This window comes from Martes martes, assembly GCF_963455335.1.
Source record: "Martes martes genome assembly, chromosome: 11".
Lineage (NCBI taxonomy): Eukaryota > Metazoa > Chordata > Mammalia > Carnivora > Mustelidae > Martes > Martes martes.
The window spans coordinates 82,191,205-82,335,383 of NC_137899.1; the positions used below are offsets into that span (position 1 = coordinate 82,191,205).

A 144,179-nucleotide genomic window follows, 5' to 3' on the forward strand; every position below is an offset into this window, starting at 1 on the left:
TCCTTTGCTGTGTAAAAGTTTTGATATATTTTTTAAAGATTTTATTTATTTATTTGACAGAGAGAGAGAGAGAGACATCACAAGTAAGCAGGGAGGCAGGCAGAGAGAGAGGGAGAAGCAGGCTCCCTGTTGAGCAGAAAGCCCGATGTGGGGCTCGATCCCAGGACCCTGAGATCATGACCCGAGCGGAAGGCAGAGGCTTAACCCACTGAGGCACCCGGGCGCCCCAAAGCTTTTGATCTTGATGAAGTCCTGATAGTTCATTTTTGCCCTTGCTTCCCTTGCCTTTGATGATGTTTCTAGGAAGAAGTTGCTGTGGCTGAGGTTGAAGAGGTTGCTGCCTGTGTTCTCCTCAAGGATTTTGATGGATTCCTTTCTCACATTGAGGTCCTTCATCCATTTTGAGTCTATTTTCATGTGTAGTGTAAGGAAATGGTCCAGTTTCATTCTTCTGCATGTGGCTGTCCAATTTTCCCAACACCATTTGTTGAAGAGACTGTCTTTTTTCCATTGGATATTCTTTCCTGCTTTGTCGAAGATTAGTTGACCATAGAGTTGAGGGTCTATGTCTGGGCTCTCTATTCTGTTCCATTGATCTATGTGTCTGTTTTTCTGCCAGTACCATACTGTTTTGATGATGACAGCTTTGTAATAGAGCTTGAAGTCTGGAATTGTGATGCCACCAACTTTGGCTTTCTTTTTCAACATTCCTCTGACTATTCAAGGTCTTTTCTCTTCCATATAAATTTTAGGATTATTTGTTCCATTTCTTTGAAAAAAAATTGATGGGGTTTTGATAGGGATTGCATTAAACGTGTAGATTGCTTTAGGTAGCATAGATATTTTCAAAATATTTGTTCTTCCAATCCACGAACATGGAACATTTTTCCATTTCTTTGTGTCTTCCTCAATTTCTTTCATGAGTACTTTATAGTTTTCTGACTACAATTCTTTGCCTCTTTGGTTAGGTTTATTCCTAGGTATATTATGGTTTTGGGTGCAATTGTAAATGGGACTGACTCCTTAATTTCTCTTCCTTCTGTCTTGTTGTTGGTGTATAGAAATGCAACTGATGTCTGTGCATTGATTTTATATCCTGACACTTTACTGAATTCCTGTACAAGTTCTAGAAGATTTGGAGTGGAGTCTTTTGGGTTTTCCACATAAAATATCATATCATCTACAAAGAATGATAGTTTGACTTCTTCTTTGCCAATTTGGACGCCTTTAATTTCTTTTCGTTGTCTGATTGCTGAGGCTAAGACTTCTAGTACTATGTTGAATAGCAGTGGTGATAATAGACATCCCTGCTGTGTTCCTGACCTTAGTGGAAAAGCTCTCGGTTTTTGTCCATTGAGAATGATATTCTCTGTGGGTTTTTCATAGATGGCTTCAATGATATTGAGGTATGTACCCTCTATCCCTACACTTTGCAGAGTTTTGATCAAGAAAGGCTGCTGTACTTTGTCAAATGCTTTCAGCATCTTTTGAGAGTATCTTATGGTTCTTGTTCTTTCTTTTGTTAATGTATTGTATCACATTGATTGATTTGCAGATGTTGAACCAACCTTGCAGCCCTAGAATAAATCCCACTTGGTCGTGGTGAATAACCCTTTTAATGTACTGTTGGATCCTATTGGCTAGTATTTTGGTGAGAATTTCCACATCTGTGTTCATCAAAGATATTGATCTGTAGTTCTCTTTTTTGATGGGATCCTTGTCTGGTTTTGGGATCAAGGTAATGCTGGCCTCATAAGATGAGTTTGGAAGTTTCCCTTCCATTTCTATATTTTGGAACAGTTTCAGGAGAATAAGAATTAATTCTTCTTTAAATGCTTGGTAGAATTCCCCTAGAAAGCCATCTGGCCCTGGACTCTTGCTTTTGGGGAGATTTTTGATGACTGCTTCAATATCCTTACTGGTTATGGGTCTATTCAGGTTTTCTATTTCTTCCTGGTTCAGTTTTGATAGTTTATGTTTCTCTAGGAATGCATCCATTTCTTCCAGATTGTCAAATTTGCTGGCGTATAGTTGCTCATAATATGTTCTTATAATTGTTTGTATTTCTTTGGTGTTGGTCATGATTTCTCCTCCTTTATTCATGATTTTATTTATTTGGGTCCTTTCTCTTTTCTTTTTGATAAGTCTGGCCAGGGGTTTATCAATCTTATTAATTCTTTCAAAGAACCAGCTCCTAGTTTCATTGACTTGTTCTGCTTTTTTGGTTTCTATTTCATTGATTTCTGCTCTGATCTTTATTATTTCCCTTCTCCTGCTGGGTTTAGGCTTTCTTTGCTGTTCTTTCTCCAGCTCCTTTAGGTGTAGGGTTAGGGTGTATATTTGAGACCTTTCTTGTTTCTTGAGAAAGGCTTGTATCACTATATATTTTCCTCTCAGGACTGCCTTTGCTGTGTCCCACAGATTTTGAACAGTTGTGCTTTCATTATCATTTGTTTCCATGATTTTTAAAAAATTCTTCTTTAATTTCCTGGTTGACTCATTCATTCTTTAGTAGGATGCTCTTTAGCCTCCATGTGTTTGGATTCTTTCCAAATTTCCTCTTATGATTGAGTTCTAGCTTCAGAGCCTTATGGTCTAAAAATATGCAGGGAATGATCCCAATCTATTGATACTGGTTGAGACCTGATTAATGACCCAGGACGTCACCTATTCTGGAGAATGTTCCATGTGCACTAGAGAAGAATGTGTATTCTGTTGCCTTGGGGTGGAATGTTATGAATATATCTGTGATGTCCATCTGGTCCAGAGTGTCATTTAAGGCCTTTATTTCCTTGTTGATCTTTTGCCTGGATGATCTGTCCATTTCAGTGAGGGTGGTGTTAAAGTCCCGTACTATTATTGTATTATTGTCAATGTGTTTCTTTGATTTTGTTATTAGTTGGTTTATATAGTTGGCTGTTCCCATGTAGGGGCATAAAATTGTTAGATCTTCTTGTTGGACAGACCCTTTGAGTATGATATAGTATCCTTCCTCATCTCTTATTATAGTCTTTGGCTTAAAATCTAATTGATCTGATATAAGGATTGACACCCCAGCTTTCTTTTGATGTCCATTAGTATGGTAAATTGTTTTCCACCCCCTTACTTTAAATCTGGAGGTGTCTTTGGGTCTAAAATGAGTTTCTTGTAGACAGCATATTGATGGGTTTTGGGTTTTTTTTTGTCCATTCTGATACCCTGTGTCTTTTGATTGGGGCATTTAGCCCATTTACATTCACGGTAACTATTGAGAGATATGAATTTAGGGCCATTATACTGCCTGTAAGGTGACTGTTACTGTGTATGGTCTCTGTTCCTTTCTGGCCTACTACTTTTAGGCTCTCTCTTTGCTTAGAGGACCCCTCTCAATATTTCCTGTAGAGCTGGTTTGGTGTTTACAAATTCTTTTAGTTTTTGTTTGTCCTGGAAGCTTTTTATCTCTCCTTCTATTTTCAATGATAGCCTAGCTGGATATAGTATTCTTGGCTGCATGTTTTTCTCATTTAGTGCTCTGAGTATATCATGCCAGTTCTTTCTGGCCAGCCAGGTCTCTGTGGATAAGTCCTCTGCCAGTCTAATATTTTTACCATTGTATGTTACAGACTTTTTGTCCTGGGCTGCTTTCAGGATTTTCTCTTTGTCACTCTGACTTTTAAGTTTTACTATTAGACGATGGGGTGTGGACCTATTTTTATTGATTTTGAGGGGGTTTATTTGCACCTCCTGGATTTTGATTGTTGTTCCCTTTGCCATATTAGGGAAATTCTCTCCAATAATTCTCTCCAATATACCTTCTGCCCCCTCTCTCTTTCTTCTTCTTCTGGAATCCCAATTATTCTAATATTGTTTTGTCTTATGGTATCACTTATCTCTTGAATTCTCCCCTCGTGGTCCAGTAGTTGTTTGTCTCTCTTTTGCTCAGCTTCTTTATTCTTTGTCATTTGGTCCTCTATATCACTAATTCTCTCTTCTGCCTCATTTATCCTAGCAGTAAGAGCCTCCATTTTTTATTGCACCTCATTAATAGTTTTTTTAATTTCAGCTTGGTTAGATTTTAGTTCCTTTATTTCCCCAGAAAGGGATTTTATTTCTCCAGACAGGGTTTCTCTAATATCTTCCATGCCTTCTTTGAGGCAGCTAGCACCTTGAGAATTGTCATTTTGAACTCTGGATCTGACATGCTACCAATGTCCGTATTGATTAGGTCCCTAGCCTTTGGTACTGCCTCTTGTTCTTTTTGTTGTTGTTGTTGTGAGTTTTTCTGCCTTGTCATTTTATCCAGATAAGAATATATGAATGAGGGGTTCCTGGGTGGCTCAGTGGGTTAAGCTTCTGCCTTTGGCTCAGATCATGGTCTCAGGGTCCTGGGATCAAGCCCTGCATCAGGCTCTCTGCTCAGCAGGGAGCCTGCTTCCCTCCCTCTCTCTGCCTGCCTCTCTGCCTACTTGTGATCTCTCTCTGTGTCAATTAAATAAATAAATAATCTTTTAAAAAGAAGAATATATGAATGAGAGAATAAAATACTAAAAAGGTGGCAAAGACCCCAGGAAAATGTACATAACCAAATCAGAAGAGACCCCAAACTGGGGGGAGAAAAAAGGGGGTAAAAAGAATATATATATATATATATATATATATATATATATATAAAATACTGGTGAATAGAACAGAGACACCCACTTGATCACTTGATTTTGGGCATATTTTGGTCTCTTATAAGAATCTACCTCCCAAAATTTTAAAGAAAGAAAAACTTAGGGGTGCCAGGGTGGCTCAGTGGGTTAAGCCTCTGCCTTCGGCTCAGGTCATGATCTCAGGGTCCTGGGATCAAGCCCTGCATTGGGCTCTCTGCTCAGCAGGGAGCCTGCTTCCCCCCTCTCTGTCTGCCTCTCTGCCTACTTGTGATCTCTGTCTGTCAAATAAATAAAATCTTTAAAAAAAAAAAAGAAAAACTTATATATATGGAAAATGTAGGAAAAAATATATATAACATATATTATATATATTTTTATGCATTTATATATAAATATATTAAAAACTTTCATATTATTTATTATTATATATATATATATACACAAAAACATGTATATACAAAATAAAGGTAAACATGATGCAGGGATCGAATATGACTGTAAAGATGAAAATTAAAAAAATTCTAAAAAAGGAATTGATAAGTTGATTGGAGAACGAAAGAAGAAAAAAGGGTGGGGGGAAGAGAATGTGCTCAGGCTGGAGACTAGAAGAAAGCCCTGTGCTAGATTTCGGGTATATTTTGATCTATAAGAAGAAATTGTATACAAAATTTTTTAGGAAAAAACACTATATGTACATGAAAAATAGGTTAAATATAATGAAGGATAAAATATGACTATAATAATGAAGGTTTAAAAAGATTTTTTTTAAGAAAGGTATTGTTAAGATAAACTTGTTAAAAAGCATTAAAAAAGGAAAGAGGAAAAGTTAAAATAATTAGAATAAGAATAGAATAGAATAAGAAAAATTAGAATAAGAATAGAATAGAAAAATTAGAATAAGAATAGAATAGAATAAGAAAAAATAAAATTAAAAAATTTTAATTAACTTTGGAAGACTAAAGGATCATGGGGGGAAAGCCATGAATTCCATGCATTGTTTTCTCCTAGCTCAGGAGGTCTGCTGTTCACTCTCCTTGATTGGTGAGCTTGGTCTTGGCTGGATGTTCTTGCTGATCTTCTGGGGGAGGGGACTGTTGTAGTGATTCTCAAATGTCTTTGCCTGAGGTGGAATTGCACCGCCCTTGCCAGAGGCCAGGCTAAGTAATCTGCTCGAGGTCGCTCTTGGGAGTTTTTGTTCCTTGAATGTTTTCCGTAGAGCTCTGGAGGACAGGAATGAAAATGGCGGCCTCCCCATCTCCAGCCCAGAGGAGTTGAGAGCTCAAGGCCCCACTCCTCAGTGCGCCCTCACAGTAAAGGCATCAATCATTACTGTTTGCCTGGTCTCTGGCTGTGCTGTGGGCTCACCTGACCTGTGACCGAGCATTTATGTCTCTGGTGCACAGCCCCGTTTGGAGTCTCCAAACCCAGCAGATTCCTGCCTCCAGAAGAGGAAGGTGAGTGTCCTTCGATTTGCCACTTGTGGGGTCCCTGCTCAAAGAGCAGTAGACTGATTGTGCCGCAGAACATGGTTTAAGGTAATCCCAAGCTGAGAGCTCACTCTTCAGCTCTGTTTATATAGCCAGCTTTCCCACTCTGATACCTGGGGGCTCTTCCACACTCAGACCCCCCTGCTCTTTCAGTGACCCCGCAGGTCCTAAGACCACACTGTCCCTGCGAGGGCTGCACCCCTGCTTAGCCTCTGGAGCAATGTCCCTCAGTGGAGCACACTTCTAAAAGTTCTGATTTTGTGCTCCATGGCTCTACTGCTGCCAGGAGCCGGCCCCTTCCCCCTGTGGCCTATCTTCTCATTGCTTCAATTCACTTCTCCACATGTCCTACCTTTCAGAAAGCGGTCAATTTTCTGTTCCTAGAATTGCTGCTCTTCTTCTCTTCGATCTCCTGTTGAGTTTGGAGGTGTTCAGAATGGTTTGATACCTATCTAGCTGAACTCCTGGGATCTGATGTCATTTCAGTCTGCTACTCCTCTGCCACCTTGCCTCTCCTCATAAGGCTCCATTATTAACATCCCCTTCCAGAATAGTGCATTGTTGCAACTGATGGACCTACACATCATCACCCAAAGTCCATAATTTATTTACATTATGGTTCATTCTTGGTGGTGTACATTCTGTAGTTATGGGTGAATGTATAATGACATATATCTACTATAATAGCATCTTATTACATATTTTAAATATACAAAACACATAATTTATTCCCAAGTATGCATGAGCCAGCTCTATCAATTCTACCATTCCTCTATTTTTGACTTAAAGTTTAGAAAATGAAAAAATATATACTACTGAAACCTCCTACAGACCATTTGTCAATCACATTTTCCTTCCTCTTCTGCTCCCAGAAATAGTAACTCACTTGAATTTGTTGTTTATCAATCCTATGCATAATTCATACCATTACTTTACATGTACTTATTCACAATGAATATATTATGTTGTGTGTTTCCACAGTTTTTATGTGACGTCATACGATATGTGACATCTGTAACCTCTGTGTCATTTCTGCTTGTTTTCATTTCAAAAGGTGTATCTGCATTTAAGGGGTAATATGTTTTCATTTATGTCTGTGAATAGCTAAACATTGTTGTTTTTAAAGTTATTATCTGATCTTTCTAATAACTTTTATAATAAATTCATGATCTGATTTTTATTTTTATGGCTGGCTTTCCTCATGAGCATTCTGTTTTGTCTGCTGACTTATTTCATTGCATTTTTATACCTTTTCTGTCTTCCCCTCCCATCCCTTATCTGACAGCCCATCCCTTTTCCTCTCCTTTTATCTCTCTCTTCTCTTTGGAGGATTCAGAAAATTGCCATTGCTTTTACTGGAATCTTTGCTTCAGACCAGATCCTACCGTGCCTCCTAACGTTTCAACCCACCCACGACCCCACAATGACGTATCATTTATTATTGCTTTGGACTTTTGTAACAGAATCCCTGGAGCAAAGGCCAATGGAGCATGTCAACTACAATGTTTTCATCAAAAAGAGATTAATTTTTCTCTCATAAGAGAAATTCTGGACATAGGCTATCTACGAAATCATAGATGTCCAAGCTTTTTCCAACCTTCTGCTTCCCCATTGTTATAATGTGATTTTCATCCTTAAAGACTCCAGAGAGCTCTTTTACTTCCACACCTCCTCAGGGAGAAAGGGGAGTGAAAAGAGCGAAGGTCAATAGAGCATAGCAGCTGTACTTACACTTGTCCAAAAACTGCTGGAAATTCCGCTAAGTGTTTTCCATTTATCTTCGTGGTGCCATTATGTGTGTGTGTGACAAATTCATCTCCACAGAATTCTGAGGAGACAAGTATTTTTAATTGGTTGTATTTTTCATCTGAGAAAAATCAGGAACCGTAAGGAAGAAGGGGAGAGGGAACATCGGGTGGGAAACTAGCACTGATTTGACAGAGATGTTGAGGTTACTATGGATTTAACCTCCAAGCAGGGAGCCCAATGCAGGCTTGATCCCAGAACCCTGGGATCATGGCCTGAGCCGAAGGCAGACACTTAATGACTGAGCCCCCTGGATTCCCCTTTTCTTTGATTTTCTGTTTTGGTGGGAAGTTCACAGCTCTTCCACTTCGCCTTTCTTACGATAAACATTTCGGGTCAGCCAGCTAGGACAGAGAATGTCCCTATTCTCTCATCTCTTCCTGGCCTACAGCTTCCTCTTTTCTTCTTTTCTTTTTCTTTATTTTTAAGATTTTATTTATTTATTTAGGGGGGAGAGTGAGCAAGAGTGAGTGAGCACCAGCTGGGGAAGGGGCAGAGGGAGAGGGACAAGCAGACTCCCTGCTGATCTGGGAGACTGATTTGGGGATGGACATGGTGCTGGACACAGGGCTTGATTCCAGGACCCTGAGATCATGACCGGAGCTGAAGACAGATGCTTAACCGACTGAGCCACCCAGGTGCCCCTTGGGCCATAGCTTTGCATAAAGGAGGATTGGTAACTCCTGCTGGAAGGATTTTTACATTTTTTTTAAAGGATGTTCAGAAATAACAGAAGAATATGTGTAGAGACCCTCAAAGCCTAAGATATTCACTATTTGGTTCTTTGTGAGAAAATTTCATGTCCCTATTTTAAAGCTCCTGGCTCAAGCTCCAGCAGGCTTTCCCCTCATCTTCCTTTTTAGTTAACTCTAGCTACTAGATATTGTGGAACATTTTTATTTTCCCATTACTCTATAGGAATTATGTTCCCTACTCTCACTTTCTGCTTTAGCTTGGAAGTCCAACATCCCTGCAACTTCATCCTACTTGTTATATTATACACACACACACACATCTACACATACATGTGTTTATGACTATATATGTATATATATTGTAATGAGAGTGAATGACTCATGTATCCCAGTTTGGAGTCAACCAACAGATGGCATTTTGCTGGCTGCAGAAACTGCTTCAGTAGGTCCAGGGAACATGAACTCAAGGCTTTGGTTAATTAGGGTGGGAAGTGTTCTCTCCAGCTAGACAGAAAAGAGGAAACATAAAGCTCCAATGCTTCTTGCAGACCTCTCACGATCAAGGTGAAATCAGTCCTAGAGCAAAACTGACACTATGAGGGGCAGAGGAGGCAGCAGAGAAAACAGAGTAAACCAATCACAAATTCTTTCCTGACTCTGGATTTCCAGTTATGTCCTTACTGTTTTAAGTTTTGCCACTCAGAGTGGTCCATGGACCAGCAGCACTACTATTGTCTGAGAATTGTTAGAGGTCAAGACTCTGCGACCCCATCCTAGACCAACAAAATCACATTCTATATTTAATTGGAAACTCTGAGTGATTAGCAGACATCAACATTTCAGAAGTATTTCTATAGCCCTCACTCTCTAGATGTGGTTTGTGGGTCCCTGAGGATTTCCAAAGCTTTTCTGTAGGGTCTGAGAAGTCAAACCTGATTTCATAATTATAAGAAGACATGATTTTCCCTCTTTGCTATACCCACTACTAGAGTCTTCATATTCTTAGTGAGAAATAATACAGAAGGGAGTTTTTCTCCCTTTTCACTTTATAGTGGATTTACGCAGTTCCTGGTTTTTTGGCTTATTTGTCTCTTCTTATGCCAGTGATGTGATTATACTTGGAAGAGACCACTCCTAGTCCATGCAGTTTAGGTGTGGATAACCATCTGCCCCTACTGCTCTCTCTCTAGGTAATATAAGGAGAGACAATCTAAATTTGGCCAACTAACTCATTTAATTCTCTTGGTCAGTGATTGATTCAGAAATTGGCATATGATTCATGTTGGTACACTCAGAAGAAATTCCAACACCCCCCCCCTTTTTTTCTGATAATATTGGGAACAAGAAGCTCTCTTTACCTTACCTTCTTTTTAAAAAGATAGTATAGGCTAGCACAGCCAGGAGTTTCCTTTGGAGATGGCTTCTCTAAAATAACTTTGCTTAGAATATTGAAGCATATGTTATGTTACCAAAGGCCAAGTCTATTTTGTGAAACCATGGCAAGGTAGAACATTAAGTAAAGACTTGGACATTTACCAGTTCACATTCATTTCCTTCCAGATACTGGTATTGATTTTTACATGTCTTTGTAATTGATGATATTGAAATCATTATTTCCTCCTCTGTTCCCATGAGTTTTTGAGTGAAATTTGGGTAGGCTTCATGAATACCAAATCCAGATGCATTTTGAATTGAAGCTTCTGGCAAACTTTTTTTTTTTCCTCTCTCTCTTTCAATTCTCAGTACCTAGCATACTGCCTGCTTCATAGTTATTGCTGAAATGAAGAAGGAGTTTTGAATACAGGTACTGTAACTTCAAATCCCTCTTTGGCTACAATGAACTCTTATGTTAATTTTGTAAGGAGTCAAAGACATTTTTTCAAGTTTGACATCTTATTATCCTACAAGGATCTTCAATTATATTTTGACTTCTAAAGCTTCGAAGAATATTATGAAAAATCTTATAGAAAAATGTTCCTTTAATTTAATATTTATTATGCACCTAATATAGGCTGGGCCCTACCTTGGTTTGAATAAGATACAACACACAATCTCCATACTCAAACAGGTCCTATTTAGTGAATAAATGGACATAAGCGTACTTTTTAACTTGTTGTAAGAGCAGCAGATGCAAAGCAGGAAGTGAGAAACTATCTGTGAAGATCAGAGACTTGTCACTGAAGTGAAAGAGGGATAGTAGGAGATGATATTAAAGAGAAAGCCTGAATCCAGATCAAGAAACACCGTGTTTGCCACATCAAGGAACTTCCACATTATTCAGCTGACCACTGCTACTTACTTTGAAAGAAAATCCGCTTGAAAAACAAACAAATCCCTCCTAAATAATTTGAGATTATAGTATCTTCTATCTCCCTCCTTCTGTGGGAATTATTTATATAGACAAAGGGGATCCTTTAAAACGTCTTGTGGAAGTCAGAGAGACATTCGAGAAACAATGGAAGGTGGATCAGATGATAGACTTGAAAGGTAGACTTCAGGCAGTGGCTCTGTGAATGGGGAAGTAGAGCGATCCGGAGATTGAGGGGGCGTAGGATCAAAGGAATTCTATAGTTCAGGGCTTTCACTAACTTAGTGATATTTTACTAAGAAGAAGGAAGCTTTAAAAATAATTATCCCTGAGGGTTTCATGGATATAACCAGTGGACTTTAGATCTGATAATATATGTGATTTAATTTTACAAAATGGAGGCTATTTGTAGCCCCTTTAGAGAATGATATTTATAAATGTATTACATAAAGGGGCAGGGGTTCCTGCCTCATCAACTGAAATGATGAATTTATAGTTTCTTTGAGACTTTTGATGATGCCCAGGTACTCCTTCACTTTAGATGTAATGTCCTATTCATGTATAGATTTTATGCTTTTTAAAAAGATTTTATTTGTTTGTTTGTTTATAGCAGGAAAGAGAGGGGCAGAGAGAGAGAGGGAGAGAGAATCTCAAGCAGACTCCCCACTGAATGTGGAGCCCTCACGACCCTGAGACCATGACCTGAGCCAAAATCAAGAGCCAGGTGCTTAACCAACTGAGCCACGCAGGTGCCCTGATGTATAGTTTTATACCCTCTGAAATAGTCTAATATCTGCTGATTCCAATTTTACACAGATAATATTAAATTAGTTTTGGTGACCCTGACTGTGGCCCTTTCCTAAATTTCTTCTGCTCTTTATTTCTTTACCTTCATTGTAATTTGCATTTTTTGATTTTATAACTTGGTTGGTTAGAGTAATACTTCTCAATTTCTTTTACATCATGACATACTGAAAAGTGATACCTGTATATAGTACATGAAAGGCAGCAAATAAGGCTGCTTGCTTTAGACCACAAGCCAGATGCTCTAGCCTACCATACCTTAGATCAACTGATGCTGAAGGGAATTGCTTTCTGCTCACAACCACAAAGCTCATCCACACTGGTTGGAATGCTCTGGGTTGTGGAATGGAATTTAAAGAGCTCATGACTCTGGGATGCACACCTGCAATGTTTAGCAAGTATTGTGGTAGCATTTGACATATCATATAGTACAAATGCCACCTGGTTCAAGGAACAATTGCTAGCAGTCACATAGGGATCTTGCAACACGGGGTGCATAACTCAGAACAACTTACAATCATTACAGAGAACATGATTGAAAGCAAGTATTTTACTGATGAAGGCTCAGGAGCATTTGATAGGATTTTGTAAATATCCAATTCTTTTATTTCATAGATGAGAACACTTGAGACTAAAGAAATTATGTGTCTTGACTAGAGGTTAAATGACTGGACTGTAAGCTCTATGAAGTCAGGGACAGTTTGTTAACTGCTATATCCCATTGCATAGTAGAGTTCATCACAGATGGCAAAAGTTTCCTGAAATGTTGCTGAGTGAATGAATGAGTGAATTGGTCAGGGCCACATGGGTAATGACAGCCAAAATGAGAATTACAGCCTTCACCTCCCAGTTCAGTGATCTGATCCAGTGTGTCTAAGACTGTATGTCACATTCTTATCAATGCTCTATAAATAATTCATTACGTGGCGCAAAGCACAAAAGGTCATGAACACATTCTAGAATTGAATATATTAAGGATTTACCTTCTGTTTTGTAACAGTTCCTATCCATCATATTCATAAATCAAACATGAAATATTTGGGTTGCCATAAAGCTTATATTTATCTTAATATATTTCTGTAAATAGAGTTAAAAACAACAAAGTTGGTTTTAGATGAGCTTTTGTAAAATTTTTTCTTTTTTGGTAGTTATTATATTTTGCCATTTTCTTCAGTAATAAAACACATTTAGGTTTGTCTTTATTTCCTACTAATTAAATAATGAAAGGCAAAACTTTAAATGAGTAATTACTGATGTATCTTATATGCATTGAAATCAGAGTGAGCACTGTCACTGAAAGGTTATGTTACTCACAAATTCATTAAACATTCATTAACCTCACCTCAGGTATAGGTGTCCTTGTTTACACATTTCAGATTTGCATACACATGCCCTGAACAAGATTTCAAAAATGTTTATAACCCTATGACCACCATAATTATGAATACCCAGGTAGATATTTGTGAAATCCTTACCCAGTGTGACTTTTCCCCCTCTACCAGGTTTTTATGCAGCTCAGTATACAAGGTCACACTAAGATAAGACAAGTAAGGTTTCAGCGTGGGTGCCTCCATCTTCCTCCTACGTTTCCTGATCTCGTGGCTGCCAAACCCAGAAGGGACCTGGGATAGAATGCTTGGTCATGGGGAAAGCTGCTCTGGTTGGCCTGGTAGTTGGGGAAAGAAGAAGGCTTCCATTTTTCACAATGAATGACATTCTCATTCTCTAATGTATGGTCTTAACCCACTTAATGAGAATCGTGTTTCACAGAGAGACACCCCCCACCCACCGAGTGAAAGACGTTTAATTCTTTAATAAGATTCTTGTGAATATTCGTGTGGAAATCCTCCATGTGATCCTGGGATAAGGTGGCACTATTGGAGGTGTGTAATCTGGCAACTGCCCTTTGGGCTTGGTGAAATCCTCACTAGTTTTTGTTAGTAACAGACATTTTCCAACAGGTCACCAAAATTCCAGCAGTGATGGGCAGAGATAAATGCATAGTGAGGCACTTTATAGATGATATCCAATTCTTCAATGGAGATCTGATCAATCTTATTTAACACATAGATACAAAGGATATAGACTCTATTTCCTTCCACCATGTCAATGAGGTCATCTGTGGCATCACTGTGCAGAGCCACATCGGCATTACTAATTTTACATTCAGCCAGAATGTTCCTCACAATTTCAGCATCCAGCTCACTTTGAGGGCAAGTGACAGTGAGATCGATGGTTTCCTCACCTCCTTCTTAAAGCCAATGTTAAGGGATTTGCTGTTCAAGTGAATACTAAAGCCTCCCAGCTTGTATTCAGTGATCTTCTCATGTCCCAGTGGTTTCAGGACATCCAGAACAATCAGGATCAAGTCACACACCCAGGCCACTACAATGACTTCCTTTACTTTTTTCCATCCTTGGCACCCTCATTGATAACTGGGAGATCCAGAAGCTGGGTCTTGGCACCGTTGTATGTGATGACACCAGGAGCTGTAGCAAGAGTGGTGAACTCAGGCTTCATGCTGAAATATACCGCGGCCAGTTACTGAGCAGTGTTGACTTCTCCACAGATGGAAAATCCACAAACCCAGTATTTGTGCATAACCGGTCTTGGCCACATCCAAATCTTCTCCTAGCCCACTACCACCACCTTCGGGAGTAATGAGTTCTCTGCAAAGCTTAGAAAGGCAAGCCTTAATCAGGTTTAGGTAGTGTGCGATGTTGTTGTTGTTGTTGTTGTTGTTGTTGAGTCTGAGCCATCTCAGCTTCGATCTCTGGGATCTTGGTTAAAGTGCGGCTCCTGGTGGCGAATCCCAGGGGATGCAGTGGTCCCTACACCATCTCCCGTCCCACACCTGGTGCAGATCAGCCAGTTCCATCAGGTGCTAATGCAACGCACCGAGGAGAGGAGGTACTTTCTACTTCTAGTGAGAGTTCCACCCGGGAGGCTCACGGAGACGCAGTGTGGAGCATTCTCCTCCTCCTTCCTCCGGCCAGCTTCCCATTTTTTAAAGTTGTTTTTTGGGTTCTTTTTTCTTGGTCATTTCTTCATTGGGGAAGGGGATGCATCATTCACTGTGGAGCTTGGTCCTGGCCCCCATGCGCACACAGGTTTGTGTTGCTGAACTCTGCACACTGAATAAAACAAAGCAGAAAGACAAGCTTATAGCAAGGGTTTTGACCTGCAAACTGGGAAACTCAAGGCTGTGGGAACTGTGAGTTCCAAGTTGCTCACAGACTAAAGGGCTTTTTTTTTTTTTTTTTTAATGTATTTATTTATTTGAGAGAGAGAGCGAGAGAGCCCGTGAGTGGGGGGAGGGGTAGAGAAACAGAGAGAAACTCTCAAGCAGACTCCCGGAGGAGCAGGGAGGCAGCGCTGGCTCTATCTCAGGACCCTGAGATCACGACCTGAAGCAAAATCAAGAACTGGTTGCTTAACTGACTGAGCCACCCAGGCTCCCCCAGACTAAAGGATTTAATAAGGCAAATGCAGAATGTTGCCTAGTGGTCTTTTTCCTTATTTGGATCAGGGTAGCCCAGTCAGTGGAACAAGAAGTCCCAAGATGACATAACAGACTTGGTGTTTGGGGATTGGCTGTCATCCTTTGCTGATTTTCGAGAAGAGCTGTACATTTCTGTAACGTAGGTAAGTTTGTTTTGTTTTTCTTTAATGTGACTGTACTGGCCAACTTCATTTTGTCCTTAACATATGTGACTCCATTTTTGTTCCAGTTCTACAATATGCACATGTGTATATACACACCACAGGAGGTCAGAGATCTGATGGGTTGAGGAACTCTAGCTCTTTTGTAAATGAGCGTATTAGAATGAGGCTGATTCTAACAGATGGGTGGCTGTACCCCTACCCTGGTGGGAAGCCAGCTCTGTCTGCATGTCTGGTATAGCTAAAGCACTGGGGGTTGGTTGGGGGTAACTAGATGTTGAGAGGAGCTTGGGTGGACGTAGTAGCTCCATCTCTCCCTCTCTGTTGTGGATTGGTGGCCAGGTCTAGCCCTGCCCCGGAGGCAGGTCACTGGGCTCTGTGGGCACAGGGCCTGAAGACGCCGAGGGCTCCACTGGACCACTCCTTGGGCCCTTCTCATGCCATGCTTGTCAGAGTCCATGACTCTTCATCTTTCATAATTTATATTAATCAAATGTTTGGGGGGGCGAATGAGAAATTGAATCATTTATTACAATAATTAATAGCAACTTGGCTATTGATGTGAATTATACTGCTGTCCCTTTCACTCTTTCTCCTATAGGAGACACTAAAGTGTATAGAAAGCAGACACTAAAGTGGTGATTTAACAATTGCCACATTATCTGTGATTTTTGAGGAAAAAGGAAAGGTCACAAAATTTAGAGTAGGGAAATACTAACAATTTGTTTTTTTAATATAGGGTTTTATTCTGAATATTTTGGGGATTTAGATTTGCAGTTAATATGAGAGAAGAGTTTGAATTTTGTTATGAAAGGGACAGTTTATTCACATAGAGAAAGGGTATATTGATTAGTAGGAATTACTATATGGTGATTTAGAATAAATTTTGCCAAAAAAAACCCAACCCTTAATTTCAAGATTTGGAAGGGTTTGGCTGGTATACCAGAAACAATATAACAAGTTTTTACCTAATCACTTAATAGATTTTTAAGATGTGCTTGAAGGCGACATAGAGACCTGCAGACAAGATGATTCTAACGATGAGCAAATTTGGGGTGCCTGGGTGGCTCAGTGGGTTAAGCCTCTGCCTTCTGCTCAGGTCATGGTCCCAGGGTCCTGGGGTCGAGCCCCGCATCGGGCTTTCTACTCAGCAGGGAGCCTGCTTCCCCACCTCTCTCTGCCTGCCTCTCTGCCTACTTGTGATCTCTCTGTGTCAAGTAAATAAATAAAATCTTAAAAAAAAAAAAAAAAGATGAGCAAACTTTTAGCTCCTTATAACAATGTAATAGAAGATTCCTACATATCAGTTGCACAAGTAATTGGCACAGTTCTGTTTGAAATTTAGTAATGGCTTAGAACACAGAGGCATACTTATAAAACTAATCAACATTCATCTAGCAGTGTAAAATTAATAGTTAATGTAATCTGGAGTAGAATCAGAATTTAGAAATCTCTCGAAGAGTTGGAAATAATGGGCTCAATTTGATAAGAAAGTATTTATATGAAATGTCTAGGATAGACAAATTCATAGAGACAGAAAGTAGATATGGTTACTAGGGCCTGGAGGAAGTGGGGAATGAGGGGTTATTACTAATGAATGGTTTCTGTTTGGAGTGATGACATGTTTTGGAATTAGTTAAGGGTAATGGTTGCATAATTTTGTGAATATACTAAAACCTAAATGTACACTTTAAAAGGACGAATTTTATGGTTAGTGAATTATATCTCAATAAAAAGTTTAAAAAGATATTTATGGCTAATAAACTGGGAATAGAACAAAAACTTATGAAAAACAGAAGAAACTGAGCACAGTAAAGAGTTTTTTAAATCTTGCACAGGTAGCCAGGCAAGACTAGTTGCATTTAAAGTAACTTATGCATTAAAAAATGAATAAAATAAAAGTATATTATCTCCATTATTGTTTAGATATTCTAACCATGACATGTGCTTTAAATATTCTAACATGATATATATCATATTTAAATACTGGAAAAGAGAAGGCAATGCTATATTCAGTGCAGATAATTTGGTTGTCTGCAGAGAACACAGCAAGGATTTAAAATGAAAACATTTATTTTTTTTTATTTAAACACAGTTGACACACAATGTTACATTAGTTTCAGGTGTACAAAATAGTGATCTGACAAGTCTATACATTATGCTTTGCTCACCACAAGTGTAGCTACCATTTGTCACTGTGCAACACTATTACAATACTGCTGAATATATCCCTTATGTTGCAGTTTCCATCCCCATGACTTATTCATTCAAAATGAAAACATTTAAATTTGAAATTGAAAGAATTCAAAAAGGTGGACGGATTAAAGAAAAGAATTGTTTTAAAAAAATCAACAGCTTTCCTATATGTTATAAACAAAACAATATAACAGAATATTAAATGGAAAAGAGAACTCGTTCGCAATAACAGTCTAAATAATAAAATACTCAGGAGTTAAATTCATAATCTCTGTGCAAGGATGAAACCCTCATATGGGTCTCAGAAATGGATAATTGTAGAAAAACTGATTGAAACAATTTTTTTGTTTTATTTTTATTTTATTTTATTTATTTATTTATTTATTTTTTGATTGAAACAATTTTTTGGTACAGAATTTTTCTAGGTAGAGAAACTAGTTTTTAGGTAGAGAATCCAAAACTTCTATCAGATTTACAAAGTGCTTTAAGAAACAAGAAAGTTTACATATCACTGTCCATTAAGCAGCAGTGTCTATAATAGTGTAATAAGAATACACTGAGAAAGTAGAAGAGTAGGTTGGTAGACAAACAAGTTGCAATAGACAGAGAAATGGAGGCAAATAGAAAATCAAAATGTCAGGAACTAGTATATTTAAGTATTTGGTTTGAGATAAAGGTGACATCTCAAATAATAGAAAAAATGAATTATTAATCAAATGATTTCCAAGAAAATTATCTAGAAAAAAATAAAGGTTTTTTTTTTAAATTTCTTTCCATACACCAAACTTCAGCTTTATTTAAGAGTCTCTATAAAAATTAAATCTTAAAAAAAGTACTGGAAGAAAATACAGGTTAATTTTTATGTAATGTATGTCTTGAAGAAGGCCTCCAACCGTTATTAAGAAATGAATGTTCTTTTGAATACAGGAAAATACAGGAAACTTACATAGGGTATAAAAGGCAAATAACAAATTGGAAAAGCACTGCAATATATATGACAAGTTTTAATGTCCTCAATACAGAAAACACTCTGAAACACTTCAAAGGGAGAGATCAAAAGAAAAGTGATCGAAGGCCAAGAAAAAGCAATTTCTAAGAATACAAATAAGCCGTAGACATATAAAATGTTCAAAAGTACTCATAACTGAAGAAACTCAAACTTTAATAACAATAATATAGTACTGGCTAATATTAAGAAGTCTGATAATACCCAGTCTTTAAGCTGGAGTTAGAAACAGACTTTTCCATTCATAAACCGGTGATCAGGGTCTAAATTGCCATCATGTTTCCGAATGACAATTTGCCAGTATCTATCAAAAGCCTTAGAAATGTGGGTAAACTTTGACCCAGTAATCACTGTTCTCAGAATATATCCTAGGGAAATCATAATGTAAATGCCCACAAATGAATATTTGAGAAATATTTCTGCAACATTTTTTATAATGGTGGAAATTTTAAACAGTGTCAAGTAGGTTAAATGAATTACGACTGTGGCCATAGTAATTTCCCAAAATTGTCACAAAAATATTTCCAGTCCCACATGCTCTTCCTTAACCTTGTCCCTCCCCCGTTTGCAGTTGGAGTCTGTTTTGCCTCCTCCTGAATCTGAGTAGGACTTTCTGGCTCTCTCGTTGAATAGAATATGCTGAAAGAGATGTTTAAAAGCAATATGACTTTCCATCTGGTTCTGCCTCTTTTGGAATTTTTCTTCCCTCCAAACCCTGTTTGTTGTGTTTCCACATTATGAGGAAGCCCAGACTGCGTGGCAAGGTGACCTGTAGGTGTTGGAGTAGAAAGCTGGCATCTAGTGTTCATGTAAATGAATGAGAGTTCAGATAAAATCAGCCTCCAGGCTTTGAGCCACTACAGCTGATTCTAAGCAGAGCAGAACTCTACTTTTGAGTTGTCTGTTGAGCTATTCCAAACCGGAGATTTGAGAGCAAAAGAAAGACTGTTGTTTTGAGTTACTACATTTTGAAGTGGTTTTTTTACATGGCCATAGTACCTTGAACAGTGTTGTTATATCTAAAACTGGAATATTGTGAAGCCATTTCACACAAAAATATATATGAATAAATATGTATCTTAAAAATTTAAAGATGTTTACAAAGTTACAGCTTGGAAATAGTTCATAAGATCATAGAATATATATAATTACGTGTTGTATGTGTGCACAAAAAATGCACATAAATATCCAACGGCCAGCGTATGTATGCATAGAAAAAGAGGTTGATAAAATATTTACCAAAATGGAAATGCTGGTTGTCTTCAAATGTTTGGAATAAAAGGGATGATTTATACTTAATTTTTGTTCTTGTTCATCTTGCTGGCTTGTTATATTTTCTAATTTTTCTTAAAGTGGACGTTGATCATTTGTTCAATAAAGATGAAACAAATTTGGACTTAAATTAATCACTGATGAAGTACAAAATATTGATGAACCTGGCTCAGTGCTGTTCATAAGAAAAAGACAGGAGCTTTAGTTGATTACAAGTTCAAAATCAACCAACAGTGCACTGTAACTGCCCAAGTGTTAATGCAAAATTAGGTGGCAGTTACAAAATTTGAGACTCCAAAGCACTGAAGGCAATAGTCCTATCATATGACACACTGAACAGATAAGACTTTGAGGTATCACTGTTTAAGAACGGCAACTGCGTTTCTTCCAGAAGGGACTGACCCTAATGGCGGTAAGGTCTGACAGGAGGTTATGAGGCACAGTAGAAGCATTAGGGAATCCTGCTGTGTTAGAAAAGAAAAAAGAAAAAAAGACATAATAGATACAGGTACAGCGAAATAGGGTTAGACTTCATCTGGATAATTTTAGAGAGAAAGATTTAAACAATAAGTAAAAACCTCAAAGAGATAGAGTCAGCTCAATTGAAGACAATACTTCCTGTTAAATTGAGATATTCAAAAATTGACCAAAGAATTCAGTGAACCATTGTCTCTGACATTGAGGTTCTTGGATGTCAGGATGTTTAGATGAGAATTCTGTATTTCATGAGGGGGTCTTCTGGGGGTATCATTTAAAGTCCTGTTCCTGCCCCAAATCTTCAAGAGTCTCAGTCATAAGATCAGAGCCCCAACAATATACTCTCTGGGAAGGATTCTGTAAAGTCGCTCCTTAGCATACCTTTTTCTAGCAGGATAGCTTTCTGAATTCCCAATCTCTTTAATTAGTACAGCTGAGCTAAGTTTGGCAGTGATTTTTCTCAGAATTAAGGACTCCTATGTCTGAAGATGATGTATGTTTTAATTAAGTCTCCTCATTAAAACTTTCTAGCTTTGATTGTCAGTGTCTGTCTCCATGCAGCGCTTAATAGGTATTTGGCCATTTCTTCTTCAATCTGATTAATGTAGACAGCTCATCTTAGTCATTCAGCCCCACAAAATGAATTTTAAGGCTTTTTCCCCCCAGATAGGCTGAGTGTAGATCTGTTTTTTATGTACTTCTTTTAAGTGGGGTTCTTGACACACCTTAAAATTCTGGCTAGCTACAGATAGAAGATTTTATCAAGTTGTTTGAAGAAAAAAATATATATTTTCCTTCTTTATCAGCAATTATGAGAAAACAACTTAAACGGAACATTTGAAAGAAAAAATTTTTTTATTAAGAAAGGAAGATGAAAATAAACTCTAAGAGTTATGTTAAGACCCATGCAATTTTCCTATCATGAGAATCCTTACGCCTGACCTTGCTCTCTCACTCATGTTTAGCTAGCACTGATGGATTTCAGGAGGTATGTATTTATAATAAAATATCACTCTACCTTACTTTATTAGAGCATATGCACAGGTCTCTAAACACTTGATATTTGGGCCAAATGGTCTACCTCCATACGTCCTTCCATAGCTCTCCTTTGGTCTTGAAAATAGGAGGTGACGAGTGGGTTATGAAATAAGAGCAAAGTCCCAGAAAATACATGGTCCCCTTCTCTTGGCATTCATCTAGATACATTCAAATAACTGAACCCAGCATGTGGCACTGAAAGGGAGATTTTATGGTACTTAAACAAAATAATAAAGTTTGATTTGTTGACTGTACTTAAAATGAAGGTAGGCAGTTCCTAATAATTCAAACAAAATCTTACATCATAATAATTTCTCTGCTATTCTCTGTGTATGAAATTCAGAAGAAGATAAAGATCCATTATAGATATTTAAATTTTTCATTTACTAGAAATGATGTCTCTTTGGAATATATCTAATAAAACAACTTAAAGCATTTTCTATGGAAATTTAAAAAAGACAAATCCCCATTTAAAATATAAGTAATAAGCAAAAAGAAGAGATATATAAATTTATGATATATCTGTCTTTACTAATCATTTGGAAAGCCTTTTCAGCAAAAGTCCCAGTGTAGATTATATGTAGATGATCTGTACTGTTTACTATCAGTCAAGATACAGATCACTTTCAAGTAAAATTATCCCTAGCAATAATCCATATTTGGCTAACTTTTCTTTACTAGTTGTAAAAATTCCTAAACTACTTGCCAAATGGGTGAAAGGTCCTTTTCCTTATGGGGAGATCTACATAACGGTATGTGGAAGAGGAGGAGTTATGCCCTTTGGAAAAAGACCCACTCAGTTGGGCTTATCACTCAATTCCCACCAGTGAACTCTGTCCATTTGGTGGGTGGTCCTTGAATACTATGACATTTCATTGATAAAGCACCAGAGAAATTTTATCTCATTGACAGATATGATTATATAGAAACAAAAGAAAACAATCCTCCCTCTAAATAAAGGAAAAAACACCTACATTTTAGCTTAATAATATTCTCTAAATGTAAAGGATTAGAAGATGAAGAGTGTAAGAGAACATGAGGTTCTTTATTTCCCTCTGAGAGTAGTTGCATAATTACCTGAATTGTGCATTGATTGCCGGGTATGGGAGCATCTCAAGTTTGTAAGTCAAATTTGTAGTCATTACTAAGCATATGTTGAGAAATCATGACCATGTTTTCAGATCTTGTCACCTTCTCTGCCTTCGTTCTGCCCCCATTCTTCTCCTTCTGGCTCAGCTCGTAGGAGTGGTTGACTAGATGGGTTTTGGGGTTATGAAGACCTGGTCCCATCCCAGCTCTATCACTCACCAGCATGTAAGTTGGACAAGTTGCTTAACATTCTTATGTTCTGGATTCTTTATCTTTAAAATAGAGATAGTACTCCTGCCTCGTGATTTTGGTGCAGATTAATAGACTAATGCTAGTAACAAGCTTAGTGAAAAGCCTTGTGGAGGCCATGCTATAAGACTCAATGATTATTGACATTACAGACATTATATAGACATTATTGCTATTATCTTAACAGTGTTTGGTATACACAAAGGAAAGAAATAGCAAACCTTGCATGGCTTCTGCTTTCCACTAGTTTATGTGTTACTGAGCAGAAATTTTCTTTTCTGTGTGCTCTGTTGTTGCTACTTTTCATTTTTATACATTTTAGCTTTCTTTTCAGGAGAATAATGTACCCATCTTGAAGATTTAATACACAGAAGTGGCATCTGCCAGCCATATCCCAAAGAAACTAAATCTAATTTACAGGATCCCAGTGTCAGAAATCTGAAAAGTATACCCCTACTATAGGAATTTCTTTACAGGCATACCTCAGAGATATTGTGAGTATGGTTCCAGACCACCACAATAAAGTGAGTGTTGCAATAAAGTGAGTTAAATGAATTTTTTGGCTTCCCAGTGCATATAAAAGTTACATTTACACTATACTGTAGTCTGTTAAATATGCAATAGCACTGTGTTTAAAAAACAATGTATACGTCTTAATTAAAAACTACTTTATTGCTGAAAATTGTTAACTATCATCTGAGCTTTCAGCAAGTCATAATCCACTGATCATAGATCATCATAAAAATATAGTAATCATGAAAGGATTTGAAATGTTGTGAGAATTATCAAAATGTATTACAGACACATGAACCGAGCAAACTCTTGGAAAAATGGTTCTGGTAGTCTTGCTCGACATAGGGTTGTCACAAACCTTCCATTTGTGAAAAACGGAATATCTGCCAAACACAGTAAAGACAAGCACAAGAAAATAATATATCCTTGTATTCAGTGACACAAAATTCTCTTTGTCTAGTAAAAGTATTTCAAAGAAAACAAAATAATTTGTTTTTTCTTAGGAAATAATTTATACATTATGATTTCTTTAGGTTTCAAGAAAATAGCAAGCCATTTGCAGCAAAGTTAAGTGAAGAATCTAGGTTCGTGTATGAACTTGATAATATCAGTGATTCCTAAACCTGGTAGTTTGTCAAGACACTCTGGGAAGGTTGTTTGTTTGTTTGTTTAAAGATTTTATTTATTTATTTGACAGACCGAGATCACAAGTAGGCAGAGAGAAACGGGGAAGCAGGCTCCCTGCTGAGCAGAGAGCCTGATGTGGGCTCCATCCCAGGACCCTGGGATCATGACCTGAGCCGAAGGCAGAGGCTTTAACCCACTGAGCCACCCAAGTGCCTCTGTTTGTTTGTTTTTTTAAAGACGTCCGTAAACTCTGGATCCATTGGTTGCTGACCAGGTGCAGGAGGACCTGGGGATGTGGTTACAGTGTGGACTCGTGGAGATCTTGCCCTCTAGGCAAGAGGACATGGGAGTATCAGACAAGGACTAGAGCTGAGAACATTTCAGATGATGACACCCATGGCATATCCTTCCTATCGCTCTGAGACTCTGAATTTCATCTGACTTCTCCGAGTTTCTTTAGAAAGAAAATTTGGCAGAAAAAAACTAAAAAATTAAGAAGGCGAAGGTATAGATAGTTAGTGGCCCAGTCGTGGTCATTAATTTTGCAATTGCCATCGCCATGTCTCTCAAAGGGTAAGAATCCTTGGGCTGTGAAAGGATATGGCCCCAGAGGCAGTATAAGAGACCAGGAGGCATAGGACCAGAAATAGGCAGATATCTTCTATGCTTAACCACTCTACTCAGTGAATATACCTGATACAAGCATCTGCTTTAAAGATACCTACTTCATTCTGAGAATACAGCTGTGTTAGGGAGGGTTTAAAGGATTATTCTAATACAGAGAGCCCATCTACACAACCTCCAGACTGTTAACTCTCTTTGGTGCTTTGAAGTCCTGGTATTCCTTCCAAAGGAGATGTTTTCATAATTCTGAGACTGTTCAAAGTCTGACAGTGGTAGAATTGCCTTTGTTTTGTGGTACTTGGAAAGAATCTGTCCTTCCTTTAGTTTTCCGCATTTCAGCAAATGCAGCATGAGCATACATTCCACTGTGCCTGGTGTTAGAGTGTGCAAAATGGCCACAAAACTTCACAGTAGCTCTCACCAAAAGGGGGAGTGTGGTTCTCCACTCCTTAAACGGAGGGTTAACTTTGTATCTTTCTTTGACACATTGAATGTAGTAGAAATGATGACTCATATAATTTATGAGCCTAGGCCTCAAGAGGTCTTGTAGCTTCAACTTTTGTTGTTTGTGGAGCCCTGTTGCCACTCTGTGAGTCAGCCGGCCTGATGGATAATGACAGACCAGTGGCACATTTGCTCCAATATCCCTGGCTGACAACAACCAGACATATGAGTCTATAGTGGTTCAAAGTGATTCAAAGATCATCTTAGATTACTTACCCCACCTCAGACTGGCCTTCTCCAATCTGCCTGTGAGCCCAGAGGAAATCCTCCAAGCAGGCTCAGACCACAAAATGCTTCTAACTGACTCTTAGAATTGTGAGCTGAATAAGTGTTGTTTAAATCCAGTGAGAAGTATGTTACAGGAAAACCCAACAAATACACCTGGGACAGGCCTAGTGTAGACCTGTCATCACAGAGTAACTATCAAGAATACCTCCTTTTATTCTCAAAACTATCTTTGTCTGAGTAAAAGTTATAAAGTCTGCTTAAGCAGGTAGTACCATCATCTACTTACTTGCCAAGCAAATTTTACATTGAAAAAATGTAAATTAGAATCTTTCTGGTTTAAACCCCTTAAGTGAATTCCTATGTTATTGAGAGTAAAATTCAAACTCTTCCAGAATCTATAAAGTCTTATATATTCTGTCCCCATTCCCACCTTTATGGTTTTTCACTCGTGCCATTCTCCCTCTTCTTCTACCGTCCCATGCACAGGCCTCCTTTTTGCTCTGCAAACAGCTGCACTTGTTTCTTAAAACCTCAGGGACTGTGTTTTTCTTTCTGCTTGTGAGTTCTTCCTTCTGCTCTATACGCGCTACTGCTTTTACTCCTTGAGTGCTGGGCTCATCCCTCTACTCTAAGAAACCCAACTTCCGTCTTAAATACAGCACACTCTACCTGGACACCATGTAATTTATTGCAAAATATTATTTAAACAAGAAAGTTGGTCCACATGATACCATCAGTCTCTCCCAGTAACAAGTAAGTTCCTCAAGAGAATGGCATTGTGAGGTCTTTGAGGAGGACCTGGCAGAGAGAAGCTAAATAAGTATTTGGTGAATAAATGATGTATGCTCAACTCTGAGCTTAGAATGCTCAGATCCTGGATTTGAGGGTCTCCTCTTCCGTTTCTAGAGGGTTTTGTTTTGACTCAGTCACTTAGCCTGGCGGCACTTGCTTCACCATCTTGAACGTTAAAAAACCTGGATATTAAATGTGATAGTAAATGGAAGAGTGCAAGGTCAGCTGGAATGTGTCGGTAAATGTCAGCTATTGCTGTCCACCCGCATCTCCCCAAATGAGGTGAGGCTTTTTACATCAGATATATACTTACTTAACGTGTGTTCTTGATAGGGATTAGGTGCTTTCCTTATGGTTCAGGGTTGCCTGTCCTTAGCTTGTAAGTAAACAAAGCACTGCCAATCCCATCCCATCCCGTCCTGTGCATTATTATTTCTTTGGTGAGTCTGATTGAATTGAAGGCAAAACAAGCAGTTGTGGCTCCTCTTATTGTAAGTCTCCTATCATGTATTTCTTGTCCATCAGATTACAGCTTTAAAAAAAAAGGCATTTTGAAATAGACAAGTAGATTTTTTTTTTTTACAGGTGTTTTTCCCTTTCAACTGAAACAATATCTTGAACTGATATCTCATCATCCCACCTCAATATAGTTTGAAAATGATGAGATTTGCTCCTGATCGGACGTTGAATGATTATAAAACTGGAATTATGGAGATCAAAAACTGGTGCTGTTTTCAAAGCAATACTGAATACCAGTCACTCCTGATAGATGGGGCACCATGCAGCTTTCTATTAATAAAGTGACTAGTGAACAGTTATATATTACAGTGAGAATATGTTTCACAAGGGCCTTTTAAAATGACCATATAAAATGATTCAAAGAAAAGGAAACAAACTATATTTTTAGAATATGTTTTTCCCAAAAGCACAATCATAACACTTACAAAATACGTATTTTTTTGTGTTTATGAATTACCCTAAACACTCTGTTCAAACAGGGCTGACCATGAGCGAGACTGTGGTATTAACAGTTTGGGCCTTGGCTTTTCTCCCTTCAGTTGGTATCTCTTGCCAAGTAGGACATAAATAATGCACATTCAGGATAGGTAAATTTTTCCTCTTTTTTTTTTTTAACAGAAAATGTAACATTGTACACAGCAAATCTTTCAGAAAGTACAAATATGTTTATAGTAAAATATCAATCCTCCTTTCACTGTACACTCTTCATTCCCCCTGGAAGTAACCTCTGCTGAGTTTCTTTTACACATCTGTTCTGTGCATAGGCATACATGTTTTATATGAATTTAATGATATTTATCTTAAGCGTTATGAAGCATCTCTTGTCCCCCAGGCAGTTCTCTCCTTTGGAAACTGTCTTAACATTTTGTTTTATCTTATATAAATATATAATTGCAAAATATTATTTAAAATCATAAGATAAAAATATATTTTATCTTAACCTTTGTTTATCTCAGCTGCCTCCTCTGTATAATTAACCCAACTCAAGAGAGTTAATTTGGGATTAACTGGTTATTATTCATAAAGCTCCTGGAAGAGTATCTGGCACAAGGGAGCCATTCTGTGTCCGCTGTTATTGTCTTCACATTTTTGCCCAAGATCTTCTATCACTGATTGACATAAGTACATCTTAATAAGCGTATTTAAATTTTGAATCCAAATGATTTCATCTCAAAATTAAAAAAAAGTTCTGTGGTACAGACTATAAGAAGCTTCACACATAGAACAATTCTAACCGAATTCAAAAGAGAATTAAAAATCCTTTAAGCATGAACTTAGAATATGCAGGTTATTTACTATAGAGCTAAATTTACCTTTCTTTAGATGCCTTTGCTCTAATGCTAAATGTTGGAGGAAGATGAAGTAATATAGATAAGGACTCTCTTTGTCTTTACTCATTTGTTCATTTGTTTGTTTAAAAATATATGTGCTGAAAAAAAATATGTACTGTATACTTACTCTATACTTACACAAACCTTGGTGAATCAGAGGCAGATAATAATCACAGTCCCTATTACTGTGGGGTTTCCAGGATGGTGGGGACACAGTGTATCAGTGAAATAATTATGTATACAATATTAGTAACAGAAGGTGAAATGCAAGATGTATCTGTGTGTGTGTATGTGTGTGTATTACTGAGTCCCGAAAAGGGTGTGAAGGAGGCCCTCTCAGTGGAATTTTGAAGGAGAAAGGTTTTGATCTAATAATTTTATTTCAAGCCAATTTGTCATTCAATTCTGAAGGCAACTGAGAGTTATTTTCTGTTATTGAAAGGATTATAAAATATACCTCTCATATATTTCCTAAAACATACTTATGGATGATATATTCCAGCAGACCTCTTTCTCATTTTCTCTTTTTCTTGGCAAGGCCCTTCTTCTTCCTGTCCATACAGAAATCTGCAAAATCAACATAGAATACTAACAGAAATTTCTATTTACTTTATCTGATTTCTTATGAACTAGAGTTTGTGTTGCTTTATGTCATTGTGCTTTTAGTTTTAGTGTGTATTATTAATAATTATTTTAATGTTGTTGGGATTGTGGTATTTCTATGAAAATAAAAACAATGGTTATAATCCTCATACTAGAATTTATTTGCTCTTTCTCCTGCTGCTACATATTTTGATATTATAAATGTAAACTCTTTCTGTTAGACAATATGCTGCAATGAATAAATGTGTGCATCTATATAATTTTTCACCTGTGCAAATATATCTGAAAAATATCATATGTTGGATTGTTGTACTGGAGGTTTCTTTAATTTTGATAGTTATTGCCAAATTTTTGCTCATAGTAATTGCACTAATATATATTCCAATCAGCAATGTGTGAAGATGCCTGTTTTCCCATCATCTTACTAATGGAGTGTTTTCTCAAACTTCCCAGTTTTTGCCAATATGATAAGATAAAGTGGCATCTCAAAGTAGTTTAATTACATTTTTCATTAAAGGTGATTTTGAGCATCTGTTCATGTGTTTAAAAGTTACTTGCATTTCCTTTTCATGACCTTTGCCTGTTTTTCATTTTTTAAATTTATTATTAGCCACTAATATATTCTAGTAAGAGGTCCTTTGTCTGTGAAAGAATTACAAATATTTTTCCTGGGTTGCCTTTTGGGTTTGATTATGGTATTTCTTGACATGTAGAATGTTTGCTTGTTTGTTTAATGTAGTGGAAAATTATCAATCTTTTCTTTGAGGACTCTGGATTCTGAGTGATGGTTAGAACATCCTTTTCTATTCCAGGTTTATAGTTAAATTTATATATGAAACTCCATATGAAACTCCAAACTCTTCTTTTTTTGTTTATAATTAAATTTTTGCTTGTAATTATTATTTGTGAAATATGTCAGAAAAGAATCCACCCTGATTTTACTCCAGAGTTCTTGGGGAGCAGAAATTGGAGTCTAAGCTCTGTGAAGTAAATCGGGCTCTGGTAGATTACTGTACCTTTGAAGAAAGATCCCAGAGGACCAAGCTAAGAGCAAGGGTGAAGTGTATATAAAGAGGCCTTCATAGAGACTGAAGTTAGTCCTGAAACATTTCCATTTCTGGGAGATGATGAAGATAATCCCATGTTTATAGTGCCCTTGGCAGAAACAAAAGATAAATCACTTCTAGAAGAAGCTGATGTCATCTTAAGCCCCAACTGAAATTATTTATACAACCAGTTTTGCAAGTACGATGTCTGGAACAAAATAAAAAATATCCAAGGTATCAAGGCGTGTGAAGAGGAAAGACTAATTGAAAGAAACACTAAGAAACAGGCAACAGGAAAGACTCATCAAAGACCCTGAAATAACAAGTTTATTGAGCTAAAGGAGATTTTTTAAAATTTTATTTTATTTTTTTAAGAGATTTTATTTATTTATTTATTTATTTGACAGAGAGAGAGATCACAAGTAGGCGTAGAGGCAGGCAGAGAGAGAAGGGGAAGCAGGCTCCCCACTGAGCAGAGAGCCCCATGCGGGACTTGATCCCAGGACCCTGGGATCATGACCTCAGCCAAAGGCAGATGCTTAACTGATTGAGCTCCCCAGGTGCACCGAGAGGGAATATAATAAGAAAAATGTAAGAAAATGTTAAGTGTATAGCTGACTAAATAAAGATGAAAGAAGCGATGATCACAGGCAGGTGACTCTTTGCTAGAAAATTATGTGATCTCAAAGATAATGAAATAGTAACTTGAAAATGCCAACAAGAATCCTTTATTGAGAGAAACATTTCATTGAGAATGAAAATGAAATAAATAAATTTTTGAATGAACAGTAACTGCACATTTGCCATCAGTAACCCAGCCCCAAATAAAATGTTAAAAGGGTTTTATTCAGGCAAAGAAAAACATTTTTCTGATGGAAACTCAAAGATGCATGAGGAAATAAAGAACAATGGAAATGGAAAATATGTGGTCAAACCCCTTTAATCTCCGTTTTTATTTTAGCCAACGTTCTGTAATAGATGATTTCAGTCTGACTTTTTTTTTCATTATTTCTCCAGCAATTTCCAAAGTAGATCTTCAAAGAAGTTCATGGAAACAATAACTTGACCAGGATATTGCTCAGTGTTGATCATTCTGGTTCACTTTTACTAGTATATGTATTCAGCAAACATTTTTTGGAGTTGCATATTTAAATATCACAGTTTTTTCTTTTCATGTTTTGCTTTGGAGACTCCAGTTATGCACATATTGGCTCATTTTGCTTGTCTTCTGTACTTATTACATGTAATTTTCCTCAACTTTCTTTAACTCCATTTCTTTATGTTGTATACTTACATTTGTACTCTTCAAACCACTTACTATATTTTCATCAGTTTCTCTTCTCCTTTGTGTTTCTTCAAAATTTGTCATTTCTGTAATCATTTTTATTCCTTCTACTTCTTTCCCAAGTTCTAACAGCTCACACATTGGTCTCCCTGTTGTGTCACCATCTTGCCCTGAGTTCTTATATTTCTCCTTGCTGACTTCCTTCACAAAAGAGATGACTTCATTAAGTCTTAATTTTAGTTGGGAAAAAATATTTGGTACAATTTTCATCTTGTTTATGGTGAATTGTCTTTGTCTGTTGGTAGGTTTTGTTGCTATGTCTCACATTTTTTATAGTATTCTCTAAATACTTGATTTAGAACCTACCATCCCTCCCTGATCTCTGGATTTTGTTGGCTTATTCTTATTTTTACATGCTGTCCAATATTCAAATATTTGTCTTGAGTCAGAACTTCACTATGTGAAGTTTTGTGTAGGCTTTATTTGAATTTATCATCTCCTCTCCTGTATTTACGGGGTTTACATTGTGTGTCAGGCTTTGCGCTAAGCTTTGGGGCTGTAACAATGAACAGTAAAGGCAGGTTTTCTGTTTTCAAAGGGCTTATAAGATTAGTAGAGGAAAAAAATTAAATAAGTAGATTCAATACGGTGCATACTAAGTACTGTAAGAGAAGAAATATAGGATACTATGAAAACACATTTTGATAACATTATTAAATGTTTATATTCTTCTAGTGTGTCTCGCGTAAGTCCTATATTTTGGGGCGAGTCAAGGATTCTCCCATAAGTGTTTAACATTTGAAAGAGTCATGAAAGGATTCCTAGAGGAAGGAAGGTCTAACCTGAGATTCATATCTAACTAAGAGTGGTCTAAGTTGGTCTAAGTGTTCATAACAATACATAGAGATCAGAGAAAGAGCAAAAGAATATAACACAGCAGATGAAGGAATTTTATTTCTGTGTTTCCATTTTATGAATCTGCCAATAGAGAAATATCTGAAACTCCTCATTTTAGAAACACGATTTGGATTTCATTTATTAATTTTTAAAGATTATTTATTTGACAGTGAGAGAGAGAGAGAGAAAGCAGGGGGAGGGACAGATAGAGAGGGAGAGGCAGAGAATCTTAAGCAGACTCTGTGCTGAGCGTGGAGCCTCACACGGAGTTGATCCCACGACTCTGAGACCATGACCTCAGTGGAAACCAAGAGTTCCATGCTTAACCCACTAAACCACCAAGGTGCCCCAACAACTTGGATTTTTTTTTTTTAAAGATTTTATTTATTTATTTGACAGAAAGATCACAAGTAGGCAGAGAGGCAGAGAGAGAGGGGGAAGCATGCTCCCTGCTGAGCAGAGAGCCCGATGCAGGGCTCGATCCCAGGACCCCAGGACCATGACCGAGCAGAAGGCAGAGGCCCAGCCCACTGAGCCACCCAGGCGCCCCAACAACTTGGATTTTAAATAGGATTTTTTTAGCCCCCTTTAGGACTTTCTTCAGAAAGAGGAAAAACTGAGAGGGGCATAAAAAAACTATTTTCTCTCCGTGAAAAACCTTAGATTAAAAAGTTAATACTCAGAGTTAGCAGATTTCAGGTAAAATATAATCATCTGGCTGATATTCCAATGAGGATTTGGAAAATTCTTTGGAAAATCCTTGTTGGCTAATGTTGCTGCTGTTATTCTTAATAACGATCCCAATGTGAGGCCTTTCCCAAAATCTTTCCAGTCTTTGTCTTTCTAGCATTTTCCCCCAGCTGAACTTAGAAGTTTAAAATACAGGTATTCCCCATGTTTCCAAAGTTTGTATTACAAACACTTTGTCTTTATGAAAGACCTATGTTAGTACCTGTTTTTGCTAACCAATGGAAATCCGAAGAGGATTTTGCTTTTACAGAAAAAAGCAAAAATGGCATTCAACATTTGTTTTGCAGTGAGTGGTTACAGAGGCAGCATGCACCCCAGCAGCGAGAGTGGCACCACTCAGCGCCTTCCTCAGGAAATACACTCAGAACTACACTCAGCATCTCCGCGTTAAGCTGCTAGGGCTTTGCACCGTGTCTGTGAACCTCTGTGTTTATCTCAATTTTTTTTCTGCATCTGTTAGCAAGATGTATCCAAGGTATCAGCAAAACCTATAAGAAGTTATTTTGTGAGACTGGGAATGCTTAAACATTTTTTTTACATAAATTTTACATAAATTTTTTTTACATACATTACAAAATAATAAATAAATTACAAAATTTTTTTTTAAACTGTTGATCCTTGGACAACATGGGGGCTATGGGTACTGAGCCCCATGCAATGGAAAATCTGCATGTAAGGGTTGACTTCCCCAAAACTTAAATAATGGGCTGCAATTGATCGATAGACTTGCTGATGACGTATAGCTGATTGACACATATTTTCTATGTTGTATGTATTGCACCCAGTCTTCTTGCAAAAAAGTGAGCTAGAGAAAAAATATTAAGAAAATCATAATAGAAGATACATTTACAGTATTGTACTATATATTTTTTTATTTTTTAAAAAGATTTTATTTATTTATTTGACAGACAGAGATCACAAGTAGGCAGAAAGGCAGGCAGAGAGAGAGGAGGAAGTAGGCTCCCTGCTGAGCAGAGAGCCCCATGCCGATGCTGATGCCAATGCCCGGTGATCCCAGGACTCTGGGATCATGACTTGAGCGGGGCAGAGGCTTTAACCCCCTGAGCCACCCAGGCGCCCCAGTATTGTACTATATTTAGTGAAAAGCAAAAGCTGCCTGTAAGTGGCCCCACACAGTGCAAACCCTTGTTGTTCAAGGGTCAACTGCAAATTATTAATAGTTGCTTCCTCACATTAGGGCTGCTTCGGTTTACCAAAGGTCATAGGAACTTACCTTCACGTAGTGGAGGACCCACTAATGTAATGTGATCTAGCAGCTTTGGGGAGTCTTCAGAATTCTCCTTTTGAAAGCAATATTTTAGACCCTTATTCATGGCTTCCTGCAGCTTCATGACAAAGGCTGTTCTTTTTTTTTTTTTTTTAAATTTTTTTTTAAAGATTTTATTTATTTATTTGACAGATAGAGAGATCACAAGTAGGCAGAGAGGCAGGCAGAGAGAGAAGGGGAAGCAGGCTCCCCGCTGAGCAGAGAGCCCGATGCGGGGCTCGATCCCAGGACCCTGAGATCATGACCTGAGCCGAAGGCAGCGGCTTAATCCACTGAGCCACCCAGGCGCCCCCTGTTCTTGATCTTTTTTATTTCTTCAACAATTATCACTTCCATAAGACTATATTAATTTTTTCAGTATTTCTGCTCTGCACTGCAAAATTCTATAAGGAATAACAGCATTTTTTTTTTTTTGGTCCAAGAACTGTCAGCTAATTGCAACTATAATAGTATCCATATGGCAAATTTCCAGCCTGTCAGCTGTGGTACAGCATTCAGGCTGGCTTGCTGGATCCTTCCGTTTGTTTCTGTGTTTAGAGAAAGCACACAAACATGAACTAACCTATCATATTGATGTCACAAATGTCAAAGTCTTGTTATAATTAAATCCTCTGAGTATTTCCTTTTATGTATGAAAAAGAAAACATATTTGGGCAACTGTAAATGTGTGTTTTCTATTTTTAGAATGGAAACCACAGCTTGTTTACTTAATTGATTTGGCAAGGAAAAAACTGCTAGGAGAAAAACAGAACAACTAATCTATGGTCTCTTCTCATTTATCCTGTGTTTCCAAATAGAAGCATTTGATCCTTTTTGTGAGTGAGGACACATACCCAGTGAGACTAGAAATTTGCAAATTATAATGAATCGCAAGTAATAGTGTGAATCCTTCTTAAAGTGAAGTCAGAATAAGAGAATAATCTGACAAATACGAGTTAAGTGTTTTTTAACACTGTGATTCTGTTAAAAAAAAAAAAAAAGAAAAAAAAAAAAAAGAAGTGTTGTGGATGAACAATGGAAACCTAAAGAAGGTAATATTTTATTCCCAGAAATGGAAGTTCCAAATCTCTCTGGGGGCAAACTGGGGAAATGCAGAAGAGATACATGGCGGGGGCGGGGTGGGGGGGCAGCTAAATTTACTCTTTTGATATTGCTGTGTTAGTTTTCTGGTTTGAGGCCTGGTAGGTGTTAAAGTTATTTCTGTCTTAGGTTCCTGTGATAAAGGGACATAATGATCTTTGACTGACTCCTACCTTTCCTCCTACCTATTCCCAGTCTTTTGGAGGTCTACTCGGTCAAGGCTTTTCTGTTCATGTTGCACAGGCCTAAAGGAACTCTGGAACTTGACGACCTGAGTTCAAATCCTGGTTCTACCGCTTACTGGTTATGTAACTTTAGGCAGGTTACTTAATATCTTTTGCTTCAGGATCCTCATCTGAACGTGGGACGATAATAAATAGGAGTAACTTCCTAGAGCTGCTGAGCTGGAATTGTATTTATCGACTGTCTGTCTACCTATACCATGGATGGATATAATATTCATTATCATTATCATCATTTTCCCTGTGACAGGGAAGGCTCATACCTTCTTTACCATGAACACCTCTGGAGACCTAAGCGATGCCCTCCCTACACGCAGCAACCTCTCCATTGCTAATTTTTCACCTTTGGCATCATTATCATTATCAGGCAACCCCATAGTAATTGTTATTGAGCCTTCTTGGGAAGACTGTTTCTGCTTTCATTTATCTTGTTTCCAAATTCATTTGAAATGGATCTACTGAATTTAAGGGAGGAAATAGTGAGAAGAGCTTCAAAATTTAGAAGCCAAAGTGAATTGGTGAAGGTCTAACTGGGAAATCTGGGTTAACAAACTTCCCTCTAGCCTTTTAGACTTTCTAGTCACCTGTTCCCCCGTCCAACCTCAGGAGACACATATTGATAGGATTTTTATATCTGTTAGGTGAATTAATCTTTTCATTATCGTGGTGATGAATTTTATCTGTCAGTTTGGGCCATAGGTGTGCAGTTATTTGGTCTAACATTATTCTAAGTGTGACTGTGAGGGTATTTCAGATGAGACTAACATTTCAATTGACAGACTGAGGAAAGCACATTGTTTTTCCTCAGTGTGGGTGGTTCTCATCCAGTCAGTTGAAGGTCTGTGTAGACCAGAAAGCTAACACCTCCCCCTGCCACCACCGCCACCACCACCACCACCGCCAGGAGCAATAGGTAACTGTTTCTGCATGATTGTCTTGGGCCTGGAAGATGAGGTTTTGTTTTGTTTTGTTTTGTTTTTCATTTTCCTGCTGTTGGCTTTCAGAATGGAACTATACCACTGTCAACTGTAGATCTGGAGACTTGTTATCCTTTGTAATTAAATGAGCTAATTCCTTATAGTAAGTCTCTTGATTGATTGATAGATAGATAGACTGATCCTATTGGTTCTGTTTCCCTGGAGATCCCTGTTTCTCTGGAGACCCCTGAATCATTAGGAGATATATCTCATTTTCCTCCTTACCTTGATGTGTATTTTTGTCTGATTTTAGTATTAACAGTTTTTGGGTTTTGGGTAGTTGTGGAGTATATATTTTCATCCTTTCTTTCAAACTTCCTGTGCCTTTTCATATGTAATGTGTATCCATTTTAAACAGTATTCAGTTTGGTTTTTTCTATACAGCCAGACAATCTTTTAAAGAAATCTGGAGTATTGAATTGATTTCAGTTTTATATAATGAATGTAAGTACTGATCCATGTGGAATTTAAATCTGTTAGCTTACATTTTCCCACCTATTTTTCTATTTGGTTTTGTTTATTTTTTTTCTCCACTCTTATTTTCTACTGGAGTAATCATACAATTTTTAAAATATTTTTTATCTTATTAGCTTTTTCATTATATACTTATATTTATTATCCTTTAAGTGAAATCTCTAGAGGTTTCAACAGTCTAGTTCTTATTAATGTTTTTACCATTTCCTGGACAATACAATAACCTTACACATTTTAAGTTTATTTTTCTACCTCCTGAGCTTTGTGCTATTGTTGTCGTATTGTATATATAGAGACATGCATGTTATATATGTATATTTGTGTATATATATATGCAAATACATAGGATATGAATACATGTGTATATAAACACACATATACACACACACAAGTACACGGATATGTAGATACATATACACACACACTTCAGACTCCATGAGATAGTATTACTCAGAACAGTCAGTCTGCATTTAGATTTACCTTCATTTTTACACTTTCCAAGATTATTCATCTTTTTGCATTATTATGCTTCTACTTTCTAAAGCACTACTTTATTATATCTTTTGGCACAGTTGTCCTTGAAATGACTTTTCTCAAATGTTATTTATTTGAAAATTTCTTCATTGCATCATTTTTCTAAGGATGTCTTCACTGGCTGCAGGAATCTGGGTTGGCGTTTATTTTTTTCAGTACTTTGAATCTGTCACTTCATGGTCTTCTGACTCACATCATGTCTGCTCAGTGAGCTGTCAGTCTTATTGCCTGTCATTTCTTTGAAGGTAACAGGTCCTTTTTGTCCTTCTGTCTTCTTTTAAGTTTTTCTCTTTTTCTTTTTCAGCGGGTAGACAGCTCATGTGCCTAGGTTGTTTTTTCTTTATCCTCTGTAATCTCAGGGCTTTTTGATATATTTTATGTTTGATGTTGCTGGCTAGTTTTTATCCATCTTGGAACATTCTCTGTCAAATACATCAGATATACTTTCTTTCCATTCCTTCTTGGATTCCAATTTCGTGCATGTTAGATATTTTCAGTGTTCCCATTCGACTCACTCTCTATTACATATTTAAATTTTTTTCCAACTTCCAACTTCAAACAGTTAATTTTTTTACTGATCTGTTTCCTAGTTATTAATCTTCTTTTGTGTGGTGTCTAATTATTTGTTAAAATATCTGTTAAGTTTATAATTTAATTTATTGTATACTTTCTAGAATTTTTAATAGATTGTCTTTAATAAATTCAGTTTGCTAGTAAAATTCTCCATCTTATCTATTTTCTTAGACACATCAATTGTAGTTATTTTAAAGTCCTTGTCTGATTCTTACAATATATAAATGGACTACCTTTTTTCTATCATCTGGCTTTAGTGTTGTGTGTGTGTATGAGAGAGAGAGAGAGAGAGAGAGAGAGGTATTTGGTGAATGCCACCATTTTGTAGGAAAAGTTATAGAGGTACTAGATGATGTTTTCTTCCTCCATACAGAATCTAATTTCCTTCCACTAGGTAAAGAAATCATCTTTATCTATAAGTGGATTGAAACAATTTCAGAACTTCTGAATGCTGTTCTAATTCTAATTTGTCTTTATAAACTGTAGCCCTTTGGGAATTCCAACTGAAAGCCTTAAATATTTATCATAGACTGTCCTCCTTGGAGAATCTTGAACTCCCAGTTTTTATAACCTTAGAAGAGTGAGACTGCCATGATCTCTGCATATCTTTTGAGACTTTTAACAAAAGTCTTTCCTCATTTTCTTGATTTTTTTCTCTTCTGCCTGCTCAGATTAATTCTAAGCAAATGTTTCAAGGGAAAATGTAAGGAAGAAGTATGTTAGACTTACTCCTTTGTGGTTTCCAATTTTCTAGATCTTGATCTTTCAAATAATGGCTGCCTTATAATCTTGTTGCCAATAGCTTCCCAACTGACTGTAAATGTGAGAAGATTCATATACATTTTTAATTCCACGTATCACACAGGAACACTATAGGCAAGTCACCAGGTAAGCTCTCTTTAAGAAATTATAGTTAGAAGCAAAAGACTGATAGCTAGCTATTCATGGACAAAATAAATGCATAATGTTCTGAAACTGAACTTTGGAGTTGTTTTACTCTACCAAAAACAATAGTAACAACTTTAATATGAATTCCTAGGATAGTTTTCTTAAAATAAAATTAATATTAGCTAGTAAGTGTCTACTCTATGTCACCATGGCCCTGCGTATTTTTCTTAGAGCTTATTTGCCACACAAGTACTATATGCAATGTATTATTATCCATATTTTATATAAGAGAAACATCAGCTCAGAGAATCTAAGTCATTTGCGCAAGGTCACAAAAGAAGTGACAGAACTAAATTTCTTGTTTGTTTTGTTTTGGAGAGAGAGAGAGTGGGAAGGGAGGGGCCGAAGGAAGAGGGAGAGAGAGAACCCTAGCAGGACTTGATCTCAGGACCCCAATATTATGCATGACCTGAGTCGAGGTCAAGAGTCAAACACTTAACTGATTGAGCCACTCAAGTGACCCAATAGAACTAAGTTTTGATTCTAACTCTACAGTCTATCCTTTCTTTCCTTTATTTCCTTTCTTCATGTGATTTGATAATTAACTATAGCAATCTTTAGTCATTTCTAATTTATTTTACAAATATTTTAGTATAATAAAGCTTATAATCATAATTGTGTGTTATATATTTAAGTATAAATGGAGCTATTTGGAAAACATTTCTACGTGTTATATTTTAGATTAAGAGATATATTACTATGAAATTTCAAAGAAGTGGATTTTGAAGTCCTGCTTAGGCTGTCTCCTTATTGTGTTCTTATGCAAATCTCCTAAGCTTTGAGAACATCAGTCTCTATATATTTAAATGTGGGGATATTAATTACTTCATAGAATTTTTCCGAGGACTAAATGACTTACATGCATGTGAAATTTTTAGGAAAACTCAATGTATTAATTAGTTTCTTAATTGATATTTTTATCATGATTTTTATTATTATGCATTTAAAATCAAAAGGCCAATGAGTTCATAGGGGATCTACTAAGATAAGAGCTTCGATAAATGCTTACCTAAGAGTTGTGTTATCACACTGTAAATAGAACAACTACTCAACTTCCTTTTTAGGCTCAATGCCCTGCATAATTTAGACTGAAGCTTTTTCCATTTTGGAAAAAGTATGGTTCAAAAGTCTAGAAAGTTTTCACGAAGTTGAGTTACATGATTTACAGAATGATTTAAATTTATGACCCAAGAAATATTATTGCTACATAAACACTAAAAAGTGATCAGTAACATGAATTTATTAAAGAAAGCTTATAAAAAACTACTCTTATCTTCTTTAATGTAATGATGGATTTATTAGATAAGGGAATACTGGGGATCAATGTGCTATATATTATAGATTCAATAAATTGTTTGATGAAATGTCACATAGCGCAGTACCAAAAACATCAATTTTAAAATACCAGGACTTAAAAGGTTTTTATTTAAAAGGCAAGCAGGGTCAAAAGGAAAAATGATCAGATATAAAGTTACTCTAAGTTTGTTTGGCATAGTCTGTCTACCTTTTGTGTTTTCCAGCATATCACATGCATCTCTATTATGTCATCAGTATAGTGAGTTATGGTTATTGGTCATTTTGCCTTCCCCACTATACTGTAAGGTCTTTCAGATCAAAGAACCATATTTATTCATCTTTGGATCCTCAATGTCTAATAAAATGCCTGGCATAGATTAGAAATTCTTTTATTGTTACTTGAAAATGGTCAGTTTCAAAATTAGCAAAATATATTTATTTTAATTTTAAGCTAGGTCAAAATTCTCAAACTTTCCCAAAGTATGCAAGTTTGAAAAATACTCCTCTGAGAAAAGAAACATTGTACACGAACAGATCTGGTTTAAAAAGTTGTTCCTTAGATGAAGAGAAGCCAACAGAAAAAAGTCACTATGGAGAAGAGGGAGGGATCTTTAGTTCCTCATCTGTATAAAACAGGTGATTGGACAAGTCAGTGCTTCTAAAGCACTTTGTTTTGCTTTGAAAATACTTCTATGAGATCAGCTTTTCCCATTGTAGTGTCATAGGTACAGCACTCAGGGACAGGAATGTAGAAATGGATTCCTCACAACCCATCCACCTTGCCAGTGTGGGGAATCTGCTAAGAATTAAGGTAAGGTCTGAGCTTACCAGAGAGTGTGCCATTATAAATCTGACCATAGGAAATGTGATATTATCTGTTTAAAAGCAAAAGATATGCATTTGGAACAAGATGGTGTTGTCTTCTTGGTATGGGACTTCCTTAAAGTTAAAAGTTCTGTTACACAGTAATGAATTGATCCAGAAGGATTTATGATGAATAAATATATTTAATAAAACCTACCACTGTAATTTAGTATTAATGTGAAGTTACTTCAAATATAATAGTTTCAGGTATTTAACTAACGACTGCCAGCTGACAACAGTTTATTAGGTATTTTAGGAAACATTTAGCAGCTCCCTGCTGAGAATATTAATATGGAGAAAGTAGAGTAGGAACCATGGGGCTAGGTGAGTACAGAATATAACCTCTTTATGAGACAATTTTGGAGACTCCTGAAAAGAACTAATATAAAGAAAATCCCCACTAATCTTTCTGAAAGTAAGTGTTTTGTGCTGAGAAATTAATCACACAAAAATAATTGTAGGAACTCTAGTAATCATGCACATCAGAAAAATGCATTTGAGGTATTTCATTTTTTTTGTCTACTTATTGAAAATTCTTTCCTGAAACTAATTATTAGACAAAACCCTGCCTGTTTTGAAATACTGAAAGTAAAACAAAAAAGGCAGATTTAAAAAAAATTGTCTATAACTATAAATTTTCACTAATTTTCTTTTCTACATTTTCAATAGAGTTAAAATATGGAAAATGTGGAATTTAAAACAGGGATAAAGAAAATGCAGATATTTATTTACCAAAGCATAAGAAGTAGTACAAAACCCAAATAAGTCAAAATTTCAATGTAAAGTTGAGATGAGCTATTTGCAGATACATTTCCTATATGGCGTGTGTGGCATGTGCGTCTGTGTAGGGGGTATTCCTTAACTAACATATTGCTTAAAATTGTCACCAGTGTCTAACTTGTACCTAAGATCCTGATTATGCAGAAAAGTTAAAGTGGTAGCTCTTTGAAAAATTAATTCATAAATGACCATAATTGACAAATAATAATTTTTGCTTACCTAAACTAATTTTAAACAGACACTGAAACATCTGGACTTTTGTAACTCACTGAATGAAAGCTAACAACTGTGTTATGTATTAAAAGAAAAGCTAAGATGAGTGGCAGTTTAAGAGAAACACATTCTAGTTTTTCCCCCAAATGGGTAAGAACGTAAAGGCCAAATTGGGATTTATTGTCTGCATACTGGATTTTCTTGCAAACCATAAGGTGAAGGGACAAAATAATTGGAAAGGCTTCTATGCCTTGGTTAACAAGATAGATGTTCAGTAATAGGGAGTTTGGAGCACAGCAGAAAAAAAATAGAAGGAAAAGTAAAGGTAAGGGAAGTGGTAGGGGAGACAGCCCAGGGATCGGAGTCGGCAACACTTGGCAACACTTGTGGGGAACACAGCATAATGTCTAGACTTGTCTGATCACTGTGTTGTACACCTGAAACTAATGTAACATTGTATGTCAACTGTACTTCAATTTAAAGGAAAATGAATGATTTTAAAAAGAGAGAGCAGTGGTAGGGAAAGAAAAATGAGAGGGAAAGATGAACAAATGAAAAAAGTGAGCATTAAGTAGGAGCCCTTTGAAGCAGATTGTGTATATTAATACATAGCTTTTACACCTTCTCAGAAACATAAAATACAGCTTCAGCTTCCCACAGAATTTGCATTATTTATATTCTCTTCAACTTCAGCCATCATTATTGAGTCTCTTATTCACTGCTGGTCACGTTGTAGGGTCTCCTAAAAGAGATCAACCACCCTTCCTCTTTATAAAGTATGGGTATGTAGGAAATGAATACATATCGAGTACCCACTAAATACTGTGCATTTGTACTCTCTCTTTTTTAGGTTCTACTTAAATTCTAGTGCTATCTCTTTTAATTCTTACATTTTCCAATTTAAAAAAAAATCAAATTTGAGTAAAGGTGATCCAAATTCAACTCCAAGGTTTATGATATTTTTATTACTATCTACTCTGAGTTTGCTTAGTTGTTAAAGGTTAAGTGGAAAATATTTAAAAACAAGAACTAAATTTCTGCACTAAGTAACTAATATTAACCTTGCTCAGATAGTTAACATGGTAAGGCTATAATTACAAGAGAGGACACATAGAGAATGTCGTGAGTTATTCAAGCAGTGATGAGTTTTCTTGGGACAAGTTTGGCTGTGACAGTTGTGTCTGAGCTGAATACAGAAATGTTCTCAGAGGCACTTTATAAGTGAGATATTAGAATGCAAATATGTTCTATTTACCCACTTAAACTCAAACATAGTTCTTCATTTTCTCCTCATCTAAAATTCCGAGAAGCGTGGATCATTGTGTCTCTTTTACCTTCCCTTTACATTGTAGAGGACAAAGTAGTAATAAGCAATAGATATTAAATTAGTATTTTCTTAATTACACTCATAACTATAGCAACTACATTCTTCTGAATTTAATGACTATGCATAGTCTAATTCTGTAATAGCACAACTATTTAAATTGTAGTTTTCCACACCAGTTTAAATAACCATCTAGCAATTTTAATAATCTTCATTAAATGGTGAAGCAGTTAAAATTAGTCTTTAGTGATACTTGAAAATCTATCTTTTACTTTTTTCATATTCGAAGTACCCACACTATTCTTTCAATTTTAAATGATACATTTTTCACATTTTAACATCCCTGAAATTAAGATGTAACTTTAAGTCAATGTGATTTAAAAAAAATCATTATCACCGTCATGGCAAATTGACATTTTTTTTCTTAGTGGTAGATACACCAAAAAAATGGTACATTTTACAATTAATAGCATCTTAGATTTGGTGAAATTAAACATAAGGCAATAAAGGCAGTGTATCTCTATAGAGATTTCTGAATGTCCAATGGTATTTAAATGAAAATATTTAGGCATTACTTCTTTGAGGGCTACACGTATGTTTAAAAATCTTCTAAAATGAAAAAAAAAAAAAAGTCAAGTAAAATAACTTTAGGAATCCAAAGGATGATTTGTTAAAAGTGGACTTTGAATCATGGTGCTAGGTGCTGGCAGGTATGTTTTTGGTCACAGTCTATTTCTTGCACCACTGATACCTGTTCCGGATGCTCCAATCTTAGTTTTTCACCCTTGTGAGTCATGTGATCACAGCCAAAGACTTCACCTCTCCTAATTTCAGCTTGCTCCTCTGTAAAATATGATAAAATCTAGCTCCCAGAACCATAACTACATGAAATGGCAGATGTAAATAAGTAACACAGTTCCTAGCACATAAATACTAATTTTTTTCTTACAGAATGGCCTTGAAATAAACTTATTTTGAAAATTGAAATTTGTCACAGGTGGTAGAAAGTATTCCCGATTGCTGGCTTAGTCTGACCGTAGCCTGGAATGACAATGGGTTTGAATTAGACCCCGTTCAAGCAGAATCTTGAGATGGAATATCCTCTGCTCATTTTAGTACATGATTAGCAGGACACAACAGGATGAAGGATGGGAAGAAAAAAAAATTCCTGTTATGAGGTGATTATATTCATCAATCAAAGGTCTGTACATAAGTTTCTAAAACAGAAGGTGTGAGCATCATATGGGGAGCATCTCACTGTGAGATGAGCAATGCAATTAAATAACAAAATAGTTTTCACAATGTTTTACACCAGCTGGCCATCCATAAGCATAATCCCTGCACGGGTATATAGGTGACTTCTTGTGAATTCAGTCCAATCATCTCCTCAGACTATCTCAGAGTTTGAAATCCCTGTCATTAGAGTTGCTTTGATTTAACTATATGATCTCTAGAAGGACAGTGTATACATGCACAAGTATCACTCAGAAGGGGAGAGAGATTTTGATTCATTAGCATATATTAGTGTGTCAGGTTAGATAGGAAAGGAAATAGAAATCAAGCCAAACAAGCTTGATGAAGATGAGAGAATTTTAGGTATTCTCAGGAGAATGGTAAACTAACAGCAGGAAAAGAAAGTGAATAATCTGTCCAGATGGGAGGCTCTAGGGGCTTTATTGGGAAAAGAATAAATATAAAATTATAGTTTTGAGAAAACTATACAAATACACTAGTATTTCACTGCCATCTCCAGTTACTACCACAGAATATGGCAAGGAATAAGCCCTGAATAAATATTTGTTGGATAAAGGAATGAGTGAATGAATGAGTGAGACATTTTGAAATGCAAGATATTTTTACTATCCGTATATTGCCAAAATATCACAGAGTAAAAAGTGAATTACATCTTTATGTGCATGTGTGAGGCATGAACATCATAGAGCATAGACAAACCCCATGTTGGATCAGGCTTTTGTTGATTTTTTTTTTTTTATTTTTAAGAAATGTAAGATGATCTATAAAACATCTAAACCTGTGCAGTAAAGAAATGACTTAACTAAGATGGCAGGTTCTTGAGTGTGTGGGCCCTGCCTGTTTTTATCTTTGTAATCCTGGTGTTTATCATGATACATGAAATATGATAAGTATTCAATAAATGTTGGTTAAATAAGTGGGATTCTAATATATACAGTTAATTGTCTGAAAGCTTTGTGCATATTTTGTCTAATAAGCCAGAAAATTGACTGTATAGTTACCATGCAGGCATAGTCAATGGCACGCCTCTCTCATCTATTGATGGGTTATAATTGGGTTCATTTAATTGTGTTTATGTTTCACTGTGTTGTATTTTCTTTGTGCGAATGCTTGTTCTTCTGCCAAATTTTTGCTTAGCCACATTTTCATGTGTACTGACAAATTAATATATTTCAGTGGCCTTATGTTTCTGTTGAACAGCCATGAGATGTTTTATTTGCAGCATCTGTATATTTTAAAATATCATTCTGCCTAGGAGATGCCAATTTTTTATGTAAACGAAGATGAAAAATTAGAAAAAAAATACTGGTAAAATAAGAGTGAATCTGTACAATTTTCTCAAAATATGTACTCCATTCTCTTCCTGAATTTTCTGATTCAATTCCATAGGGGAAAGGGGTGAAGGATAGAGAAATTGGAATGTACTGGTTGGTTACAGTCTCTGAATTTACAAATACCTTATATCCACCCCTATTTTGAGACTTTAAATTCTATTGGGTTGGGGCTACTCAGAATCTGGGAAGGGTACCACTGCTTCGAAAAAACTTCCCCCACACCACCCATACCGATTTAACCCTTTACCTTTCATTCTCATGCCGCTGGAGAATTCTCAATCTCTTAATATTTACAAATATTTATTTGTGATCTGAAAATCTTTAGACATGGCAGGCAACCCCATATTAATTGTTATTGAGCCTTCTTGGGCAGACTGTTTCTGCTTTCATTTATCTTGTTTCCAAATTCATTTGAAATGGATCCACTGAATTTAAGGGAGGAAATAGTGAGAAGAGCTTCAAAATTTAGAAGCCAAAGTGAATTGGTGAAGGTCTAACTGGGAAATCTGGGTTAACAAACTTCCCTTTAACCTAGTTATGTTCTCTAGGTTAAAAACTTCCAGACTTTCCTCTTCCAAGTTGTTACACAGGAAGAAAATGTTGCATGACTGAGAAATAGTACTTTTCAAATTGCCAGAGAACAGGGAAGCCTGGGGGTCTCAGTTGATTAAGCATCTGCCTTTGGCTCAGGTCATGATTCCAGGGTGCTGGGCTCCCTGCTCAGCAGGGAGTCTGCTTCTCCCTCTGCTCCTCCCCTGCTCATGGGCTCTCTCCTTCTCAAATAAAAAATAAATAAATATTATCACAGAGCAAAGACCTTTTCGGCAAAGTCAGTCAACAAAACATATTCCTTTAAAATATTGACTACAACCCATACTTACCCACTCTTATTTTCTATTCTACAAAAGACAGGATAAATTAAGTGGAAGAACAACATTGTTATCTAAAAACTGCTAATAGTTGAGTCTTTTTTCTTTTAACAAGAAAGTTGCTCAATTATTAGTTGCATCAGGAAACTAAGATGGTCATTGTTGTAGCAAAGATATTCACAGCATTATAATAGATGATCTTGGATCTTTGCAAGTTTAGAGAACAAGGGGATTAGACATCATGTTTTTGTAAGATATGTGGGGTATGACAGACATTGTAAAATACATAATATATGGAAAATTTTTATATTATCACACTTATTGAGAATATAAACTTATGTACGGTTCTAGATTTTAAATAATTTAAATTATTTTAGAGATAGGCACAAATGGAAGTGATAACTCCAATGTCTAAGAAAGTGTCAGTAAAGATCAATATGTATTTGTTGAATGAGTAAATTTGTAATAGAGTATTTTTGGCAGGTTATAAACATTGTACACAGGTATGATGGGCATTGAAAATCCAACATTCTTTATCCGTCATATAAGGATATGTAGCCTGTACAACCCTTTTTATTTTTCAACACTTTACTTTTTGTCTAAATATTAATGAAAAATGAAATTGAGACATAAATTTAATATTTCTACAGTGATTTCAGGGCTAATATCTTGATATGAGGCAATTTTGGAGCCAATATTCTTTTTCCTCTAAGGAACTTGTGTCAATTCTGATGGTGATTAGTTTAGAAGGTTTCTTCAATTATGGATGAGAAATAGTTGGGGGGGAAATAAATGAAAATATCCATTTACAAAACCAATATTAGCAGGATAGTTTTGTTTGATCTAGTGTGCTGAGAGGAATTTACCTCACTACTCCAAATTCATCATTACCAACGTTTGCACACGTCCAAAATATATATGTGTACCAAGTTGAGCGTGGCTTCTCTGAAAATCAAGGGTCAAAACTGGTGTTTATGGAAGTTGCAGTCATGCATGATTAGTCATTGATTTTTTTTGTTTTGTTTTGGATGCCCTTAAATGAATGTTTTTCAATTGGGAGGTAGAGTATGGGTTAGGTATGTATCCGAATGACTCAGCGATTTGAGAATTTTGCAAAAATTCCTGGGTGATTGTGATGAACCTTCCAAGCCTGAGCCCAACAGGGAGAATTGCATCTGATGATATGTTTTTGCCGTCTTTTCCAAATTACAACCCCCCACTCACAACCCATTCTGTTTTCAAAGACACCATTCTGAGGTGAGAGGGTTTTTAAATTTATTTTATTAAGTTTTTAATTTTCATTTCAATATCATTAACATACAGTGTTATATTAGTTTCAGGTGTACAATATAGTGATCCAACAGTTCTATACATTGCTCAAGGCCCATCAAGATAAGTGTGCTCTTAATCCCCTTCACCTATTTCACCCATCCTCCCACCTACCTCCCCTGTGGTAAACATGAGTTTGTTCTCTATAGTTAAGAGTGTCTTTCTTGGTTTGTCTCTCTCTCTCTTTTTTCTTTTGTTCATTTGTTTTGTTTCTTAAATTCCACATTTAAGTGAAATCATATGATATTTGTCTTTCTCTGTCTGACTTATTTTGCTTAGCCTTATACTTTCTAGGTCCAACCATGTTGTTGCAAATGGCAAGACTTTTTCTTTTTTATGGCTGAATAATATTCCTGTGTGTGTGTGTGTGTGTGTGTGTATCTCCTCTTCTTTATCCATTCATCTATAAATGGACACTTGAGGTGCTTCCATAACTGGCTATTGTAAACAATGCTGCAATAAACATGGGGGTGCATATATCCTCTCAAATTAGTTTTTTTGTATCTTTGGGTAAATACCCAGTAGTGCAATTATTGGATTGTAGGATAGTTCTGTTTTTAGTTTTTTGAGGAAACTCCATACTGGTTTTCATAGTGGCTGCACCAGTTTGCATTCTCACTAACAGTGCACAAGGATTCATTTTTCTTCACATCCTCACCAGCGCTTGTTGTTTCTTGTTTTTAATTTTAGCCATTCTGACAGATGTGAGGTGATATCGCATTGTGGTTTTGATTTGCATTTCCCTGATGACTAGTAATGTTGAGTATCTTTTCATGTATCTACTGGCCACCTGTATGTCTTCTTTGGAAAAATATGTGTTCATGTCTTTTGCCCATTTTTAAATTGGATTATTCATTTTTTGGGTGTTGAGTGGTATCCATTCTTTACATATTTTAGATACTAGCCCTTTATTGGATATGTCATTTTCAAATATTTCTTCCCATTCAGTAGGTTGTCTTTTACTTTTGTTGGCTGTTTCCAGAGGATGATTTTTAGAAGAATTCTAATTTGTTCAGAAATAGCACTGCTTATTTCCCTCTCCATTTGGGTGATACTGCTTCCATATTTACAAGGCTTCAGGAAGGTGTTGTACAGGTGGTTTTATGCACAGTACATACTTGCCAAGGTAGTGATATTTTTCCATTATCTGAAGTTAAGAAAAATTCTGGGTCTTAAGTAGTGTGGTGATTTTCTATCTCATTTTCAGATAAGCAGAAAACTTAAAACCAAGTTTATGATTCTTGGGAAGGAAATAGAATATGATGAAAAGATTTCATCCTATGTAGTATAGATGTATTGTATATAATTTGCAGAATGAATTGTCTTATTATGATAGGATGTAGCAATACATACATGAGATAGATTTTATTGTCTGGTTTTTAGAGTTCATTTTTTTCTTTTTACTTTATGGTTGTATCTCTGTAGTTCTTAATAATCATGGGTATAAAATCACATTTCCCTGTCCTTAACAGTTTTCAGTATACATACACATCAAAGAAACCATACCACTTTAACTTTACAGATGAGGAAACTGAGGCTCAGAGATCTTTCATACCTTAATTCCTACTTCGTTTTTGTTTATGCTACAATGTAGCATTGTCTATCATTAATACTTTACGTCCTATAGAAATGTGCCTGAGCATGAATAGCTGCCTCTTAAAAAAAAAAAAGAGTTGTTTCAGTCCATTTCCCTCTCTTTCCCTCATTTATACCGTATTGCTTATTATTTATGTCTTTCTGAAGCACTGTAAGTGTCACAGAGGCCACTCTCTATATTCATGCTCTCCAAGTATCTAACAGCAGAAGTTGAAATGTTACTATAACATATTAAGTGAAGTTATCTTCTAGGTAACATTTAAAATACAAGGATTCCTCTTATAAACCCGGACAGCTATTGATATTAGGACATAATTTTACCTCTTTAGTGTCTTCAGTACCTAATACACCACAGATTTTCATTAGATATTTGCTAAATAAATAAATTATGAGCAAATATTTAATGCCATCACTTTCCATTTTATTTGATTTTGTGCTGAATTAAGGTAAGAAAATATCTATTTATGTAGGCATTGCAGTGTTTAGAGTTACAGAGATACCTCTCTAACACTGAAGCTATTTTACTACGGAAATGCTGTTCCAGTTAACAAGTATTTCCTAAGTGTCCACTCTTTCCTTCACCCCAGACTAGGTGTTGCTAGATTAGCAAGGAGAGCCTGTGAAGCATGTTACTTTTCTTTACTGCCTCCAAGTAAAATATGTAATAAAACTACAGCCATACTTGAGTCATTTCAGAGAAAAACTATTCAGAAGGACAGTTCCATATTTCAGGCAACTTAGCAGGTCAGATGCCTTTGGGTTCTTTGCATGACTGAGTTAAAGAGCTAGAATGTATATAAAAGCTTAGTGACTTGTGTTTGCAGTATCACTGAACAGCCATAGGTAAACTGGACTTCTGGGGCTTCAAGTGTAACCACTGAAGTGGTTGCATGTGATTGAATTGCAACTCTGTTGAAAAACATCACTGAAGACACACAAGTTGCTGGTAAAGGATTTGTGTGTTACAGTTTGGTTTTACTGTTTGTCCACATGAAGACTCTCTCTTCATATAGATCACCCTCAAATGAAAAATTAAGCTAGGAAATAAGATTGACTTGTTTTGAGGAAGGAAACTAATTGCCAATAAAACAAAACTTCTACCTATGACAAATCCCAGCCATTATCTGGGTGAAAATTGTCCTTAAAAATCAAAGTTTTTAAATTTATAATACTGATAGACTAGCTCTGTTAATAATCAATAAGAAACTTTTTTATTAACCACTGCAAGTATTTAAGGGTGTCAATGAAAGTGAAAATTTTTAAGGCATAAATTCCCTAATTACTGTTGAAATCCAAATTAACAGGAAATTATTAAAGTCTAAATAACGTTTGCCAATGTATCATCTGGGACACATTTTCTCTTGGCTGTGCTTCCTACCACTGCTGGATGAATAGTCAATAATTATTATTCGGTATCACACATTTCGTAGAAACTGTCAGAACGTGCAATTAGTCAGGAATGATAAAATGGCAATAAAAGACTTAGGAATAATGAATTGGCAATATAAGTCACCAATGTGTGATACATACATTTCTTAAAATGTTTTATAGCCTACTGGTTATTAAATGTAATCATGACTGGTAAAAGCAGATGAAATTTGATTTAGGGACTCAAATGTTTAATTCTCACTTCAAAGTGGACCAGCTTTGCTTGATTTTCTTGGCCCTCACTATACAGTAAACCACTAGAATTCTCTGTACGGAAATCTTGAGATCCAGGGCCATTGTCTGAAGGCATTTATTACAGAAAGTTGTACAAATGTCTCAGCTATAATACGATTTCACAGCATGAATGCCATGAACAGTGAGCCTCCAGAGAAACTATAAAATGTTTGCAACAGCTGAGCTCTAAGGTTAGAGTTTAGGACAGAATTGATTACAAAATTTTAACTTTTGATATAACTTTTAACTTTTCAGCACACAACCTAAGTGGTCAAAGAATGCTAAATATACAGTCTTGTTTTTTAGTTCCTGCAGATAAACACGGGTAACAACAAAAAGGTGACCTTAAATATCCCTATTATCACAAGTACCTTTCATATTTTATTTTGTAAAGATGTGTGTGTGTGTGTGTGTATATATATATGTATGTATGTATGTATGTATATGTATATATCAGGAGATAACACTAAACCTTACATATATTATTTTTTTCCTGTTCATACCTACCTATGACAAAGTTTAATTTATATATTAGGTACAGTAATAGATTAACAACAACAGCTAATAATAAAATAGAACAGTTGTAACAGTGTACTGTAATAAAAGTTACGTGGATGTGGTGTATCTCTCTCTCTCTTAAAATACCTGAATGTACTATACTCACCTTTCTTGTGATAATGTGAGATGATGAAAAGCCCACGTGAGGAGATGAAGCAGGGTGAATTATGTAGGCACTGAGAATTAGCATTAGGCTGCTATTGACCTTCTGGTGATACATCAAAAGGAGAATTGTCTGCTTCCAGACTGTGCTTGAGCATGGTCACTAAAACCAAGGAAAGTGAAACTACAGTTTAGGTGGTCCTACTGCATAGCTGTAATTTAGACTGTGCTCCTCCTAAAAATAGGCCAAGGCAATTCTCCTTTTGAAAAATGCTCAAGCTTACCAGGCATAATAACTTAAATCATTAATTAGTAAGAAGTGATGATCTGTGATGCTCCATTTCACCTTTGATTGTTGAAATCACAGCCTAGAGGTAACTACATTATAGTGATGGATGAAGTATTTGGAAAATTTCTGTGATCCAGAGTTTCTGGGATGCAAAAGGATATTTTACAGGTATGTAACCATAAACGAGTAGTTTAACATAATATTTCTCATCCTAGAATTCAAATTACATTGACTAGAGGAAAAGAACTGCTCATTTATGAATTGTTGAAGATGGTGACATCTGACATCTATCTGAAATGGAAGACTGAATTTAATATCCATAATTGTCAACATTCATGTTTCATTCTCATACTTGGCAATATTATACTGACATTACGGAAGAGTGGTATAGAACCTGCTGTTATGTAGCAGATTTTTAAAATGGCTTTCATTTTTTTAAATTAATTAGTATTTTATGGCTTTCATTTTATTTTTTATTAAAGTATAATTGGCATATGACATATTGGTTTTAGGTTACAACATAATGATTTAATATTTGCATACATTGCAAAATGACCACCGTAATAAGTCTAGTTGCCATCTATCACCGTACAGAGTTACATATTTTTTTTAAATGATGAGAATTGTCAAGATCTACTCTCTTAGCAACTTTCAAATATACAATGTTATTGACTTTGGTCATCATGCTATACATTAGCACCCCATAACTTACTTGTTTTATGGTTGGAAGTTTACACTTCTTGATCCTCTTCACCCATTTTGCCCAACTCCTATCCTGCTTCCTTCTGGAAACCACCAATCTGTTCCTTGTAGCTGTGGGTTTTTTCTTTTGTTTGTTCATTTGCTTCGTTTTTTAGATTCCACATATTAGTGAAATCATATGGTATTTGTCTTTTGCTTTTTGACTTATTTCACTTAGCCATAATATCCCCAAGGTACATCCATGTTGTCACAAGTGGCAAGATTTCATTTTCTTTTATGACTGAGTAGTATTCTATATATCACATATATATATCGTATCTTCTTTATCCATTTATGTACCAGTAAACAGTTATGTTGTTTCCATAGCCAAGCTATTGTAAATAATGCTGCAATGAATATAGGGATACATACATCTTTTCAAATTAGTTTTTGTTTTCTTTGGATAAATACCCAGCAGTGGAGTTACGGGATCATATGTTAGTTCAACTTTTTGAAGAACCTCCATACTTTTTTAAATAGTGGCTATACCAATTTACATTATCACCAACAGTGCATCCCTTTTCTGTATGTACTTGCCCTTAACAACACTTGTTATTTCTTTTGATTCTAGCCATTCTTACAGGCATAAAGTAATATCTCATTGTGGTTTTGACTTGCATTCCTTGATGTTTAGTGATGTTGAGCCTCTTTTCATGTGCCTATTGGCTACTTGTATGTCTTTTCTGGAAAAATATCTATTTAAATCTTCTGCTCATTTTAAAATTTGATTATTTTTGTTATTGAGTTGTATGAGTTCTTTATATGTCTCAGATAGTAACCCATTATTGGATATATGACATATATTGTAAATATCTTCTCCCATTAAATAGGTAGCTTTTTATTTCATTGATGGTTTCCTTTGCTGTACAGAGCTTTTAGTTTGATATAGTGCCACTTCTTTATTTTTGTTTTTGTTGTCCTTGCCTTTGCAATTGGGTCCAAAAAGTTATTGCCAAGACTGATGTCAAAGAGCTTACTGCCCATGTTTTCTTCTAAGAGTTTTATCTTTTCAGGTCTTACATTCAAGTTTTTAGTCCATTTTCAGTTAGTTTCTGTGTATGCTCTAAGGTAGTGGTCCAGTTTCATTCTTTTGAATGCAGCTCCAGTTTTTCTAGCATCACTTAGTGAAGAGACACCATCATATGTTCTTGTCTCCTTTGCCATAAATTAATTGATCATATACATATAAGTTTACTTCTGGGATCCCCATTCTGTTCCACTGATCTATGTCTATGTTTTTATGCCAATACCATACTGTTTTAATTACTATAGTTTCGTAATATATTTTGAAATCATGATGTGTGATGCTTCCAGCTTTGTCCTTTTTCAATATTACTTTGGCTATTCAGGATCTTTTGTGGTACTGCATGCATTTTAGAAATTTTTCTGTTTCCGTGAAAAATGCCATTGGAATTTTGGTAGGGATTGCATCAAGTCTGAGATTGCTTTGGATAATATGGACATTTTATCCAACAACATTAATTTTTCCAATCTATGAATGTAAAATATCTTTTCATTTGTTTGTTTCATTAGTTTATCTTATGGATTTCAGCATATAGGTCTTTCACCTTTTTAGTTAAATTTATTCTTAGGTACTTTATTTTTTTGATGTAATTGTGAATGAAATTGTTTTCTCAATTTCTCTGTGGTTGTTAGTATCTAAAAATCTGACAGATTTTTGTAGATTGATTTTTTACCCCGCAACTGTACTAAAATTTTCTAACAGTTTTTTGAAGGAGTCTTTAGGGTTTTATATATATATAAACACATGTTGTTTGCATATAGTGATGGTTTTACTTCTTCCTTTCCAGTTGGGATGGCCTTTTCCCCCTACATAATTACTCTGGCTAGAACTTTCAATACTATGTTGGATGAAAGTGGTGAGAGTGGGAATCCTTATCTTGTTACTGATCTGAAAGGAAAAAGTTTAAGTTTTTCACCATCCATTTTGATATTAACTGTGGTTTTCTGTTATTAGCTTTTTACTTTGTGTAATCCATATGGCCTTTATTATGTTCAGGTATGTTCCTTCTATACCCAATTTGTTGAGTTTTTATAAATAGATGTTGAATTTTGTCAAATGCTTTTTCTGTATCTTTTGAGATAATCATATGATTTTATCTTTCCTTTTTTTTAAAGATTTTTATTTATTTATTTGACAGACAGAGATCACAAGTAGGCAGAGAGGCAGGCAGAGAGAGAGGAATGGAAGCAGGCTTCCCGCTGAGCAGAGAGCCTGATGCGGGGCTCGATCCCAGGACCCTGGGATCATGACCTGAGCTGAAGGCAGAGGCTTTAACCCACTGAGCCACCCAGGTGCCCCTGATTTTATCTTTCATTTTGTTAATGTGATGTGTCATGTTACATGATTTGTAGATATTGAACCATCCTTGTATTCCTGGAGTAAATCCCACTTGATCATGTTGTATGATCCTTTTAAAGTATTTCTCCCTTTAAGTCTGTTAATATTTGCTTTATACATTTAACTGTTCTTATGGTGGATGTGTAAATATTTATAAATTTATATCTTCTTGTTGGATGGCCACTTTTATCATTATGTAATGCTCATCTTTGTCCTTTATTAGAGTCTTTGTTTCAATGTCTGTTTTGTCTGATATATTTAGTTACCACAGCTTTTAATTTTCATGGCATAAAACATCTTGTTTCATCCCTTCACTTTCAGTTTGTGTGTGTCCTTACAGCTGAAGTGAGTTTCCTTGTGCAGCTGATAGATGGATATTTCTTTTTTAATCCTTTCTGCTACTTTGTGTCTTTTAATTAGAGAATTTAGTCCATTTACATTTAAAGTAATTATTGATGGATATGTACTTATGGCCATTTGGTAATTGTTTTCTGCCTGTTTTGTAGTTCTCTGTTAATTTCTTCTCTTACTTTCTTCCCTTGCACTCTGGTGACCTTTCTGTATTGTTATGTTTTGATTTCTTTCTCATTATTTTTTGTTTCTCCTACAGGTTTTTGCTGTATAGTTACCACAAGTCTCATATATAGCAGCCTACATATGTAAAACAGCCTATTTTGATATCAAGTTAAGTTTGAATGTATTTTAAATCTTTACATTTTTACCCATTCTAAGTCCTATCTTTTATGAGTTTGATGTTACTTTTTATGTCTTTTTAACTTTGTGAACCCCTAAGAAATTATTATAGTTATAGTTATTTTTACTACTTTCATCTTTTTACCTTCATACTAGCTCTATAGGTGATCCTCTACTGTTACTATATATTTACCTTCACCAGTGAGATTTTTACTTTTTGATGTTTTCTTGATACACATCAGTGTCCCCCCACCACCTTTTTTTTTTTTTTTTTTTTTTTTTTAGCTCAAGGAAGTACTTATAATAATTCTTGTAACTTCAGGTTAGTAGTGATGAACTACTTTAGCTTTTGCTTGTCTGGAAACTTCTTTATCTCTCCTTCATTTCTCAGTGATGATCGTGCCAGGTAGAGTTTTCTTGGTTGGAAGTTTTTTCTTTCAGCACTTTGAATATATCATGCCACTCTCGTCTGTCCTGCAAAGGTTTTGCTGAGAAATCTGCTGATAGTATTATGGAGGTTACTCTGTGTGTATTGAACAAGTTATTTAACTCTTGCTGCTTTTAAAATGCTCCCTTTATCTCTAACTTTTGACATTTTAATTATAATGTATCTTAGTGTGGCTGTCTTTGGAGTCATCTTGTTTAGAACTGTTTGAGCTTTCTGGATCTGTTTCCTTCTCCAAGTTAGGGAATTTTTCAGGCATTTTTTCTTCAAATAAGTTTTCTCTTCTTTTCTCTCTTTTCTCCTCTATGATCTATTACTCTTCTTGATGTTGTTTTATAGCTCCCTTAGGCTATCTTCACTTTAAGGCTTTTGTTGTTGTTGTTGCTCTGTTTAGATGAATTTTACTGCCCTATCCTCCAGATCACTGATTCCCCCCACCCCCACCGTTTCATCTAATTTGCTGTTAAACCTCTCTGGTGTATTTTTGTGTTCAGCTATTGCATTCTTCAGCTTTGTGACTTGTTTTCTTATATTTTCCTTTTCTTTATTGAAGTTCTCACTGTTTATCCATTCTTCTCCCAAGTTTGGTAAGCATCTTAATGACCATCACTTTGAACTCTTTGTCAGGTAAATTCCTTATATCCATTTCATTACAGTTTTTTTTCCTGAGGTTTTACATTGTTCTTTCATTTGGAACATATTCTCCACTTTCCTCATTTTCTTGACTCTCTGGATTTGTTTCTATTTATTAGGCAAAACAGCTATTTCCTCCAGCTTGAAAGAGTGGACTTATGTGGGAGATGAGACTTATTTTGACCTCTGCCCTATCTCCTGGTTGTCTTTCAAACCTTTGTGATTATCTAAGCAGCTTGATTTTGGTTTGATAGGTCCTAATTGTTGAGGGTGTGTTAAGACCAGTGAGTGGTCCAGAGGGAGAGAACTAGTCAGCACCTAGTTTCAGGTCCATTGGAAGTTAATCCCTCAGGCAGCAGCTTTTAAATTGTGCAAATGTATTCAGTCCTGTGGGACCACAGATGTATACTCTGATGGCTGTCAGACCAGGCAATCTGGAGTTGTCTGCTTCATAACAGTTGCAAAAAATTGGGGTTCCAGATGAGCTCCTTTCTGGGAGATATCAGTGAGCCGTAGCAAGGTCAAGGGATGTGTATGCTGAGAGTATTTCTGTGCCCTCTAGATAGTAAACCTGAAGCTTGCCCCTTAAGCTGAAGCCTTCAGACAATAGACCTTCTTCACAGGAAAACTGAATGATGTGTTTCAGTCTGTGCAGTGCTCTGGGGGTAGTAGCCTGCCAAGAACTGTCTCTCCAGGGACGCCTGGGTGGCTCAGTTGGTTGGGCGGCTGCCTTCAGCTCAGGTCATGATCCCAGCATCCTGGGATCGAGTCCCGCATGGGGTTCCTTGCTCAGCAGGGAGCCTGCTTCTCCCTCTGCCTGCCACTCTGTCTGTCTGTGCTCGCTCGCTCTCTCTCCCTCTCTCTCTTTCTGACAAATAAATAAATAAAATATTAAAAAAAAAAAAGAAGAAGAAGAACTGTCTCTCCAGTTGTTTCAGACCTGTGGGTCCCAGAAATGTAATCTCCCAGCCACCAGAGCCAGGTGCTCAATCTATGGCTGCACAAGCTTGCCAGCTTTGGCAGGACTATGGGAACCATGGCAGTAAGGGCACTTGCCTTTTGACTTTGGTGGGACTATGGGATTGGTGTGAGAGTAGGGTATGACCATCAGCACTAGCAGGTCAGAGGGAAAGTGCAAAAATGGAGACTGCCAGCACCTCCACCCTTGCAGAGAGTCTTAACATGTTCCTGCACCTGTGGCAGATGCTTTAAGATTAGCAAATAAATGTCATTCACATATGGTGTAGGTTTATTTCAAACTGCTGCTTTTGCAGTGTGTCCCAGGGTGAGTGAGTTTGTGTGCGAGCTCTTTAAGACTGGACTCTGTGTTCCCTATAGCCTTATGGTTCTTCTGTATATAAGCCCCATTGATTTTCAAAGCCAGATATTTTGGGGGCTCATCTTTCCTGTATAGATCCTGAGGGCTGGAGTATGTGATGAGGGACACAAACCCCTTGTTCCTCAGGGAGCAGCTTCATATTTGTGAGATCTCTTCCAATTATGGGTCACCATGTTAAGGGTGAGGATTTTTTTTTAAATATTTTATTTGTTTATTTGACACAGAGAGGGAGATCGATCACAAGTAGGCAGAGTAGCAGACAGAGAGAGAGGGGGAACTAGGCTCCCTGCTGAGCAGAGAGGCCAATGTGGGGCTTGATCCCCAGACCCTGAGATCGTGACCTGAACCAGAGGTAGAAGCTTAACCCACTGAGCCACCCAGACACCCCAAGGGTGAGGATTTTGATGAAATTGTGTCTCTGACTCTCTTACCCATTTTGATATGGCCTTGCCTTTTTCTTTCTTTCTTTCTTTCTTTCTTTCTTTCTTTCTTTCTTTCTTTCTTTCTTTCTTTTGAGAGAGAGCACATGCACATGCATGGGGAGTGGGGAGGGGCAGAGGAAGAGGGAGAAAGAATCTTAAGCAGGTTCCACTCTCAGCGTGGAGTCTGATGTGAGGCTTGATGTCACAACCCTGAGATCATGACCTGAACTGAAGCCAAGAGCTGGTTGTTTAAACAACTGAGGCACCCAGGTGCCCCTGATGTGGCCCTTTTATCCTTTGTCATGGAGGAGCTGTTCAGCTGTTCAGCTAGTTTTTAGGCCTTTTTCAGAGGGATTTTTTCCATAAGTAGCTGTAGATTTGTTTTGTCTGTGGGAGAACATGAGTTCAGGATCTTCCTATGCTGCCCTCTTGAACCTCATCCAGGAGAATTTTAAAGGAGTGTATTTCAAAGTTCCCTATGAAACAATGAATTAGAAATTGGTTTTGAGTTCAACTTGGATGGCAGCTATTATTTGGTACATAAATCTCTGGAGAGAGTAGAGTGCATTTATACAATAGCTACTCTGAATTCTGCATAGCATTACATGGTCATATTAAAGATAGTTCTTAGGCTGTCTGTCCATATCAAAATTTTTTTGAGGGTTTGCTTTCACATATCTGATGTAAGACTGGAGCTTTATAACACTACTGTGGAGCATGCAGAATTCAGGTTAGTATGGATGTGTTTTTGATCCTATCCAAGGGGATTTATTACTGGAAATACCAAAAGGATCTCATTGTACTGAGGTTTCATTTATAATAGAGCCCCATGGCATGGATCCTGTGGCTAGCATTACAGTATAGTTCCAGGTTTCCAGGACAAAGGAAAGCCGTTACATAGAAAAGCAAAACAATCTTTTAAAAGTGTGTATTTGGTTATACACACTAAGTAATGTCTTAGGAGAATTAATTGAGTTAGGATATCCTGAGCACTGTATTTGATAGATATTTGTTACACACTAACAACTTTGAGGTGTATCAGGTCGTACAGCACATTCAAAATTCTGTTTCTGAGAGCCAAGAGGGTGGTATTATAAGTCTTCCCAATTATTTTTTATGCTGCAATCTCAAAAGGTTAGCCTTTTACCTCAAAAACCTATAACATTCACGTACTATTTATGACACAGTTATTGTTCATGGATCTGAGCTTTCCTTGAGTTTTAATTCATTTATATCTAATTTTATTTTTAGCTTTTAATACCTCTTATTTTCATTCACTGGGGGTGTAAAGTGCTATTTTCTTTTATATTACCTGACCCTATGTCATTCATTCATTATGGGATAATCCTGAAATTCTCTAAGCCTGATTTTCTTCATTTGAAATAATAATAATGATAATAATAATAATAATAGTTTTATTCTCAAAATAGAATGGATTACAATAAAAACAATTACCTAGTGCATAGTAGAGGCTATTTTGTTCCAGAATCTATTACCTCTATAGGTCATTTTTAGCCATTTATGGAATTCAATTATGTCCCTTTCATATTTACTTTTTGAGATTGATGGATCCCATTTCATCATATGAAAATTTTTGCACAGTCTCCATTTTAACTACTTTTTCTTGTACCTTCTTTGAACTCTATATTGTTTTCCTTCAGGGATGGCAAACGGAATAGAACCCAAGAGTTTAGATTTTTTTTTAAGGGTTTAGATTTTTAATCAACTCTTATAATCGGCTTCCTCTCATTTTTTTTGCATCCCAAAGAGAGAGTGAATTCTTGTTGAAATTGGAGGAAATGAAGAATTGCTCACTCATCACATAACTGCTTTTCTTGCCATGTAAGACTTTGGGTGGGAAAGGGAGAGTATCTGTGATGGTTCATGGCTGTATCTTCTTAATCATCATTATTCTATCCTGTATTGTGACAGATAAGCAAAAAGAGATGACAAATTGTTACTGTATTAATCTTTACGTAATATCATTTTTTTTCTTCATGCCACTTTCATGCCCACATGTCCTTGAAAGTTTCCTATGGACTGCAGCAGTGTTCTCAAGAATTTTGACCCAAGTGGCAAATGAGAACGGACTGCAAAATCCCGAGGGCAAAATATTTAGTGACCTTCTCCAAATCTTATTTTGTATTTTTAAAATTCAGCCTGTCATTCTTTTCTACATACTATCAATACTCATAATATTGAAGTAATTCAAAATACTTTCTGATTAAATAGCCTGACATTCCATTCCAAATCTTGAAGTAATTTTGGTGTCTGGGAAGTTGTGCTGTATGAGTCTTATGCATCCAAGCATACCTGGCACCACATTTTCTTGGGGGAAATGAATACCCCAGCTTGGGAAGTCAGACCATGTTCAGACTCTTGTATTGGAATTGCATGATATTCCAGAATCCGTCTTTAACTCCCTTCACGAATGTGAAGGGAGTTAAAACTTTCATAAACTTTCATAAACTTTTCATAAACTCCCTACACGAATGTGACACTGCAGCTGAACTGTTGAACTGATTCTCACACAGATTCATTTCTCCTGCTTTCCTATCTTTGTTCAAACTTACTTCCTTATCAATACCTTCTTCCCTGTGTTCATCTCTGCCTATAAGAAGTTGATTTTCAGTATCAATTTCATATGCATCTTTTCTTTAAATACTCTTAAACTTGAAGCAGTCTTTTCCATGACTGATTTCTTATAAGCTCCCAATGAGTTGCACTATGGTATACTTATTATTTGTTCTGAACAAAATTCTGTTCCATATCCTGCTCCTTCTTTCAAAGCTTTGTGGTTAGCAGTGACAAAGACTTTCTTCTTGACCAAAGGTTAGTCAGGCTCTTTGAAGCCCACTTGTCAGCGAGGTCCCATCCTTGGCCTTGTCCATCCTCAGCCTGCTTGGTCTAGTTGCAGCAGGAATTCTGCTAAGTCAGTTTATTGGAAATCTCCCAGTCCTTGATATCTGATCATCCTGGGCTGTCTTCAGCAAGAAACCCGTGAGGTGGGTTTGGCAAGAATTCCTCTACGTTTGATGCCTTCTCTTCCTAACTCTTCATCCAGTGACTCCCTCACTCTGCTTGTTGACTCTAAGTCCCAGCTGTCTTTGCTGTATTGAGTTGAACCCCAAGTTCTCTCCCCTGTTGTGGTTGTCTTGACACCTATCACAATAGTTTGAATAAAGTCTTCCTTACCATTTTAACAATTATTAGAATCTCTCTCTCTCTCTCTCTCTCTCTTTTTTTTTTTTAGCAACAGGAAGTGTCTGTCATGTTAACCCACAGCCTGGACTGTAAGGTATGGATATAACATAAATTAACCAGTCAGAATATTTTTTTAAGCTGCAGTTCTCTTAATGGTGTTATACAGGTATGAGTGCTAAGCTACTTAGGATCATTTCCTGCTACCACCACATGAAGAAGATGCCATTAGACAATGAATATCACACAGATAGAAACATGGTCCAGGTTTAGCTGCTTTTAAGTCATCCTTAAAATCAGCTCTACTTCTGCCCTTCCCAGTTGTAAAAGAAAACAATTTCCTTTCCTTCCTCCCTTCTACTCTTCTCCCTCCCTCCCTCTCTTTTGTCCTTTCTTTTGCTTAAAAACATTCAACAGCATTTCAGTATCTTAAAGCAAAAATATTCTGACTGATATATTCACTCCTATAGTACATTTCATCTACCCTATTATGTTACTGACTTATAACCTTAATTTCTCAATTATACTATGTATAATTATAGTTTGTATAACTCCACAAAACATAGGCTCTTAATATTTACTGATTTTTCTCATTTTTTATGTTCTTGAAAAGAAAAGATTTACAACTTGACATTTTTAGAAGTTCTATGTTCTAGATAGTAAATTATTATTTAATAAAATGTAAAAAAATAAATAAATTTGTTATTTAGAACACAGAGTTATGGATTAATACGAAGGCATACTTCTCTGTAATTTCAACATGCAGGGATGACTTGTGAATAATCAATGTACATCCATCCATCATTTTCCATGGGATCATAATATACAGATTACTTTGTTTTATTTTCATTTTACTTTTTTTTCTGAACAATATATTTTGAACATCATTCCATGAGTTAATAGCATCATTTTAGCACATAAAGGCACTGCACTTGGAATATATATAAAATATATTTAAAAATCTCCTATTTTAAGATATCTAGATTGTTTTCAAAGATTCCCTATGTTTTAATACAAATGAACAAAACAAAGTCAAATTTTTAAGCATTCTTTTTTACATGTTTCTCACATGTCTGGCCATTTCCTGAGGGCATATATACATTTAAAAAGACTTTTGGTGCTTATTGCCAAATAACCCTTTGGAAATATGGTATAAATTTATATTATAAAGTAATGAATTAACAGCCTTATTTTTTCTTCTCAAATTGTAGCTAAATTTTTGCTTTGTTGTTTTTAGCTTATAGTTCATTGGTTGAAGGGTAAAGGTATTTTTTTTAACTTTTTCTTTGTTCAGTTCTTATCCCTTATTACAAAATTTTATTAATCTCATTTTTCTATTATGATTGTCATCTTTTCCTACTGATTCATTGGAAATATATTAACATATTAAGGAGGTTAGCATTTATTACTTATGATGATTGTAATGATTATGTTTTAGAATTATTGGCTCTTTTTCTTTTATACATTAAGAAATTTTATTCAGTTTTTTTGTTTGCATTTTAACTTTTGGTAAGTTTTATTTAGAAAAGCAGTCCATTTTTGATGCTTCACTTTTTTATCCCTGTAAAACTGGCCTGTTTATATATCTTTGATCTTATATATGTAGAATTTGGATTATATATATAAATATTATATTATATATAATTATATTTATATTAAATAGCTATTTTTTAAAAGTGATGATCTGAGTATATTTTGTGTTTTATATTTGTATATATTTTATAGTACATACAAGATATGTTATATATAAAGTTACATATTATATGTAAAAGGCATATAGCATATATAACTTCATTTTATAATTTGGCTTAATGGAACTTATGGCATGTTGTTGCAGTTTGACAATAACTTTAAACTTGGAAAAGATTAGAAGTCAAGGTTAACAAGAACAAATTAATATAACACTAAAATGTTAAGAAAGCCCTGTAGAATGCAATTCTAGACGTTTGTTACAATGGATCAATTTTTCATTAAATTCTTTAAATGATTTCAATACTTTCTTGGTACAAAACCAACTGCCCTTCTTAACATTTGCCAGAAGATGGCGCTATATTAATAAACTAAGATCTCTCTCTGTACTTCAGGAATTGCAGATAAATTTTGCCAAAGTATTAAAAATCAAAGCAATTCCTAGGGCTTGACAAATAAATCTCTAATGATATGCTCACCTTATCTTTAATGTCTGTTTCTTAAAATTAAAAGTTTTCTATGTATTTGTAGGGGAGGGCTTAAACATATTTTACTCAGTATAAATTTTTTTCTTACATTTTCACTCTTCTTCCTTTTCAAGTTATAAGATAAAACTGGGCATAAAAAGGCAGCTAATTAGTGGATTTTAAAACTAAAATCATATAACATATTTGAAATCATGTGCAAGTTGTGTTCTTGCAGAACACACACCCACACCCACCCTTAACACACACACACACACACACACACACACACACACACAGAGCTACTTCTGTGCCGAAACTGAAAAAAATTGACCGAAAGAAACCAAAGCCAATGCTAAACATTGTGATGGATTCCATGGGACTAATCACACAATAGTAGCTGCTGTATTTATAGTTATTTACATTTAACAACAGTTCACTAAAATTTAACTTAGGGGAATGTTTGCGTTGTATTTTACTTGCATCAGGACTCATTCATCAGAGGTTCTGTAACAGAGCAAGGATTTCTTTAACCACTGCTTTCATTTAATGCCATTAAATATAGGTGTCTTTTAAAGGCAGCTAACTTAGTGTAAGCTGAAACACCTCAATATGTGCTAATAATGGAACCTTTGTTTAGCATAAAAAATGAGCCTTAATAAACCCCTTTCTTTCTGTATGGCTCCTGGCTCCAGAATTTTCTAATGAGTAGCAACGGGAGCTCAGCAACCACTATGTGGTTTCTTAACCTGACAGTAATTGTATCTAATAAGTAGACCAGAGTATTCAGCAGACGTTTCATTGAGGTATTCAGTATTACCTAGCTAATTCAAACTAAGGAATGGGAAACAAATGGTATGCATCAGACTTGTCCATGAGGCCTGGTTCAGAAGAAAGAACCATGGAGATAATGTAAAACTTTATTAATGAGCACGAATAGCATCAGTAAATGTTTTATTTTGTTGTGTCTTTGGTATGTGCTTTCTGAATCCACATAAATATATAGATCAGCAGTGTCTCACTCCTTTCTTTATAATATGTAGCTCAATAGTTATCCACTACTTTTATTGAGTTCCTTCTATGCACAGACTGTCTTCCAAGTATTCAGAACTGAAGGGTACATTAGAAAAGAAATAAAAAGCAATGCTTCTTAGTAACAGTCATATGATTAGGGAGATAGAAAAACATATTCATGCAGAAAAGAGCAAAACAGTTTATAGCACTGGGTGATATAGTGTAAAAGGATCGTGGGATTAATTAGTGCCTACCTTGACTTTTGATTAATGCTTTTATTGACGCTAAAGAAAGAGTCTAAATATGTTGTTTCATACTCATCACAGTCCTGCTATGTAGATATTATTATCTTCTCTTATTGATGCATGAGAACACTAAACCCTCCACAGGTTGACTGATTTTCCCACTCACGCAGCTAATAGGCCATGGGACAGGATGTAGACTCATCGGCTCTATGTCCAGAGCCTGAGCTCTCTCCAATATGCCAAACCCTTTCAGTGCACGGCTGGCACCCAACTTAGCCCCACACTCATTTTGTCTGCCTCCTAATGTGAAATTGTATGTCGCCTGTCTCTACTCTCTTCAAATAAAAATCCCACAGAAGATTTTTCGGAGTCAGAGTTGAGATTGATTTCTGTGATTCATTTGTCACTGTGAAAAGAGATTAGAGCTGAAAGAAAAGTGACTCATAGGATGGCTCATGTTCACTGCTGCATGACTGGCAGCTTCTAGAACAGAAAAACAGACTTTTTCTTTCCTTTGGGGGTAAGCAGCACAAGGACATTTCATTCAGCCAAGCTGGTGACAATTTTGCTTTAAATTGGATACCCTAATTCTCCCAGGATCACTGTATAGTAATATTCCTGTGTCCATAACATTTTAAGTTCATTCCCTGTTTGCAACTGTTTACACTGTGTGATTCTCTTCTAACGATTTTCACAAAATTATCATATGTATTTAGGCCTTTAGAAAAGAGAAGTTGCTTTCTGAAAGCTCTGAACTATTCCTTCATGCTATGTGTCCCATTCCCTCTCAACCTACTGTTACGATCGCTTTGTTCTAAATTGTCCTCAGGTTGTCTATGTGCTTTGAAACTCTTTAGCATTTATTACTTTGCTGACTATTAAAAAAAAGGGGGGGGGGGAGACTGGGTGGCTCAGTTGGCTAAGCATCTGCCTTCTGCTTAGGTCATGATTCTGGGGTCCTTGCTCAGTCGAGAGTCAGCTTCTCCCTCTCCCTCTGCCTCTCCACCCTGCTCGGGTTATCTCTATCGCTCTCCTTCTCTCTCAAATAAATAAATAAGATCTTAAAAAAAAAAAAAAAAAGAATATATCTTTCCTAGAAAGTGTTTTGCTTAATTTGCACTTCAATTACTGATTTTGATTCGTGGTTTTTAGTAAATGGAGCCCAAAACAGTCTGGGGTAATAATTCATGATTACCCTAGAAATTTCATCTCTAAGTCATTGATAAAACTATTTATTAATCAAGCTCTAGTCAACAATGCAGAGGCTTTGTGAATTATGAATAAATCTATACTGGAAGACAGTATCACAGAGGCATTGAAATACGCCCTTGGAGTCAGACAAACCTGAGCAAGATTTGCAGTGAAAGCTTGGATAAGTTACTTAAATTCCCTCAGCTTTAATTTCTTCTGACTTATTTCTTCAGAGGCTTCTCATAAGAATTAAATGAAATCACGTATGTGTGTGTATTATATGTTTATATATACATATATTATTTTATTTATTAAAGATTTATTAAAGATTTTATTTATTAAAGATTTTATTTATTAAAGATTTTATTTATTTGAGAAAAAGAAATGAGCGAGAGAGAGAGAGAGAGAGCATGAGCGTGGAGGGGGCAGAGGGAGAGGGAGAAGTGGGTTTCCCACTGAGCGGGGAGCCCAACAACTCAGGCTTCATCGTAGTACCCCGGGATTGTGACCTGAGCCCAAGGCAGAGGCTTAACTGACTGAGACATCCAGGTGCCCCTATAAACTTATAGCATGTAGCATACTATCTGACACTTAGTAAGTCCTTACGTGGGAATTTAAATTACTATGTCGTGCTTTACTTTTTCATGGTTTTTACGCCTTTATTCACAAACCAGACATTTCCCCACCCCTCCTTTTGCCAAAGATGTGTTCGGTTTCTTAATTTCAAAGAGAATGATCAATAATCTATTGCCACAATAATGCTGTATAACAAGCAAGTGAAATCCTGTTGACACATAACAATAAACACCTGTTTTTGCTTGAAAGTCTATGGTTTGGTGTTTTTGCTGATCTGGGCTGGGCTGTGCCAATTTTCACTGTGTCTGTGGTCAGCAGCAAATCAGCTGGTGGCTAGCTTGTCTATCAGCTGGGTTATCTACTCTCTGATCCACAAGATCTCTCATCCTCCAGCAGACCAGTTTGGGCCGGTTCTTTTTCAAGAAACAGCATGAGGAGGTATGTAAGATTATTAAGGTTTAAGCTTGGAATTAGAACTGCTTGGAACAGTCACCTCTGCTTTATTCTTCTGGCCCAAGTGTCTACCTTCTAAAGGAAGGAGCTGCAAAGTTATATGGCAAAGGATGTGAATATAGGAAAAGATAGGGAATGGTTTTTGTTTTGTTTTGTTTTTACAACTAACCTATCATAAAGACAAGGTGGCTAAGAGAAGAAGAGACTTCAAAAAGCTGCTAATCTGTTTTTGGCAATTTTTGTATCTGTCGCTTTCAACTTCTCATGATTTTTACCTTCATAGCTGATATCAGTAGAAAGTACTATCTTGTACAAATAATAATAATAGTATATAGTCACTATTGACTATATACTAAGTGCTAGGCATAATGGTATTTTGCATTCCCTTTCTTATTTAAATTTCATAACTACCCTTCAAGGAAGACATTGTTATCATTTTATTATTATCATCATCTCTATTTTTGAGAATAGTGAACCTTAGAGAACTAAATAATTTATTCATGATCAGGATGCTAATAAGCAGCAGAGCCAGAATCTGAATTCAGGTTGGTTGGAGTATAGAATTTGCATTGCAATACTGCCTTTCTCCCATCTTCCGTCAATCCTGTTTATTGATTCTGGAATGCATTAGCCAAAATAAAGAAACAAACACTGACCACTCAGGTGATTTTTACTTCGTATTAAATACAAATGAATTAATTCATGCCAGAAGCTATGGTTTTGAGACATAACTCTTTTATTTATAATTATTATAAGAGGCAAGCTAGAGAGTACCTCGGGGGTCCCTTTTCCACTTGCAGTGTAGCTAAACACTTTCAGAGCCTATATTCTAATTGGTAGCCATGTTCCCATAACAGAATGAACCAATTAACTAAGTTTCCATCCAGCTTCTTGCTAAAATGTCAGAACTAAAAAACAGGATTCGTTTAAAAGGTGTACAGTAATATATAGGGTCCATTTAAAACAAGACTCCCTAGGCTGTATCCCTAATTAGAAGATTGAAATGATCTCTATTCCAGAAATTGTAACATGTTCTCAGTATTTGCGTAGTTTTATTAGATGTTCTGATGTCTAATATCACCTGAGTCACTGAGACATTTTTTGGAAAGTTTCTGCTATGAAATAACTCACACAGAATAAAACTAATTGGCTTGGATGCATATGAACTATACAAATTGACAGGATAACTGTTAACCTGGGTCTTTCGCAAACCTCAGATTCATCCTTGGTTTCTCTTTTCCTTTTGCTTCCGTCATTCCCCACGTCTGACTCCTCCCCCTGCCAATTTTCCAGTATCTGCTTATAAATCTATCAATGGAATCTTTCCCATTTTCCCTCTTTTCTCCATGGTCCCTGCCACTGCCCTAGTCCTGACTTACCATCTTTCTTTTGGAAGCAGAACAACCTTGAAACAGATTTTCTTAACTTTCCTGTCTCTTCCATCCACACTCATTCCAGTTAACATTTCAACATAAATATCCCCAAATTCTTTATTTTAACATGACCTTAAGTACTCTTATTATTGATTATCCTCATCTCTGTAGAACTGTCTTTCAGTTTATTTGTTGTCTTGGAGAGATCTATGTGTCTGATGGAAATATCTCCATCTCACACCAATCATAGTTAGGTGACAGTTGGACAGGGTTGGGGACACAGAGCTAGGAAAGGGAAGAATGGCCTGACATGTCATTCTAATCATCTGTACAAGGTGTTGACTCTCCCTCACAATTTTGATCAGGTATACAGGGTATTAATGAAGGGATCAGATGGCTACTGTAGATTAGGGAAGCTGGAGACTAAATATAGGGAAATAGATTATCATTTGGAAGGCAAGTACCAGAAAATGCAGTTCTATGCAGGAATCATGCAATGATCTGAGATGGATCAGCTAGAGAGGCACTAGGTGGTCAGTACTAAAGCTGAGCTCCCCCAAACCTCAGTGGAGAGTCACAGGAAAGGTATAGGGAGCTGGTGCAAAATGATGATGGATGGTACTGTGCTGCTGTGTGACCAGGTCTCCATTCATCACGGGCTTCTCGGAGTGGCTCAATCATGGATTCTTCCTCTCTGATTTCAGTTGAGGAAAACTGTATGTGGAGTTTCGTTCCCATTCTTATTGGCCTGAGCCCCACTGGGCTTAACTTCATAGAAAATGACAGGAAGCAGGGAAAAAACATTATAGTGAAGAAGTTATTTAAATGATCATTATATGTGAAAAAATGCTCAAGCTTAATAATAAACAAAGAATTATAATTTGAAATGAGGTGAATTTTTACTGATAAAATTGATAAATATAAAAATGTACTCAAAATTGCTAAAAATGGGTACAGGTATAGATTTCCTGTGAGCTGTGAAGAGAATTCCTAACTATCCTTTGGAGATTTGGGGAGCCCAATACCACCTCTTAGTACAAAATGTTTGAATTTGGTTTGGTGTTATATATTTGAAGCTTAAAAATATATACATTGTTTGACCTAGCAATCTACTTCTAATAGTTTTTCCTACCAAAATCATTGAAGATGTTTCCAAATACGTACAAATAAGCAACTTGAACAAAATTTTGTAAATTTTGGGAAATAGCTTAAACATACAGCAATATGGAATTGGCTAAGCAAACGGTGGTCTACTGGTGCAGCAAACACCCATTAAAACTTATGCTATAGAATATTCAATAACATGGGTGAAATAATCATGACATTTTATTATGAATATAACAGAATATTAAACAATTGCATTTTTATAGAAATTCAAATGTGTGTGTGTGTGTGTGAATCCTGTTAGGCTATAAACAAAAATGCTGTTAGTGATTATCATTGAGGGTGAGAGTACTAAGGTTATTTATTTTCTTTGTGTTCTTATACTTTAAGATATTCTTTAATGTTTATTTTGCAATCAGAATAAAACTCATACATGTTTTTTTAAAGTGTTGACTAATATGTTTTATATTTATATATTAATGAAATATGAATTTTTTCCTTTTTGTTTATGCTTAGATGATTTCTATGAGGTCTATATTAGTTTATAATATATCTGTATGTTGTTATTATTTATGTGAATGTAGTGTCACTATTAACATGATACATTTTAGCAGTATTACTACATGACATTTACTTAAATAGCGACATTACATTGGGAATTCTTCACAGAACAAAGCTATGGTCAGGAAAGAGAGGCTACAAAGGGAGTCATAATCACTCTGCTGAGGGCTTCTTAAGTTAACCTCCCAAGTCTCCCATCAATATCTGAAAAATCAATTTTCTTCTCTCAGATTTCTTCCCAGTCTTAAAGCTAAGACTAGCTTTAAACTGGATGAGTTTGAGGTTTGGGGGGGATTACCTTATCAGGATAAGTTTACCTAGTTGGTGATATGTGAAATCTTGCAAAAATATATTGGTAAACTTCCCATTCTAAAACTAGGTAGAAATGTTTGACATTTATTAATTTAATGAAAGAGAGGTGATTTCACAATTCTGTTTATGCCTTTCAAATATTCATACAGGTATTTTCTGAAGAATTATGGTCATTTGCAGGACATTCTATGCAGGTGGCATCTTCTATGCCTCCAGGGAAGCTGTATACACCAGGAAATGAGAGCAAGGTAATTTTATCAGGTTGTGATTGTAATGTCATCGTGGGTGTATCAGGCTTTGCAACAAGGTCCAGTCTGATCTTGTAGGCAGTACACACTTACTTGCAGCACTGCTCGTTGGGAGGTTTATAAGATGAATCTGGGGCTCAGAATGTGAGATTGGAAGCAGCAAAAGATTCCACTATAGCTGAGAATGCTGGTCAGCATTACAGACAGTTAAGAGGTGGTTAAGAAAGTTTCAAGATAATTCTCAGATATGCAAAGCCATACAAGCCACAGTGATGGATGGTACCGTGATATCAAAATATTTTGAAATAGATTTGAGATCTGAGCCTATATTTTTTCTTGTTTTTGGTTTTTTTGGTGCCAGAATATGCAATTTATTTTTTTGATTTAATTTTATTTTTTCAGCGTCCCAAGATTCTTTGTTTATACACCACACCCAGTGTTCCATGCAATACGTGCCCTCCATAATACCCACCACCAGGCTCTCCCAGCACCCCAACCCCCTGTATTTCTTTGAGATTCTAGCTGGTTTAAGTTACTCTTTTGAAAAAGACTTTTTAAAAATAGAGAGGTCAGGGGCGCCTGGGTGGCTCAGTGGGTTAAAGCCACTGCCTTCAGCTCGGGTCAGGATCCCAGCGTCCTGGGATCGAGCCCCGCATCGGGCTCTCTGCTCAGCAGGGAGCCTGCGTCCTCCCTTCTCTCTCTGCCTGCCTCTCTGCCTACTTGTGATCTGTCAAATAAATAAATAAAATCTAAAAAAAAAAAAAATAATAAAAAAATAAAAATAAAAATAGAGAGGTCAAATTAATAGAAGTAAACTCCTAAACAGATTAAACCAAGGTATAACTAAAATAATTATTATTTATATTATATATAATATGTATATAATATATATAAAGTACATTATATATATTATATAATGATATTATTATCAAATTGAAGTCAAAATCCTAATCTGATACTTAAGAAGGCTTTATTAACTTCTGGTAGAATCTTAATCTTGCTTAATCACAATCCATCACATATAATTATACAAAATATATAAAATGCTGGGCAAGTTCACTTATTTTTTAGTTTTTTATACTAAAACACAGATAAAAGAAAATAAAATATATTTTATTCTAAATAGATCAACGAATATAGTTAGTTTAGTTTTTCTCAAATTTTTTTGAAAACTTCATCATTGAAATGCGATAAATAGGGAAATAATTTTGGGTATTTAAGGAGATTTTTAATGGGTAAAATACATATTTTTTTACATTGTATCATAAATGAACATGCTTCTCTACATATTTGACCCACTGAATACCATGATATTCAAATAAGTTTTTACTTGTGCAGTATTAGGAAGTTAACAAAAAATAATACCACATTTGTTCTTACCCACGAGGTGAGATCCAGCAATCCTTCCTAAACGTCTCAAGATCAAGCTATTCTCTTATACGTTGAAGGAAATCATGAACTCCCAGTTTCTTCTTTGTCTGGGTGAGTGGCTATTTAATGGAGTCAAAAATTAAAGTGGACTGTAATCAAGTGATACAAATTGCTAAAGATTTTATAATGGGGGTCAGAAGTCCTCTCACATTCATTTTCCTTTTTAACTACTATATTATATTAGTCTTTAATACTTAGTGTCCTGCTAACAAGAGCAAAAATTTGTAAGATGCATATACATCCCACAGAGCTGGGCTTAGACAAGCCTCATGGCAGGCAGCCCTCTCCATTATTTCAGTTTGCTCTACCAAATCAGATGATCAGCTTTGCCCTGCACTGTCCATGCTGCTCTCCTGGGCTCTCAGTGCAGGCCACATTCCAATATGCCACATTTAGTAGGTTAAAACGTAATGTAGTGAGCCACCTAGACCAATAGGGCCTCATAAATTGCCTATACAGACAGGAAAAGCTCCTGCATACTATTTCATATGTTAGCTGGGAGCAAATGGACAAAATCCTTATTTCATTTGCATAATCATTAACAATTATAATTTTGTAAATTTCAGTCCAAATGGTTGACTATGAGGAAAGATATTCTCATATATTCATCCACTTAGCACATACACACACACATATATAGGTATTAACATAGTTACACAGATTGTCAGGCATGGTGTGACTATCGGAAATGTGTTGGTGAACAAAAACACACTATCGCCTGTAGGAAATTCTCTCTCTGGGGTATGGAGACATTTATTCGATAACATAATAATGAATATATACAAGTGGGATAAGTGCAATAGAGAAGAGCTTAGTTGCACTCTGAGAGGATATAATTGGGGATTGAATCTAATTAGGAGTTTTGATGACTGAACCCAGAGAGAAAGAATGTACTGATATTAACCAGGCAAAGAAAGGTGTGGGGTAAACAGGCTCCAGGCAAAGGCAACAGAAAGTGTGGAGTTTCCTTGAGGAATGTGTGTCTTAATGAATCACCTCCACTCCTTCCTCTCTGAGAGACAGGCAGAAACCAAGGTGGTATTCTCTTTCCTTTACATCCCCCAGGTTTTCCACAAATGGCATTGACTCTCAGCTTAGTTCCTGGGTCTGGGCTGTAAGACTGAAGCACACAATGGAAAAAACAAAACAAAACAAACAAAATCAGCCAAGTTATTTGTGAAGTAACTAAGACAGGGAACTAAAAACGCTATTTGCTAGCTGCTTTAGGTAAAGATCTTTAACAATTTAAATCCTTGTAATCTGATGCTGATTATTTCTCATGATTTAACAGTAAATCGATTAAATGATGCTCTATAAAAGACTTCAAAACTTATGAAGCAAAGATCCATTTAACCTATATGGAATTTAGATATTTATCAATAATGTCATGATTAGCATAAATCTATTTGGAAACTTATTGCTTTGATATTTTTCACTTATCAATTTTTTAAAATAAACAAACGAGTTATAGAAAGAACATAAAGAGAAAAGGTTGTAGGTCTTTGGCCACAGAAATTTGTTAATTCTCTGGCAACATAGTTTACTTTATCTGTCAAATACTTTTTCTCTTTTGAAATAATACTACATCCCAAACAAATAATAGTGGTTATCCTTTCCTGTCATACCTGCAACAGCTCCGTATCATGACTGCAGGTAAGACTCTCCCCGAGTTCAAGTCAGGAAGCAGTGCATTTCAGAGTCTTGAAGAATATAGGTAGATGCTGAAAAAAGAGGAATTAGTAGTGATTCTTTAGGTAAGATAAAGAAGGTAAGGGAAAGAAATAAGCAGTGCATTTCAGAGTCTTGAAGAATATAGGTAGATGCTGAAAAAAGAGGAATTAGTAATGATTCTTTAGGTAAGATAAAGAAGGTAAAGGAAAGAAATAAGAAAAAATAAAATAAAATAAAAAAATAAAATAAAATAACATGTCTTCTATGGAAGTCAGTCTGGTGGACAGACAGATGTGAATGTATATATATTTACATATATATGTATATATATTCATGGCTCTCTGTCCACTAGAGAGATAAGCAGATATAGATGTACAGTTATATTTGTGTGTACATATATATACACACACACACACATATATATATGTAGATGTATATATGTAATTACAGTGAGAAATAACATGGAAGACTGTCAATACCACCTATGTTATCATTACTTGAAGATGAACTCATTATCAAGGTCTGAAGATAAAAGTGATAAACACAAGTTTTTGCACCCCAGTATATATTTCTCCAAGACTATGAGACTATCTATTTCTTTTAAGAGAAAGTTCACATTAGACAAAAAGTGTGTGGTTTAGTTCTGTGGTCCTAATGAATCAGTTCCATAAAAGTCCTGGCCAACCAATCTTAAAAAACACCATGTGTGATAATCATAGCCCAGGCCAGGTGGGGATTCTCATTAAAGGTTAAAAATGTGTTAGAATTATAGTAAACAGGTTTTTTTTGGCATATATGCTACAATGGATCACAAATTTAGATGTCTTTAGGGTTTGACAAATAATGTAAATGCAGAAGTAGTATAGGACGATGGTTGTCAAAACACAGTGCTGGGATCAGGAGCATAAGCATCAAACAGGGAAATCATAATTAAAACAAATTCTTGGGCTTCACTGAAGACCTAGCGGATCAAAAACTTGAGGTGAGGCCAGCAAAATGTGTTTTAACAAGTTCTACAGGTAATTCTGATTCATGCTCAAATTTGAGAACAACCACTGTAGAATAATGGGGAGTTGTGGACTATAGTGGATTTTGGAAGTGAAAGTCCTAAGGCATTCAAATCCAAGGTTGACAGAGCTGACCAAAAAAAAGCACAAACACCATATAGGAGTGAAGAATTTAACCCATGGTACACCAGTTTAAGAGTGAATAGATGTAGGATTGGTTAAGTTATAATAATGGTTATGACGAAGAGTCAAATGCAAGTATACCCCACACTGAAAAAGCTGAATTCTTTTTGAAATAAATATTCATATTTAGAAATTATTAATATATACTACATAGGAAACAAATTTTCAATGAGAATACATCTATAAATGTATAATCAAGACCAGTGTGAGAGTAATTCAATATTTGCTTCATGAAGGGGTGGTCTGAGAATTCTTAAGTATTTGTTCTTATTATAATTAATACACTTCAATATGTGCAGCATGTGGCAAAACAAAATAACTCAATTTTATTTACTCTGATTCTTCTATCCATGGACCATAGGTTAGAGTGCCATATATACTCACAGCTCCCTTCACTAAATGAAAAATTTGTAAGAGAAAGGTTCTTGTTTGCCAAGTTTCTGTTGTATCCTATTTTCCAGATTCTTGGCACACTGTTGGTATTCAGTAAATATTTGTTGAACAGGTGAAAGTGAAGACAAGGTATTTAATTTTCTTGCTTACTCACATCTTTTTTTTTTTTTTTTTCTGAAACTATTCTTCCATAGTTCAAACTGTGTGTGCTGTGGGGCCTGATGACCACTCTTTCACCATCTGACGGACTATATAACTGATGGGATCAGAATGAATTTGGCAATTTTCTTCTTTGTCCTGGAAATATGAAATTGGGACATGGAGACTTCATGAAACTATATATGGCATTTGAATTGGGTGGTACTAGGTAGGCTATTTTCTGTGAATCTTTCAATGGACAAGTAATGATTGTCTACCCACTATCTCTAGGGTGACAAGAATACTTCCGTCAATAAAGCATGCTTCATTTATTGGGATGTGTAGATTGTTAAAATAATTACATAAACTGGGGCACCTGGGTGGCTTAGTCAGTTAATCGTCTGCCTTTAGCCCAGTCATGATCGCAGGGTCCTGGGATCCAGTCCCATAGCTGGCTCCTTACTCAGAAGGGACTCTGCTTCTCCCTCTGCTCCTCCCCCTGCTCATACTCTCTCTCTCTCTATCTCCCTTGTGCACACATGTTCTCTCTCAAATAAATAAATAATCTAAAAAATAATTACATAAATAATGTTAACGAATTAATGTGAAGAAAATTAAAGAAAATTAATTTTCTTTTTGAAGAAAATTAAAGAAAATTAATTTTCTTTTTGAAGAAAATTAAAGGGGGGTGTAATTCTAAATAGTCAGGGACTGACTCTAAGCTGGTGCAATTTGATCTAAGACGGGCATGAAGTGAGGAGCAAATCTTGTGAATAGCTTGGAAAAGAATGACCCAAGCGGGAAAACAGGAAGCAGGAAAGCCCAAAAGCAAGAAGACCAGTTTCGCTGGACTAATGTGAGTGAGACAAAAGATGAAACTAGAGATAGAGTCAGGAGCCAAATCCTTTGGCGGGATAAGCTCTATGGAATTTTTTCTAATGGTACTGCTAAAACTTTTTAAGAGTTTTAAGAAGGGGAGTGATTTATGTTGTCCGAAGATCATCTTGGATGACAAAGAGTGGAAACATGGAAACCACTTAAGGTGTTAACTCTGGTCAAGCAGTAGGATGGTAGTAGATATGCTGATGGTTAGATTTAAAATATATCTTGAAAGTAAGCTTAGAGGATTTGCTGTTGGTTTAGATGGGAGGTAGTAGAGAAAGAGCAGATTTGCTGGGTGAATCCCCTAAGTGAGTGTGATGACCTTTATGGAAATAGGAACACTTGTGGGAGAAGCAAGTTAGTTTGGGGTTATAGTGGCAACAGAATCAAGAGTTTTGCTGTAAGCACGTGAAATTTGGGATTCCTATTAGACATGGAAGTGAATACACTGAGTGGGCTTCAGGTTATATGTCTAGAACTCAGCACAGTAATTGACAAGGGCAGTGTTACTGGATTATGGGGACAAGAAGATGTGCAAGGTGGGCTCAAGAGTGAGTAAGAAGCAAGGAAGTATGAAGACAGCAGATGTAGACAATTGCTACAATGAGGTGTTTTTTTTTTTTTTGTTTTTTTTTTTAAAGAGTGGAGAAATAAAGTACAAACTATAAGGGGACTGAAATTAAGTACAAACCATAAGCAGATTGTAGATCAAAGATTTTTAATTAAGATGGATATTTTAAAATATTATAACTTGAAGGTATGTATGAGTATGGAATGATCCAGCAGAGAGTGGAAATATGACACAAAAGAGGGGGTAATTGTAGAACTCACATCTTTGAGTAGATGAGAGGGAGAAGTGTTCAAGTCCACTAATGAAGGTGTTGGCTATAGACAGGGAACAATTTCTTTATTGTAAGGAGGAAAGCAGAGTGTCTGAAGATAGACACAGGTCATTTGGTAAGTATGGTGGTAGGGAGAATGTGTAAGTGCTTTTCTGATTACTTCTACTTTTCAATAACCATGAGATAAGGTTCTCAGTTGAGAGTGATTGTGGGAAGTGGTGTGGAGATTTTGAGAGAGAAGAGGTGCAAAATTGTCTTTTCAAAGTATGTAAGGTTGAGTTAATTAGGGAAATACTTTGTGCATGAAAGAAAAGTGAAGGAAAAATGAATCTGAAATCTAGTCAGAAGACCAAATGATAAAATGGAGACAAGAGAGTGATTTTGAGTCAAGTCTCACAAAAAACTCAGGTATTGCTCTTGCCCTTGGGCATGTCTCTTTTCCATAAGTCCATCCCTCTTCTCAGCCATTTTTTTTTTTTTTTTTGGTATTGCTTTGTGTTGCTAAAGCAAGTTTGAAAATATTATAGTTACTTTTTAACCATTATTGATTCTTTTAAAGATTTTTATTTATTTATTTAATAGAGAGAGAGGGAATGAGAGATAGAATGAGCCTGAGAGGGGACAGACGGGTCAGAGGGAGAAACAGATCCCCCACCAAGCAGGGAGCCCAATGTGGGACTCGATTTCAGGACTCCAGGATCATGACCTGAGCCAAAGACAGTTGCTTAATCAATTGAACCAGCCAGGCGCCCACCATTATTGATTCTTGATGAAAACTCTGTGTAAACATAGAGAGGTATTTCTGTGATACACTAACCAACGTCTATTTGATCCTGGTAGTTTCTCCAAAGGCTTTTCCCATTCCATCAGCAACAATCATTGTCTCATAAAAGCAGATGACAGAAGATTTAAATTTTTAGCTTTAGAATTACTATATAAAGCCCTGAGAGACACAGAGAATGGAGTTTATGCTATTAGAAAATAATTTTGAAGAACATGAGATCAGTTAGTGTCAGTTTGTTTGTTTTCACTGGCTCAGGAAGATGGAGACAGTTTGGTATAACAGGGCTTCCTTTTACAAGTCATGGAATTCATAAAAATTTATAATTCTTGCAGAGGCAACTAACTGTGGGCATCCCATACAGGCCATAGCCAGTTATCCCAAGGAATGAGAAGATCAAACCTCATCACATCCGGAACCCATTTGCAGCACACGTGTGCTGTGGTACACCATAGGGAAAGTTGGTAGAGGAAAGAAGAAAACACAGACATTGGTGCCTATGCATTAGGGGGTTTAAAAAATTGAGTTGTGATTCTTCCACACTTAGGTTTCTGGCTTAAATATTGTATTTTTTTCTTTTTCTTTCTTTTTTTTTTTAAGGAGAAAGAACACTATGAATTTATGGAGAGGTGAGACAATCTGGCTTCTTATTCTTGTTTCCCTCACCAACTGCCTTTATTTCAGGATCAGACAACAGAATTTTTCCTTCCTTTCAAGATGTTGGGTATTGATATATATAATTATGTGCCACTGAAAGGAGAGAACTGAGAGTTGTAGATAATGTATGAAAGCAACTAGCCCAAGGCTTAGGATAATAATCTGCTTTAGAAATCTGTTGAATGAGTTGAATGAGTAAAACTTTAATGAGTAGAGTAGCTTCAACATTCTGATTTAGAGTGTCCTGAATCTTCGGTTTGATCCGTTAACATGGGTTTGAGCCTCGTCTTACTGAGTATGGTTTTTTATTTCTGGGAAATTTAGAAGTGTGGTTAAATGAAATCATATAACTGTTGAAGATCCAAAAGCAAGTTAATTATTTTAAAGTAGAAATTTCTGGGTCTTTTTTCCCCCTGAAATGTTTTCTCTGGTCTATGAAGTAATTTGGGTGAAAATTATGAGTATTAAAAAAGTTAAGTGCACATTGATGCCACTAGCTCTAGAAATAAACTTCCTTCAAGGCGCATAATCAGTGAAAGAGAGCATGAGATTCCCTGAATGACTTATACTGAGTGGCCAGGAATAAATGATTTCACTTGACTGAATGGGATTTAAGTGAGAAAGAAACATAATTGGGTTAATGCAATATTGGTTCCAACTTGGGGATGATAGCTCTCCTAAGAATTATAAGCTACTTAGTATCTAAATTCCTCAGAGGAAGTAGAAAAAAAGAACAAGATTAGCAAGTCAATAGGCAAAAAGAAATCCATGTTTATAATTTTGTATTGATTTTTTCATGTTATATAAATTAGAAAACTTGACTGACTCTCTATGTGAAAAAGTTAAAAAACAAAACTGGTGGAGCTTGTGAAGAACATAATTATGATTCCCAGAGGTGTGGGACCCACAGCCAGGGCTCAGATACACATACTGGTGTATAGTCAGATGATTACAGGGAGAAGAAGCCTAAGTATTTGTGGATACAAGCAGAAGCTGAACTAAGATTAGATTTTAAGGAAACATTCAAGATTTGTACATCTTGCTCTTAAAAATATATTCAATTTCTTGAGAAATTTGAAGATGTCATATTTTCCCATTAATAATCAAAATAAGATGAAACTTATAAATATTTTTATACACAGTCCACACAGATAAGCTGCAATAACTTAGCTGTTTTGCTAAACTGCAAACAATCTGTTGTTGCTTGTCTTGTGTTCTGTTTGTTTAATGTGAAGACGCAGACAGCCTTCTGTTCTTTTGTTTATGGGGTCTCTTCATTCCCTGGCTCCCCTGGCACTGCTTCCTTTTTTTCCCCCTTCTTTCTTTTTTTTCTAAAAGGTAACAGGGTTATAAGTACAATACATTTACTTCATTTGTTTAAATTTATAAAACCATGCCCATTCTCTAGGCCTTCGGGGGCATGAGCTAAATAAGAGCATATGGCATAATCTATTATTTTCTCAACTCTAGTTACGTAGTAAGGCATTGTTTAAATGTCAGCGAGGAAACCTTGGATTGCTCTCCTTGGAACAATGATTTCTTGGATAATGTTCAGTTAAATTTAATAAAGGGGCATTTTATTTTCTTTAAGTAATCCGCCAACGCCATTGTTTTTAATCTTAAGAATAATAGGAAACATTCAGAATTCCTTTCTACTCCTGGAAGTCCAACTAACCTAATTAACCATTGTCATAGGGCATATTATTTTAAAAAATATATTAGTAGTATACTGTAAGTCAATTTACAATGTATTCAGACGGATAACAGTCCTAACATTTATTTTTTAGTACTTATTGTCTTAATTCTTAAGTTAAAAGAAGTTTACAAAAATGAGGCAAGTCTGGGAATATCCTCTTTTTAAAATTTTTAAAAAAGAATTTGTTTATTTATTTGGCAGAGAGAGAGAAAGAGAGAGCACAAGCAGGCAGGTGGCAGGAAGAGGGAGAGGGAGAAACAGGCTCCCCACTGAGCAAGGAGACTGACAAGGGGCTCCATCCGGGACTCTGGGATCATGACTGAGCCACCCAGGCACCCCAGGGAATATCCTTTTAAAGAATATTATTTTATTTAAAATGAATTTATATTTCCATGAGTAATGTTGGTAGAATTGTTACAATTGCTCCAGACAATATGAAAATGACTGTGCTGAACGGGGAAAGAACGGATAAGTCATGCCAGGCCAAAGTTTCTAAAAGCCAAAAGTTTTTGTTTGTCTGTTTGCTTGTTTTACCAGAAGCTGAATCCAGAAAACATGGATTTAAGCCCTACTCAAATGGCCAGCACAAGAGAGGAAAGGATGTCCCACTTCCCTGGAGAGTTCTACTTTGATCATATCAGTAAGTAGTTGAGAACAGTTCTGAAACATTGACCACCTTTTCTGTTTCTTTCTACTGTTTTCTTCCCAATTTTCTGCTGTAGTTTGCATATATCCACGCATACCCAGGCACATCCTGCCAGGTCACTACTCTTTGATGGTAGGGTAGCTGAATAACTGCTTTTTCTACCAATTTACATCTTGGCTTTTATTAACATTTTTATCTGAAAGGTTTTGCTGAGCCCCCATTATGCTCATATGTTAATAATTTGCACCTATTTTGGATGGAAAAATTTAATGCCATTAAGAATCTCACATGTGTTAGATTTATATTATTCTTCTTTTGTTTTCTTGGATAGGACCAATTTGGCCTATTAAAAAATCTTTGAAGAGATCCTATAGTTAGAGAAAATGCCATGTCATATACTATTAGCATAGAGCTTTATCAAGAACTGGGATACAACTTGGCTAAATAGAACATCAACCCCTTGAATATTGCCCTACAGATATTTTTCTCATTTCACAACCAGCACTATTAATATTCAAAAAACAAAATTTTGTTGAATTGAGGAGAACAAAGTATCAAAGAAAATATAAGGATATTTTCCCCAAGAAACTGGAATAGACGTTTACTATTTCTAGTGGTTCATCTGTGTTTTTTAACTTACCACTAATGATTTTTAATCCATTTATTTGGATAATAGGCTTTATTTGGATAATAGACTTAGTGAGGGGTCATGACTCTACCCGACAATTAATAATGAATTTCATGCAGGCTCAAAAGATTTTATACCTGAAGAGATATTTGCTCTGATACTTCACAACAAAAAGATCATTGTGTTGATGCTTTACCAAACACTCTCATTAGGCCAGAACACCTTCTTGGTCTCCAGATCCTTGCTGATCATTTCAAGTTGGCCATTATATGGAGAGCTAACACTCAATAAATCAACAGTAGAGCTAATCATCTCCTTGAATCTGCTCTTACTCTTGTATTTCCGAACAAAATGTGCACCTAACTTCTTCCTACCATACCATGATAAAAAAGTTAACAGTACTGTTCCATCTTACCATGGCTCTTTGAAACCTGTTTTTATTGAAAGAATATAGGTCTTTTTGCCTCTGTAGTTAGTTCCTTAGTACCATTTATATAATCCTGATTACATCAGTATTCGCGATGTGCCATCATTTGCTGTGTGGCCTCTGAACACTGGCTTCTAGTGACTCCCTCAGAGGTAGTTGCTGTGTTTCTTTGATGACCATGATAAATGTCAGTCTTACCCAGAACATGCAAGTTAAATCAGAATAATAACTCATTTCCTGTTAAATTTATCATTCAAAATTTTATAGCCTGAAAGTAGAATAACACGTCTTTCAACTACGTATTCTTTGGCTGTAATCATTGCATTCACTGCATTTCTAGAAGGTGATCTGACAGTGTTAACCTCACTCCCTCATTCCACATACTGTCTCCTAGATAGGAGCAGTGACCTGTGGGCAGGATAAGCAAGAGACTCAGGGATAGAGCAAGAGTAGAATCATTAGTTCAAAGAATATCCATCCATGTCTGGCATAGCATAAGACTGGCCCAGGAGATTATAATAGTACCACATTGATTAGAAAAGAGAGAACCATTCAGAAGGATTAGTGTTATAAGCAAGAGTGTTCTAAAGCTTTCATAGGAAATAGTGCCTGACATATATACCACAAAGCCTGCTAAAGTTAGGGTGTTGTGTTGTGTAGCTGCACTCCAGCAGACTCTAAGCCAAGGATGAACAACCACCCAGGGAGACTAAGGAATAGACCCAGAGCCAGAGAAGGGGATGTCAGATTATTGCAGGAACTTATATACAGGATGTCTGGGAAAGGCAGACTGGATGAAGCATCTGCTGCTGGGATCTATATGCAGCAAGATTTATAGTATAGCAACGAGCCTAGCAACTCTCTGTAGCTTTCCCCCTCCTTGCACAATCAACGTTCCAAGATCAAAGCCCACCACTTAGATGTGCTGTGTTACCAATGAAATGCCTTAGGTTGGCCAGCCCTGAGGCCCCTGACCTGGAACATTGAACAACATGTTTTTCTACATTATTTTGCTTGCAGGAAATAACAGAGTGAGAGAATAAGATCTATACATTCTGCAGATAATGATTAATGGCGGAATTCAGAGTGTTCCTGTATTAACCAGCTATCTGACACTTACCATTCAGATGGTCTCTCTGGCTATCAGTAGAAAGGGCACATATGGTAAAAATTACCTTCCACCAACACTGATACCATTTTGTGCTATAGATTAGGGGTAGCTGTATGGTAAGAACAAGGGGTGGGGCTAATGCATGGGTCTGTACATGTGACTCAACCCCAAGTGTCAGTGGTTGTCCATCAGTAGCCAGAACCCTGAACTCCCCCTATGTCCAATATAAGTGAAAGTCACTCAAGTCAATGCGGTAGCTCAGTTTTCTGAGATCCTGCAAAAGCAATCCCTTGCTGAGCAACTGGGGCAATCTTCTTGCTAGACTGCCTTCCCAGACCAGGAGCTCAACCATGAAGAACTGGGAAGACCACATAAGTTGAGTGACTCTGCTCCTTGGGGCACCTGGTGGAGCCCATGTGCCAGATAGAGTGTCAGAGAATGCCCCAAGTAGAGAGATGAGCATCAGGGCTCATCTGGCCCCCTTTTCGGTCTATGGCATTATGCCCAGATGGCATTGTAGGCCTTGGACCATCCCAGGGACAGGATGACTTAGGACATTTTGAAGAAAGCTCTTAGAGGCATGCATCCTCTGGGGTGGAGGACCTAGGACAGAGGCCCCACTTGTCTAGGTCTAAAGGCAGTACTGGGTCAGCCCTTGAGTTAAAAATACCCAGGATATCAAACTTTTGAAGTGGTTGAATAGAATAATTTTGTTAAATGGAGATAAACCAAGCTGAATTAATTAAATGTGAATGGTAATTTTTGAGTATTCAGTAATACTTCAGTAATCTGACTTTTGAATAAGTCAGATACTTAAGTATTCCCAATAATTTAAGTATTAATTAAGCTGTTTATATGCACATATAAATTGTCCCTTTTACCTGAAGCTTTGTAAATTTGTGATATTGTCTCCTGAAGGGAAGGAAAGAAAGAACACTAAGGGATATTATGTGTGAAGACAGGTTTTCCCTCTATAACATCATCTGCAAAAGTTGTATGGCATGGTGCATAACATTCACATATTTATCCTAAGTAACTGCCCTTGAGATTGAAGAAATAAGAAAAAAATTCTAGTATTCCGAAATTTGTGCAACAAATACGTTGCAACAAATATTACCCATGTGAACCCTGTATTTTCAGAAGTTTGAAGGAGCTTCAGTCATCCCAGAACCATTCATAACTGCTTACAGTGTCCAATTATCTATATATACTGGCATAATTATTTGTTAACGTAATAAAACCATTTTACAAAACTCCTGATTTTTAATCATTTCTTTAATATTAGAGATTGCAGGCTACAAAGTAAGAAAATTTCTCATAATTTAAAAATGTGATTAGAGTTTAAAACTTTTCAAATTTAAAGTCTTCCAACTTTAGAAAAATGGAAGAGTTTGAAATCTTTAGCTAACTTTGAAATACAGGGTTTCTTGGGTCTGTAGCTAACATTCAAATAATCTGAATTCACATAAATCCCACATCTGTAAAATTCCCCTAAAAGAACTAGCAGAAGTGAAAAGTTCAGCAAATCCAATTAAATACTGCTAACAGAACCAAACTGACATAAGACAAACAAAATCTAGGCATTGACAGATATTTTAAACGTTAAGCCTCCCCAGCCCTCCCTTGAAGAGGATAATATGAGTGAAATTGGGGGTATATTTGGCCTTAGATTAAGATGAACTGAAATTTTCAAGGTGACTAACTCCTTGGTCTAAATGAATTTGATGCTTGTCAGAAGTTGTTGAGAAAATCTGAGTCACTCTACTGGTCTCTTGAAACCTTAGAAATATTACAAAAACTCCACCCAGTACCCCTGAGATATGGAATACAAATGTCTATAGAGAATGTAAGAAAATAATTGGCAGTGATTATGAATTAGAAAATGTAAGAAACTTTTCATGTAAGGGAATTACCCCATTAAATAATTACTGAGCTCAAGAAAGGAACAACACTCACGGACATTATAATATAGTATTGGTTATATATCCAGAGAACTAATTCATCAGGAAATTTTCTAAATATAATTTTATTAGTAAAACATAAGTCCCCTAATCATTACATGGTAACCCAGAAGATGGAAAATACCTACAAATGGACTCATTTAGCCTGCTGCAATAACATTGCAGTTTGAGTGTGTGGACAACTTTTTTTAGCATGCTCAACCCTTTTGGAATTAATCTCCAACTCTTCAGGTAAAGGATATGAAAGTAAGTAAAAATGGAAAAGTCTAAGACAGACAAAAATAAAGACAGATTTACCATTTAAAAAAACCACTGAAAATACACATTGTTATTTTGGCTATCCATTATCGGTAATTATAGTAAACTGAACATCTGAATAGAACAGCATGAGCTCTAAACGTTGTGGAAGAATCAAAGACTTTAAAACACCTCAGGTTAAGGAAGAGAAAAATAAATGGGAGTGATTTTCCTTCTCCCCGTTCCTCTTTTTCTCAAATATTTCTACCATAAGGGGTAATGATAATAATAAAATTGAGAAGACACTCTATTCCAGATTGGTTTTGGCCAATGGAGAAATGGAGTAAAATTAAAACACTCCACACTGGGGTCCATTCCTCTCTTATCCTACGCCTCTTAAGTCCTCTTATACCTTTTTATGAATTTTTTAAAAAAAATTTTCTCATACATTAAGCTTCCATGAGAATTTTAAGAAATATTAAGAATTTGGTGATATGGTAAACTTGAATGTCTTAAACTTTGTCCTGTTGACATTTAGGGCCAGATAAGTCTTTATTGTGGAACTGTCCTGTGCATCTTCAGATGATTAATAGCATCCCTAGATTCTACTCACTAGACATCAATAGCTCATCTGTTTCCCAATGTGACAACCAAAATTGTCCCAAACAAATGTCCCCTAGCAGGCAAAATGACTTCCAGTTGAGAACCAACACTATAAAGTAAAATGATAAAGGATTTAAAATTTTTCTTGTCAACAGGTAGAAACTAAAGAAGTTTTCTGCTTTATCAGAAAAACAAACACCTTAATGGGTAGAAAGAGAAAAAGGATATGATTGCATACATTTCACTGTTTCTGTCTATATATCATAGAAGTAAGAATTTGAACAAATGCATATTGTTTAATCCAACAAATATGATCCTGCCTACTGTAGTTTTTGTGTCTTGTTGAATTGGAACTACTTGCCAGCATTTAAAATTGAAATTATTTCACTAAAATACCTTGATTGTGACTTCTGAAAAATTAGAAGTTCTAGCAAAATTATCCTGAATTACCCAAAATATAATTCACTGGATGTTACCTTCTTTACATACGACATGTGCCCTCTATTTTATCATAAATTTTAATTTGCAATACATTACCTATGTAGTCCCCATAATCATTTGAATTTGCAAATCAAATAAATAAGCAATCTAGTATTTAATCAAAGTCCAACTAACTTTAAGGAATGAATTATAAGTTCTAAAGATTAGGAAGAAAAGACGAAGCATTAATGGAGACAGGCTTTTGGTGAGAGGAGAAGAAAGAGGATGATTTCTTATTTTCTTCAGTGTGATGTACCTGGGTATTGGGTATTATTACAGCTCTCTAGCATATTAGCTTATTAGGAAATCTTATGGGCTTTTCTTTTTTTTAAAAAAGATCTTATTTTTTCATTTGACAGAATGAGAGAGAGAGAGAGAGTGCACAAGCAGGGGGAGCAGCAGGCAGAGGAAGAGGGAGAATAATGTGAGGCTTGATCCCAGGATCCTGGGATCATAACCTGAGCCTAAGGCAGATGCTTAACTGACTGAGCCACCTAGATGTCCCTCTTCTGAGCTTTTCAATAACTCTTTACTTTTAAACTTGTGGTAGAATAACCGAAACAGTATACAATGATTGTTATCTGGGCTACAATCATAATACTGAAAATAAGCTGTGGGCAAGAGTCACTTTTTAGAGGGTCTTCTTTTTTTTTTAAAGATTTTATTTATTTATTTGACAGACAGAGATCACAAGTAGGCAGAGAGGCAGGAAGAGAGAGAGAGGAGGAAGCAGGCTCCCCGCTGAGCAGAGAGCCCAATGCAGGGCTCGATGCCGGGCTCGATGCAGGGCTCCATCCCAGGACCCTGGGATCATGACCTGAGCCGAAGGCAGAGGCTTTAACCCACTGAGCCACCCAGGCGCCCCATAGAGGGTCTTTATCTTTGTCAAATAAAAAGAAACAATGGGCCAATTCCTTCACATCACTCAAGGGAACTATTTCTCTCAGAAAAATTAATAATGAAAATTTATACTATGCATGTATATTCTCTAACTAGTAAAGAATATGGTATAAGTTACCACCAGCAGCAGGTCATCTGCTTTTATTTATTTCTTTTATATGACAGTTGTGGAAAATTGTGCCTAAATAATATACTCTCTCTAGGAGTTCGTTTGAAACTAATCACAGGTGTTGGTGTTGGGTGAGTGTAGAGTAGATAGAGAAACTTAAGAGTCATGCCTACTGAGTCATAACAAATAGTGATCTTTTATTGACTCAAGCTGAGACAGGGTGGTTCTATATAAGCATGAAATTATATTTAGAGAAATTTTAAAAATCTATTTTTTTTTATGGGTCCAAGAATTTGGAGAAAAGAATTCTTCGTCCAGGAGTGGTGACTTTGGTGTAACTTTTTTTTTTTTGTTGCCTCTTTTTTTAATTATTGTTTTTATTAACATATAATGTATTATTTGCCCCAGAGGTACAGGTTTGTGAATTGTCAGGCTTACACACTTCACAGCACTCGCCATAGCACATACCCTCCAAATGTCCATGTAATTTTTTAAATAAATATAAGTTCCTATCTATAAACTACATAGTAATCATCCTTAGATATATTTTACTTTTGATTTAGCACATGCCTGTCCTGCTTCACAAAAGAAAGCCAAATAAGGGTCTATTTAAAATAATTTCAAGGGGCACCTGGGTGGCTCAGTGGGTTAAAGCCTCTGCCTTCGGCTCAGGTAATGATCTCGGGGTCCTGGGATCGAGCCCCACATCTGGCTCTCTGCTCGGCAGGGAGCCTGCTTCCCTTCCTCTCTCTCTGCCTGCTTCTCTGCCTACTTGTGATCTGTCAAACAAATAAATAAAATCTTTAAAAATAAAATAAAATAATTTCAAAAGTACTTTGTCATTTGCTTTATGAAAGTGTTATGTGTCATTTGCTTTAGGAAATATAAGTAAATAAAAGATACTTTGGAATGTTTCAAAATGTTAATACTTTCAAATCATTTGAAGGCAAAGGTAGTCATTTATAGTTGGAAAACCGTTAACTCAATGAGCAAGTATTTAAAGTAAGAATATTGTTTATGAGCCATTAGCTTTTTGCTTTAGGTGTCTTAATCAAACAGACATTGAGATTAACCCATGTAATTTTAGTGAGGAGAGGGAAATATTATAGCTCCTTTTGGGGGGACAAGCCAAACATTATTCTGCTTTAAGAATTGACATTTTTAAAAGTTTTAATGCATAGAGATTTTATACATAACCAAGAAAAGTAATATTATTGCTTAGATGACATCTTTAATGTTTATAACTTATAGTAGACTGGAAGCTTCCTAATTAATCTTCGATTAGCATTTTTAGTTATTACTGACTTCCTACATGGAAAGAAGGCACAGTATTCTAATCTGGTGTTTCTTCCTTTTTGAAAAATACATTAATATTTCTTATCAGTGGTTTTTGCTATGAGCAACAGAAAACTTAGCTAATAGTAACTTAAATAAATGAGTTCTTTTTTCCATGCAAAATAGCTTGAAAGTAGGCAGCAACTGGCTTAAGTTCATTTTAGTTGCTAATTTCTTTTGATAGTGATGAGTCACTTCTGTATTTAAGGTAAAAGAAGAAAATGTACCAGTCACATTTCCCGCCTTTTATGAAGAGTATACAAACCTCTTTAGTCTTCCTTTTGTGTCCCATAAGCCAGAACTATGTCACATGGCATTCCAAGCTGTAAAGGACACTGGGAAACTGAATACTTATATTTCTAAATCTTCACAGTTAAAAAAATCAAACAAGGACGTTGAAAGAGAGTATTGGCCACAATCCATGCCTAACTAATAATTTGGCCATTGAATGACATATGTCAATGGAATTTTTAAAGAAGTAAAATTTCCCCAATAGACTCCAATCAAATTTTTAGCAGGTTTTTCTGGTGGTAACTGACAGGCTGTTTCTAATGTTTTCATGGACAATCAAGGGCCATGAATATACAAGGCAATCTTGGATAAGAACAAAGCTGGAGGATTTATAAACCAGATATAAACTTTATTATTTTACAATAGCAGTTAAGACTGAGATATTAACAGAAAGATAGACAAACAGAGCAATGAAGCAGAATGGTTTTCAGAAAGTAACCACACCTATATTATCTCCTGGTTCATGCCAAAGGTGACACGATAATGTAGAGGGAGAAGGATGGTCATTTTAACACATGGTTCTTGGTTAGTTAAAAATCTGGGTGGAAATAAAAATAAACTGTGATTTCTACTTTATACTACATACAGAAGATCAGCTCAAGGTAGATTGTAAGTTTAATATGAAATCTAAAACAATAAAACTTTTGGAAACTTTTAGAATCTCTGTCTCTTGCCTTTCTTTAAGAAGTAAGTAAAAATCTGGGGCACCTGTGTGGCTTAGTTCTTAAAACGTCTGCCTTCTGCTCAGTTCATGTTCCCAAGTGTCCTGGGTTCAAGCCGTCTTGTGCTCGCTGCTCAGGGGGTAGCCTGCTTCTCCTCCTTCCCGCTTATGCTCTCTCTCAGTATCTCTGTCACTATCTCTGTCTCTCTCTCAAATAAATAAATAAAATCTTAAAAAAAAAAATGAAGTGACTAAAAATTCAAGCCCTAGCCATTTCGTTAATTGGGGATACATTTGGTTTCTTGGAAATTGCATAATTATAATTGCTTGTGTTATGAGAGTTGGGTAGATCTGAGAGAAATGAGTATAAGTGGGTCTCTAAAGTCAATGTATTGATTGCAAGCCTGCCACCTTCATGCTTTTACTCTCATTGTATAACCAGGAAATTTTAAAGGAAATTTTGTGGTATTGGTGTGGCCTTACCTCATAGTAGATGTCTGGAACTGCTCAGGTTTATTTAGAACATTTAAGGTTTGATGACTGACTGTTTAATTCAAAAATTATGCTGGAAGAAACCTTTCTTACTTATTTTTTTATTTATACTGCTTTTCATGGCTGGGATACAAATTATAGGTGTTTCAGGTTCATGTTTTCCTAGAGGTTTTCTTAAGCAAGTGTCATTCATTTGTCTATGCAATAAATCCTTTTCGTTTCAACATACAAATAATTAAAGCTCCTTCTTTGAAGAAAGATTCTGAGACAGACAAGTGACTACAGTACAGGATGAAACGTGGTGAGTGCTATTTTCAAGGAGAAGGAGATGCAAATCTGTAGGAGTTTAGGATGGGGGAGTTCCTTCCAGCTGAAGGATCAGGGGTAATTTTGTGAAGAAACTCACAGGGATAAGTAGTTAAGGGATCTAGGGTAAGGGAGCTAAGATTTGGAACCACAGAGATATAGTAGGAGGCATTCCTGATTGTGGAAAGACCATGAACAGAGTAATAGAGGCATGAAATAGACACACTCTAATCACAAGTAACTTAAGTCATTTGCATCATTCACAATTGTTAAAAAATGACCAACTGCTTAGAAATTATTCTTTCACATCCTGCCTGTCAAATAAAATCTTCAATGCAAAAAGGCAGTATTTAAATATCACAATAAAAATTGTACTTATTTTTATTAGCACATGTATTAAAACTAGTGTGACAACGTGCTCTAGTTTCTCTAATAAGAATCAGCCAGAGAAGCTCACAGCAAAAGTAGGTTGCATAGGATGAATAGGTATTTCATATCGCCTGACATTCTCTCTTGCGGGAACTTAATTTTATTTTATACGAAGTAGGTCATTTTGTACAGATAGAGATTTCTGTTGTGCACAATTCTCCCTTGACATCCATGTCATATTAGCTGCTTGTTGTAATATTTTTTTCTGTAGTTCTCAGCAGTTTGTCTGTCATCTCAATCCGTAGAATCAAGGAGTTCTGCTTCTGTTACATATTACAAATTGATACCAGCAATGATTACCTACCTGTAATTGTCGATTTTTAGTACTCAGAGACATCAAAAGGAATTTTTCTTTCTGCATTTTATTCAGAGCATATAAAATAACATATTTATTTATAGAATTGTATCAATTTCACTTTATATGAAAATTTATGAAGTAGGTCAAACAGGAAAGAAAAACAACTTGATAAGAAGTTTGAAGATAATATTAGTTTACCACAGGATAAATTGTATAGGATTAACTAAACCTTATCTATCTCATTGTCAATTTTATTTTATTTTATTTTATTTTTTGTTTTTCCCATCATTGTTAGATAAATATAGTCAGGATAGAAAGATTCTGGTATTGACATCTGAAACCCAAGCCAGATTGGTGCAACTTACTTGAACTGTGCAGGAAAATAGAGTTTGTGAGAGTTTATCTTGAAAGGAGAGTCTTATATAGACTAAGATGCCATTGGGAGTTAAGATTTGCACACTCTTCTTTTTATTCCTTCTCTTTTGAAGAAGCCATAACGGGTCAGAAACACAGGTGTAATTAAGAAATTAGTTGGACAAGGGAAGTAAGTAGGTAGAATTTGTATATGTATCAGAATAAATCACATCAGAGCTCCTGAAACGATCACATTCTTTATAGTTGTTTTTTTTTTTTTTGCCTTAAGTTCAATAATTGTCTGTTTTTTTCTTTGAATAATTTTCAATGTATTACTTAACAACCTCTAAACTTTTCTCCAGGGCTTTCTTCTAAACGTGCTTTAACTTTCAGCTTATGTCGTTGGAGCCTGCCTTTCTTTTATCCTGGGATTTGGATTTTTTCCCCTCCCTTGCAGCATCTTGAGTTTTCTGGATCTTTTCTTGTTTCACTTCATTTCTCTGAAACATATTCCTTGAGAGATCCTGAGAAAAGGCAAAAAGGGCAGTAAATCTTCTGAAAGCATGAGAACTATATGTTTAAAAATGTATATATCCAATCTACGCTATTTTGAGAGCTTGGTTCAGCATAGAATTCTGAACTGAAAGTTATTTTCTTTCAGCGATCGAGAGGGCTCTCCATTGTCTTGCTTCTAGTGTGGCTGCCAAAGAATTCAATGCCATTTCTTTCTTGAACTTTCATAAGAACATGCTTTGCCATGGATCATTTTTCCATCTCTTTTCCTGAATACTTGGTGAATTTTCTAATCAGAACTTTCATATCCTTCAGATATCCTTCCAGAATCTTCTTGGAACTATTTTCTTGATAATATACTCCTCTTATTTTTTCTGTTCCCTCTTTCTAAAACTATACTTATTCAGATGTTGTGTGTCTTAAATTCACCCACTTGCCATTCTGTTTGCCATCTTTCCTTTCCCCCATTTTCTCGAAGATTTCCTCAACTGTATCTCCTAAATATAATTTTTCTTTTATCATGACTTTAGATTTAGTCAGGGATACTGTATTTCTAAAAAAAGTCTTTTTGTTTAAATTTGTTTTAGATATTTTCTTTTGACCATGCCTATAAAAAAATAGAACAAATCATTAAATTGTGATATATCCATATAAGTGAGTACTATATAATAATAAAATGGGTAAACAATAGTCACCATAGTTATCATATGAAGACTTTGAGATTTAATAATGTGGACTTATGCCATAAATTTGTTCTATAAGATACATATTCACAGAATATGTATAATTTCAGGTGTGTAAGTTTCAAGAAGGAGCAAACATTGAACAGTAGATTAGTTTGATAATTATTCACAAGTAGTACAATTAAAAACTGGATAGGAATCATAGGTACAAGTGGTGGTGGCTGCTTCTAAGGGAATATGGAAGGAATGGGTACACAAGGAGCTTTCAATTACTGTTCACAAGGAGATTAGTACTTGAGTCTCATCATATTCTTTTTGAGATGAACAGTAATAGTCTAAGCATTCTTTCATTTATATGATTTTTCTTCCAAATTAAAGAAAACAAAGCAGTGGAGTGCTCAGGATGTTGAATGTTTCATGTGTGAGACGTAAATATAAAGGACTGAGGGCAAGCTATGATGGAGGAACATAAGGAAGGAAGATGAGAAGGAAAGTTCCAGAAGAAATGAGATACTAAGTAGGAGAAACTTTACATACAATGGTCTGCACAATTAAATAGAAAGCAAGAACATCGACTCCCTCACCTGATATGAGATGGAAGGGCATAAATACCCATGTGAAAAATGCTACAGGAAAAGCTGTGTCATCAGGGGTAAATTTTGAAAGCTTAATGAGTCATATGACTGAGCAAAACAGTAGGGTAATATGCTGGGAGATAAAAGATAGGAGGTACAACCTTTGGTTCTAGAATGAGGTAAACAGGGCTAGTCCTTAAAATCTGTACCAGTAAATTATGCCAATGGGCTCTGAAAGAGTTTAGTTTATGACTGACAATACAGCTAGTGTTTAAATTGTGGGGAAAGTGAACAGTTCTTTCTCTTATGGTCACCTTGATGGGAGCAACTGGTAGCAAACCAACCTCTAATTAGGTGGTTCTTTCTATGGGGAAGGATGAGTTTAGTTCAGTTGCAAAGCTGGTGAGCTTGGCCCTTTGACTTAGGTATTTATTATTTATTCCTCGTAGTCCCAATGGCCTGGTGATGCTAGTGGGTTTCTATTTCTGACACTGGGTATCTCTCAGAATTTGTAACCAACGTACAGTGACCTGAAATGATTTCTGTTGTCATAGTTCTTATATAGACTACCTGGATATTTCTAAGAGCCAATTGATTTGGTTACTTTTCTGCCTTCAATTGTTTGAAAATAGAGGGAGAGATCATCAACAAAAGTATTTCCCTTGCCTTTCTACTTGGTTAAATCCCATTCGTCATTCAGGTTCTAGTTTTTACGTGACTACATTGGAGAAACCCACCTTGGCCTCTCATCTCTGATTTAGATCCTCTCCCCTTATGGTCCCCTTCAGCTCCCTCTTTTTTTCTGTCAGAACACAAATTTCCCTACACGGTCACTGCTGGCTCCACTGAAATCTCAGTGTTGAGTCACTTTCCTCCAGATACCTTAAAATATCTTTTGCCAGGGGCCATGACCTGCAGCAGTCTCAGGAAATGGTATTACCAAACATTTTATTAATGCTCATCTCTGCACAATGCTGAATTAGGACAACTTTAACACATACCACTTGAAAAGTTTTCTCGTCAAGATTGGCAGCTAAAACTGACAAGGGTCAACCAGTCAACACTGGCTTGTTGAAAGAATAACTTCATCTTGAACTGCTGAAAAGAGGTGACAGGAGTGTGTTTCCATACTGTTAATATGTTAAGAGAAGCTAAGTGTGATTTTCTGCCCAATTAAGGTAATATAACTAAAATACTGAACCTGTCAGTTTAAGCTAAGCAGGAGTAGGCTAGGTCAGTATGTAGTGATGTCTCTGAGGAACACCTTCTGTAGAAAAGCTATTTTAAGTAATAATTCAGCAATAGGACTATCTTTGAGTCAGTTCCGGACCAGCCTTCTGGCCAGAGGTTCAGAGAGTGCTTTACCAGTGGAAATGTTGTCTTACTGATGATTTCTTATATGTGTGATTATTATTCATCATGGGAGACTTGACTTTCCTAAGCAAGGTGAGTCAGCCACTGCAGTCATAGAGGCAGGAGGAATTCAAATGGAAACCTGTCAAGAGAACACAGTCTACAATTTAGTCAGTAAGGTCACAATTTACACTTCATTTTTTTTTTCTACTTTCCCAATGCTTTAGGTGTTTTGAAGAAAAGAGGACAGGCTTTATGCCAGAACGGAAGAGGTATTATATAAAAAATCATAAACAAATGCTAACAGGGAAAAAATCCACTAAACTGCATATCTGATAACTCAAGGGAAAATGTAAAGTAGAAGTAAGCTTTGTTCTGAAATGTAAATGGAACAGTTTTTAAAGGAGCCAAACATTTAGTAATATACTGTTAATGATCTTAGAGAAACTGACCTACTGCCTTAAGTAGTGCTCTATATTTGTGTGTGTGAGGGGCCAAATATTGTATATAACTGTTTAAAACTTCCATCCTCCTTACTGAGGAAGGTTTTTGTATTTCTTTCCTTGACTCCTTGAGTTTTGTTGTTGGCCTACATGACAGATGAAGGTACAACATGATTAGATCTAGAGCAGTACTGATGAGTAAATGACATGTAACCTTTTAAGGAGTGTAAAGACACGTTGGCACAGATTTTAAGCCAAAAAAGACTCCACTGGTGGATATTAAGAAAAGTGAGTCTCTGCAAATTGAGTATGGTGGGCAGGAGTGGAGTGACAGTATATGTATGGACATGGAAGAGTATATGAATGGCCAGAAAGTTATGGAGAAAACAACAGAGAGGTTTGGGATTTGAGAGTAGCTTCTTCAATGAGTAAATACTTTGAGAGACTGGTGATCAATAGCTTCACTGTAGACTGAAGTTAATGGTAACTTTTTAATACATTTTGTTTGCCAGACTGGTTAAGTAAGCTTGTTTGTTTGTTGTTCTTAAACCAACAAGAATATTATTTTATATATCACCCACTCTATATTATCAATTCTCATACTCAATCATTCAGAATTTGAGGCCACAGGTGCTCTGTTAGAGTACATCATATAATTGAGAACAAATTTCAAAGAATCTGAAAACACAGATGATCAGGCTTGAATTTTTATCATTCTGATTATTTTTCCAGATATCAAAAATATAAAATATTATAACGCGATTATTGAAAAGTTCATTAATAGACTGGTTCAATAGCAAATGAAGATTTCCTGATTTTTCTTTGCTTTAAAAAAAAAGTTTTAATAGTCCCTAAATAAGGAAAAAGTGTTTCTTATTGGGTTTAAAATAATAGTTTAGAAGAAAAGAATTTTCTAATTATTAACTAATAAATCAATTTGATCATCTTTAAAATTTAAATTTCTTTAAAAGATTTTATTTATTTATTTGTCAGAGAGAGAGAGAAAGAGAGAGAGGGATACAGAAACAGCACAAGCAGCAGAAGCAGCAGAGGTAGAGGAAGAAGCAAGCTCTCTGCTGAGCAAGAAACCCAATGTGGGACTCGATCCCAGGACGATGGAATTATGACCTGAGCCGAAGGCAGACGCTTAACCGACTGGGCCCATCCAGGCATCCCTAAAACTTAAATTATTTTGAATGAAAACCTTCCCTGTGGTATTGAAACAGGTTTTCTAAGGCTTAAAAATTTAATATTAATAAGAAGCTTTTGAGAAGTAAATGGAATGACATTTTGTTCTTGAAGAAACTTGCAAAATTAGTATTATAATAAAATTAGAGTAACTACTAAATTAGTAAAAACAAATTCTAAATACATGGTCATTCAGAACAAAACTTTCTGTTTCTTTTTGAAAGATGCTTAGTTCTGCGGATTTAAGCATAGAATGTTTGGGCTTGCATTGTTCTTAAATTTTACTAAAATTTATTTAAGCAAGGAAGTAAATGATATTAAAATATAAAACTTTTTTGGTAAGACAGTGGAAAACATTGATAAGAAATATTTTATGGTAAGTTAAAGTGATAATGGGGCATTTTCTTAAGGGAAAATGTAATTTTGAGGAAAGCAATTTAATATTTTGGGGTTTTTATTTACATTTCAGAGCTTTACAATTCTGTGGATACATAAAATAGCTAATCGATCATTATAAAAGATTGGTAAGCAAAGGGAAACAAATTTTGAACTTTGCTAACATATATGTAGGTTTGGTCATTTTGCCAAATCCCACAATTTGTGCTAATTTCAAGGATCATGTGACTGAAGTTTGAGCAAGCCACCGCTGAATGATATATGTGTAGAAATGTGTATATAGAGTGTTAGAAATAGCAGAGAAAGCAGTTTTCCCATAAGCCCTCTCTAATAGGTTAAGGTAAACTCATTCATTAATGAAATTCACAATTAGCTCTAAAAGCAAATTTCCTTTTAGGGAAAGAATACAAGACACACAGTTTGTTCTTTAACATTTGTACTTAACCTTCTCTTATTCCTGTGTATATAAGTAGTTATGAAAGCCATATAAAATTTTGATTCAGTTCTTGATTCTTTTCTAAGCAACAGTAAAGTGTTGACTATTAAACACTTTTAATTACTTATTGGCTCTAAACTTCAAGCAATAAGTTGAAACTTGGTGGTACTGTATCCTTATATTTCATCATAAATTATTTAATTTTAGATCAAGGACAGAAGTTAGAGATGCCATAATGAAAATAATATCATGTACTATATTTTCATAGAAGACAGGTAATTTTTAAGAATCACATTGACCTAGACTAAATTAAATTCCAATAGAAGTCTGAGGGACTCCATGAGGTCAGATTTCTAAGAATAATAATATTTCTAAATTTCTAACTTCGGTTCCAATATTCTCTTCTCTTGCAATCTTAAATCAAATTCTAACTTTATTTTATTTAAAAAAAATTTTTTTTTTAAGATTTTATTATTTGACGGAGAGAGAGAGATCACAAGTAGGCAGAGAAGCAGGCAGAGAGAGAGGGGAGAAGCAGGCTCCCTGCTGAGCAGAGAGCCTGATGTGGGGCTCGATCCCAGGACCCTGAGATCATGACCTGAGCCAAAGGCAGAGGCTTAAACCACTGAGCCACCCAGGCGCCCCCAAATTCTAACTTTAAACCAAACTCTAATCTTACGGTTTTATGAAATACAGTTGCAGAGAGATCCCTTGATCATCAGTTCAAACTAGGTTGTTTTGGAGCATGACTTGGTAACTTTGGGTGAAGTAGGAGCTCCTAGGACAGGGTCTGGTCTTATTTTGTAGGTAATGCAGAGAATTCAGCCCCCCTTTTCCTTTCTAGAATATTCTTTCAGCCTGTCAAAACTCTGCCTCACTCCCCCACTGCCATTGCTTTCAATGGGAAGGTTTGGTCTCATATAACTTTGAATGTAGATTGATGGTTTTTGATCCCCAAATGAGAGGAAATAGCTCTTGTTACTGTGACTACTTCCTGCCTCTTTTTTGTAGGAAATGATCATTAAAGAAAGAGTGCTTTGTTCTTCCTACTGCCTTCATACCATTTCCTTCTTTCTATATGCTCTTGCTATTTGAGGAATCTATTCTTCCCTTAATTCTCCCATGATGCCAGAGGCAATAGAAGATTATTGCAAGAGTTAATCACTGACCTGTCTTTTGTAATATAGTTCTCAGATGAAGTTTTTTCCAGAAAAGATGAACTAAACTCATTTTCTACTGAGAAAAAGATTTTCACTTATTTCCTAGAGCTGACACGAATACAAATAATGTCTACCTTCCAATGAGCTGTCATCTCATACACATGATTGGTAATTTTGGTACCCATTAAACAATATAGGAGGCATATGCATACATCCAGTATACTCCAGCACTGGGAAGGAATAGTTACTGCTGAAAATAGAAATTGTGTACTACTAGCATAATGCCCATTTAAGTGTCTACATTGCATAACAAGGAACCCTGTTCAGGAAAAACCGCTGCTGAATGTGGTTGTGGGGGCATAGTTAGGAATAGCTAGGAAAAAGTCAGAATTGAAGCAAAAAGAAAGAAGGTGGGAGGGTTGTAGAGCATGTCTGGAAAGAGGATCTGCTGAGACAGCTGGAGCTAAGGCAAGGCACACTGTAGGCCTTCAAATACGTGAAGATGCTCTCTTTCCAGAAATCCTTGATTGATCCTTAAGTGCTGCCATTGCAAAGAGATCCTTTTCCTATAAAAGCTTTTGCTAGGGGGCACCTGAGTGGCTCAGTGGGTTAAGCCGTTGCTTTCGGCTCAGGTCATGATCTCAGGGTCTTGGGATCGAGCCCCACATCGGGCTGTCTGCTCAGCAGGGAGCCTGCTTCCCTTCTCTCTCTCTCTGCCTGCCTCTCTCCCTACTTGCGATCTCTGTCTGTCAAATAAATAAATAAAATCTTTAAAAAAAAAAAAAAAAGCTTTTGCTAGGGTCAGTCCACCTTTATTGAAAACCTTTTTATTTAAATATATTCATTCAAATGCATTCATTTAAATACATGTGAGGAAGATAAATTTACCTTGGCCAAATACATGTGCAGCCATTTGGAAGATTATCACTGAAAAACCGTTCATACCAAACTGTTGCTTATTTGCATAGAATTTATCTGTATGTACATAACTGAATTAATTTCAGGGGTTATTACATCAAGTATTTCTGAATAAATGGGCAATATATCTTAAACATAATATTTAAATCATATTTAGACAATAACAAAAGAGTATTATTTCTTTTTCAAAGTGCTCAAGGTAATGTTAAGAGTGTAGCATAAGAAATAGCCATGAGTAAAGCCAGGTATATGGAGAATCTGGAAGCCAGAGGTTGCTTATATGATCCTCTTTGCAAAGGGGACAACATGGAAAAGTTAGAGATATTGTTTAAAAAAAAGTTTGTTTTTTTTTTAAATGCAAATACTTGGGCATCAAAGAAATAGAAGGCCTTGCTATGAGGAGGACTCATTGGCCCCAGCAGGATCCAACTGTAAAATGTTGTCTATTGGATCCTGCATCTAGGAACAGATGAGCCAGAATAAAGAAATAAGTCTGGGTGGCAGAACTAGAAATAGGAGGTAACTTAGTACCCCTAGATGCGACAAACGAAAATTAATGGGAAAAGCACAGATGAAATAACAAGGCTAGAAGATGAGTGTGAGTAGCCACTGTCTGTATCTGTACCGAGCAAACTAAGAATTCTGCAGAATACTTGTCTCTGAAGCCGTGTGTTCTTCCTCATTCATCACTAACCCTGTAAATACAGCCGTAGGAACCTGTCTTGGTGATGAATAGCAGTTGTATCGATTCTCACATACTCCTTTTCTGGACAGACCGCATCAACATATTTGGCCATGGCCAGATCTAATATTATGACGCCAAATCAATCAATAGAATAACAAGTAGTTTAGTCAAATTGGCCTTTTTACATTGACCACATCAGTGATTCTATAGCTCTTTAAATCTGTGACATGTATGGGAATTTCTTGGAGTTTGCCCTGGATGATCACAAGAGAAAGCAAGTAGCATGCAATTATGAAAAGATCTTTTCTTTTTTGAGAGAGAGAGAGGACAGCACACCTGCATGAGATGGGAGACAGGAGGAGGGTAGGGGCACAGGCAAAGGGTGAGAGAAAATTTTAGGTAGACACCATGCCCAGTGTGGAGCCTGCCTCGGAGCTCAGTCTCATGACCCTGAGATCATGACCTGAGTGGAAATCAAGAAAGGGACACTTAACGGACTGAGCCACGCAGATGCCCCTATGAAAAGATCTTTTAAATATATGCATATATATACCCTAGCCATCATCCCTATATTGCTTTTTATTATATTTATTATTTTTAAGCCTTTTCTCTATTTTCCCAGTCAAAATTGACAGGTAGGGGTGTAAAATTTGGGGGGCATTATGATTATGTTCTGTCAAGGACATCTTTGTAGGGAACCAGTCTTGTGTTCTTGGGAAACTTCGAGCCCAAAACTGCTAGAGCCCAGTTGGAGATAATCAAAGATTAACTAGTCTAGTTCTTAGATTATTGGCACCCATCCTCCCCCCAACACACACAACTTCATCATCCTTGCAATTATTGCTTACAACCTGCAGACCCTTGTGGCACTATGAAGAATACATTCATTCCCTAACAAGCAACAGGCCTTCAAATAACTCCTGATTTTATTTCATTAGACCTATATAAATTTCAGCCATATCCCCAAAGATCTCAAGCAATTATGACATACTCTGAATGGTTTTATTTTCTCCTTCTCTCCTTATAGATAGACGTGCAATTTTGTTATTTCAGTATTTTAAAAATTTATGTCATGAAACCATTAAACCAGTCCAGGGGTATGGGACAGCAGAATGCTACTTGCTCTGAGCAGTACCCAGTTTATTATTATTATTTTTAATGATTAAAAGATCATCACATATTAAAGCAAGTATATTTGCTTAAATGGAGAATATAAAAAATAGTTGTGAAAAATTTGCATTTGATGTTATTCAAAGTAAAAAATAGGGTTGTGAAATTAAAAAAATAGGATGAAAATATTCACAGCAAATGAAGTGTAATAAAGAGTAACCTAAAATTAGTACAAATAAGTGTTTTTTTTAATTTTTTGAAGATCTTATTTATTTACTTGAGAGAGAAAGAGAGAGCACAAGCAGAGAGGAGAGGAAGTTTCTTGCAACCAGGACTCAATCCCAGGACCCTGAGGTCATGACCTGAGCCGAAGGGAAATGTTTAACAGACTAGGCCACCCAGGTGCTGCAAGTACAAATCAGTGTTAAAACTGAAAAACATCTGAGATGACTCAATTACTTCAGATGTTTATAGAGTCGAACAAAATTATATATATCCATAGATGCCTGGCCAATTTTTATTATTTACTGTCTATTAGTAATTCAATTAATTTTATTATAAAAACTCAATTAGAAATTTAAAAGGTAATAATGGAGAAGAGGTGAGAGCAGAAAAAGGACCGGAGCAGGGAGGGGAGGGAGAAAGAAAGGCAGAAAGAGAGAGAGAGGAAGAAGGGGAGAGAAAGATTGTGGGTCAAGAGTGCCAAACAAGGGGCACCTGGGTGGCTCAGTGGGTTAAAGCCTCTGCCTTCGGCTCAGGTCATGATCCCAGAGTCCTGGGATCGAGGCCCGCATGGGGCTTTTTGCTCCGTGGAGAACCTGCTTTCTCCTCTCTCTCTCTGCCTGCCTCTCTGCCTACTTGTGATCTCTGTCAAATAAATAAATAAAATCTTAAAAAAAAAAAAAAGAGTGCCAAACAACCTTGGTTTATACTCAGCCAAATCTGTTTTAATATCAAGTAGAAAAAAATAATAAAAATAATAAATAAAAGTCTAATTGTGTGATTTTTTAGTTCTCAAGTTTTCTTGGGTTTTGCAAGCCACGCCCAGAGGAAGATCAAAGAAAGCAGAACCAGCTATTCTTAAAATAAAATCTTGGGAAATCATCAGACTATGAACTCATAGGGAATTGTTCTATTATTTTACCTTCATTGATTCGTTCTTCATACTCTTCCTTTACGTAGATCTGCATTTCTGACCTACCTTGTTTCTCTTCTCTTTAAAGAACTCTTAACATTTCTTGCGGGACAGGTGTACTAGCAACAGATTATCTCAATTTTAGTTTGTCTGAAAAGGCCTTTATTTCTCCTTCACTTTTGAAGGATGATTTCATAGAATTCAGAATTGTAGGTTGGTGGTTTTTTTCTCTCAATATTTTAAATATTCCACTTTGCTTTCTCCTTGCTCGCATTGTTTCTGAGAAGTTGGATGGAATCTTTGTTCCTGCATAGACGAGGTGTTCCCCCTCTGGCTTCTTTCCCGGCTTTTTTATCTTTGATTTTCTGTGGTTTGAAAACAATATGCCAACGTGGGGCCTTGAGGGCATTTATAACTGCTTGGTGTTCTCTGAGCTTCCTAGATCTATGGTTTGGTGTCTGACATTAATTTAGGGGAAATTCGCAGTTATTGTTGTTTTAAATATTTCTTCTGTTCCCTGCTTTCTTCTTCTGGTACTCCCCTTATGCATATGTTAGGCTTTTTGGCTTTTTGTAGTTGTTGTCCCAGAGTCCTTGAATATTCTGTTCTTTTTTTTTTTTTCAGTCTTTGGTTTCTGTTTGCTTTTGGGTTTGGAGATTTCTTTTCTTTTTTTCTTTTTTAAAAATTTCTTTTCAGCGTAACAGAATTCATTGTTTATGCACCACACCCAGTGCTCCATGCAATATGTGCCCTCCATAATACCCACCACCTGACTCCCCCAACCTCCCACCCCCCGCTAAAAAACAATCTGAGGGTTTGGATGTTTCTATTGAGATGTTCTAAGGCTCAGAGATTCTCTCCTCAACTGTGTGTGGTCTATTTATTAGTAGCCCATGAAAGCCATTCCTCATTTCTGTTACAGTGTTTTTGATGTTTAATTTTTCTCCCCCCCCCTTAGGATTTCCATCTCTCTACTTACAAGGTCCAATTGTTTTTATATGCGTCTGCTTTATCCATTAGAGCCCTTAGAATATGTATCATAGTTGTTTTAAACTCCCAGTTTGGTAATTGCAACATTCCTGTCCTGTCTCATTCTGATGCTTGTACTGTCTCTTTAAATGGTTGTGTGGTTTTGTTTTGTTGTTGTTTTATTTTTTTTGTTTTGTTTTGCCATTGGGAATGCTTTGTAATGTTTTCTGGTTAGCCAGAAATGATGTATTGGCTAAAAGGAAGTGCTGTAAATAGGCCTTTAATTAGTATGGTGATAAGGTACGGTGTAGGGCAGTGCTCTATAGTCCCATGGTTTGGTCTCAGTTCTTAGTGTGCTTATGCCTCTGATCTGTGAGCTTCACAAGTGACTCAGTATTTTTTCCTTCCCGCTTAGGTGGGAGAGGACGGCTGTAGTGGGCAGGAGTTGGGTATTTCCCTTCTCCTACATGGAAGGCTAGCGGGGGCTGCAGTAGGCTGTTTATTTTTCCCCAGGGCAATTAGGGTCTGATAATAACCAGCTGGTTAGGCTTGGTTAACTAGTTTCCCCTGAGGCCAGTCCTTATTAAGAATAACAGAGGGCTTTTATATCTTCCAAAATGGTTCCTCTCCCTGCCGGGATCCCGAGCGTGTCCCTGATATTTACTGTGAGAACCTAGTCAAGCTTCTGGAGGTGAGTCTCACAAAATTGTGTGTTTCCCTATGATTGGGTCCTCCTGTAGTTTTTAAGTCTCAGATTTGTTTACACTGAATCTCTAGCAGCTTCTGAATTGCAGTTCAGACTTGCCTGCCCAGCACTGGGTCCTGGGGATCCACTACTGGGTCTCTGCTCTGGTAAGCTACGACTGCCGGTTTCACGGTTCGACTCTTCCGTCCTGGGGGGGCGGTGGTTTGCCCTGTATCCTCACCTCTCATGGATCCTGGATGAGTTTTTGATTTTTCGGTCTGTTGAGCTTTCCACTTGTAGCTAAGACAGAGCGGGGACTTCAAGTTCCTTACGTATAGAGCCAAAACCGAACATTGATCTCTTACTTTACACTTTTTCTTTGCTCATTTCAGTGTTGAAATTAACATTTTATTGAACTGTTATGTGTTAGTGCTTTCTGCTATATAACCGTGGCCGTTAAGTGGACTGAAGTTGTTCTTCATAATTGCTCTGCTGCTTCTCTTCCCCCCCCCCTTAAATGGGATCTCCTCTCCCTGCTGCAGGGTGCTGCTGCTCAGATGTTTCTGTGGTAATTCTACACCTCTCTTAGAGCATGAATCTCACCCAGTAATATTATCTGCATCTGTCTGTCAGTCTCACTAGGCTGTGAGCTCATGGGGAAGAGTACCTCCTTATTTATGATTGTATCTTCAATGTCTTTAAACTTTACCAAGTGAAGGTGAAGTCTCTCCCAGCTCCTTTTGGCTGAGGTTAGCACTCTTCTGATATGAGGGTTACAGCACACAATAGCTGAGAGTCAATGGACTTTTCACAAATTAACTTGCCCTAACCCAACTCGTGCTAACCAGATAATTCATTAAGTATTTATTGCATCTACTTGGGTCAAGCACTGTTCCAAGAACTGGAAATAGGTTTGTGAAACAAAATTCGGCATGGTTCTGATCTCATGGCACTTGAATTCTACTAGAATATATAAAGATATAATAATACAAGTACAAGAATAAACATAAGGCAGGATAGGAACATAGATTGTGATGAAGGTGATATTTAGTTGGATAGTTAAAAAAGTTTGATTATTTTTAGAATACTTTTAAAAAAATAGATTTATCTTTCCATTTAATGCCTCCCCTTTCCTCCATTATAAGATGATCAGTCTCATGATTTTGGTCCTTAAGGCTTTCTTTTGACTCTCCTCTGGCTGTTTAGCCTTAAGCTATAGGACAAGCCTATCACATCTAGTTTAAGCCATCTTTAGGACACCATACTTTTAAATGGAGAAAGCTGGAACTCTAATGATAGGGTACATAGTGGCAATTTATTTGTGAATCTACCTAGTATCTAACTTTTTTTTTTTTTAACGCCCCTTTCCCCTTCAGGAATATGCTGTCCTTTCAGTTTAAGTATGGCTTCTCTTAAGCATGACTTTATTACATCTGATTTCCTCAGGTCAGTCACAGGGCAATTACACAGGTTGAGCTGATCATGGAAATCCATCTTTCTGGTTACAGTAATTGGTATGGGAGAAGGCACTTAGCCCAAATTGGGTCAGAATCCTTATTACAGGATTTTAAAACTAGAACCAGTTAGTAAGATTTTTTTTTTCTCTGATTATAAAACCATAGGGATATCACTTAGGATTTAGTCAGAGAAACAAAATTTATTTTATATATTCCTGGTGTTAAGGGTTTTGATACAGAGAATTAGGAGCTTACACCTGTTGGAGGAGCTGAAGATTTAAACGTCAGAGAACCACTGCTGACTTTCTCAGCTGTGGCTCTGCAGCTCACCCAGAAGCCACTGTAAATATGGAGATTCTGGGAATTTCCCTCCGATGGCTACAGATGGCTGCGGTGGAGTGGCAAACCAGGATGCGAAGGTCTTACTCTGTTCATGTGCATCTTCTCCTCCACCTTCCAAATTTTGTGTGTCTCCCCATTGACAAATTACATCTCCTATTATTGCAGCAAAGAGGAGTCTTAAAAATGTATTTCCTTTGGTTTTTTTCTGTGATTGCAGAGTCCTTATAAAAAGGTAGTGGTAATGTACAGTTGGTAACAGAATCCAGCACAACTGTGATTCTTTAATCTTTTTTAAAACACTTTTTTTTTGGGGGCGCCTGGGTGGCTCAGTCGGTTAAGCGGCTGCCTTCGGCTCAGGTCGTGATCCCAGCGTCCTGGGATCGAATCCCACATTGGGCTTCTTGTTCTGCAGGGGACGTGCTACTCCCTCTGCCTCTGCCTGCCTGTACTCTCTCTCTCTCTCTGACAAATAAATAAATAAAATCTTTAAAAAAAAAAAACAACCCCCCCCCCTTTTTTTTTTTTTTGAAGTTTTTATTTTACCGAATGTTCATCACAAGTGCATTCCTGGATCCTCATCACGTATTTCCCCCACTCTCCCCTTCCACCTTCCTTCTGGTAACCATCAGTTTTTCTGTATAGTTAAGAGTCTTGTTCTTGGTTTGTCTCATTATTATCTTTTCCCCCACTTTGCTCATTTCTTTGTTAAATTCCAATATGGGGAAATCATATGATATTTGTCTTTCTCTGACTTAGTTCACTTAACATTATCCCCTCTAGCCCCAATCATGTAATTGCAAATGACAAGATTTCATTTTGTTTTTATGGCTGGATAATATACCACTGTATACAACATCTTCTTTATCCAGTCATCAGTCAATGGCATTGAAATTCTGTAATATCTTGGGTATTGTAAATGTTGCAATAAACATAGGGGTGCATGTATCCTTTTGAATTAGTGTTTTTGTATTTTGGGGTGAATACTGAGTAGTGCAATTGCTGGATCATAGGGTAGTTCTATTTTAACTTTTTGAGGAACCTCTATTTTCTACACTGGCTCACCAGTTTGCATTCCCACAAAGACTGCAAGAGGGTTTCCCTTTCTCCACATCCTTGTCAAGGTTTGTTGTTTCTTGAGTTGTGAGGTGATAGCTCATTGTAGTTTTGATTTGCATTTCCCTGATGATAAGTGATGATGAACAACTTTTCATGTATCTATTGGTTATCTCTATGTCTTCTTTGTAAAAATTGTTCAAGTCCTCTGCCCATTTTTAAATTGGATTATTTAACAAAAATTTTTGGTATTGAGTTGTATAACTTCTTTATACCTTTTGGATACTGACCTTTTATTGGATATGTCATTTGTAAATATCTTCTCCCATTCAATAGGTTGCCCTTTAGCTTTGTTGGCTGTTTCCTTTGCTATACGGATGTAGTTTTTATTATGATGTAGTCCCAGCAGTTTATTTTTGTTTCCTTTGCCTCAGGAGACTTATCTAGAAAAATGTTGCTATAGTTGAGATCAGAAAAATTATTGCCTGTGCTCTTTTCTAAGATATTTATGGTTTCAGGTCTCACAGTTAGGTCTTTAATCCATTTTGAATTTATTTTTGTGTAGGGTGTAAGAAAGTAGTCCAGTTTCAGTCTTTTGCATGTAGCCGTCCAGGTTTCCCAACACCATTTTTTGAAGAGCCTATTATTTTCCCATTGCAAGTTCTTGTCCCCTTTGTAGAAGATTAATTGACCATACAATTATGGGCTCTTTCTGGATTTTTTATTCTGTTCCATTGATCTGTGGGTGTATTTTTGTGCTGCTGCCATACTGTTTTCATTTACTACGGCTTTGTAATATGACTTGAAGTCAGGAATTGTGATGTCCCCAGCTTTGCTTTTCTTTTTCAAGATTTCTTTGGCCATTTGGGGTCTTTTGTGGTTCCATGCAAATTTTGATTATTTATTCAAATTCTGTGAAAGATGCTATTGATATTTTGATAGAGTTTGCATTAAATATGTAGATGGCTTTGGGTAGTATAGACATTTTAATGATATTCTTTCAGTCCATGAACATGGACAGTCTTTCCATGTTTTTGCATTGTCTTCAACGTCTTTCCTATGTTTTGGAGATTTCAGAGCACAGGATCTTTCACTTCTTTGGTTAGGTTTATTCCTAGGTATCTTATTCTTTTGGTGTATTTATATACGGGATTGTTTTCTTAATTTCTCTTTCTGCTGTTTCATTATTAGTGCATACAAATACAACAGATTTCTATACATTGATTTTATGTCTTGTGACCTTACTGAATTCATTTCTAGTAATTTTTTGGTGGCATCCTTAGGTTTCTATATATAGTATCATGTCATCTGCAAAGAGTAAAAAGTTTTACTTCTTCCTTACCAGCTTGGATGCCTTTTGTTTTTGTTGTCTGATTGCTATGGCTAGGACTTTCCATACTATGTTGACTAAAAGTAGTGAGAGTGGACATCTTTGTCTTGTTCCTGACCTTACGGGAAAAGCTCTCAATTTTTCCCCATTGAGTATGGTGTTATCTGTAGGTTTTTCATTTAAGGCCTTCATTATGTTGGGGTATGTTCTCTCTAAATCTACTTTTTTGAGGGGTTTTATCATGAATGGATGTTGTACTTTGTCCAATGCTTTTTTCTGCATCTGTTGAAATTTGTATGGTTCTTTCTCTTATTGATGCAATGTCTCTCATATCGAACCACCCTTGCAACCCAGGAATAAATCCTACTTGATTGTGATGAATGATTTTTGATATATTGTTGTATTCAGTTTGCTAGTGTTTTGTTGAGGATTTTTGCATCTATATTCACCAGAGATACTGAATTGTATGGGCACCTGGGAGGCTCAGTTCATTAAGCATCTAACTCTTGATTTTGGCTCAGGTTATGATCTCAGGATCGTGGGATTGAGCTTGAAGTCAGGCTCTAGGCTCGGCAGGGAATCTGCTGAGGATTCTCTCTCCTCCCTCCCCTCCATCCCCTCTCTCTCTTTCTCAAATCTTTAAAAACTTGACCTGTAGTTCTCTCTCGCTCCCCCCACCTCCCCCCCCCCCTTTTTTTTGGTGTCATTTTCTGGTTTTGGTATTAGGGTGATGTTGGCCTCAGAATGAATTCAGAAGTTTTACTTTCTTTTTCTATTTTTAAACAGTTTGAGCAGACTAGATATTAACTCTTCTTTAAATGTTTGGTAGAATTTACCTGTAAATCCATCTGGTCCTGGACTTTTGTTTATTGAGAGTTTTTTGATTACTGAGTAAGTTTCTTTGCTTGTTTGTTATCAGTCTCCAAATTTTCTATTCCTGGTTCAGTTTTGGTAGTTTCTATGTTTTTAGGAAATTATCCATTTCTTCTAGATTGTCCAGTTTGTTGCCATATAGTTTTTCATAATATTTTCTATAATTGTTTGTATTTCTGTTGTGTTTATTTCTCATTTGTGATTTTATTTGAGTCTTTTCTCATTTTTCACTGATAAATCTGTCTAAAGGTTTATAAATTTTACTGTTTTGTTTTGTTTGTTTTTAGTACCAGCTCCTGGTTTCATTGATCTGTTCTGTTTTTTTATGTTTCTATATCATTTATTTCTGCTCTGTTATTATTTCTCTTCCTTCTAATTCTAGGTTTTGTTTTTGTTCTTTTTCTAGCTGCTTTAGGTCTAAGGTTGTTTGAGATTTTTCTCTTGAGGTAGGCCTGGATTGCTACAAACTTCCCTCTTAGAGTTGTTTTTGCTGCATCCTAAAGGTTTTGAACCTTTTGTGTTTTCATTTTCATTTCTTTCCATGTACTTTTCTATTTCTTTTATTTCCTGGTTGACCCATTCATTATTTAGTAGCATGTTATTTAATCTCCACATATTTGTGGTCTTTCCAGAATTTTTCTTTTTGGTGACTTCTAGTTTCATAGCATTATGGTCAGAAAAGATGCATGTTATGACTTTAATATTTTGGAATTTGTTGAGGCTGTTCTATGGCCTAATACGTGATCTATTCTGGAGAATGTTCCATGTGCATTTGGAATAAGTATTCTGCTGTTTTAGGATAGAATGTTCTGAAGATACCTGTTAAATCCATCTTGTCTAATGGGTCATTCCAAGCTGTTGATTTTCTGTTTAGGTGATCTATCCATTGATGTTAGTGGGGTGTTAAAGTCCCCTACTATTATCATATTGCTATTGATTATTCCTTTATGTTTGTTAACAGTTTTATGTATTTGAGTGCATAAATATTTGGATGCATAAATATTTACAATTATTATATTTTCTTCTTTGATTGTGCCCTTTGTAATTATAGTGTCCTTCTTTGTCCCTTGTTACAGTTTGTTTTAAAGTGTATTCTGTCTCATAAATGGTGCTACTCCAGCTTCCTTTTGACATCCATTTGCATGTTTCTCCATCCCCTCACTCTCAATCTGCAAGTGTGTTTAAGTCTAAAATGCATCTCTTGGGGTGCCTGGGTGGCTCAGTGGGTTAAGCCTCTGTCTTCGGCTCAGGTCATGGTCTCAGGGTCCTGGGATTGAGCCCCACATCGTGCTCTCTGCTCGGTGGGGAGCTTGCTTCCCCCCGTCTCTCTGTCTGCCTCTCTGCCTACTTGTGGTCTCTCTCTCTGTCAAATAAATTAAAAAAAACCAAAAACCTTTAAAGTCTAAAATGCATCTCTCATAGACAGCATTGCTTTTTTATTTTTTTATCCATTCTGACACCCTGTGACTTTTGATTGGAGCATTTAGTCCATTTATTTTCAAAGTAATTGTTGGTAGATATGTATGTATTACTATTTTACTGTTTTGTGGTTGTTTTAGAAGATTTTCTCTGATCCTTTCTTGCCCTTCTCTCTTTCATTGTCCTTCTCATTTCATCTTGCTGGTTTCCATTAATGATATATTTGGATTTCTTTGTCTTTATTCCTTACATCTTTATTAGTGGTTTTTGATTTGTGGTTACCATTAGGTTCATATATAACATCTGCATATAGCAGTCTATATAGTAACCTGATGGTCATTTAAATTTGAACCGATTCTTTACTCCTCCCTTCCCCTCATTTTAGGTATGGTGTCCTATTTTACAACTTTCTATTTTGTGAGTTCCTTGACTGATTTTTCACAGAAATATTCATTTTTTTTCTGCTTTTTGGTCTCTCCTTTCCATTCAAAGAGTCCCTTTTAAGCTTTCTTGCAGAACTGGTTTAGTGGTGAACTCCTTTAGCTTTTTTTTAGGGGGGGGGGGGACTTTTTATCTCTCTATTCTGAATGATAGCCTTGTTGGATCGAATATTCTTCATTACAGCTTTTTCCTATTCAGCACTTTGAATACATTGTGCCACTCTTTTCTGGCTTGGAAAGTTTCTGCTAAGATATCCACTGATTGCCTTTGTTGGGTCCATGGTCAAAGGAGCGAGACTGATACAAAGCGAAAGTCAAGCAAAGCTTTATTTCGCGCCAAGCATGGAGAATCAAACTGACCGGCCAGGGCCGTCTCTTGCAAAGAGGCAATGACTCCCAGCCTCACAGACTAACTTTTATAGAGCAAAGGCCATGTGGTTGAGCCTGGCCACACACAGGTGACCAATTGAATTACTATTCACCCTATAGTAGCTATTTGAACTAGCCTATCACTCTGGTCAGAATTGGTGCCCAAAAAGCAGGGCCCACATTCTTGGGTAGTTAGGGAGGTGCTTTTCTGATTGGATGTCTCCACCTGGCTTGGCTCATCCTTGTATTCTGGGCTCTGTTACTTCCCCCTGACCTGACACGTCCTGGTATATGGGCTCTGTTATCAGGGGCTGGTCAGTCATATTTTACTGGTTTCCCAGACTTGTTTCTAAGTAAGTTCCTCGGGGCGGAGGGGGGAAGGGTCAAACTAAGTTGACTGCATGAACAACAAAATGGCTCGCTCTGGCTAAGCAGGCCCTTACAGTCTTGTCGTGTATCCTTTGCATGCAACTGTCTTCTTTTGTCTTGATGCTCTTAATATTTTTCTGTATTACTATATTTTGCCTTTTTAATTACAATATATCTTGGTTTTGATCTGCTTTTGTGGATTTTGTTGAGAATTCTCTGTGCCTCCTGGATCTAGATATCCATTTGCTTCCCCAGAGTAAGGAAGTTTTCAGATATTATTTCTTCAAATAAATTCTTTGCCCCCATTTTTCTCTCTCTTCTTTTTCTGGAACTCTTATAACAAGTGTTATTACTCAGTCACTGAATTCCCTAAGTCTATTCTTATATTGCATAATTCTTTTCTTCTCTTTTGTTTGGCTTGGTTACTTTCCATTACTCTGTCTTCTCAGTCAGTAACTCATTTCTCTGCTTCTCCCAGCCTATTGTTCATTCCATCAACCATGTTTCTCATTTCATTTATTGAGCCCTGTATCTGTTATTTCTTATCTCTGTGTTCACTGTTCTCACCGATGTCCTCCACTCTTTTCTCAAGTCCAGTGAGTATCCTTACAATCATTGCTTTACGTTCTCCATCAGGCATGTTACTTATATCTGTTTTGTGTAGATCTCCAGCCACTGCCTTGTCCTGTTCTTTCATTTGGGACAAATTCCTGGCTTCTCATTTTGTTTAAGTGTCTGTGCCCTTTTTCTGTATGTTAAGAAAGTCAACTGTGTGTCCTGTTCTTAAGGGCAATGGCCTTAAGAATTCCTATAGTGCCTTGTATTAGGTGTACCCTATTCCCTACAGCCTGACACTTCTGGGAGTAACTCCAAAGTGTGCCACATGCACTCTGCTGTTTTGTCCCAGTCACTTTATCCTTTAGGCCTGTCATCTGCAGAGACTCTGTTTGCCTGTTGTAGGTGACACATATTAACTATGTGCACTCTGGTCTGCTGTGAAATGAGACCTGTTGCTACCACCTGCAGAACCGAAAGCCTCACCAAACTCCCAAGTTGGGAGAGGTTGTTTGGGCAGGGGTTTGGGCTGATCTTCTGGGTGCGGGGGCCCATAGTGGTGGAACTGAGGCAAGCTTAACTAGGAAGGACCTACCTCTGGAGCACGGGAAGGGCGGACTTGGTGTAAGCAGCCTTGGTAGAAAGTGTGGGTATTGCCCTGGTTCCCACAGTTAGCCCTCTGCTTATGCTGAGGGGTGGGAGAGGGAAATGGTACTGGCCAGTTTCTTTGTTCCTGGAGGTGTCTCTCTGTGAACATGCCTTTATGGGATAGGCTCTGAGATGAGAAACTGACCTTCCCAATCTGTGCCCTAGGTATGTTTCAGATCACTGTTTCCATGCTTTCTGTCCACAGGCTATTTACCCTGCCTTTTCTCCAAGAGCAGGCCCAATGTCCTCTGATCTCTCCCTGGTTCAAGCATCCTAACCTTTAAAACTCCAGGCTTTATGTCATATTGTTTGCAAGAACTTAATGAAATTCAGGCCTTCTCACTTCCCAAGCCAATTGCTATGGGGGTTTGTTTTCCTTGTGTGCTCCCCTGTGTACTAGTCTCTCTCATCCTTCCCTGTGACCCTGATTGCCTCCCCACCACAGCATCCACAATCAGTTTCTCTCCCAAGGTGACTTTCTGTCCTTCCTCCCTCCCTCCATGTGGCCTCTTCTCTACTTTTAGTTGTGGGGTTTGTTCTGCCAATCTTCAGATAGATTTCTGGGGTATTTAGGATGACTTAGTAGTTGTATTCATGGGACTAGGTGAGCCTAGGGTCCTACTCTGCTGTGATCTTCTCCTCACCCTGAAGCCACAACTGTGATTCTTACGTATTGTCTGGCCTTTACTCATCCACTTGAGAATGGGGCACAGAAACAAGCTGAAAGAAATGATGAAAAAGGAACGGGGAGGGAGTTAATGAGTGTGCATATCTTGTCAGGACAAATATCTTGTTCGTTTTACAGGGGGTATTTAAATCTTTGGCATCTCTTTTAACGTACAGATTGCTTCCACTTCTCTTTTTTCTTAAAATCTATTTATTGAAGAAACCCAATGGATTTTGACCCAAGGATTTTCCACAGTCTGCTTGGGCTTATTGCATCTCTATGGGTATTTTAATATGCTCCCCTGTAATCTAGAGGCTGATTCTACTCATGTTAAATTTATTTGCTAAGACCTCTTCCTAGTCCATTGTATTCCTTTTTCAGGAGGCATAAAATCATTTGTTGTCTCTCTTTTTGTGATCTATTAAGCATAGATGCTTAAGGACTATGACATTTACTTCATTAAGGATATTTGTTAGTATAATATTTAAAGGGAACCCCCCATATAAGAATGACAATAAATATGTGATAACTAAAAAATTATTTTGAAAAAGTATTGGTCTCCTTTGGAGGAAGATAAGGAGCCAATTTTTTAAAGAACTATCTCAAGAGAAAACTTGTATACGTTCATATGCAAAATTCATGTTCAAGACCAGATCAGAAAACCTATAAATCTATTTCATTACTCTCTCATTTACTATTACTTATTTGATCTTTATTTTCACAGTCCAAATTTTAGTTCCTAAATCACTAACAGTCAATCTATGATGGGAAATTCTTGGAAAGATATAATGAAAATGATATTCTAGAAGGAGAAATTTTTTCCCTCAGTACAAACATTGCTTTTATTCAAAAATCTAAAGAAATGTTAAATACACTTGAATATATAGAACACTTCTATTCAAAAGATATGTTTTATTAAATAGTCTGATAAAGTAGAAGTCTTAATTAAAAGAACAGCATTGTGCTTCACTACTAAAAGCTATGTGACTAATATAAAGAATTTTGCTTATTAATAATATGGCATTTAATTTGGAGGAAAGTTCCAATGGATAATTTATTGCAAACTACATAATATACAGATCATGTTTGTTTTTTTTACTCTGTGGTGTTCATTCATCTCAGATCATCCTTAGATTAGGAATTTGTAGGAAGTCAATGACAATGACTAAAAGCAAGGGTTCTACTTTCAGAAGAACAGCATCAAGTACAACTTTGAAAGTTTGTGTTTTTCTATTTTATCAGTCTAGGATTTTTTGGGTGACTATTGCATGTTTATATTCTAAAATCATTCCCAGGTGTTCTGAGGAAGCAACTCTGCCACATAGTGTCTCTTGTAGCCTTATTTTATTCTGTCAACACTAGGATGCAATAAAAAAAAAATTAGGTAGATGAGAGGACATATTATCTGCTGTTATGCAGACTAGCAAAGTTTAGAGTGGGTTTTAAAAAGGATGTTAGAAAATTAGCACACAGGATAATGAGCCAATATAGCTTATTACCTATTGCCTAAAAGTATACTGAAATATTTAGAAGAGAGTTGGGTTTTTTTTTTAACTTCTTAAGTATTTCCCTAAATCAAAGATTTTAACCTACAAGAAAATAATTTTACCTATTATTGATCCTTAATTATAAAGCAGAAAAATGACATGTTTAAGAACTTATAAATCTAGATTTTCGGACATGAAGTTGACACGAAACTATGATTAACTGATCACATTACAGATATGCTGTGTTTCAGATATTTAGGTAAACTATTTTAAACACTTGAGTGGTGCCTGGGTGGCTCAGTCCTTAAGTGGCTGCCTTCAGCTCAGGTCATGATCTCAGGGTCCTGGGATTGAGCCCCACATCGAGCCCCCACGTTGAGCCCCCACATCGGGCTCCCCGCTCAGCAGGAAGCCTGCTTCTCCCTCTCCCACTCCCGCTGCTTGTGTTCCCTCTCTCACTGTGTCTCTGTCAAATAAATTTTAAAAAAATCTTTAAACACTTGAATATTAGTAATTCTTGACCATGAAGTTATTTTATTTCAGAATAATCTGAATCCCAAACATGTGGTGAACTTTTTTTCTGCTTTTTTTTCCTTTGTGGACAAAACCACAAAACATGGATTGATTTATGTTTAAAAACTTAAAATAACACCTAGATAGGTGCTAATAAGCAGGCTTTGCTTTATACTTGTTGTAAACAAGAAAAGAAAGTGTTAGTTTTAACTTAGCACCTGAGTATTTTCAGGCTGGTGGATTGGTCACTAGGCGAGAGCTTGATGTTCTGGTTGAGCTGGTATTTCAGTAAGCCTCTCCAGGGAATCCTGTTTTCCAAAGAGGAGAGATTTATGTAAGTGCACTACAATGTAAGATGTATAAATGCAACTTCAGAAGTCCATGTGTGGGTACTGTTCATTTAAGTTAAATATTTTTATGCCATAAAAGTGTTTACTGCCTTGTGAATGGAAAACAAGACATTCTCGGTCAGATGAAAATATCTGTGCATCATAAACAAAATTTGTAACTACATGGGGTAACAAGTGTGTCTAAAACTGAATCAAGTGTTTGGGTGGGGAAGTCTAAATTTTAATCTTTATTTTTAAATAATGTATTTGTTTCTATCCTTAGAGTTCAGGTTTTATTTTTTTTAAGATTTCATTTCTTTGAGAGAGAGAACAAGTAGCGGGGGAGGGATAGAGGGGGGAGAGAGAGAGAGAGAGAAGCAGACTCCCTGCTGAGACATGATCCAAGGACCTGGAGATCATGACCTGAGCCAAAGGCAGATGCTTAACCAACTGAGCCACCTAGGTACCCCTAGATTCCAATTTATTATATGGTTTGCTTAATAGACTTCTGAATACTTTTTATAGTATAAACTACATCGTTTAAAGAGAAATAGGTCATAAAATGAAAAAAAATTGATGATAATTTACTTTGTTTAGCATTAAGAAAGTTTTGCCTTCAAATAACTTACTTTCCTCTTAATATAATTTACTGAAATTCAAGTTGAACATTACCTTTCAGGAATTCAACTATTAAGCAAAGTAGCCAACTAATATAATGCAGATCATCAATTTTAATAATTTTTCAACTTTTTGAATTTCTTTGTTTATATGTGGCAGGTTGACAAACTCAGTCAAAAAATTAATTGTTGGCTGGGGCGCCTGGGTGGCTCAGTGGGTTAAAGCCTCTGCCTTCAGCTCAGGTCATGGTCCTAGGGTCCTGGGATCGAGCCCCGCATTGGGCTCTCTGCTCAGTGGGGAGCCTGCTTCCTCCTCTCTCTCTGCCTGCCTGTCTGCCTACTTGTGATCTCTGTCTGTCAAATAAATAAAATCTTAAAAAAAAAAAATTAATTGTTGGTGAATCAAACAGACTCCTTTTCAGATACAAATTCAGTCATAGGCATACTTTTAAACATGCATCATACAAATCTATAATTTATTAATGCAGTCTGTTACCATAAATTATCCCAGAGTTTCCATTTAAATTTCCAAAACCTAAGTTGATAAGTAAGACTATTTCTTACCAATCAGCATGTTTGTGACTATTAATGAGAAGAATAAAATGATACAGGTTTGATTAAAAGAGCTTAGCCATAGAGATTATGAAAACAGGAAATGTGTGACTGCTTTATAATATACATATGTCTGAGGATTTTCAGCAGAGATTATGCCCGAGTTTCAAAGTATTTCAGCAGAATAACAAATAAGTGAATGGAATGATAAATTATGTTTTAGAAATAAAATAGTTGCTCCATTGCATTGTATTGCTTCCCTGTGGCGCTTATCATAAGGAAAACTTGGGTTTTGGTGAGTTTTATGTCCACTCTTCCCTGAAACAAAGATTCTGTGTTATTTAATGGATTTTACTAGATTGGTGAAACAAGCACAGAATAATCTAGAATGATGTAAATTTCAGTCACACATCAAGTCCTCAGTAAAAGGTAGCCATGAGCAGTATCACTAAATAATATAATTTTCCTTAACAGAAGTTATCATGGGGAAGGTCAGCTCAGTTAAAGAATGGAAGGATAAAAATTAAGAACTGGAAAAATGTATGTATGTTGCTATGAGATACAGAGTACAGGAAAGAGCTGAAATTATTTTCTAGTATCTCAACTTCACCTGACAAAACTATCTAACCTGGAGAGGAGAAATCAGGGGAGATGAGGGGGATGATTTATTGTAATATTCTGTTCACTCCCAACAGTCAAAAGTGAAAATAGCAATTTTAGTCCCTTGTAATTTTGAGTAGTATACTGGTATACTTTATTTTCCTCCATGTAATAGATTTTCTGCATGCACTAGAACTTGAACAATACCATTGGGGAAAAACACTGAAAATAAGCTGAGTAAGTTATGTATTATTCTTATATTTACACTAATAGTTATTTATCGTGGATTCTTTTTTTTTTTTTTTCCTGGTCCATGACTGTAATCATGGATGATTTCTTTCTTTTTGACAAAAGACCAAGGACAATTCGATGCCACTATTTCTTTTGGATCAGTTACCATTAGTGACCTATAAATATAGTGGAATAAGTTACTATTACCCTGAGGCAGCAAGGATTTTTATGACTCAGACTCCTTCTCTCTGCCCTTCGTCCTATCTCACCTGAGTGGAACGGAATGCCTCAGTACATTTTGTGACAACTTATATAGCTTGATGGGTTAGTTTGCTCACTGGGTAATACAGTTGCAATAATTCATACTTCATATTGTCCTACAAACGTCCTGGCCCTGGGCTCCACTACACATACTTTTTCACATGAACTTCCAAGACCAAAATCTGGCTTCAGATATTCATAAGAAGTCCCCACCAAACAGTATTAACCTAATATTCATTTGGGGTAAAAAAGTATCTAGACATCTGATCACCTTTACAGGGGAAAAAAAAAAAAGGTACTGTGATTGCGGTGAATTTGCAAGTTGTTACCTAGTCAGTGCCAGCTATCATGCTGAAAAGATTTTATTTTGGACCTGGATAATTTCCACTCAAATAAATAAATCAACACATTTTGGTGCCTCCGTCTTTAAGTAGCATGCCACAGTATTATTACTAAGGTTGCTTAGCAACCACAAATAGTGAGATAGCAGGATTGAAGAGCCCAATAAAATAAGTAGTTGTATTTACATACTTACAGTGAGAGGAGTCGTGCTGGTTTGGTGAGCCTTCAGATTTATGAAATTTACAGCATTCATTGTTAAAATTGTGGGCCAGTTTTACAATACTATCTTTAGTCATCATGTCCAGTTGTATTATAGCTCGGAGAAATGCCATCTGCTGATTTCCTGTGTAGTCATTCATTATACTACTTCCCATTCTTTGTAAAGATTTCGAAAAGCAGTTCACTGTTAAAATAGATAGCGTATAAGGAAGATTCAGATAGATTTCCCAAGTATCTTTTTTCAACCATGTAACATTTTATGGTTATATGCAGGATTTGGTAGGCATGCATGTTTTTTTTTTTCCACCCGCTTTTTGTTTCATGAATTCTGACTCAGTGGGTTTAAATCGAAAATACTTGATGATAAATGTTTTAACAGACACAAGTAAAGTTTGTGCTTATACGGACAAGAAATAAAATACTCCAGCTTACTTGAAGTAGCAAGTGCTCAAATAAATGTTAATTTAATAGATAATCTTCTGATCAAATGTAATTAAACATATCTCCCACTGACATTAAAGAATATACATCTGGGGGCTTTATAGGAACAGAATCTAGAGGCCATGTAGGAATTTGCTTTCTGGATAGCTAATAAATTCATTCATTCATCCATTAAATGTTATTGTATGCTATTATGCACTGAGCTGGGCCCTAGGGCAGGAAAAATGTCTCTGCCACCCAGAAACTCAGAGTTCTAGTTTCAGTATACAAAAAGATGCTGACGTGGAGGTAAGCTAACAGTTTGAAAATGTAGAGGAAGAAGTAGCCCCTTTTGGGGGAATCTGGGTAGACCTCCTAGAGGAGTTGTTATTTATTCTGGATGTTGGACAGTGACTAGGATTTAGCAGGCAGGGAAAGAGGAGAGGGTATGACATTAAGTATATCTGCATGGGGATGGCCAACGTGGAGGTGAACTCAAAAGCAGGGCACTTCCAGAGAACAACCAGTGTGAGCCGGTATGTCTGAAACTTAGAATCAGGTCATTTGGAGCGGAAATACACACCACCGGAAAGGTAGATTCCATCCCTCCAGTCTTGTGGAGAAACTTTTTTTGAAAAAGAAATGTTAAATAGGGTGTAAGAATATAAAAAATGTGTCAAAGGGACTTTTCTCAAAGCCTTTATCCAATAGCGGGCTTTCCTGACATCCCTCTTTTGTTCCTCCCCAGCTATACCAAATATGCTGAACACTTACACAAAATGATTCATACTTGTTACAATTTCTGAAATTTAATTAGCAAACAACTGTCCATAATGAATGTCAGCCTTAGTGTTTCCACAGCTGTTATCACTTCCAGCAAGGAATATTTCTAAAATCGTCTACGTCCACATCCCACATTTCTATCTTTACAAGTTTCCCACTGCTGCTAGTTCAAGAAATATGTAGAGAAAATGATGTGAGAAACCTAGCAAGACTTGAAAATCTTTTCTTATTAATTATACACAAATTCCCTTAACTGATGATAACGTTAAATAACGTTAATTAATAATTCCCTTAACTGATGATAATGTTAAATAACGTTTGATTTTTGTTTGGGTGTCAGGTCTCAGCAGGAAATAATAGCACAATCAAATTGGAGAGAGTTGAGGTGAATGTAATGAAAGGCTGTTACAAACGTGTGGACAGGATACAGGGTAAACACAAGGATAGTTTGGTGCCCAGGATTAGTGGGAAAAGGATACCAACCCCATGCCTGAAGTGTTGAGGAGGGAGGTGATTACTTTAACAGTCCATGGAGAGAAACCCTAGGAAGGGGCCACCTCCTGGGAGCCACTGGGACCACCAGCTGAAGAGGACTTCACAGGGTGGGCGTTCCGGAAATAATCTCCAAACACACTTTGCTCCTTTCTTCTATTTTTCTGCTAACCAGAAGCCAAAATATAAGGAGTCTGGAATGCAAATACTCAGGGCCCAGAGTAATGTGGGAAGGGTGGAGAGTATATCTTCAGGGGCAAATGGAAGATGTCCCCCAGAATTTGTTTAGATTAGTTTAGCTTCCAATCGCTTATATTGTTACCACAACACTAAATTGGTGATTTGGGGGATATAAGTCGTTGTCTGACGTGATCCCCCTGCTAACTCCCAGAGTGTTAAACCTGAAGTACCACACCATTTTCAAAAAGCTAAAGGTATGTGGAACAGGAAATGAGTTAGGACAAAAGGCAACGGTGTGGTGGATAACTATGCTAACAATTTTAGATTGGGAGTTTTATACTATGTGACCTTAGTCTCCCATAGACCTCAAATTTTTACATTTCTGTAGGTTTTAATTTAATTTGTTTAATAACAAATGGGAATCATTTGTTATTTTCTTTAGTGATTAGAATCCTATTCTTAATTCTCAAAAATGCTAGTTTTTTTTACTGTTTTTCTGCTAAGACCTATATAGTGATTTTATCCTTATCCATACTTAAATAGTAAAAGTGTATGCAGCCTCTTTCCCAGTTTAATTCTTCCTGTATAGAAAGTATCCAAATCTTTTTTTATATCAACATTCCCAGGATCATTGTGTGCATTAATTTCTCAGTATTCATCCTGTTGTAGTGTTTGCAGTGATGACAAATATTATATATAGCACATCCTGCATTATGTATGTCATTATCTTTTTGTATTGAACGCCTTTGGTACTTGTTATTCCATTAATATGACTTATAGTCCCTCCATTTTAAGACAAATTGTCCAAGTCTTAATTAAATTCCAAATTTCAGTATCTGTAGTGAGATTACATTTAATGTGGCCTATGAGACTTCTGGGTATATTCTTTAAAAGAATAGATGGCCATTTCAAGGAAACAAAATAGTGAAGAAAGCAGTCATTTTGACATTTGAACAGGGCAAATCTCTGTGTTTCAACGGTCTTAAGTTTGTTCATTAAATTAATGTCATGGATACACAGAACATGAAGAACTTGGAAGACACATACCGGAAGATGCTACCTAGGAATAGCTCTACTGAGGTGGGGAACACACTTGAGGAAAATCCTAGATGCAGGCAATCCTGTCAGGCAGGTGATTTGAATGTCGGTTGACAGACTGTCCAGAGAAGGGATTCCTTTCAGCAGGAAGGGAGGTAATTTAGGAAGTTAGGTGGGCAGCCAAGACTGAGGATATCAATGAGTGCATAGAGGGAACCCCACCAAGGACTGGAGTTGCAGAGAAAGACTGTCAGTGGGGGAAACAGCTGAAGACTTAAGAAGAAGGGAAGGCTCTAAGCTCAAAATGCCGTTGATGGGAAGGTGCCTAAGCAGCGGGGTCAAAGCTGTAGAAACCTGGATGGAAAAGTACTCTTTCAAAAAGACATTCATGTCACTGTCTGCCGGTTTTGTCACACTCATTCCAATATCTCTGCTGTTAGCCTTGCTTTAAGTTTTTGTCTATTTCTCTCTACTCATCCAAATCTTATATTTATAGTCCTCTCTCCAGTCACACAACTTCCATAAAAGTGTCTTCACTCTATTTTGATCCTTTTTGATTGCTGGCCTGTCAAGGGCATTTTTTAATTCTTTATTACATTATTATCCATTATTTATAAGTTTTCCTGTGATAAAATGCATTTTTTTTTTTACAAGTGAATTGCAAAGCTACTCAAAGTTGGGGTCCCTGTTGGTATTTCTCATATTATCCATCATGCTTAGAGTAGCATTAGACTCACACAGTAAAGATTCCATGAAAATTTGTAGAATTATGTAAATATAATATTTACCATTATCATGGAAAAACTAGTTATCCATTAAAATGTTTTCTACGGTTAGAAATCATGATACTTACACTAATTATATTCCCTACTTCCTAATGCCATGTACCTCTGCCCCAAACAAGCTGACCTCTCAATGTCAGGATTTTTTGGGGGGTTCTTTACTGTAACATCCAGCGATGGGCACATATATTGTACTCGATGGATATTTGCATTTTTACTTTAAAAAATTTTTTTTGTTTTATTTTTAAAGATTTTTATTTATTTATTTGACAGAGATCACAAGTAGGGAGAGAGGCAGGCAGAGAGGGGGGGGGGAAGCAGGCTCCCTGCTGAGCAGAGAGCCCGATGCGGGGCTGGATTCCAGGACCCTGGGATCATGACCGGAGCCGAAGGCAGAAGCTTTAACCCACTGAGTCACCCAGGCGTCCCATGCATTTTTACTTTTTAAAATGGGTTTGAGTGCCTTAACTTGGCCAGAGTTTAGGGAGCCACTTCCCTTATATACACAACCCAACTTGGAACGTAAGATTTATTCTCCTGGTGTTATTTGACTTTCCAGGTTGACTATTTCACATATTCCGTTAAAGTTTTGAAGTGGGATCACTGGGCACTGAAACTGTATTCAGAGTGACTTAGTTCTGCCAAGCTGAGCATATGAAAAATCAAATAGAAAAGATCCAGGTAAGACAGAAGGGTAGTCTGGAAGCTATTGACATGGCAAAGCACAGACCGGCAACTGCAAGCAATTGAGCAGAATGAGATAGATGGCAAGAATACCATGAAATACTTCACTGCTTGTCTCCAAGTGACATTATCATTTATTCCTAGGGAGTGACAGAAACAGGTGGATCCTGGGATCCTTCAGGTAAATATATCATGAAGCCAGAGAATCAAGAAAGAGTCATAAACAAAAGGAGTGCAGGCCACACACGGGTTATCTGAGCCTCACTCTTATACCATGGAGACTCTTTTAGCATCAACAGTAATTTCTATACATTTGGTAACAAAGGTCAGAAAGAGAGTATGGGCATATTCCTAATGAATTTTAAAAGAGGGGTTTAGGAAGAAAGCAGGTGGCTCTATAGATGACCCTAAGTAATTCATCTTCCTTAGTTTGAATCCTGCATTTGAGACATAAATGAAAATAGCATCTGTTCCCTCATATGTTTAGTTTTTTAATTAAACTTATTTAGAAATAATGGTAGGTTTAAATGCAACAGTAAAAAATAAAACAAAGATCTCCCGTACTCTTTACCTGGTTTTCCCAATGGTAACATCTTGCAAAAGTGTAGGATGACATCACGGCCATGATACTGAAATTGACACAGTCAAGACAGAGAACATTTTTTATCACCGCAGGTGTCTTTATGTTGCCCATTTATAGCTGGACCCCCTCTCCTTCTATCCCTACCCCCTCCTTAAGCCCTGACAACCACTAATCTGTTTTCTTTTTTTATAATTTTGTCATTTAATCAAAGTTATGGAATCATAGAATATGTATGGGTTTTTTATTTAGCATAATTATCTAGGCTGTTGCATGTATAAATACTTCTCTTCAGTGGTATCAGTGTAACGTGGTTCAGTTAGGCATTCACTCATTGAAGGACATCTGGATTATTTTAGGACTACTATGAATGAAGCACCATAAACATTCATGTACAGGGATTATGTCTTTATTTTCAACCTTCATTTCTCTGGGATAAGTCCTCAGGAGTGTAACTGCTGGCTCCTGTGGTAGTTGCAGGTTTACTTTTTTAAAGAAATTGCCATATGGTTTTTTAGGGTGGCTTACCATTTTATATCATCAATAACAATGTATTTGTGATGCATTTCTTCCATATTCTTGCGAGCATTTGGTCTTGTCATTATTTTTTCCTTTGGCTGTTCTAATAGGTATATAGTGGTATTTTATGAAAATATCTTGAACATCTTTTTGTGTGATTTTTTTTTTTTTTTTTTGACATCTGTATACCCTCTTATGCAGTCTCTTCAGGTGTTTTTACTTATTTTCCAACTGGATTATTTTTTCTTCCCGTTGAGTTTTGAGAATTCTTATATATTCTAGATACTAGTTGTTGGTGATATGCAAATATGTTTTTCTCTGTAGCTTGTGTTTTCATTCTCAACATGGTCTTTCACAGAGTAAAAACCATTTTAATGAAGTATAATTTCTTATTATCTCCTTTTATGGATCATACTTTGATTTCAAGTTTAAAAACTCTTTGTCTAGCCCTAATTCTTGAAGGTTTTTAAATTTTTTTTTCCTGTAAGTTTTGTTTAGTGTTATTTTTTCATATGAATGTCCAATTCCCTGTTGCTCTAGGACCATTGTTTAAAAGGCTCCATTGAATTGTATTGGAATTTTGTCCAAAATCAGTTGGGCCTAATTATGTGAGTGATTTATGGGTTCTGAGTCTGCTCCACTGGGTATGTGTCTCTCAGCCAATTTTTTTCTTTTATTTTGATAGAAGTTTGTCCATTTTATTTGTATTTTCAAAGAACCAGTTCTTTGACCTACTGATTTTTCTCTATTATGTCTTCAGTTTCATTAATATCTATTCTTTACTATTTACCTTTTTTTATTTGCTTTGGGTTTATTTTGCTCTTTTTCCAGTCTTGAGGTGGGAACTGAGATTACTGATTTGAGACTTCCTGTTTTCTAATATGCGCATGTTAATGCTCTAACTTGCTCTAAATAACTGTAGCACACATATTATATCTTATTTTTATTTTCATTCAGCTTAATGTATTTTTTATTTCCTTTAAGACTTGCTCTCTTACCCATGGATTTTTAGAAGTGCTTAATGTTCAAGCATTGAAAGATTTTCCTGCTATCCTTTGGTTATTGTTTCTACTTTGATCCCACTGTGTATGATTTCAAATGTGTAAAATTTGTCGAGGTTCGATTTTTGGCCCAGGATATGTTTTACATTAGTATATGTCCTGTGGACACTTGAAGAGAATGTATATTCTGCTCTTTGGGTGGACTATTCCATAAATGTTGAATGAATGCTTGTCTTTGGCAGAATTTTTGGGTTCTGTATCATTGATTTTCTGTCTAGTTCTATCAGTTGTTGAGAGAAGGGTATTGAATTCTCTGACTATAATTGTGGATTTGTTTATTTTTTCAGTTCTATCAGTTTTTGCTTCATACATTTTGCAGCTCTGGGTTTGGCGCATACACATTTAAGATTGCTATGTTCTTGGTGAATTGACCCATTTATCATTTTTATTTTTTTATTCTGATATGAGATTTTGGATCTTATTTAAACCTTCTATTTCATTTTTTAAATTGGCTTTATTTTTTAGAGCAGTTTTAGATTTACATAAAAATAAACAAAGTACACAGGTATCCTCTCACCCCTACCCAGTTTTCCCTATTATTAATACCTTGCATTACCATGATGCACTTGCTACCACATGGTGAGCCAGTATTAACATATTATTATTAATGAAGTCCTTAGTTTACATTAGATTCACTCCTTTTGTTTATGTGGTTGGCAAATACATAATGACATCTCTCCACCATTACAGTGCCATGAAGAATATTTTGACTGCCCAGCAATTTTGTGTGGAACTTATTGATCTCTCCCTCCCAACCTAGAAACATGGTAACAGTTGAGCTTTTTACTGTCTCCATAGTTTTGCCTTTTCCAGAACATCCTATAGTTGGAATCATGTAGTATGTAGACTTTTAAGATTGGCTTCTTTCTCTTTGCAATATGCATTTAAGATTCCTCTGTGTCTTTTTGTGACTTGATAGCTCATTTCTCTTTGTTGCTGAATAATATTTCATTATCTGGATGTACTACAGTTTATCCATTCATTTATTAAAGGACGTTTAGGTTGCTTTAAAATTTTGGCAATTATGAATAAAGCTGCTATAGGCATTTGTGTACAGAGTGTTGTGTGGACACAATTTTTCAACTCATTCAGGTAAATACTAAAGAGTGCAATTGCTGGACCACAAGGTAAGCCAGTGTTCAGTTTTGTAAACTGCCTTCCACAGAGGCTGTGACATTTTGTGTTCCCATCAACAATGAAAGAGTATTTCTCTTCCTCCAATCCTCACCAATTTTGGTGATGTCAATATTTTTATTTAGGCATTCTAGTAAGTATATAGTAGTATCTTGTTTTAATTTGCAATTTCCAAATGACCTATGATATTGGGCATCTTTTTATATGCTTTTTTTTTTTTTTTTTTTGCTAACTCTTTGAGTTGTTCAGAGCTTTTGACCATTTTCTTAATTGGATTTTTCTTTATTGAATTTTAAGAGTTCGTTGTATATTTTGGAAGGTAGTTTTTCTTATAAGAAACTGGTTTTGCAAAAGTTTTCTCTGGTAAAATGTGTGATTTGACTTTTCATACTTTTAACTTTGTCTTTTGCAGAGCAGAGTTTTTAATTTTAATGAAGTCCAACTTATCAATTATTTCTTTCACGGATTGTGCCTTTGCCTAAAAAAAACTTACCACTAAATCCAAGGTTGTTTAGGTTTTCTTCTATTTTATTTCTAAGAATTTATAGTTTTTGCATTTTACATTTTGGTCTATAATCCATTTTGAGTTAATTTTTGTGAAGGGTGTAAGATTTGTATCTAAACTCACTTTTTATCATGTGCATATCCAGTTTTTCCTGCACCATTGTTGAAAGAGACTGTCTTTGCTTCATTGACTTGCCTTTGCTCACTTGTCGAATATCAACTGATTCTATTTTCATGGGCCTGTTTCTGGGTTCTCTATTCCATTCTATTGATTTTTGTCTCTTCTTTCACCAATACCACACTGAGTCTATTGTAGCTTTCTAGTAAGTCTTGAAGCCATGTAGTATTAATCTGATATTTTTGTGTTTGTTTGTTTCAGTATTGTATGGTGAATTCTGGGCATTTTGGCTTCCACATTTACTTTAGAATTAGTTTGTCAATATCCACAAAATTACTAAACCTTCTGTTTTGGCTTATTTTCTTTGATTCGATTCTAACCACCAAACTACATCTGCAGTTTGGGCTCTTTGTTACTGCTCTTTGTGGGTGAGAGCTTTGTTTTCCACTGGTATCATTGTGGTATGTGGCCTGGCTTTCAACTTGTACCTATTCTGTCAGGAGCACTAAGGTAACTTATTACAGCTTCATGAATTTGGAAGTGTAAGCTTTCCATTCAGCTTTTCCTGGCATGGAAGAGAGTGAATCCACATTTTTTCCCTGTGGTATTTGGTGGGATAGTACAGTTATTATCTGAACATTTCTGCCTTGGTAGGTTGACATTTTCAACCAGGCTTTTCTTGGGGACTCCCCCCCCCCCCCCGTGACTGTAGGTGTTTTAAGGTTTCTGGTTTATTTAGCTGTAAGTCTAGGCTTTTTGAGGCAAAAAGAGAAATCAGGGGATCTCACCATCATGTTGTTTCTTGAGTCTTGAGGTCCCTAGGTAACCACCTTTCGGGGTCCTATTCTGTTTGTTTTATATGTCTTATCCAGGGTTTTTATTCCTACTTAGTGGGAGGAATAAGGAAATGTACATCTACTCCATCTTCTCCTATAAATAGAATTAACTCTCCATGTATGTTTAAAATGCTACATGATCATTACTTGCTAGACAAAGATGAACTAGATGAGGAGGGGGCTTTGTATGTTAGGAAGTTTTAAATAAATTTAAAAAATAGTAGAATACACTGTAGAATTTGGAAAAGAGAACTGATGTGACCAAGAAATATTTTGTAATTTTTTTTTCTTGGCTGCCACATTTAGTCTATAGGGTTAATTATAAGAGGCCTAAATGGGAGGCCAGAAGGCCAATGAAAGAGCTGTTCGAGTAACCAGTTCATGAAGCCTTAGATTAGGGTAGTGGAGGTGGTAAAGTGAGGGGGAAAAAGTGAACTCAAGTGAAATTTTTATCATTAATGGCAATAAACATATGTCATACATCTATAATGACCAGGGTAATGCTAGAGATAATGGACATGAAAAGAAGGCAGGGAGTCCTTTTTTTCTAAGGAGTTTTAAACTAATAGAGAAAATATGTATGTAAGAATAATGGACAACTTGGTGGTAGGTCAATAGATTGAATTGTGAGGTCGAAGAAAAAAATGCAGAATTGATGCCATGGGAAAGAAGAGAATTACAGTAAAAGAGTAGCTTTTGAGAGGGAAATCAAGTTTTGGATATGTTGAATTTGATGTCCTGTGAGATATCAAGAAGAGATACTCTGAAAGCAGCTGCTTAAAAAAAGACTGAAATTTAAGTTGGATGTAATTATTAGAATTATAGTTTTAATAAAATATTTTTTGTTTCCCTAAAAGGCAATTTTGTAGAAGCTCTTGGTCTAAGAATTTTAAAATGAATAGATCTATACCATGATTTACTGAAACTTTGAACAGAACCCATCATAGGGTGGAAAGAACCTGGATTTTGGAGTCAGAATCCACTTTTATTTAGACTCCAAGCATGATCCTTACTAACCTAAATTCATCTTAGAGACTAAATTTCACCTGTGAAATGAGATTCTAATACTAAGTAATTAATACTATATGGTTAACAATGTATTAAAATGCCTTACGCATAGAAAGAACTTACAAATATTGATTCTCTCTCCATTTATTAACCTTAAATTTGTACTGAAAGTAAATGCCATACTCAAAAGTTGTGCTATGCTTTTATGTTTTCTTTGATGCAGTTCCAGTTTTTCTGGCCATTAATTATAGTTTCAGACAAAGGCAAGGATGGAAAATTTATTGACTGCTCTTGGCCCATGAATGCTCATTATGTGAAAATCCCAAACTATATAATTTAACAGTGTCAATATTAAACACTTTACTTCAAAAGTTAATTGAAAGTAATCTACACAGTATGCAGATATTTTTGCTAGTTTTGTTCAAATATTATGTCCTTGGCATATGACACAGCAAACTTTTTGTCGAGACTGATGTTGGCAATTTTGTACAAAGGAGAATTTTATACAAAGGAGACAGAGAAATGGACTGGTAGCTTGAGGAGGACCTAGGATCAAGGAGGGCTTTTATGAGATGAAGGGTATTTGTATTTCCTTATTTATTCTAACTGATCCCCTCTCATCCTCTCTTTAGTTCAGTAAATCAGGTTTTTATCCTGTGGTGGACATTCCTTGTGTTCACCAAATATTCATGTTCTCTTATATTTTTCAACTTCCTTGCAATGCAAGAGATTATGCTAAACTGTATGGAAGTTATGAAAACAATATCCAGGCTGGGTCTTTAAAATAGACCATGTCGGGGCGCCTGGATGGCTCAGTGGGTTAAGCCTCTGCCGTTGCCTCAGGTCATGGTCTCAGGGTCCTGGGATTGAGCCCTGCATCGGGCTCTCTGCTCAGCGAAGGGCCTGCGTCCCCACTTCTCTCTCTGCCTGCCTTTGCCTACTTGTGATCTCTGTCTATCAAATAAATAAATAAAATCTTTAAAAAAGACCATGTCATCTCTTCCTCTCTTCCTCTGCTATGCCAACCTTGCAAGCCATTTGTTTGAAATGGCTTTATGTAAGATGGATGAAGGCTGCCAAACTGGAAAAGGGTTCAATCAATGATGGACCCCTGGACATTGCATATTTAACAAATAAGCCTTTACTGGGCCAAGCCTCTGACATTTGAGGGTTTGTTACTGCACCATATCCTAAGTGTCCTTCACTAATACATATCCTCATGAACCCACTGAAATAGCTCTTGCCAAAGTCACCACTGCCTTTCATTGTGCTTCTGTCTTCATCTCTCTTGACTTCTCAGGATTCAGCACAGTTCCCTACTCCTTCCTTGAACCATTTTTCTCTTGATGTTCATGACACCAAACTTCTCTAGTGTTTCTCCTCTCTCACTGGTATTCCTTTTTAACTTCCTTTGCCATCCCTTCCTTTCATGATGACCTGTTAATGTTGGAGCATCCTTGGGCTTGGTCCTTTGTTATCTCTCCTTACATGATTATCCAGTCCCAGGGCTTTAAATAGCAGCTATATGTCTATGTCATTTACGTGTATATCTTTTATATCTCTAACTTACACCTTTTTTGAGCTCTAGACTGGTAAAGTCAACTTCTTATTTGAGATCTCTACTTGGATGTCTAATAGACATCACAAAGTTAAGAGTGCAGAGGAAGTCTCTGATTCTTATCCTCACAATCTGCTTCTCCTTAGTTTTTCCCATCTCAAGCAATGACTCCACCACCCACTCTTTTACTCAAACCAGAAACTTAGGGATCATTAAATTTTTTCCTTCCCAGCATTTCTCAGTCCAAGTTTGCAAGAATCCCACATTTCTGACCACATCTGCTACCATCCATCTATTTCAGCCACCGTGATTTCTCACCTGGGTTAGTATGGTTCCTTTAAACAGCTCTTGTTGTTACTTTTACTGGCTTATAATCCTTTTTTCATTCTGTAGCTAGACTACTCTTGTGTAAGTATAAATCAAATCATGTCAGTCTTTTATGATTCTATGTCCAATTATGTCCTACTGGATTTAAAATTCAATGTTCTTATGATTTTCAGGTCTCTGACCGTTTGCTTCCTACTTGCCTCTCCAACTTCACCTCGGATACAATCCCTTTACCCTCTCTACCCCAGCCACACAGACTGTCTTTTTCTCAAACATACTCAGCTACTATTTCCTGCGCCTGAAATTCTTTCATTCGTCATCTCCCTGTGGGAGACTTCGGTGAGAACTCACGTTTCATGTCTCAGGCTCAGATTTCAGTTGTGAATGAATGAATAAATGTCGTTATTCCTTTGCAGAAAAGGATTATTTAAACCTGTATGGTTCTGTGGGCTCTATTTGGAGGTTTCAAGTTTTTGAAACTTCTTTAAAATAATTGTTTCTCACTTATACCCACAAAATTAATTGTTGTGGCAGGACCCCTTCATCAGGTTCTCAACAGCCTGCAAAAATATGAGCAAAAAGAAGTATTTTCCTTCTTTGTGTCTTCTTTAATTTTAGGGCTCGGATATCACCAGTTTTCCGACATTAGAAATCTCAGGGTATCTTATCTCTTAGCTCCTCACCAGCAGGGACGATTTGTCAATACACCCTAAAGGGAGATGCTCTGTCACGGGCATAAGAGCCTTGGTTCTCCTCAGGAGACTAATTTCTGAATTCTGCATTGGAAGAGTATTAAATCACTCCAAACAAAGGAAGCTTGTTTAGCTAAAAATCTGTGGGCCCACAATTAAAGCTTCTCTTTTTAAGGCTTCTCCCTCTGTGTGATTTTCATCCAGTATTTGGTTAAAAAAAAAAAAAAGTGTTTGGAAAATGAAAACAAGAAATCTGAATGGTTTTTCCCTTTTTCAAAAAAAAATAGATCTTTATCATTTTGCCATTTCTTTGCAGAGCCTTTTTTACTTTGAGCAGGAAATACTTTGTAAGAGATGAAATAGAAGTTGGGAAAAGGAAGTAAAACATTTTTGGGGGTGAGTGACTTTATTGCTTTTATACACAATCATTTTTAGAATAATTTTTATATTCCACTTCTCTGGACAGAGTGTAATGCTGTGACTCATACATATATATATTTTTAATCTTTCTCTCTAACAAATGGCTTTGTTTATTTGATGACCTTTGCCGAGAGCCTCTGTTAATAAGTTTGAGAATTAAAACATTGCCAGACAGTGGTGCACAGATGGGCTTCAGCTGATACTTTAGAAAAATAATATCTTCATCTTCCAGCTATTTCCCCATAAATCTAGCCACCTTATTGTTTCACTCACGCACACGCACCCGCACGTGCACACACACACGCATACCCCTCTGCTTCTTAACGCTACTGCTACTTTTTGCCATGATTAAAAGTTGTCCTATTATTTCTGTCCTCTGAGTAATTGTATAAATAAAAGCATCAAGTGGAAGTAACTGAAATCTTAAGAGCAATACTTTGTCCAGATCAAATATGCTGACTTTGTTGAGGGTCACTTTAAGTTTCTGGAGAGCTTCTTTACATTGTACTGCCATAGGTCTGAAAATGAATTAGTGGCCGCATCGCGTCTCCTCAGGAAATTTACTTTCTTTGTTTGTGCCATCTCTGGGATTTGAGCAACAGGTTTCATTTTAGTTAGAAGGAAACTGTACTGCCACAAATAAGGTTCGTCTTACCATTTTCTTCCCAGAGCTATTTCAGGTGATCAAAAATACCTAATAAACTAGGAAGGAAAATAAAACTACCTCAGTAGCGCAAGCTCTAAAGAAATTAGGGGAAATCTTGAAAAATCAGTCAGTGGGATTGAAAACAAATGTTTGAAAACAGTCCACTCTCAATTTTGTGTATGTGAGGATGTGTGTGTTGTTAGGGAGACAATATGAACACCTCTATCATATCCATAAATCTAGTCTCCCCAAATGGCAGAGCAAACAGTGATTTCTGTGATTGAATTTAGAAGTTCTAGTAAGACCCTCCTGTCCTTTTGCCAAGTCTCCTCTACCTGCCTACACCGAGTTCTGATACCTTTATAGCATGTGACAAGCCTCTTAATTCTGCTCTTAGACTTCAGGATTAAAATGTAAAATCATATTGACTTGGATAAGCATATGAAATAGTCTTTATTGATATCAAAAGAGAGCTAAAGGATAATGGATTTCACATGGTTAGTGTATGATGGAGTGTATGATGGACATGTCAACATTCATTAATTCTTAGCATACAAAATAAATGTGAATTAGATAGTATTGCCTTATTTTCTCTGAGGACATTAAGATGAGAGGTTAAGTAACATTTCTAAGATCCTAGAGAGTCAGAATTGATGAAACAAGAAATCAACACTGGGTCCATCTGACTATATTGGTTCTTGGTCCTAAGATTCATGCCCTGTGGAGCATAGTTTGAAAATCAGGAGGAGGTTTTGGAAGGGAAAGAGGAAAAAAAAAGTGCTGAATTAAAAGTATGCTTAGTATGCTTCATAATTTTAATGGTTTATATTCACTGAAGCTATATTTATATATTATAGGCAAATTGGGGAGTATTGTAGAGTCTCAGAAAGCTGTAGTTTGTGTTCCATTAATGAATTACAGTTTGCAAACTTCTTCAGATTTTAGTGCACTTTGTTACACAAAATTTGGTCCAAACATATTTTGACTTTTGTTTCTAGAATGGTCCAGTTCATGTTGTTAAATATTGTAAGTGCTTGATTTTTTGGGGAGGGAGGGCACCAATTGCCACTCTTACACACACTTGCAATAATTTATTTAATGTGTGTGTGTATACACACACACGCACACACACACACACACACACACACAAACACACGTATATATTTCTGTCCTCTACGTAATCAAAATAGAATATTGTGAAAGGTTTTTCCACTGGTATGTATATCCCTGATCTCATAGACCAGGTTATACCCTTTGGTTTTATGCTTCCATACTTTGTGTTCCCTTTGTGACCTCATCACACATGTCCCTACTAGTTAAACATCTGTCGTCTGCAAATATGTCATTTCCGTGAAAGCAAGGCCATGACCAACTTAGTCACTGTCCTATCATCAGTTCGTACCAAAATGACCAAGTATATTGTAAGAGCTTAAGAAGTATTTAATGAATTGAATTGAAATCGAAATTCAGTATTCCCTTTGTAAAAGGCAACTATCCTTCAAATGAGCAACACCCTAAGCCATGTTATTACTAAAACTATTTTCAGGCAATATCCTAGAAAGCAATGTTGGAGGAGAAAGTTATATGTAAATGGTGTAAAGATGCTTCAAAAAGTAATTTGCTGAAATTCTAGTTTTGCTTAAACCTATCTCATATTTGTGATATTATCCATTCTCTGAGAAAATATTTTTGTTAGGCATTCTGTTAGATGCTAAAGATTGGAAGATAAATAGAATAGACTGGTTAAGAGAATTCTTAGGAAGGTCAGAAGACCTTTATGTAAATACATGTTACTTAAGGCCAGAGGTCTTCAAATTTTTGCTGATGTACTCCTAATGAGTTTTTTGAAAAACATGTGGATCCCTTTACACATTTTAAAATCACTATAAAAAATTTCATTATATATTTAAAAAGTAAAGAGTATAATTTCTGGCTTATTTTAAATATTGTAATTTTAAAATTTAAAAACACTACATAAATCTTTTACATTTTAGATTTCAGTAGAATCTAAAGGGCCATAGCACTTTAATATCCACAACCAGCCATTTAATAATGACATTATCGAGCTTTTTTTTAACCTTTGGAAATTTGATATCTTATCTTTTATATGATATCATATCTTTTATATTTGATATCAAATCTTTTTCTTTAACCTTACTTAGATTTCATTTTCCCTAGAGAATTTTATCCTAAAGTAATACATTTATAAACTACTATCTTTTACTAATTATGTACTAAAGTACTTCATACTTCTTTGTAAGAAAACTGTTTTTAAATTATACATGTATTTTTATTTTCCACAACTCTAAGATTTTAAATGTTAAAATTTTTCTCTGTAATGAGTTATATTTAAAATTACCACTACTACACAGTTGATCAGAGCAACAAAAATACATAAAACATTTGTATTATTACTAAGTTATTACTAAGAAAGAAAAATTTTATTGTAAATACATTTAATAAAAAAGGGACTATATTTTTCACATAGTTCATATGTCAAAAGTTGCTTTTTTTCTTATTGTTATATGGTGTTTAAAAAATCAATTTTATTTCTATTTTTGTTGCTGTTAACATTGAGAAATATTTTCTTCATAGATGTGTCATATATTTTCTTGAACTTCTAAATTTTAAGCTAAAGATCATTGTGCTTTATCATTATTTTTGATGCTGTATCAGCTAATTGAATTAGGTCTTAAATATTTGATGAAAGCAATGACTACCCATTTGACTTTCAAATGGCATCCTATAAATAGAATCATCTACTTACTCAATTTCTGGAAAGTATATCAAAAGGCTTCACCAAAAATTTTCAGCACTTTAATTTACATTTTACTTCTTAACCTAGGGGTACCTTGTTTAACCTGTCATACTCAGGAAAGGTTGGGAAAATTCAAATATTAAATTCAACATAATTTTGCTAATGTAATATTTTGGTAATATCTTATCTTACAGTTTTTCAATAAATTGTTTTAGAAACCTTGGAGTTGCTGACTTAGTTCACTCAATTTATGGAAAATACCCATAATAAATCCTAATGGTGAGAGCCAATTCTCATTGTCCAATTAATCAAATTAGAATTCTTTCTTTTTTTTTTTTCTTTTATTACCATATAATGTATTATTTGCTTCAGGGGTACAAGTCTGTGAATCATCAGTCTTACATAATTCACAACACTTACCATAGCACATACCCTCCCTAATGTCCATCACCCAGCCACCCTCTCCCTACTTCCCTCCCCCAGGCAACCCTCAGTTTGTTTCCTGAGATTAAAAGTCTCTTACGGTTTGTCTCCCTCCCTGGTCCCATCTTATTTCATTTTTTCCCCTCCCTTCCCCCCACTACCACCAGCCCTGCCTCTCAAATTCCTCATATTAGAGATATCATATACTAATTGTCTTTCTCTGATTGACTTATTTCACTTAGCATAATACCCTCTAGTTCTAGCCACATCATTGTAAATGGCAAGATTTTGTGGTTTTTTGATGGCTGCATAGTATTCCATTGTGTGTGTGTGTGTGTGTGTGTGTGTGTGTGTGTGTGTGTACATGTATATATATTACATCTTGTTTATCCATTCATCTGTTGATGGGCATCTAGGCTCTTTCCATAGTTTGGCTATAGTGGACATTGCTGCTATAAACTTTCAGGTACATGTGCCCCTTCGGATCAATACTTTTGTATCTTTAAGGTAAATACCCAGTAGTGCAATTGCTGGATTGTAGGATAGCTCTATTTTCAACTTTTTGAGGAATCTCCGTGCTGTTTTCTAAAGTGGCTGCACCAGCTTGGACTCCCACCAATGGTGTAGGAGGGTTCCCCTTTCTCCACATCCTCACCAGCATCTGTCATTTCCTGACTTGTTAATTTTAGCCATTCTGACTGGTGTAAGGTGGTATCTCATTGTGGTTTTCATTTGTATTTCCCTGATGCTGAGTGATGTGGAGCACTTTTTCATGTGTCTGTTGACCATTTGGATGTCTTCTTTGAAGAAATGTCTGTCCATGTCTTTTGCCCATGTCCTGATTGGATTATTTATTTTTTGGGTGTTGACTTTGATAAGTTCTTTACAGATTTTGGATACTAGCCCTTTATCTGATATTTCTTATTAAAGTCTGACTTCATTTCTCAGTTCAAATAAATACATTAATATGTTTTTTTGTGACTACCATCTTGCTTCTGATTTCTAACTCTTAGATAAATAGATGGGTAAATCCCAAATTTAGTCTTGAGTAGGTTGTACCCCAGATGATATAAGGCCCCATTGCTCTTAATCTGTTTTACCAGCTCTCCTTTTGTTTTCATAGACCTAATCCTCCCTTAGGAGAAATGCGTGTAAAAGATAAGAAAGGGGAAATGTAAATCACAACCTGATTTTAGTGTTTTTCCAGGCAGATAGATTTTTAAAAGAGAATAGGACCTTGGACATCTGAATATTAATTATCTTAAAACTTGTTGCCCTTTACTCCTAGGAGAATTTTCATGTAATCTTGTTTGCATACTTCTAGGTTAAGTGATTTGCAAAAAGTCACACAACTTTTAAGTAAATGAGTTATAGTTAGAACCCTGGTCCAACCCCAAAGTTAAGAATTTAACTATTCTGCTATATATTATGTTTTATGATCTCATAGAAGAAAATGAGTGGTGTCTGTAGAAAAATTTGGTGTGTAAAATTAGGAGATAATTTTCTTTCTCCTCTTCTCCCCTCAGCTCCCCCTCCATGCCTTTTTTGTGAAATGGGGGAAGGACCACGATAAAGGATGAATTTAAAAAATAGACATAGCATGAAGCCTAACTTCAAGGTCTTTTTCAGACACATTAGTTTTTGGAAGTAGCATCTGAACTTGAATCAGTTAAAATGACCCTCGCCTAGGTACAAGTCTTCATGCATTTCCTATTTCCTGTGCATGACCTAGACTGAATATTAATGATTTAAGAGAAAAAATAACGCCTGAGACCAAGTAAGATGTCAGCCACAGCCTTTTCTTTTTAGTCTATTAAGGCAAAACTGGTCCTCAGAGTAGGTTGTCATCACTTTGGAGAGACGAATTCTGAGGGGTGGTGGGTATGTTTTGAGAGAAGGGGCACAGGTGGTAGTTGGGAGGGAGGTGGCTCATGATTATTATACAATCAAGCCTAATAATAAAGAATATCAGAGAAGCATAGTCTGAAAGAGGAAGGATTAAATGGAATCCCTAGGGAGACCTTGGAATCCAAGACAAATGTACTGTACTAGGAAATTTTAGGTCCTAACCCACTGTATATTATACATATAACAACAGGTCCCAAATTTTATAGCCCATGCAAAACTGAGTGAAGTCTCTTAGTTACATTTTAATTGTAATGTAAATGTACTCACAAAAACAAGTGAAAGAAAATACAACTAAGGAAATATATAAAAGTTCATCTTTATTAGTTTAAAAATTTTATTTTTATCAACTTTCTGCTCCTAAAATTGACTGAATCACCCCCCTCTCTGTCCCACATTCCTGGTATTACTTCCAGGGCTGATCAATCTGCTACAGTTATAAGGGGTCTGCCCTGTATGTCTTCATCTTTTCCAGTATGTGACTGGAACAAGATAACTAACCTTCCTTTTCATTACATAAAACATTTTCTTAAAACAAAAACCAAAAAAAACCTTAACTTCTCTAGAAGCGACAGAGATGGTATTCGTATGTCACTTATGGGTCATATCGCCTAAACTTCTCTCCCAAATCTTTTTCCAAAGCTGACTCTTTTCTGACGCCCACGCAAATGAAAAAAGCAAAGTAACAGAGAAATGTTGTTACTTTCACTTATGTGCTTTGACATAGGTACCGTTTTGATAAATACCTAAATGAAAAGATACGAGTGGTGATCTCATGAAAAGCCTATGCTTATGCCCTCGGAGTGTGTGACTTGGCCTGGGACTCTTGTCTTTTACAGATTTCTGAGCAGAGTAGTATAAGAATGTTTTCTATTTCAGGGCTTACAATTTGGGCAGCTGGATAGGAATCTAACAAAAGAATCCATCAGAACATGATTCTCAGTTTCACTTACTCAGAATTAAAAGTAAGTTGGGCAGTGGATTAGGAAAACAGCCTATAATCAGATCAGTGACCCCCGTGAGACCCTGTCATTAAAACTTTAGTGTTGAGCCTGCAAGCCTCTGTTCCTCTGATTAGGCAATTTACTCTATTTCCACTCTTCTGTCTGCCAAAACATTTAGTTGCAAAATGCTTTCTAATTCTCTAGACTCATAAAATGTTGTTCTGAGGAAAAGAGAATGGATTATCTTATTTTAGCGACCCTTCATGATACAATCAGAGAACAGGAGGGATTTATAGGTAATATATAAAAAGACAAAAGGAGCAGATTTCATTTAGATGGCCGGAAGGGCACAGACCACGGCTGGGTGCTAAAAGCTCAACATTCGTGTCTTTGCTCCTCAATGTGTGGATCACAGCGATTACTTCTATCCATTAGCAACATGGTGGAGGGGATGAACTGGGCCTGCATTTTCACTAAGTTGATTATTGCTGAAGATCACAACTGTGCAGGGACTCAGTTTCCACATCTGTGTGGTTTGAATAACAATTCTTTCCATTACCTTACAAGTTCATTTTGATGCAGTAATCGTTGGGAAAGTGTTTTTTTATGAATAAAAATTATCTAACTCAAAAATTCTGACTTTGATTTTTAATTCAAATCTAGCTATGTTGGAGGTTATTAAATACGGTTGTAATGTATTTATTGTACTTCTTATTTAAGGATGATACTGATTAAGAAACTGCAGGGCAACATCTAGTGGAGCCATTGAGATATCTCTATTTATATCTTTTGCGAAGATTGCAAGAGACTACTTCCTGCTTGCATCAGGGATGACTGGAGACACCAGAAAAGACTTTATTGTGCGTCTCCTTTTATTCCTAAACCAAAACGAAAAGCTGCAATTAGAAAAACCAAAATATTATGGGCTATAGAATTTCTTAGATATGTTTCCTTCTCATCTGATTTAGATGAACTATTGCTAGAGTTCTGACCCCAACTGCTCACTGTTTGATCCCTAAATGTAATACATTTCCCAGTCATTTATCTTAATAATGAAAGTAGAACCCACTAAAATCATACTTGTTAATCTGATTTGATGCCAAGCCTTAGCTCCTCAGAGATGTTCACTGCCTGTGAAGAGTGAGTAAAGGAGATGAGGCCAGCTTGTAGAACATTTGAACATAAATAACAAGCAGGGGAGAAATATAGTTGAGAGAGATGACAATGGTATCACTGTGCAAAACACATTTTTCCTTTCCTCAGACTAAGGGCATTCTAAATTGTTTTATATAAGCCTTAACCTTTCCCATGAAGGTGTCTGTAAAAATAGTGCTTTTGCAACCTCATTCGTGATGATTCTGTAAATCAAGAAAATATCTTCAACAATGGAAATGTCACATCTGCTGATGAGCCTTGTTTAGTGGAGTTTGTTTTCCATGCTTTTTAAATCAAAGAATTTGCTTCTTTCTCTCCTGGCTTTGGAGACTATGAATGCAAAAATCACACTGTGAAATGTAAGGGAGGTTATTAGTAGCAACTGGGTTATTTTTTAAAAGTACAATGAAATATTTAATGTTTTGTGGCCGGTTCCATCAGATGAAGTTTTAACATTAAATAAAATGCAAACATATACTGTATTTTAAAATGACTACTATATTACACTGGACATTTTAAGAGTATACTTGTTTGGTTTCAACCAAGTCATAAATTGGTCTGCTTGCCAATTACATAAAAAAAAGCAATGAGGGACAGTGGGGATCTGAAGACTAGTGTGTATCCTTAATAGTTTAACTGATGTGCTCTTGGATATTGAGTAAAAATAGCATATCCTTCCAAGTGCCATATTTTCTGTTTTTAAGGGGGAAAGTACACCTGTATATTTTTTTAAATACAGTCCAATGTATTTTTTTAGATTATATCTCAAATTGTTAAGATGTGGGTATAGATACCAAAGTGATGACCTGCCTTATTAATCTTTCTTACCTTTCTCCCATACTAATAAACCTCCCCCTTAACACATACTAAGAGAATGTAAGAAGAAAATTATGAAGGAATTGAAGTTTAAAATAGGTGTTAATGTGGAAGCATTAAAATATATACAGATATACAGACAAAAGAAAAAAGAACATTTTGTGTAAGATACATCAGCAATGATATAGATTTGGGAAACTGCCCTCCCCCCATTAAAAATAAAGCAAAAAGGCAGGACTAGGTAACAATTTTAAACACATGTTATTCACAAATAAATCCCAAGAATCCAAAATATATGTCAGCCAACTCCCACTTGGTATTAGCTGTGTAGAAGGAAGAGAGGAAATAAAAGTAACTTCTGATGATCTTTATAGCAGGAAAACCAATAAACTTAGTCAACAATATGAAATGCAGCCCAGAATTGCAGTTAGCATAGGAAGTTCAGTGGGCCAAATTCAGGAAAGTAGCCTAAACTAAGGGGGCAGAGTTCCCAGGGTTCAGTTCAGGAATGACTATAGCACTACAGAAGTGTTAGTTGTTACGGGTCAGACTGGACAATTAAACTCAAACTAACCAACTGATACTGTTTTCCAATACCAAGCCCTATAATATAGAAATGCTGCTGAAATTGGAATATGACCTGAGAAGGATAGGCACCAAGGAAAGAAAATATCCAGAAAAGATGGGGGAAGGGAGCAAAGGAGGCAGATCTCAAAATTGCTCACAACCATATTTTTGAATCTTTTACTATACTAATAGAATACAAAATCGTAAGTATTGGAAAGCTACTCTTGTGTACCTTCCTCTGTTAGGAAACCTATCTTGGTAAAATATAAACAACATAAAGCAATGATAATAAAATCCCACCCCTCATTTAAAAAGATAACAATGATCAGAATAAGATTCATACAAATACTGAAATAGTCTTGCAATAGGAGCTTAAATAATTTAAGACAAATCTATAAAAGAGTAAATCAACCAGATTTAAACAGAGACGAGATGTTTGAAGAAAAGGAAGGTTTCTAAAGTAATTTGATATAACTCATGAAAGAATTAAAAATATAAAATCATTTAGGAAATAAGTTTAAACTCGAATTCAAAAAAGAGCAAATACCTTGGATAATACCTCAAGATAAATACAAAATGGAATAAGCAAGAGTTTTAGATTGGAGAAAAGGTATTAATGAGTAAGTGATATGTAGATGATTGGTTAGAATATAAAACATGAATAAAATGATTCTTGCAAGAACCAAAGCACTGGACAAAAATAACTAAAATTTATAATTCAATAAAGAATATTCAGCCTATGTATTGAAAAGATGTACAGTGTATTTAGGGAAAGCAGTAACAGCATAATTTGAGATATAATCTGACGAGATTGGGCACGTTCATGGTGCTATGGCCGTAGACTATTTGAGATATAATCTAAAAAAATACATTGGCAGTCAAGCAAAATGTCCAAATACTTTTTAAACAAAAGATAAGCATTTATCAGACTTTTTGATGTCATGTTGTGATGGAAGAAAATGGCAAACCATTTTTAAGATAATCAAAGAAAGGAAAACGGAACCTAAGAATTTTATATCTGACCAAACTGGCCTTCAGGAAATAAATGTTGATTGCATAAAATCCAGACATAGACAATGAACTTCTTTGGCTGGAAAGCATTTACATAAATTGTAGTGAGAACTGAGTATGCATTAACTTGTGAAACTAAATTATGGATCTAAGGAAGACAGTATAGAATATAAAAGGTACATGCAGTAAAAATATAGTCACCTATTAAAAATGAGAATATAGGGGCGCTTGAGTGGCTCACTGGGTTAAAGCCTCTGCCTTCGGCTCAGGTCATGATCCCAGGGTCCTGGGATCGAGCCCCGCATCGGGCTCTCTGCTCAGCGGGGAGCCTGCTTCCTCCTCTCTCTCTGCCTGCCTCTCTGCCTACTTGTGATCTCTGTCTGTCAAATAAATAAATAAAATCCTTAAAAAAATGAGAATATAATAGTATATGAAAATAGAATAGTCTACTTATTACCTTGTGGAGATTACAGAGTAAAAGGATATTGCTACAGATTAAATGCCTGAAAGAGAAAAGGGTCACCAGTTAATAAACTCATATTGCTTAGAGTGGGGAACAAATACCGAACACATAAAATAGAAGGGACGAAGAATACTACATAAGGTCACCACTACATAACAATTGAAAGAAAAATAAGTACCTTTCTAAATAAGAAAAAATATATGCCCTCTCCAAAAAAAGACAGCAAATAAAACAAATCGCAAAGAAAGACAAGACTGGATAGGACAAACATATTAACAAACATGAAAGATTCAAATAGATATACCATTAGAAAATTGATATTCTGATATCAGATGAAGTATGTTGCAAACAGGGGTTCTACCAAACATAAAGAATAATGACAAAGGATTCAACTTGTCAAACAAACCTAGTAATAAATTACTTGTACACTAACAACAGTTTCAAAATACATGGTGGAAGAACACCAAATATGACTTAGAACTAGAGAAATACATGGTTATAACTGTCATACGACATTTCGATACTTCTTTTCTAGTAATTGATAAGCAAGCAGACAGTTGTTTTAAAAGACTGGAGAAGGGGCGCCTGGGTGGCTTAGTCATTAAGCATCTGCCTTTGGCTCAGGTCATGATCCCAGGCTTCTGGGATCGAGCCCCATATCAGGGTCCCTGCTCTTTGGGAAGCCTGCTTATCCCTCTCCCATTCCTCCTGTGTTCCCTCTCTCGTTGTGTCTCTCTGTCAAATAAAATCTTAAAAATATATATGTATGCATAAAAGACTGGAGAAGACTTCAACATACTAGTGACCAAATTGACCTAGTGCTCTAATACTGGAGATAAAATGGAATATTAAAGCAGTGTGTGCAAAAAAAAAAACAAACAAAAAAACAAAAGAGAAAGGAATTAAGGACAGATGTGAGAAAACCTATAACAATCTGAGTCAAAACTGACCATATCAATAACATATTAAATGAAAATTGAAACATTTAAATATTCAAGATTTGAAGACTGGATATAAAGCAAGGTTCAACTTTACGGTGTCTATAAGAAGAACACTGAAATGACATGAAATGTTTTATATTGTGAGAAATATATACAATACAAACGCTAACCATAAGAAAGCTGGAGTGACTACATTAATATCAGGCAGAACAGATTTCAAAACCAATATCATAGAAGATATAATGGGCCATTACAAATTGACACAAATGTGAGGTTCAGTTGATGTTTTTTAGATTTTCAGTATTCTCTGACCATGCATATGTATGGATATCCATATATATTCACAATTGTATAGAAAACATAAACATCTTACAATTTAATAGAGATACTCAAAAATGTCCAAGAGAGACAATGCACAAAAATAGTTACAAAAATGGTCACTAGTCAT

The 144,179-nt window shown here is 36.2% G+C and overlaps 1 pseudogene across 1 annotated transcript; it reads right to left on the bottom strand.

Annotated features, from left to right (window-relative positions):
• Positions 1 to 9,021: 9,021 nt before the first annotated feature.
• LOC308352488 (developmentally-regulated GTP-binding protein 1-like) lies at positions 9,022 to 112,585 on the bottom strand (annotated as a pseudogene). Its single transcript has 5 exons — positions 112,513 to 112,585; positions 106,081 to 106,245; positions 104,414 to 104,546; positions 13,524 to 14,533; positions 9,022 to 9,126 (listed from the first exon to the last, which is right to left on the bottom strand). The product of its transcript is annotated as a developmentally-regulated GTP-binding protein 1-like (transcript).
• Positions 112,586 to 144,179: the final 31,594 nt, after the last annotated feature.